The sequence below is a fragment of the Zalophus californianus genome, chromosome 10 (genome assembly GCF_009762305.2).
Source record: "Zalophus californianus isolate mZalCal1 chromosome 10, mZalCal1.pri.v2, whole genome shotgun sequence".
NCBI classification, from domain to species: domain Eukaryota; kingdom Metazoa; phylum Chordata; class Mammalia; order Carnivora; family Otariidae; genus Zalophus; species Zalophus californianus.
The window spans coordinates 75,879,697-76,023,875 of NC_045604.1; positions in this window are offsets into that span (position 1 = coordinate 75,879,697).

Consider the following 144,179-nt stretch of genomic DNA (forward strand, 5'->3'; position numbering starts at 1 on the left):
CTTTTACTATGGTAATAAGCCTTCAAAAAACATAATTGAATTCAGATATTAAATACTGTAAGCACTATCATTTAGCTTCTGATGAAAATGTGCATTATTGTGTTTGAAACGACACACACACACAAAAAGCAGTGAATCAAAACAACATTTTTTCCCCTTCCTCCTGTGAAGTCTTTGTGTGAAATAACTCAATCTCTTTTAGGCTGCATTCTCTGTGATGTGGGAAATGGAACCAGGGCCATTATGCGGCGATAAGATGTGGTTTCCAATTCTGCAGCACTGTGGGAATCTGCGCCACTGTAGGTTTTATCACCTTTCAATGTGCCAAGGATTTCTAGCAGGGAGAGCTCAACTCTAATCATGGTGGGAGGCCGGTAACAGGGAGAGGACACGAGACTTGGAGTGACCCCTTCACTCACTCATTTGATCAAACAGTACTTATTGATCACGCAGGCTGGACACTCAGCTCACCAGATAAGGACAGGGTCCGACTTCACGAGTGTGCCGACGCTGCTGCTTCTCTTGGGACGGTTTTTCATGTTGGCAAAGTTACTTAACTTCCCCGACCCTAGTTTCTGATCTGTGCAGCTTAGGTGAGCCGATAGGCGATTTTGGGCAAAACTGGGAGCATACTCCAAGCTCCCTGCTTGAGCAGGGTGGGTCAAGTTGGTCATCATTTTCTTATCCTTCCCCAATTGTTGTTTGTTTGTTTGTTTGACCACACTGACTCAGGATGGTCCTCCCTTGTCCTCTTGGCTGATTCACAAGCTCTAGGCTATTCTGGAGGTCCACTGGACCTTGTAGATTTATGCTGTAGGGTGGCTAGGAAGTCCTGAACTTTTTAGTGTTTCGTGCACAGCAAGTTGGTCATAAGAAGCTATCAGGGGGAGGTGTTAGAGGGAAAAGAGAGACATTTCCAAGGCAAGCCATTTCATCCTCTGTCTCTTGATGTTTCTATCCTCCTCTCTTTCAGTAGCATGTGGGTGGTTAAGTACAGGGTTGGGAGAGGGATAGAACTTGGGGGAAGTGGCAAGTATTCTGATGAGTGGGCGCCTTCCTGGGACCTTGATCAGTCTTGTTCAAAGCATATACTCAGAAACAGACTTGAGGAGTTCTACTGTCATCCCTCATATACATTTTTCATAGAATAAAAATAGGCTGATATTCCACATTAACCTCAGGGATCTGGAATCTTGCCTTTTCCAATTTCCCTTGTAGCCAGATGTGGTCTGTGAACAAAGTCTAGCCAGAGGTGGAAGTGTCCTGAGGGTCTTCTGGAAAGGTTCCTTAAAAGGAAGGGGCATGTCCCTTCTCTGCCTTTCCTCCTTCTTGTGGGCTGGAATCTGATTATGAATGCAAGCCTTGAGGAGGCTCTCTACAACCGTGAGGTCTGCATTCCAAGCATGGGGGAACACTGAAGTAGGAAGAACCCGGGTCTCTGAAATCATATAGCTACTCCACTAGTCTTAGCTTACCAACCTCTGTGCTATGCACAAGATGGAAATTAACGAATATCCCTTCTTTTTTCTTTCCTTCTGTTTGTTATATATGGCCGAATCTCTCAATACATTCTTATTTTCTTTTTAAGATTTATTTATTTATTTGAGAGGCAGAAAGAGAGAGCACAAGTCAGGGGGAGGGGTAGAGAGAGAAGGAGAGAGAGAATCCTCAGGAAGACTCCTGGATGACTGCAGAGCCCAACATAGTACTTGATTCCAGGACCCCAAGATCATGACCTGCACCAAAATCAAGAGTTGGACACTTAACTGACTGAGCCACCCAGGTGCCTCCCAATACATTCTTATTTTAAAACACGAAGAAATAGTCCCAGAGAGAGCGTGTGACTTAACAAAGCTCCCAACGACAGGGCTGTGACTAGAATCCAGCTCTCGTGACTTGACGTATACACCTCTCCCGATAATCCCAAACTGCCTCTTGTGCATTCTGGGTCAGCTGTAAAATCGGAAATGTGGGACAAGTAAGATAATATATCTCTGGGATTGACGGAGGATCACCGGCAAATGGCAACGTGGAAAAAAAATGTGAAATAAATGAGTCTAACGTATTACGGATATTCTGGAACTAGTTGATATCCAAAAATTGGTACATTTTTTTCTTTTCTCTTTTTTAAGAATGAAGTTGAGAGGTTGAGAAATTAATCCATCAGCCAATATTGATTTCCTTGAAAATGCCTGGCCTCGAACTATTACACCTACTGACTGGTTGATATAACAAGTTTGTGAGTTGAAATGAATTGGAATAACTTGGTTTTGGTAGAGTCCCATAGGTGCGTATGTTGGTAAAGTTGAGTTGAGTTCATAATACTGCTTTTCAAGAAAATTCCTTTAGAAGCTCAGTCTATAGAAAGCAGGATCATAATGGCCCTGTGGGATGTGTACGCGCAATTAAGTGACTTTTCCTGCCAATTTGGTTTTCCTCTCATGCTGTGGTGACATTTCCTTCATGCTGGAACGTTTTGTTTTTAAAACAGGGAATGGACTGTAAAACAGGGCAGTATGTTGTGGCAGAGATTAATAGGTGAAAAAATGCACTTGGTATTAGTTGGTTAATTGTTCTCTAATTGTTGGTATCTTCGTAGAGTCAGGGCACTGTTTGAGATGTCCGTAGGGGGAAGCCAGAATGTGGGCTGGAGAACTCATCTCCAGAATTCCATGGAACAGGGAGAGTGATGAGTAAATTGGAACCCATTCTGTTAAATTGGTATCTCTTTGAGAAACCCGGCCTTGATATGTACAGATCTTTTTTATCTGACCTTCCCCATGCTAGCAGACACCCTGGGAGTTTTACTGTTGGAATGCACATTGCGGTATGTGATGGGAACTCCTTACAAGCAGACCTATGGGAATGTCTACCAAACCTTCTCCATGAGCCGGACTACTGCATTATCATTCAGTCCTCACAGGACAATATTATTACTGCTATTGTTTTTGTCTTCTTATTATCATTGTTTTTTAGAGTCTTTTGGTAACTTGCTGAAGGTCACATGCCCAGGAAATATAAGAAGCAGAATTTAAATCTAGTTTTTTTTTCTTCCTATCCAGTTAATAACAATGAAAAAATTATGGAAATGGGGGAAATTCAGAGGGCCGAAGATTGCTATGTAGTTGAGAATTTAGCAATGTGTGTCAAAAGCTTTGAAATTTGTACAACTGTAAGACAGTAGATCTTATATCTTCTCCCCACCACACACACACACACACACACACACACACACACACACTATTTGAGGTCAGGGGTTTGTTAATTAACTTGATTGTGGTCATCATTTCACAAAGTATACTTATATGAAAGCATCATGTTGTACCCTTTAAATGTATATATTTTTGTCAGTTGCCCCTTAAACCTGGGGTGGGGGTAAAAGTGTGACTCAGAGAAAGTAGGGAAATCCATTTCATAAACATTTGTGGGTATAGTTTATCCTGTCTCAGACTGCTCACTAGCGAAACCCTCTCCTCTATGCCGCCTCTTTCAAGATGTTGACTGACACCTGCCACACAATCTTTTAAAGACACAAATGTGGGAGATAATTTAATAGCCCTTTGTACTGGCCATAACAAAATGCTTATTACTTTAAGATGAACGTAATCTGTGAATTATCATTTCTATTTCCAGAAATGTATCCTAAGGAAATCATTAGAAATGTCATATTCCTCTTGAAGGGAGAAAAGGAAGTAGAGATGGTATTTTACAGAAAGAAAGCAAGATTCAGTTTAAAATTTAATTGTGCATTTGTTCATTGGTGGTGATGGTGGTGGTAGTTCTAAAGAGCAGCTAGGATTTGCGCTCATCCAACGAAAGGGGACCTCTCTAAGAAACGAAGGAAGTTAAGTATTAGCAGTGCAGCTGAATTCTGAGTTTTCCTTGCTGTGGATGTTCTTCAGAAGTCTTTTAATGCCTGCAATACAATTTGGGTATTATCTTCTCTTGGCTGTTCTGCCTCTGTGCCAAAGGAAATGTGGGAGGCTAATAGTACCACTAACATGCTCTTCGAGATTTCCGCTTCCCCCATGACCTTGAACAGTAGCTCTTAGTCTCACAAGGAGGTCTTAGGCTACGTTGGCACCTCCCTGATGTTCATTTCTTCTCTCCTCACATTTTCCCTCCTCACAAAACCCAGTAACGAGGAACCGGGATAAAGTAATTAGACTGTATGTGACTGAGGTGGCTGCCAATTATGCTGATGGAACTGAAGTCTTATTAGACTAATAAGGTTTTCTAAATTGGACTTGGAGCTCTTGGTTCTTGATGCTGTGAATATTCCATGGAGAGGTGGCCCAAGTATTTAAAATGAGTTCACCTAAGGATAAATGTTCACCTTGGATAAAGTGGAGTGAGTTTTGGAGCCAGAGATAAGTGGATTCACACTCAAATTCTGCCACTTATCAGCTATTTGACCTCAGGCAAGTCATTTAACTTCTCAGAGTCTCCTGCCCTGTTTGTAAGATGGCGATAGGAATTGCCACCCTCCTGAAACGATTACGATGGCAGCTAAATGGTTTTAAAACTGTGCAAACCTCAGTATTTTACATGAGTTGTCTTAGTATTCTTACTGTCAGACACGGTTACTTAATAATCATACTACGTAAAAACAATTTAAAAAATCATGTAATTATATGATCAGTATGAGAAATCTCTCACAGTCTTAGAGAGCTTTGAAGACAGACAGATCTACATTTGGATCTCAGCCCCAATATGGACAAATGTTAAGGATTTGCCTACTTTTAACCTCAGTGTTTCTTTAAGTCAGAGTAAAAATAATAACAAGAGGAGTTACGACATGTGACAATGTTGAAAAGGCTAAATAAACTATTACACGGAAAGTGTTCACCACACAGCCCAGCTCAGGAAAAGCCTGCCTAGTACTGGTGGGACCAATGTATTATTGAGGTTGTTATTTTCAGTTGTACTTGAAATGTATTGGTGCTGCAGATTTTCCAATGTGAAGTTGTCCAAATAGACAAAACATGCCTACCTTGGGGACTGTGGGACTATTCAGGTATTGTGTATTCTGTATATTAAGATGATTCTAGATGTAATTCAATCAAATTAGTTTAAGAATAAGTTCTTTTCTCATATAATGATTAAGTCTAGCGTTAAAGTCAGGTTCTTACATATCTGGATCCAGGACCTCAAACCTCATCAACAAAAATCTCTCTTCATCTTTGATTATGTATCTCCAAGTGTGCCTTTGTTCTCTCTGGGTGGAAAGTAACATTCTGTCTTCCAGTACTCAGATCTGAGTCCCAGGAAAGACTCTGATTAGCTCTGCTTAAGCCCATTTTTTAAAAGCCTTGTTGTGTCTTTGATTTGCATTTCCCTGATGATGAGTGATACTGAGCACCATTTCATGCATCTGTTGACCTTCTATATGTCTTCTTTGACAAAATGTCTGTTCAGGTCTTCTGCCCATTTTAATCAAATTATTAGAGGGGAGAGGATGGGGGGACGGGTGAAATAGATAAAAGAGATTGAGAATACACTTACCTTGATGAACACTGAGTAATGCATAGGATTGTTGAATCATTACATTGTACACTAATGTAATTGTACACTAGTTGTATGCTAACATAACACTGTATGGGTTATATTGTACACTAATTGTACACTAATATATCACTATAGGTTAATTATACTTCAGTTTTTAAAAATGTGCTATACTTCAGTTTAAAAAAAATGTGCTATGTCAACTGGAGTTGCTGTCCTCATCTGTGGTGCTGAAAGCTCTCACAGGCATCTTGGTCAGAGATCTCTAGGTTGTTATAGAGCTCATGACATTGATCTGTGCTCACTAGCAAGGGAGTTCCTTACCTTTCTGATCAACAAACTCCTATTTATAAATTTTCTCTAACTGTATTTTCTGACAACAGTTTTTAGGAAGGGAATGGAATAGAACTTTGGTATCTAGTGCTGAATTTTTCCTTCCTTAGGAAAGAGAAATTCTAGTATAACCTGAGAATATCTATTTATTCTGCAAACACATTTTAACCATCTGATATGGTGTAGGACATTTTAACCATCTAATATGGCCTAGGGATTGAGGGTAACATCTAACCATCTAATATGGCCTAGGGATTGAGGGTAACATCTAACCATCTAATATGGACTAGGGATTGAGGGTAACATCTAATCATCTAATATGGCCTCGGGATTGAGGATAACATTTGGCCGCATGAGGCTCCCATGTCTAGAACAAAAAAAGTTACACAAATGATCAAAGTTAATTGTGGTAAGCATTATGAGGGCAGTCAGTGGAGGGACAGCAGGGGCTGTATTTGTGGAACCTGAGAAGTTTTTGGGAAGAGCTGCTTCATGATCTGGGTTCTACAAGATGAGTAGAAATCATCCTGTCATTGAATGAAAAGCAGAAACCATTCCATCTGGTTAGTTGCTCTCCAACTTGTGGCCTGTTGGGCAGATCTGAAGAGCAGCTTCTTCAGAGGTCCACTGATCTCCTGGTGTAGCCGTCTCAGGCTTGATCAAGGTGGACCCAACCGGCTAAGCCAAGAAGAAACAAAAGGGGAAAAATAAGGAAAAGTGAGAATGAAAGGAATGAAAAAGGAGCAGAAACTTGTTTACCCATTGTCTGTATCCCAATGAGAAGAGATTGAGCTGCCAATAATTGAGCAGGGCTCTCTGATGATATAGATTAAACCAGAAGGGCCAACAGTAAACAAGATGAACTTCAAAAGAGCAGCATCTCTGCTCTCTGGGGACCTCCATTAGTGAGTCACCAGATAGGCAATTACTGTACAGTTCTTGTAATGACCGGGATCAAACACAAGCATTCTGCACAGTAGGCAGTCAGAAAGCAGCCAGACAAAAAAACTGTGAAAATATGCCATTAAATCTTAATTATTCTTCAAAGGAAAACAAGCACGACTAGGGGGCATAGAAGGAAGGAATATTCTGAGCCTTACTAATGCCTGGGGCTCAGGGCAATACTACAGCTACTGTTTCAACTCTCATATTTACTTAAAACTGAGCATCTCATTCTGACTTGAGTTGGGCTAGGGAATTCAGTTTATATAAGCACCCCAGTTTCTCTGACCCCCTATATCTCCTCCTGGAGGGTTTGAAGGCTCTCGTATCTGACCAAGTTTGGACACAAAGTTTGAATAAAAATGGTTGCTTTTCTAACATAACGTAATTTTTAAAAAATTAAAAAAATAAAACAAAAATAAAAGCAAATATCTCATCATCCAGAGTTGACTTCTGTTGATTAGATTCAGATTGGTCTTTTAGCACCTTCAGAAATAATGTCCTCCGATCTGTAATTCACAAGCACCAATTGTCATGCTAGCCATGTGTCATTTCCCTGAGGCATACCTCTGAGATGTCCTTGATTGGTGCATGGAAGCCATTGACATCCCAAACTCCATATGTGGTACTGGTTAAATGGAAGATTTAAAAACCTCAAAAGGTATTGATTTTGAATCGTGTGTGTGTGTGTGTGTGTGTGTGTGTGTGTGTGTGTGTGTGTGTGAGAGAGAGAGAGAGAGAGAGAGAGAAATTGGAACTGTACAGAAATATAAATTTAAATCCTATTTTGATCACTTAGAAAAGGATTTTAAATACTCTGTAGCCATAAGGAGAGGCTAGCTTAGGGTCCTCCCGTGGAAATACAATGTGAAACATATATGTAATTTTAAATTTTCTGGTAGCCACATTAAAAAAGGAAAGATAAATATGTAAAATTAATCATAATAGTATGTTTTTTTTAGCCCAACATATCCAAAATACTTTCTTTTCAATATAAATTTATCAGTGACACATTTGACCTATTTTTGGTACTATCTGAAATCCAGTCTGCATCCAGCCTTCCGGCGTACCTCAGTCTAAACTAGCTGCATCTCAGGTACACAGGAAGCTGGTGGTTATCATATCATGTTGGACCGTGCAAGGCTAGCCCATGTCCCCAGTCCCCTTCTGGGCCATTTCTACCTACAAACACTCATTTAAGAAAACTGCTGCATATTGCATAGGTTCTAATGCAGGGTCTCACGAGCTTAGCAAAATGGATTTGACATCGAATGACCTAAACAAAGAATCCTGTGATTCTTGAAAGCCTTGAAAGCCCCACCCAGTAATGGTGACTGTGGTCTACTGGGTCAGTGGGATCCTCTCCATGTGGGAATTACAACTTGAGACAAAGGGAAACCACTTAAGCCTGTTTCAGCTCCCTCACCCTCTGTCCTCCAATTAGGAGCACTCTTGGGGAGAAAGGGAGAGTTATGCTCCCAGGACATTGATGTGCACAAGAATCACCAATGTGCTTCTGATAATGCAGATCCCCTGGCCTTCATCCCAGAGATTCTGATTCAGTTTGGGAGTATCTGTCTTTGTAACGAGCTACCCTTCCAGTCTGTAAGCAGTCATTAAAGAAGTAGCCAGTTGAGCTTTGAGAGGTTGATTAAGGAGACACACAACCCTGTCATCTTATTCTCCGGTACCCACCATGTTCTCCCTGTGATCCTTCCTGGTTGGAGTAGAAGGGTGAGGAGGGGAAGGACGGGAGCAATGTCTCATCTGCCTCTCTGATTGGAACATTTAATTTCCCTCAATCATCCTACCCTCTCCACTATGTAGTTTCATTTACAATGTGGAAAATATTTAGAACATTTAGATAATCCAGACTTAACCCCAACATGTGTTTTCCACATTCCTTACTTGTCTATGGCTCCCTTCACAAGCCTTAGATAGTTAAATCAAGGGGCACAGTCCCACCTCCAAAGGTGTTTGTGAAAGGCTGGACAGACCCCTTAAGAGAAGATGATGGTATATGACTACGGTCTGCAGGAAATGGTACAGACAAGAGCCATGCCGGGAAGATCAGGGATGGTTTGGAAGTATTTTTTACATCCTCTTAGCTCACCCACAGCTAATTGTCTCAGTAACCACACTATGACCGTGAACACGAAAGCATCATTCTTGCACCTGTTCGTTTAATCTACCCGTGATTCCTTCACCTGACCAAAGAGTTCTTTGGGAAGAAAATTAAATAATCAAGCCTCAATGTTACTATAATAAATTGTATAAACTCACATTTTAGAAGGCATCCTCACACATGGTTCATATCTATGGTTCACATATGTGTGATGTAGACTTGAACAACTATGAAGCTTGATGTTCTTAGTGTTAACTTATTTTAGAAAGTACATCACTGATTCAAGAAATATTTCCACATACGTTCTCTCTTCTGACCCTGGAGACATCCGTGAGGTTGGAAAGAACAAGTTAACAGTAGGTTAGGACATGGAGCCCCATACGTGTGAAATCACACAACTATTTGGTGTCACAGCCAAGGCGAGGATGCTGGTCTGTTGCCTCTTACACAAATCTACCACCTCTTGCCGCCACTCTCTCAAGGGGGGGTGAGATTCTCACATACACCTGGCTTCTGTGTTATTTCTGAGATTCCTAACTTCGTCCGAAATGATATTTTTGAGAATAGATTCTGGCCTGACCACAGGGCTCCTGGAAATGGCTCCCATGAGCGACAGTGAGGACAGCCCCTGCAGAACTTGTGTTGCAAATCTGTCTACAGAAATGAGTGAGAACCAGAAGCTGCTTTCCTCTTTCAACCCCTAGCTGGCCCACTGGTCAAGAAAAGAAAACACTTCCAGTTATACAGTTTGACTGCCGTGACAAGGGCTCCAAAGGAAAACGGCCCCTTTCTTTCCCTTTCATCCCAAACTCAGTGACATCAGACTCTGCTGAGGGTGACGGTTGCCCTGTGAAGGAGTCCGTAGGAAGGGTTGCCTGAGCTATGGCCTGATGAGCAGGGTGTATCCTACAGTGGTGAATTTTCTTTGTCCCACAAGATGAAAGCTGTCAAAGGAGCAGGAGGAACATTCCAGAGAAAGCAGCAGGCTGATAGGTTACATGGACACTCTCTCACCTTACCTCCTGGCCCCTGTGCTATAGACTGCAGAGCTGGGATCATGCTCATGCTCATGGGGCCAAGCTTGTGGAGGGGGGCTTGAGCTTAGGCACTCTCTTCTGTTTAAAGGCAAGTACAGTGCCTTGTGCTTTCCAGTGGATATGGTCTGTCTGTGCTGGTTCCACGTTTGGCTGAGTAAAGCAAAGCCCAAACGTCTGGAGCGTATGCTAAAGTTAAGCCCCTGTTGGCTGCATTATCTTTGGGAAGCAGGGATGAATCTGCTTGTACCTGGGATGTATTTCACAGCTCTGTCTACCTCTCTCATTTGGCAGATGTGGACCCTGAACCTGAGAGGCCAAGTGACCCTTTCAAAATCACCTGGAGAGGAGAGAGGACGTGATTCTCCCGCCCTCTGGTCACCTGTGGTTCTTTCCTGAATCAGGCATGTACCTGCCATCTAGATGTTTATGGGCCTTTGTCTGGATACTTGGAATAAAGCCCCAGTTCCTTTCCTAGACTTATATGGCTCTGAATAAGCTCTGGTCCATAGCCTCATCTTCTGCATCTTCTTTTCTTTTTTAAGATTTTATTTATTTATTTAGAGAAAGAGCAGGGTGTGGGGAGAGGAGGGGTAGAGGGGGAGGGAGAGAGAGAATCCCAAGCAGACTCCTTGCTGAGCACGGAGCCCAACACGGGGCTCGATCTCATGACCACGAGATCATGACCTGAGCCACAATCAAGAGTCAGAGGCTTAACTGACTGTGCCACCCAGGCGCCCCTCATCTTTTGCATCTTCTAATCTTACTGTCTATTCAGTTCCCCAAGCCAACACAACACTTCATCCTCAGAGCATTTTCCCTACTGCTGTGTCTGCAGTGCCTTCTCTTTGGTCCATCCATAGCTGATGCCTTCCCATCCTGCAGACCCTGGCTCAGAAGCCACCTCCTCAGAGAGGCTTTTCCTGATGGCTCTATTCAAAGTTGTCCACACTGGCTATCACATTACGCTGTTTTTCTGTTCTCTTAATATTGACCAACATTTGAAAGAACCTTCTGACCTGGGTGTTCAATCAATTTCCATGTTTGCTCCTCTCCCCACAGACTGAAATCCCCAGGAGTATGATACTCACCACTCTACCCCCAGTACCTAGAACAAGGGTCTTTCAAATAGGAGATGTTCCATTCCTATATGCTGAATTAATTGATAAATAAGTTGCACCTATATTTGCAAGTGAATATTTTTTTTGAAAACGGAAACATCTTGTACTTGATACCTTAGTCATTTTGGGCTGCTGTAAAAAGATGTCCTAGACCGAGGACCTTAAACAGCAGAAATATGTTTCTCACCATGCTGGAGGCTGAGAAACCTAAGATCTGGGTGCCAACATGATCAACCTCTGGGGAGAGCTCTCTTTCTGGTTTGCAGATAGCTAGCTGCCTTCTTGCCGTGTCATCCCATGGTGGGGAGAGTGACCCCTCGTCTTCCTCTTCTTATAAAGCCACTATCCCATTAAAAGAGTTCCTCTTTTAATGAGATCTTGCCATTTGCAACGACGTGGATGGAACTGGAGGGTGTTATGCTGAGTGAAATAAGTCAATCAGAGGAAGACATGTATCATATTACCTCACGGATATGAGGAATTCTTAATCTCAGGAACAAACTGAGTGTTACTGGAGTGGTTGGGGGTGGGAGGGATGGGGTGGCTGGGTGATAGACATTGGGGAGGGTATGTGCTACGGTGAGCGCTGTGAATTGTGCAAGACTGTTGAATCCCCGATCTGTACTTCTGAAACAAATAACGCAACATATGTTAAGAAAAAAGAAAAAGAAGAAGATAGCAGGAGAGGAAGAATGAAGGGGAATAAGTCGGAGGGGGAGACGAACCATGAGAGATGATGGACTCTGAAAAACAAACTGAGGGTTCTAGAGGGGAGGGGCTGGGGGGATGGGTTAGCCTGGTGATGGGTATTAAAGAGGGCACATTCTGCATGGAGCACTGGGTGTTATGAACAAACAATGAATCATGGAACACTACATCAAAAACAAATGATGTAATATATGGTGATTAACATAACAATAAAAATTTAAAAAAAAAGAGTTCCTCTTTCACAACCTCATCAAAACCTATTCACCCCTCCAAAGGCCCCATCTCCAAAAAACCATCACATCAAAGGTTAGTGTTTCAATGTAAGATTTTTATGAGAACATAAAAATGCCATCTATCACAGCATCTACCTTTTGCTTTACACTGTATTCAGAAATCTAAATACCTAGATATCTGTAACTATACCTATGAATATATGGGTGTCTATTACTCTGTCTGGGGTTTACCTCTTTAGAACTATCTTATGAACTCTTCAACTTCTTTAGGAGTTGACACCCCACTCTTGACTGATGTTCCTGCTTGCTCAACTCCAGCACAGAGCTGCTGTATTGATTTAAAAAAAAAAAAAACCAAAAAACTAAATTTGAAATTTTAGTAGTTTCCATTTTGGAACTCTCTGAGAATTTCGTGACAATTCTGGAACAAGTAGAGTCTTAATGTTATTAAGTCAAACTCGGGATCACCAGTGAAGGAAAAGCTTCTGTTCAATGGATCATAAAATGTAAACACAGATGACTTGGTCCCCATTAGTTTTGTAGGGGAAGTGATTTTCATGGGATTATGGACACCTGCTCACCCAAAGTTTCCTTCCCACCTTTCTCCTCTCTGCACTTCTTTCTCTTTCTTCATTTTCTTCTCCCTTTTTTTCTGCTTTTTCTTCCCTTTCTTTTATATCTCCGTCTCTCCATCCCCTTTCTCGCTTATGAAACGGGCTTCTTGAAGCACTAAAATCTACATTCTAAAATGAATGCATGCTCACATTCCTCGACAGGTAAATGATTTTCAAAAAGCTCACTCTTCAAGGCAATTTCTAAAAGGAAATCCTCACTTTCTCAATACAAAAGTCACTCTCGCCAGGCGGGCTTCAGAGATAAAGTGATCACTGTGCTCCCAATTATACAAGATGCTGTGTTTTTACAAAGGAGCTTACCTTGGAGAATAGAATTAATCTTTTTTTTTTTTTTCCCCTGAGTTAAATGTTGTTCTTGCAAAATGGCTGTATTCTTTACTCAGGGCACATATAATTTCCCATGATAACCCCAATAAATAAATACAGCTCCATCAGGAAGGGAGGCAAAAGCCTGTGTAGTTTAATATTATCTGAGTGACAGAGCACCCCAGATTACAAAACACAAGGAAAATAAATGACAAAGAAATGAGGATGCAGACAGGATAGCATTTGGTTCCTGCTCTGTCTACGGTGGGACCCCTGCCCACAAGGAGAAAACTCAGGTGTGCATTGCGATTGGACACCTGGTAGCAAATGTGGTTTTATGGATGTTCTTGGGAAGGCAAAGAAGAACTCATTCCAGCCCAGTCTCCATGTGGACATGTTTTCCTTTTGCCTCCAAACCTGCAAATATCTCCCCTGTGCCATTTGGTAATGAATGCCCAGCTTCGTGACAGGAAGGCCAAAGAGCTTTGTTTTGTATCTGCAGAATTTGCAAAGAGATTAACGGGGTCTAAAGGAATAAAGGACATCTGGAAGCACGGGCTTTGTGTTTTCCTTGAGTGTGCTTGAAAGCTGAGCATTGGGGAGAGGACAACTGAATTTACTTGCACCTTGAAAAGCCTGGTACCTCTGTGATTCAAACAGGTAAATAGGCTAGGATTGGCCAAGTCCCTCCTGGCAGTACTGGGAGCCCCAGTGGTGACTGCTAGTTTCATGTGTTCCAGCCTTCTCCAATCTGAGTAGTATGTGGAGGGGGCAGCAGGAAAATGCAGTTGGTGGCTTCATTTCAGTCCAGCAAAAAGAGACTGGGAGTTTGATGCACACTGATCACGGTTCCAAGTGCTCTGGGGAACAAAATTAAATCAGTCTGTTCTTGCCCTGATGTATGTTAAGGATATAGAGGGAGAGAAGCAGATCTTTGCACAGTATTGGTCAATAAATGTCAACCGGTACATTTTACTTATTTGATTTATTTGACTATCGCTCCCACCAAAATGTAAACTCTCGAGGGCAGGGATTCTGGATTTGGGGTAGAAGGGTTAGTTTGTTCACCGTTGTGTCCCGTTCACTAGACCGTAGTAAGCCCTGAATAGATCATTGCTGTATCTGCAGTTAAGCAACTGTTAAGACTCAACAACAGGAATATAACCACCTAAAAAAATGGGCCAAAGCCCTTAACAGGTACCTCACTAAGGAAGATGTACAAATGGCAAGTAAGCATATGAAAAAAAAATGCTCAGTACCCTGTGTCATCAGAGAAATGCACATGCAAACAACAAGATGCCATCCCACATCTGTTAGAATGGCATGAATCTGGAACATAGACAACAGCAAATGCTGACAAGAATATGGAACGGCCAGAACCCTCATTTGCTGTTAGTAGGAACGCAAAACAGTGCGGTCTCTTTGGCAGACAATCTGGTGGTTTCATACACAACTAAACATACTCTTACCGTACCATCCAGCAGTCTCACTCCTCGGTATTTACTGGAAGGAGCCAAAAGCTATGTCCATACAAAAACCTGCACATAGATGTTTATAGCAGCTCTGTGGATAATTGCCCAAACTTGATGTTCTTTGGTAGCCAAGTGGATAAATAAGCTGTGGTATATCCAGACAATGGAATATTAGTAAGCACTAGAAAGAAATGAGCTACCAAGCCACGAAAAGACATAGAGGAAACTTAAATGCATATTACTAAGTGAAAGAAGCCAATCTGAAAAGGCTACAGCATGGTCCCAACTATAGGAGACTCTGGAAAATATAAAACTACGGAGACAGTAAAAAGTGCAGTGGTTGCCAGGAGCTTCAAGAGGAGGGATGACTAGGCAGAGCACAGAGGATTTTTAGGGCAGTGAAAATAATCTGTAGGATATGATAATGATGGACACATGTCATGATATGTTTGTCTAAATGCGTAGAGTGTACACCACCAAGAGTGAACCCTAATGTGAAGCATAGAATGTACACTACTACCAAGAGTGAACCCTAGTGTGAAGCGTAGGATGTACACCACCAAGAGTGAACCCTAACGTGAACTCTGAACTTCGGGTGAGTATGACGTCTCTGTGTAAGTTCATCCTTTAAAACAAACGTGCCACTCTGGTGGCGATGTTGATGGTAGGGGAGGTGGTGCACGTATGGGAGCTGTGATTTTGTTGTGAACCTAAACCTTCTCTACAAAAATAGTCTTGCTAAAAACAAGCAAACAAACAAACCATTATTGAATGAATGAGCTGGTAAAGTAGATACAAAACCTAATGTGGAGATTCAAGGGCAGGATTGTTCCAATAGGTAGGCTCTAGGAGCAAAGGTATTTGAGCATAGCCTTAACTGATGAAACAGTGTTTTTTTTTTTATTTATAAAATTGACATCATAATATGATGTCATATTATATATATAATGCCATTATATATATAATATATAATATATTAACTTTTGGAAAAGGAAGAACAAGTGAACAGGCAGTGGTTTCATTTCCATAGAACCATGAGTGCGATTCATGTGAATTCTTTCTTTTTTTTCACACGTGGCTTCCCTGGGCTCACGTGGAACCTTGCTTCTCTCAGCGTGCACGTGTTCATGTTTCTGTGCATGCCTCCCTATGTATTGTTTTCGGCAAAAGTGTGAAATCCTCTATGAAGTCAGCCAAACCATGATTAACTCAAGTATTCAATGACTTGGATTTTTTTTTTAAGATTTTATTTATTTATTTGAGAGAGAGAGAATGAGAGATAGAGAGCATGAGAGGGAAGAGGGTCAGAGGGAGAAGCAGACTCCCCGGCTGAGCAGGGAGCCCGATGTGGGACTCGATCCCGGGACTCCAGGATCATGACCTGAGCCAAAGGCAGTTGCTTAACCAACTGAGCCACCCAGGCGCCCTCAATGACTTGGATTTTAAAAAGACAGATGAGTGAGCAAAGAGGGGACAGGTAAGCAAAGAACACAAGTGGAGCCATGGCGGTGCACCAGCATGGAGAACAAGTCTTGGATGCTTGCGTTTCAAGCTCTCCTGTGGCCCCAGAAATCCATTCACGTTTGCAGAAAGAAGATTGGAAGATTTTGGCAGAGGGATGCCTGTGACTGGTCCTTGAAGATGGAGATTTTGACCAAAAAGGGAATAAGAAAGAATGCAAGTAAAAACTTAGCAAATGGGATCAGTGCAGAAGTGATTGTCTTACAAGAAGCCATGATGCCATGAGGAAAAAAAAAAAATTTGGTCTCTAATTTGGAGCCCCCAAGGCCATTTGACTCATGGCCATGTTATCCTCAGGCAGAACATCATGCATGCTTAATTAGCTTTTGCTTTTGCATACACATCTGAGACTGTTTGTTCCCTCAGCAGAGTGACTTCAGGCCCTACCTCTCATTGCTGCTGAGCCTGGGGAATAACACGCCTTGCATCTCTCACCTCAGGCCTGATGGAGACTTTCTGTGAAAGCATGATCTGGAGTGTACAGATTCTTCCTTGCCTGTCTTTCTAGAAGCCCTGGGGGAAGAATCCCAATGCTCTGGTAAAACTTTGGAACAGTGCAGGGAGTATTGGAATGCACATGCACATCCTGACCACCCACCATTCACTCTTGTTTATTAATTCTGTCCATGCAGATGCATTCCCCCACGTCCTCTGTAGCAACAACAAACAACAACAATAAAGAATCCCACGATACCTGTTTCTTTTAAAGAACTATTTTAGAATCTCCAAATCAAAGCTCAAAAGGGAACCATAGCATGTTTTCGTATTCATTTCCTACTCACACTTGCACCTCAGCTTATATGCTACTTTTTCAGGAAAGTGTCCCCAGTGCTCCCTTTTAGTCTGATTTTAGATTCCTTTTTTTCACATCCCTGCACTTAACTTGTACCAGTTCTGAAGACACTGAGCTCTGTTGCACATTTGTGAATCTCCCCTTCCCACTGGAGAACAGGCTTCTCAGGGCAGGGCTTGTCTTGAGAGTCTCGGTAACCCCCTTCTGGTAAGTACTGTTTAGCACTTGAAGGGGAGCAGAAAATGCCACCCCCAAATGTGCCACTTTCCTCTATGGGTTATGAATCAAAACCCAGCAGTCTCAGGAAAAAAACTTTCATTCTTCCTTAACTACCTAAAAATATTTAGATACAGGGGGAAAAAGAGCTAGTATTAGAGGTAACTTCATTATCTGAAAGACCTGTCTGCACGACAGGGCAAACTTCTGATTATCAAACATCTGTTCTTCTTATCATTCTGTGGATCACCTTCTTCCCCTTTGAAGCCCCAGGCTTCTATCCCATTCCTTAGCTCAGGATGGTGTATAAGCCTCAACTGCCCAGCTTGCTTTTCAGTCTCAGGTCTTTGGGGTTCCTGTATGTACAAAATTAAATTTATTTTTCTCCTGTTAAACTGTCTTCTGTCGACTTAATTATTAGACCAGCCAAAGAACCTAAAAGGGAAGAAAGAAAAACTTTGCACCCGTACACACTGATCAGTAAATGTTTATGTCATTGAACTGTTAAATTGATAATGTGAATACATATCTCTCACTCTTGGCAAAGGGTTATGTTGCTGGAACATTCTCATGGGTATTCTCTAATAGAATTTTAGATGGTTCTGAAGAGTACCAGAATATGCCACCCCAAAATATGCCTTTGTCAGATTTTGAGCAAAAGTCTACTGAGAACAAGAAGACACAGGAAAAATACTTTATCTCCCCCTCACTGCCTAAAAATAGAATATAGATTTCCCCTTATGTAAAGTAGATTTACATTTATGAAGGAAATTTCCATTTGAAAGATATCTCTGTACCAGGAAGAGAGTTAGTAAGAGACAACCCATCACCTGAAAGATTCCTTTAACAAGACAACCCTTATTTACCACACATTTCCTCCCCTCCCCTTCTCATGGCTTGCCTTCCCATACAGAAATCCAAAACCCCTTTCCTTTATTCAGCCTAAGATGACAGTCTATTCTTGAACAACTTGAGTTTGAACTGGTGGGTCCACTAATACTCAGGACTTTTTTGATGAAGTACAGTATTGTAAATGTATTTTCTTTTCCTTATGATTTTAATAACATTTTCTTTTTCTGTCTCTTAATTTATTGTAAGAATACAATATCTAATACATACAACATAAAAAACAAGGGTTAATCAACTGTTTGTTTCATCGGTAAGGCTCCCAGTCAGCAGGCGATTATTAGTAGTTAAGTTTTGGGGAGTCGAAAGTTATATACAGATTTACAACTGTGTGGATGTTGGCACCCCTAACCCCCACATTGTTCAAAGGTCGACTGTATGTTTATACAGTCAACAATCTGGCTACCTCCTTGAGTCATGTTTTTTCCTTTACCAACTCCCATGCATAAGTATTTAATTAAAACTCTATCCTTCTGGTCAATCTGTCTTTTATCAGTTTGATTTCTGGGCCCTAGACATTGAACCTAGGAGGTCACAAGGAAAAATATTTTTCTCTCCTACAGTTCCGATTTATGTTTTACAGTGCAGTTCTTAGCGCATTGTTTGGTCTTCAAGGGGACCAGTGATGTGTTCTCTGTGATCTATAACAGGTATCTTCCCTATCTTAGGTCCCAGATTCCTCATCTATTTTTGGATGGCATGGAGGAAATAACTAAGCCTGTTGTGGCCTTTCAAGAGTAAAGAGACCTATTGGGATCATTTATAAGTGGACACTGTTTTATAAGCTAGTGTAAACATGGAACATTCTTAGACTCCTAATGGTAGCTCATCGGTAACTCTGAAGTGAATCCATTCAAAGTGCCTACCTGGGAAAAATTCTTGGGTGACATTTTCATATGTCTCATGGTCTTCTATACCAGGGGTGGAATAGAACAGCCTGCAAGCTGGCCACTTGTTTTTGTAAATAAAGGTTTATTGCAGCACAGCCATAGCTGTTGATTTATATATTAGCCTATGGCTGCTTTCATGCAATAGAGGTAGAGTTGAGTAGTTGTGGTACAGACTAGATGTCTTGATAAGCCTAAAAGATTTAATATCTGACCCTTTTGGAAAAAAGTTTTGCTGACCCCTGTCTATTCTATTATCATTGTCATTATAAAAAGACCTGGACTCATTCAACTCATATATTTTGTCAAAATTTGGACAAAGAACATTACTGGGCATCCTATGTAGGGTACTCTTCTGGGTTATATCTGGTTTCATTGTCTTTGACCTCTCTTTCAATTCTGTAAGTTACAGAAAACTGATGCTAATGCAAATGATTCTTATCCATAGAAAAGCAAATGAACTGTGCTCCGTGGAATGCAATTGATTTTAGCACTATGGATATTGACCAGTTTGGCTTCCAGGTTTGAGTCTATTTGTAAATTCACTTTGAGGTTCTTGGCTGCCTATAAAACTGCATTATGTTGACTTTTCCTTTCTAAAATCTTACTGGCTCCTTCAATTAATTAACAAGATAAATATAAAATCTTTGACACATACTCATTTTACATCTGTATATGCGTCACAATTTGACTTTATAAAAAGTGTGTCTGTAAGAACATGTGTATTATACATACACACAACTAAAACTCTATACTGAGTCAGAAAGTAGAAAACCAGGGTTGAGAGGTAAGCCTTGAATTAGACAACTTTAGTTTGTCTCCTAACCACACTATTAATTCATTAGGTGTTTGGAGCTAGGCATCTCAATTAACACCTCTAAACCTCCATTTTCTCCTACGTTCTGTGGTTATTAGAATAATTCCTGCCTCATACGGGTGTACGAGGATTAGATGCCATGATCCATGTACAATATCTAGCATTCCAGAAATGACCTGGCATTGTGAACTGTTGTGTAATTGTAGTCATAAATTGCATTTTCATTCATTAGCTGAAGGAAATTTTCAGCTTCCACGTGATTTTACCTTCTGCCAGCCACTTGCATGCAGCCCTCTGGCCCGGCTTGGGTTCTTCTAAAGACAGAATTTGAGATAAAACTTGGAGCAGGTAGTTTTTGTAGAGCAGATGGGGAAAGCTGGAATGAAGAAGCAGAGAGAGACGTGGGAGAAGAAAAAGGAAAAAGATGCCTTTTTCGTCCCCATAGGTATTGCTGTGGGAGGCTGGAGCTCGGTCCCATGGGGACCCTCTACACAACAAGCCTCAGAATGGTCTTTCTAAAGACAAGAGACTGAGACATTAGCTATCCACACCCATGGCTCCTTGGTTAAACGTGTTATCCAGGGGCATCAGCTCCTCCCTAAGTCCAGGCTACCCCAGGCTGAGGGCTCCTGTGGTATTGCAGTAATCCTTGAGGCAAAGCCAAGAGCTTGAGGAGGACGCTGCTGGTGTGCATGGTAACCATCCCTCACTGTGCATGCACTGGACACTCAGAGACCAGCCAAGGGGCATGACAGGTGCTCGCAAGCATCTCTTATACCCACCATTGAAAGTAGATAACCAATCCCTGACCAGCCCCGGCTCTCAGACCCCAGCTAGATGCTCTGGGTCTCCACACCTTTCAGCGGGACAAGAAGGACAAACACTGTGCAAGCAGTCATGCCAGGAGTCACGCAGTGGAATAAGGTAAGGAAGCCAGTTCTTGCTTTGGTGATGAGGCAAGAAAATCTCTCCATCCCTGCTCCAGAGACCTAACCAGCCCCAGGATAGACATTTGAGAGAAGGCACTGGGACCTTCTGATTTCTCCCCTATGGAAGACTTCAAGGAAAGCCTTAGGGAATGACAGGACCCCAGCTCAACCTCCCCCGTAGCCAAAACTCTAGGAGGAGAGCTAGGTTGCTTGCATCTAGGGAAAACACACAATTATCATACAGCTGCTTCTTCTCTTATAACTTCTCAGGTTCTTGGTCTGAAATCTGCATTTTAAAGGGTGACATTTGACATTCATATAGAAATATAGTGCACGGTTGCTAGTGTAGAGCTGCTATAGTTCAGCCATTTACCGAACGCTCTGCTAGACTCCTTACATGTATTATCTCGAAACTTGACGACAAAGGCAAAACTGGAGAGCTGGTAGAAAGATCTGTGGTTGCCATGGATCTGGTGGGAGGGAGGCCAGGATGAACAGGTGCAGCACAGGGGATTTTTAGGGAAGCAAAACTGTTTGGTACTGGAATGGTGAATGTTGCAGATTTGTCAAATTCGTGGCACTTTCTAACATAAAGGGGAAACCCTACTAGAAACTCTAGACTTTCACTAATATGTTGACATTGCTTCCTGAATCACAACAAATAGAACACACTCATGCCAAATGTTAATAATAGGGACAACTGTCAGAGGAAGGAGGGGGCATATGGGGCTACTGTACTTTCTGCACAATTTTTTCTGTAAACTAAAACTGCCCTAAAAAATTAAGTCCATTAGTTAGAAGAAAACCTTTAGAACAGATCCTTGCAGGTGGTCATTAGAACCTCCTGGTTACAGAGGAGGAGGCTCTTGGGGCCACATGCTTTTAACAGCATCCCAGGGATGGGGATCGTAGTTGATATGGCTCAAAACCCACGTTCCTGTCATCTTGCCTTCTCACTTCCTTCGTTACTGGCCTCCTGCCTCCCTGTTCGATGCTCTCTCTCCTCCGTGGCGAGTTGCCTTTGCTCTTCACCCTCTCTACCATTTTGACACGGCCCGGCCCCATGGGTCACCCTGCTGGCTTTTCTGCAGGCAAGCTCTCCAGGAGAACCAGCTTATCAACCAGAAGCTTTCTAATGAGCCTGTGAAGTGTCATCAATCCTCGGTCCCCGTTTTGCTGAGGCATCTCAGTGCTGTGATGTATGGATCAATCTAAGTGCTTCTGGTCTTTGAAGGGCCTGGTCCGGTGGCAGCCCTGGGAATCCAGCTCATTCGGTTACCATTTGGCTAATTTATAATTTAGCTGACATGCCGCTGCCGCTGTTTTATTTGTCTCAAATGAATGTCAATTGGTACATTGGACAAGGCGTTTGGGAGCGAAATTAACTAAATCATTGTTTGAATTAGTTAGGCTGCACTGAAATCCAACCCCCATGCCTTATCCCACTTTTTTTTTAAACAAAGAGCCTCCCCCTAACCCTCAACACACTCCTACACCCTCTCTCAATCCCACACCTCAAAATAATTTACTCTGGATGGAGAAGCACAGCTAAGAGTGTAATGCTCCAAATATATAAATAATAATGAGAACCTTTAATAAAATCAGACATAAGTTATGCAGTAGACATCAATTACAATGGATTTTAAAGGTTTTGATCTAGAACCCAGGCGGTGTTACATTTAGACTAATAACTGTAACCGTGATTTATGTGTTTGCAACCAAAATGGTTTCAGTGCCTCGATATATGTCCAAAGTAAAATTTATAGTCGGCTACAGAATGTATAAATAATGAACAGCCATATGTCATCACACATTTAAAAATGTGACTCCTTCTGCAGAGGCAGTGGGGTAAAATGAATTAAAATCCTAAGTTCATTGGGAATAACTTATTTGAGAGCCCTTTAAGGAATGTGCATAAATGCAAACACTGATTTTATATACATATATATATATGTATAATTTTTTTTACCAAGTCAAAGAAAAATGGCTGTTATGAAAATGACAAACACTCTTGGGAAATCTCAGGCGTCATCAAATTAAATAACAGTGTGAGAGAGAAAGGGAGAACTGGTCTGGATGCAGAACAACAATTCCTGCCAGGCAGGAATTTTTCTGACTCTACTGTTGCCGCCAGTGACCACAAAACCCTTTTAAATGGTCAATATAAGCCAACTAAGTTGAGATGGCATTGTGCCCTACAGTGTCCCATGAAGTTCACCCAGGATTTCCAGAGATGGGGGAGGGGCCGGTGATGAAGGCTGATTTTGAGATGGGCAACCACTCTGAGGCTTAGCCTCTTCATCTTGAAATGGGATGATAAGGTCCATTAGACAGAGTCTCTGAGAGAGCTTAGAACTAGTAATAAAAGTTGTGAAAGCCACTAATATAGTGCCTGGCTCAGGCAGTTGGTCTTCAGCAAATGTTTGTTGTGCTTGTCCTTTATAGCTTCTTCAGTGGCTGGTGTGTTGTTGGAGGCATGAACCATATCGTATTCATCTTCCTATGCATGATGCCTGGAAAAGTTCTAGTGCTTAGCAAATATTAATGCATCCTTGCTGAATGAATCAATAAACACGTTTTCATGGCTCTAACTGCCACCATGGAAGTCCAGGTGTCAGAAAGAGTTACAAGGCAAGCGTATGTCGCCTGTTTTGAGATGGCTGGGGGAAATTAAGTAGTCCTCGTTCATAAATTTACAGAAAATCAAAGCTTGCTTCCTTCAACTCCGACACAATGGCACAATTTAATCTTTGGCAATCAGGACGTTTTCTAAAAACTCTCTCTCACTTCTGTGGGTTCTCAGATATGCTGATGAGAATATAATCCTTCTTCCTAACCCCAAGGTCTCATGAATACGTGAGTCTAAAGGGATATGATTTAGTAATGATTATTGTGAGGGGTCTGGTGCTGGGTTGGCAGTTTGCTCCCTGCTCTTCCCACTAAATGGTCTCCAACTGCTATGTTGTGATTTCTTCTCTTGATTTTAATGGTCTCTGCTACTTCCCTCAAATTTAATTTCCAATTCCTACTGCTGCCTGTCTTACCTTTCCTTAGTCCTCCTAATAGCTACTGGAACCCTGGTAGCCAAGCGTTTCAGGTAAATATGGATGCGTAACACACTATTCTAAGTGCATTGGGTTTGAAACAATTCATTAATCGCACTCATGGTTCTGTATGTTAATGGAATGGATGGTTTTCACTTAGGCTGGTCTCCTGTGGTTCTAGTCAAGTGACAGCCAGGACTGGAGTTACCTGAGCGTTCAAGTGGATTTAGATATCCAAAACAGCTCGTCACATGGCTGATAATTGTGGCTGGATGCTCAGCTGGGCCCATGGGTGGGAAAACCAACACATGGTATCTCCTTGTGGTTTGAGCGTCTCATAGCTGGCTCCTCAGAGGTAGCAGACATATCCAAAGACCCAGGTAAAAGCTGTAAGACATCTCTGGCCTACCCTGAATCACTTCTGCCTCATTCTGTTGGTCATATATGGGAGAAAACAACACAAGGGTCAGCTGTCAAGAGACATGGTTCACTGGGTGCCATCTTTGGAAACTGGATCCCACATGAGTTGTTAAAAGTGAGTCTAGAACATTCAATGGGAGTTCATCAAGATCTTCTAGGAAAAAAGTTCCTGAGTTTTAGTGCATAGAATTATGGCTTTCCTCTTGACTTTGAAGACCCTTTTCTCCCACACCTAACCTTCTGATTATTTGCCTATCGAAGATTGCAATTTATTTAAATGATATTATTATTTTCATGATATCTGGGTAGGTGGGATTTGGCAGTACTTTTGGAGTGAAATTGACTGTTAGACACAAATTGTTCATTTATCTTGATGAATTTTCTGTTGCAACTTTTTACTTTTTTATATCCGCTTGACCATCTGAGCTTGGTGTTCACTTCCTCCTGTTTGGTTCTGTGAAGGGAATTAATTTTTGCTGACTCAAATAATGATTTTCTATAGCTTAGATTTTGAAATAGAGAATGTGTCTGCTTTATGCATGAGGATTGGTGATAGATAAAAGAGTACTTCCCTTGGATGTTTTTCTAGGCCTTTATCCCCATAGGGCCAAATAACTCCTCAGTGTAGTAAAAGAAAAAAAAATTATCCCTCCATGAAGGCATCTTAGGTTTGTTGCATTGGGCTAGATACTTCCTTTCTCTGAGCCTTCATTTCTTTATCTGTAAAATGGGGGAAATAAATCCTTTCTCAAAATGTGGTCAAGAAGTTTAAAAAAGAAAATGTAAATCAAGTGTTTAGTTGGGTGCCCAACACACTGTAAATTAATTACAAAGGAGAAATCTCTTCACATCTGCACCCCAAGAAACATATGTGGAACGTGTGTGTGTGTGTGTGTGTGTGTGTGTGTGTGTGTGTTCATTCCATTAACCTTGTCCTGTTATCTTGGAGACTGTAGGCACCTGTATTAATCCAAGTCTTGGCAGGGGAGAGATGCATAATCAGATTGAGTGATTTAAGGAGCATTTAGAAAAAGGGCTAGTTACAAAACTCAGGGCAGGGTTAGGAAACACTGCACATACATAGCAGTACCCCTGAGGGAGGGGCTGCTAACAGTGTGAAGGGGAGGGATTCTAGAACAAGGTTGACAACCTTCAGTAAAGGGTCACAGTGAGCTTTAGAGATCTGGAAGGAAGGGTGCAGGAGACTACATGTGATCTAGCTGCATTATTCTCCTTCCCTCTACTTCTGCTGGTGCTTCCCATCCAATGAACTGACTCTGAAGCCCAACAGGCCAGCCCTCCAGCTAACAGAGCCGGAGGGAGAAGCGAGAGAATGAATCTGGAGGAGTGAGCAGAAGATACCTAGCAGAGCCCCATTCTGTAAAGGCCAGTGTCTTCTACCACCTGGGACTTACCCATCACCAAACTCAGGTTATGCTAGAGTCTGAGGGTTTGGAGGGTTTGAGACATATTGCTGAGGTCTGGGAATTCTTTTTTTTTTTTTAAGATTTTATTTATTTATTAGAGAGAGAAAGCACAAACAGGGGAGCATCAGGCAGAGGGGGAAGCAGGCTCCCCGCTGAGCAAAGAGCCTGATGCCAGGCTCAATCGCAGGACCCCGGGATCATGACCAGAGCTGAAGGCATACACTTAACTGACTGAGCCACCCAGATGTTCCCTGAGGTCTGGGAATTCTTAGGAAAAAAGTTTTAATTCTATCTAGGTGATAATCTGGATAAAATAAGAACATACCATGATTTGTCTAATTACCAAGTACAGCCGCACAATCCCACACAATTTTTTGTGTTTCTACTTGAATTTGGCCTAAACTACATTACCATATATTGTGGGAATGAAGGTTTTACAGTGAATGGAAAGAAGTCATTGTGCCCATGGCAAACAATATACTGTTGGAAGACCAAATTGCAAATGACCTGTGCCAGAATTTTAATACTTCAGGCTCACGTGAATGGATATGTTTCATGGACATCAGTTTTCCATGATCTTTGCAGTGGTTTGCAAGCAGTAAGTTTAGAAGCGGCTTTCTTTTCCTGATTCTGGAAATAAGAGGACTACATGTCCGCTTCATCCAGGTTTCAGAAAGCCTCACTGTTAACCTCACCTTCAAGGGAGTGAGTCAGCTTTATGCAAAAGCAAGTGGCCCTTCATGAGTTGCCTTTGCTCATTGGAATTTTGGTCACATGTGGGGGCCTTATGACCCTATCATTCTAAACTGGCAAGTAAACACTTGGGGAATGGTGATGCCACTTCATGCATCTGTTAGGGGATAGGACTTCTCTGTATTACCATCACCAAGGTCAAAACACTTAAGATTAAATATAGAATGATGCCTGTTAAACCCAATAAGGTAAGGGCAATTCATTTTTAAAGACCCTCTTTTATTTTATCATATTTTATTTTATATTTTATTTTATTTTATTATTTTATTTTATTGAGAGAGAGAGAGCACAAGCAGAGAGAGGCAGAGGGAGAGGGAGAATCTCAAACAGATTCCACGCCCAGTGCAGAGCCTGATGTGAGGCTCGATCCTGCAACCCCAAGATCATGACTTAAGCCGTAATCAAGAGTCAGACACTTAACCCGCTGAGCCACCCAGGCACCCCTAAAGCCCCTCATTTTAAATCAATGTGGCTAATTTGGATTTCATTGGTACCAGAACTTGTGTGCATTCAATTTGTAAAATTACTTAGATTTTTAGTTTTGTGTAAGAGCTACAAATATGAGAGGTTATGTCTACATTAGCAGCTACACATATTGAAATGAAGATCTTAGAAACATAACAAGTCAACACTGAAGACTTCCATTGCTTTTCCAATTCAAAAGTTACCTGCATAATACTAAAGTCTGAGGCTGCTGTCCATTCATTCTTTTTGTGTGGGGCTTGTTGTGGCAACGATCTTCAAAAGTAACATCGCATTATCAGGTTCCTGCTTCCAGGAAGGCGGAACCAGTCACTGACAGCACCCCTGGGCACAAAAATAAATAAACAAAATAAAATAAACTACCCCTAGACCTGCCACCCTCTGTTCCCAGCTCCAAAGCCCCCTTCACAGTGAAAAAGGCTCACTTTCATCCTTTTGGAAGGTGACAGCCTGCACTGCTTCCCACCTGGGGAGATGTAAAAATAAAGAAAACTCAGTCTGGAGTGAAGCTGTCAGCCCCAGGAACCCCTCTCCTCCAGCATGCTGGCCAGCATTATTGGGAAGTTATCTAAAGTGTCAGAGGAAACATTATTGATTTTTTAGTCTGTTTTGTCAACTAGTCAATAAGCCTTGCTTTTTCGTAGATTTTCTTTCGTCTAGCTCCCTGCCTTTCAGCTCCTTGGAGCTTCTACCTTCTCCCCTTTCTTTTCGTTTCTCTTTCTGTTCCTCTCTCCCTCTCTCTGCCCCCATCACTCAGTCTTCCTGTCTTCTCTTCTTTCCCTTCATTTTGTCACTGCTTTCCTTCCTGTGTCAGCCAGCAGTTAAAAAAAAACTTCTCACTCATTCCAATGATCCATGAGTTTATACAAGTGATCCTTTTTTTAAAGATACAAGCAGATAGGGGCACCTGGGTGGCTCAGTCAGTGAAGCATCTGCCTTCAGCTCAGGTCATGATCCCGGCGTCCTGGGATCGAGTCCCGCATCGGGTTCCCTGCTCAGCATGGAGTCTGCTTCTCCCTCTCACTCTGCCCCTGTTCGTGCTCTCTCTCTCTCTCTCTCACTCTTTCTCAAAATAAATAAATAAAATCTTAAAAAAAAAAAAAAGGATTCACGAAGATGGGTTTTTACATAACAAACACTAGCTTTGAGGCTGGTAGAGACGTTACCTGTATTCGTTGCTCCCCACGCCTCTGTGCTTCTCCATAGAGCTGAACTTCAGTCGTCCTTCCAAGTCTCCCTCATTGTTTAAATGACTGCCCAGGCACAGCCGGTGGCTCAGTCATTAAGTGTCTGCCTTCAGCTCAGGTCATGATCCCAGGGTCCTGGGCTCCAGCCCTGCATCCGGCTCCCTTCTCAGCGGGAAGCCTGCTTCTCCCTCTCCTATTCCCCCTGCTTGTGTTCCCTCTCTTGCTGTGTCTCTCTCTGTCAAATAAATAAATAAAATCTTTGAATGAATGAAAGAATGAATGAATGAATGAATGCCCAAAGAAGCCATTCCCAGATTTCACCGCCACGTTAGAAGCTTCTTCCTAAAACCCAAAGGGATTCCGAGATCGCGCTTACATAGATCTCGCTTTGTTGCTGACACTGTTCCAAGTGCTGTGAACATAGTAACTCATTGAATCCTTACAACTCTGTGAGGTGGATTTTATTATTGTCACCATTCTATAGGTAAAAAAAAATAATAATAATAATAATGGGTGCCTGGGTGGCTCAGTCGATTAAGCGTCTGCCTTCGGCTCAGGTCATGATCCCGGAGTCCCGGGATCGAGTCCCACATCAGACTCCTTGCTGAGCAGGGAGCCTGCTTCTCCCTCTGACCCTCCCCCCTCTCATGTACTCTCTCTCTCTCATTCTTGCTCTCTCAAATAAATAAATAAATCTTTACAAAAAAGTAAGGGCTTGAGAAGAGAATCCTTTCGTTCCTCTGCTTATGGAGGAAGGCATGGTGCTAAATTGTCTCAGATACTTGATTATGAGCTATTTGGCTTTCTCCAGAAGAGACCCCCACTGGCAGAAGACGCCTGTAGCAGTGATGATGCTTCTCCTAAGCGTCTCCTACTTAAGTGTGTAAACCACACACACAGTGTGGCCTGGGCTATGTCACACAAGGAGTGTGACACAGGAGGAACGCAGCCCTTGGCCTCCCAGAGACCAACCAGTTAATGGCACCCTCTACTATGTCTTCAGTTTCTCTTTCCCCACCTGTTCCCTTTACTCCCACAAGCATGTTCAGGTGTCTGATTATACTTTCCCTCTTCTTTTTCTGTGCACTCCCTCATCCCCAAGTGACCACCATGGATGGGTCAGGATGGGCTAAGCTTTGCTGCAGAAACAGTAAAACCCTCTTGTGGCTCATAACCGCAAAGGTTACTTCTTGCTCACGCTAGATGTCCCATGGGGTCATCTGGAGCTCTGCTCATTCTCCTTGTTCGGGACCTGAGGCTGATGGAGCCTCCCTTGTAAATGCTTGAGCGATGATGGAGGCAGGGAGAAGTGGGCATAGGAATGATCAGCCACTCCTTTTAGTCTTTGTTTTATTCCCTCAGCCTTTTTTAAGTGTAAATTCAATAGTTAACAAGTCTGTTCTCATTGTGCCACTATCCACGTGATTCTTAAAGAGTCAAATGTTGGTAGTGATTTCTTATTCTCTCATGTTTCAGAATCAAAGGAAGTAATCCAGGTTGAAAATCTGTGACTTTCTCAAATCAAGTTTTCAGAAAAAAAATGTCAAGGTCCTCATTTCTGTGCATTCCTCTTTAATCATGTAATGAGTTTACTGTCAGTGATGTGTGAACAAAGAGGAGCTAAGTGTAAATCGTTACATTCACATTTTAGTTTTTACTATACATTTATGTTAATTCAGTATATATGTAACAGGAAATTTGCTCTTTGGAATTTCTACTGTCTTCTAAAGAAAGAAGGTGTCTTGATCAGTTTGGGAATTAAAGATTTGCAGCTAAGAGGTGATGTGCTGCACTTCTCTCCCTTTCTCTCTCTTTCTCGCCCATCTTAATCCTTTCTTCCCTCCTTCCATTCACAAATATGCATTGCACTCTTAGCATGTTTAAATGCAAATTCTTTGATGTGTTGGTGATAAAACAGTGAATCGGGCAAACCAAGGATCTCAGAAAACTGACATTCCTAATGGGGGAAGGAAGAGTATCTATCAGATAGTCTCCTGCCTTTCTGATAGAAAGCTTGGAGAAATAAGGTAGAATAATGGGACCAGAGAGTGACCAGGTGGGTATGTTAGACTGAGTGGCAAAGGAGGGTCCCCCCGGGGAGCTACCAGCTGAGCTGAGACCCAGTGAGAAAGGAATCCAGGAAGAAGAGCATTTTAGTGTGGGCATAAACTATCAGTGATGTCAACATTTATCATTTTGTTGCTTCAAAATAAAACCAGAATGAACTTGTGGGTAGCTAAATGTTTTTACACATTTCTGTCCTCACGTCCTGTGTCTGCAAACATAAGAGATCCACGGAAGAATGTGTACATGTTCAAGGGGGCCACACTTCCCTCCTGAGATGAGTATCAATTTTCTTCTGAGGTGGCTGTGTATGTGAGCGCCCATTTTCCTGACCTAGCTTGCTTCATTATCAGCATTTTGTTTTTTCTTTACCTACTTTAACAGTAGAAAATTGGCATCTCCTTTTTGCTACTTTTTATACCCTTTGTAATGAGGCTGACCTCTTGGACATAGGACCATTAGCCATTTAAATTTCTTCTTTTTCATTACCCATTTCTTTCCTTACCAGGGTTTTATCCTTGGACTGACTTGTCTGAGTGCTACGTTAATTCTGAACACTCTGCTTGAGGAATGAAGCCAATACCCTCAAGCTGGAGAAAAGACATGTTAAGTGCCGGAGCCCTCTGTGGATAGATGGGTGGGGTTTCTAGAGAAATGAGTTCCCCATTACTACAGATATTCAAGGAGCAGTCTTGATCCTTGGGCAGAGAATCATAGGACAGATTCCAGACTAAAACCTGAGAATGAACCAGTCAATTGTGAGGTTTCTTGCAACCTGAAGACCTTTCCATTCATTAAATTGAAGAGGCGGGCCTAAAAGACCAGGTACATAATTCTTCAAAACTCTGAAAATTGTAGAACTTCTGTCATACAAAGGAGAGCTTCTTACAGTAGCTGGTCACAGTCATGTCTGTTTTTCAAACTAACATGACCGTATGAATCAGGCTCTTTCATATAAAAACTCACCGTAATGGGGCGCCTGGGTGGCTGAGTCGTTAAGCGTCTGCCTTCACCTCAGGTCATGATCCCAGGGTCCTGGGATTGAGCCCTGCAGCAGGCTCCCTGCTCAGCGGGAAGGCTGCTTCTCCCTCTCCCACTCCCCCTGCTTCTGTTCCCTCTGTTGCTATCATTCTCTCTCTCTCTCTGTCAAATAAATAAATAATCTTAAAAAAAAAAAAACTCACCGTAATGTATTTCACTGAAAAGACTATCTTGTTTAAGAGAGGTAGATATAAATGAGAGAGAATAAGGGAGACAGAAGAGTGGGAAGGAGGAGCAGGTGGAGGAAGGGGATGAAGAAGAAAAGGAGAAACGGAGAGGGAGGGAGGGACAAGGGGGAAATACCTCATTCACTCAAGCATTGGCTTGAGTCACTGGATATAAAGTTGAATTTAGTGTTTTAGTTAAACCTCCCTTTACCCTCCGAACTGTCTTTCCACTGAAAGACAGATTTCTTTAGCTTCTAAAAATATTTACATGGAATGGGTATCTGGTTTTTCTTGTCACCTGAGTTCCATTGTTAAATTCCAAGGTATGGAACCAAACAAGGATAGCATCATAGTCTTGAATTAAAACCCTCTCAAGGGTGGCTTTCCAGAACACTTCTCAGAATATCAGCAAGAAAACAACAGATGTGGAACCTCTGTTCACAAATGGCCCTACCTAGTTTTCAGAATGTATTAACCTTCCTGTTAGCACGTCCTGAAGGCAGTGTGCATTTTAGCGTTTATTGGTGATGTCACTGAATTTGTGGTTAATACTGTTTCTTTCCAGTGCTTGGGTAAAAATAAGGAAAACGTCAACAAACAGATCTTGAGCAGGCGGGTCAGGCTCCACATGAAATTGCTTATATACATGAAGGAGAGTGATTTTTTTTTTTTTTTTGAATCTAGATTTTTAGTGGTTGCAGCCCCTTTATAAAATGCGCAAGTGTGTGTTAACCAGTCAGGATTTCCATTTCCATTCTGCTAATCAAACAGGGATGTTAGGGCAATAATTAGCTTTGAATGCCATAAACCTAATAATGATTAGCAGTACTTTCACTGAAAAAAGACAACCAGAATAAAACGGTACTCAGTGAACTGTGCAAGACAGGTTCATGAAAGGAAATAAGTCACATTAGGGCCTTAACTTTTGACTCCCGTTTTAGGATAAAGTTGACTAAAAAAGCTTTTGTGGTTTTTCTGTTACCCATATAGCTTCTAAAGAAAGTCATGGAAGGATTCTACAGTCTGAGAATATTCAAAATGTTATATTTGTGTGTGTGAAAACAAAAACCTCCAGTGGAATTTTTAAAAATTAGCTGACATAAGTCTCTAACATTCTTCATTGAGTGAATATTTGGCATCATCTGACTGATCACTGAATGAGTCCCTTTCTTAATTCCCATATGGAAATATGGCTCATTTATGGGGTGCCTGGGTGGCTCCATTGGTTAGGTGTTGGACTCTTGGTTTCAGTTCAGGACGTGATCTCAGGATCATGGAATCGAGCCCTGCATTGGACTCCGAGCTCAGCTCAGACTCTGCTTGGGCTTCTGTCTCCCAGTCTCTCTGCCCCTCCCCACCCGCCTGCTCCTCTATCCCCCCTCCCCCCCCAAAAAAAAAGGAAGAGAAGAGAAGAAAAGAAAAAGAAATACGGCACACTTAAAGGCCCCACGGAGACAGATTCCCAAACCCACTCATCTTCCTGCTCATCTTGTACTGTCCATATCCCTATAAGGTGGTGAAACATAGGATTTCATCCTTGTCCAGACCCTTGTCTTTCTGTTTAGAGGAAACCAAAGCTAAGTCACTCTGTGGTTTCCCATCCATGTGGGGATCCAGTACAGGCGTGAGGGGAGGAGAGAAAAATAAAATAGAAATTGTGACTTTTTTGGCAAACATAGATGATAGATGGGTCCACAGGGTCTCAATCAGATAGGACTATCTCAATTTGCAATTCCCCAAAAGCAGACCCTGAGGGGGGAAGAAATTCAGTTGCAAGTAGGTTAGTTGGGAACTGAAGAAAATATAAGACACCAGACAGCAAGTGAGGAACTAAGACAAAGGAAGACAGATGATAAAGTGTGCATTATCGAGTCCATTACTGCGGTGGGTGACTGGAGAATCATCTCCCTGGAGACTCTGGTAGCCAATGTGGGACATCTCATCCCCCTGTTACCCCACCTGAGGGGTGAGAGCCCTGGAGTATTCATACACCAACCCGTTTCCACCATCGGTTGAGGGATACTTGGGAGCAATGTTAATTCCCCGGGTCTTCCAGCCTGCCACACAGTGGGCAAAGTGGACATTGGTGGCTAAAGAAAGCCCCTAGGCCATCATGGCATGGCTTGTAGGTGGAAGTCTGTCCACCTTTCCCTGAAGCTTTAAAGGTGAGGGGATATGGGCAGGGCATCAACATTTATGCGGAGGCTGCACTTTTGGGTTTCCCCTGAGAGAGATTTCAGTAGTCCTTTAGATCTTAAGTGTATCACTTCTCCTCTTGGGAAGTCCGTTTCCTCATCTTAAGTGGGAATGGTGGTGTGGGATGAGGAGGCATTGGAGGGAAATTACCGGGGACCTGAAGTTCATATATCTCCACTGTCCCATTTTTCTGAAGCGTCCATGTGCTCGTACAGAACACTCCCCGCAATTACTTCACTAAGTTGCCTCTCCAACGAACGGATAACTTTGAAGATCCTTCTTCACATTCTCAATTAGGATCTGAGACTCGTTGATCTCTCTCCCTGGATTAAAGCTTCAAACGCCTTCTGCAGCCTCGTGAGGTTACACCTGAGAGCAGCAAGATGGGCGTCAAATTACTTCGCCACACACAGCACAATCTTTTTTTTTTTTCCCCCCGGACGCAATCACCAGTTTAATCGTGTTCGCATTTGTGAAGGGAGAGCTTTTGGTGGGTAATGCACTTCAAGAAATTTGGGGAAAGATAAACTCAGATGGAAATATATTCTCAGCCCTCAGCTGTGTTGTACTTCATTATTGTTATGTTACCATTTGCTGGAATGGTTATCTGTCTTATAATTCATTCGTAAAAGTGGATACAACAAAGTTGAAAATCAGAGTAAGTGGGACACGGGCTGACAGAGCTGCTGTGAACTTGCGACACCCCCAGTTACGGGTGGCCACCAACTCTTTGACAACACTAGGAGTCTTTACTCTGCCAGTTTCATTGTATCTTGCAAGTGTCCCAGCAGCTACTGTCTGCATCTAGTGAAAAGAATCTTAACTGTTTTCAAAGCCTGGCTGTTATTAGACTGCATTCAAATCTTGTTATTCTTTGGGATCTCCTTCACCTATTACATGTTTGCCAAAGGAAAAAGATTGCCGTTTGTTTTAGAAACAAATGTGTTTAGGTATGTAGTACTATATGCATGATTTGCCAAATGGATATCTCTTATGGCTAGACTTCATCTCTAATGGGATTGAGATTGTCGCACACTGCGGTATCTTCTTCGGCCAAAGCCCTCTCCTGAGAGTCTAGGGGGAGGTTAAAAGGCAATCTGAGGAAGGGGAAGATCTTCCCAACCATAGGGCACAGAGCTGACAAAGTCACCGGGCATCTCTGCCTAGCGTGGAGGACCTACTTAATGTTGCTTCGTAAATCTAAGCGCCCAAAACATAATGACACACAAACATGGCCCTGACCTCAAAGAGCTTAATGGTTAGTATGTGGGTTAGACACACATAGTGGAGATCTGTGCATACTTTAACTTCTATTGAGAAGGGACAAGCAATCCCAGCCTTGAGAGTATTCATAACAACATTCAACTGAGTAAAATGTAAAGGTCGAATTGGCTTTATTTAACGATTCATGAAGCAGCCCATCTAGGAAATAGAAAGGAGCTCTGTCAAGCTGTAGAAAGGGAAAAGAAATTAAAGGCACGGAGAAAGCCGGGAAAAATAGAAATTATTAGCAAAGAATACATTGTTTTAGGTAAGGTCACCCTCCTAAGAGGAAAAGAAGGGGTCTGTTAGTGAGTTTCCCAGCGCTGACCAGGAAATTCCATGTCAACTGGTTAAAACTTACGTTCCTCGGGTGGAAAACTGCAGTCAAGTTAGGTGTTAAGTCTTGATTTGCTGGGGTGGGGCCTTAACCTGAGTGATGCCATTTTGGACCTATAGTTTGGTAAGTCCCAGGGCGGGCAGGAGTGGAAGGGGAGATATTCAATACAGGTCAGAGAGGACTTCATACAGAAGATGACTTTTGAGCCGAAAAGAAGTTAAAGAGAGGTAGTGGGCAAAGTCTGTGGAGAGAGGGACCACAGGAGCGAAATCCCAGAGGCAAAGAAATGCATGCATTTTTTTTTAATTGCGATATGACTGACATATAACATTATATTAGTTTCAAGTGGACAGTATAGTGATTCTGTATTTGTACGTATTCCACAGTGACCACCACAATCAGCCTAGTAAACAGCTGACACCACACACAGTTATATATTTTTTTCCTTACGATGAGAACTTTTAAGATTTACTCTCAGCACCTTTCAGACATACTATACAGTATTTTTTTTAAGATTTTATTTATTTATTGACAGAGACATAGCGAGAGAGAGAACACAAGCAGGGGGAGTGGGAGAGGGAGAAGCAGGCTTCCTGCGGAGCAGGGAGCCTGATGCAGGGCTGGATCCCAGGACCCTGGGATCACGACCTGAGCCGAAGGCAGACGCTTAATGACTGAGCCACCCAGGCGCCCCCATACAATACAGTATTAATAACTGTAGTCACAGTGCTATACATGACATGCCTAGGAGGTTTTTATTTTTTAACTGGAATTTTATACCATTCCACCACCTTCTCACACTTCACTCACCCATCACCCGCCCCCCTCTGTCAACCACCTACCGTTGTCTGTATTTATGAGTGTATTGCTTTGTTTTGTTTTGGGGAAAGAAAAATCATGCATTGTCTTGCATGTATGCATTTTTATGGGAAGGGTAGTATTTCACTGTGGCTAAAGCATTGTCTTTCCTCAGTTTTTTTAAATGGGGTAAGTAGAGCTAGGAAGTTCAAGTGATTGACCAAGGTCATGGGGTTAAAAATGCATAGCACCCCCGCCTTAGAGCTTATAACCCAGTGCGCTTTCCACTACACCACCCTCCTCCCCGATCCTGCTGAGTCACCGTAACATAAGGACCCACATTGCTGACTCTTGTTCAGCTAGTATTCCTCTCTTCTGCCTCAGTTACATAGATTGAGTGTGAAGTTGGAAGGGAAAGAAATGAAACCTCCCAACTCAGGGCAAAGGCACCATATGTCTTCTAACTCCTGGGCACGATGGGGAGTCTCTTTAATGACTTTCCTCATTCTCCCCGCCCCCCCCCCCCGCCACCCCACCTCGCCCTGGCATATCCGTGTTGCCTGCACATATGGTGCCTCTCCCTTCCGGAGGAATTGCTTCTGCTGATATCATTTCCTGTCACAACCTTAATATTCTTTTAATGTACTTCCATTGCTTGCTGCAGAGCTAATCTGTTATCCCTTGTTAGGGAGGCCTCATTCCAAATGCCAGAGCAGAGAATCGTGTGTCTGAGCTAAGAGCAACACTTTCTTTGTGCGTTTGTCGGTTTCAAACCTTGACTTTTAAATGATGGACATAATTTTCTGGGTTGTGAAATTTCAAGTTTGTATATAAGGTACGACTATATTGGTCGGTCTGGGGTGCTTACCATTACTGGTTATAACAGCAAGAACAAAAATATGTACTGTTTTGAAAAATAATTCTACATCACTTCAAACTCTAGTTATAGAGTGGACTACAGGTAAAGCTGGATCAAGTAAATCACCCAGATGACCAAGAACCGAAGTTTTTTTCAAGGCCTCCACTCTGCCTTCCACAGTGTTTGGTTTATCCTTACCTGAGGCACAAAGCTGATTACAAAATATTTGCTAGCAGTAACCTAGATTACAAGTTTTCCAGTTTATAACAAGCAGGAGAGGAAACTTCCAGAGGTCCCAGGAAATGTCTCAGTCCCATTGGCCTGAAGTGCATCAGGTGCCATCCAGAGGTCCCGGGAAATGTCTCAGTCCTATTGGCCTGAAGTGCATCAGGGGCCATCTATGTCATGTGACCAGGGATTGGAGATGTGCTGATTAGCTTAAGACCAACCAGTCAAAACCTCTGGTTCAGACCTTTAGGGATCATAGTAGATAAGGAGAAATAGGTGCTGGAGAGGCCACCAGTGGGTCAGCACGAGTTTTGGGGAGTCATTATTAGAAATCAGAACTTAGAACCCAAATGCCTGCATTTCAATATCAGCCCCATCACTTACCATCTGAGTGATTTTGAGGAAGTCACTTAATCTCTGTATGCATCCTTTTCCACATTTGTAAAATGCAATTAGTATAGGAACAAGCTAACTAATTTTTACAAGGCAGATTCTTAGTACGGCATTCAAAGTCTACTTCATATAACACCCTCTCTAAACTTTACTGTAATAAGCAGGCCTACATTTAGCAAAACACTTTGATGCTCGTTAACTACGTTCAGCCATCCGATAGCAACAAGAGGCAGATAGAGGGGGGGCTGTTGCATCTGTCTTACATATGACAAAACCAAGGTTCTGAGTCATTCAGTAATTTGCCTGAGTTGAACATACAAATTAATTGACAACGTTGGTCTGGGCTCAGGGACCTTTCCAATATGGAGTAGAGGTACTTGAGTTCCTGACTTTTTTTGTTTTTATTTTTAAGATTTTATTTATTTACTTACTTACTTACTTACTTATGAGAGAGAGAGAGAGAGTGAGCAGGGGGAGAAGGACAAGCAGAATCTGCTCTGAGCATGGAGCCTGACTTGGGATTAGATCCCAGGACCTTGAGATCATGACCTGAGCCAAAATCAAGAGTCAGATGCTCAACCAACTGAGCCACTCAGGTGCCCTGAGTTCTTGAATTTTTTTCAAGGTTCTAGATCTGCACTAGTACCATATCCATAAAACACGTGGCGCTTCTTACATTTGCATTAATTACCTTTTCATATAATTAAAACGTCAGTGCCACATTTCAAGGGCTCAGTACCACATGTAACTAGTGGATACCATATTGGTCATGACAGATGTAAAAACATCCCCACCATCACTGAAAGTTCTATTGGTTGGTCTAAACCAGTGTACACATTAAGTGCTTAGTATCGCGTTGTTTTCACAGGCAGTGATGGAAGTGATAGGTACTTAATCAATATCCTTCTCTCTCTCTCTGCTTTCTTCCCAGCCCCGTCTTTTCTTAGTAGTCTCCAAAAATCACTGTCTTTTGCAACAAGGAAGGTCTAGCATAGAGAAATGGTAAGCAGAAGGGGCTTGGCAATTATAATACACACACTGAAAGCTACAAGGAACCTGGCATCCTACTTTAGAATGATTTGGAACTGTCCTGCCATTTCCATGCCAGACCATGTTTTTATAATTAGCTCCTCTGAAAGGGACTCCGTCCTCAAAGCGTGTTGTGATTTGGGGATGTGCTGCGTACAGAGAGGTTCTGTGGCAAAGGAAACATTACGAGACCTCTTCTGTTTATGTTCCCTTCCTTTTCTCCCTGGCTTTTCCTCCTCACAAAGCCTTCGGTGTGTCTTGTGTGTGTGTGTGCGCGCGCGCGTGCGTGCAGGGGCGGGTAGTTTGAAAGTGTCAAACTCTGCAAGCAAGTGCAAGTGTCATCAAGCGAAAGGAACATTTCCTCTTGTTATTCTGTTACCTGGACAGCCAAGGCCATCGGTGGTTGACAAGTACTCAGCTTCTGTTTCCCTAAAGAAGCATCTGGCTCTCTGGCTGGTCTTCTCATTCACGTGCGCAGACCAGCAGCTGGGTTTCTCTGGCCGTTGACAAGCTCTGAGTTGCTCCCTGTCTCTGGGAGCCATTTTCTTGGGCTCACCTCTGACCTTTGGCTCACCTCCATCCATTTTTCATGAAGATTTTTATGTGTCTCTGATCATCCCTAAAAAAAAAAAAAGGATGAGGCAAATGAATTCTTCATGTTCTTCTCCTATGTTTGTATGCCTACTATTTTAGAGCTTCTGGTGGGCAAAGCAGGACTTTAATGTGCTCTGCATCAGAGGGAAAAAAAAATGTGTTGATCTGAAAGATGTCAGGCCAACAGTTTGTTGCCTACTGAGCATTTACAGAATATTGCTCTTTAAATAATCCTGGACAAAGATGTGACATCTTTAGGGGTAAACAAATAAAAGGCAAAGCAAAACAAACTGAACAAACAAAAGGAGGTCTTTTTTTTCTTCTTTAAATTTTTTATTGTTATGTTAATCACCATACATTACATCATTAGTTTATGATGTAGTGTTCCATGATTCATTGTTTGTGCATAAGACCCAGTGCTCCATGCAGAACATGCCCTCTTTAATACCCATCCCCCCACCCCCTCCCCTCTAGAACCCTCAGTTTGTTTTTCAGAGTCCATCCTCTCTCATGGTTCGTCTCCCCCTCTGACTTACTCCCCTTCATTCTTCCCCTCTTGCTATCTTCTTCTTCTTTTTTTTTCTTAACATATATTGCATTATTTCTTTCAGAGGTACAGATCTGTGATTCAACAGTCTTGCACAATTCACAGCGCTCACCATACCACATACCCTCCCCCATGTCTATCACCCCGCCACCCCATCCCTCCCACCCCCCACCAATCCAGCAACCCTCAGTTTGTTTCCTGAGATTAAGAATTCCTCATATCAGTGAGGTCATATGATACATGTCTTTCTCTGATTGACTTACTTCACTCAGCATAACACCCTCCAGTTCTATCCACGTCGTTGCAAATGGCAAGATCTCATTCCCTTTGATGGCTGCATAATATTCCATTGTGTATATATACCACATCTTCTTTATCCATTCCTCTGTTGATGGACATCTTGGCTCTTTCCACAGTTTGGCTATTGTGGACATTGCTGCTATAAACATTGGGGTGCACGTACCCCTTCAGGTCCCTACATTTGTATCTTTGGGGTAAATACCCAGTAGTGCAATTGCTGGATCGTATGGTAGCTCTATTTTCAACTTTTTGAGGAACCTCCATACTGTTTTCCAGAGTCGCTGCACCAGCTTGCATTCCCACCAACAGTGTAGGAGGGTTCCCCTTTCTCCGCATCCCCACCAACATCTGTCATTTCCTGACTTGTTAATTTTAGCCATTCTGACAGGTGTGAGGTGGTATCTCATTGAGGTTTTGATTTGGATTTCCCTGATGCCGAGCGATGTTGAGCACTCTTTCATGTGTCTGTTGACCATTTGGATGTCTTCTTTGGAAAAATGTCTGTTCATGTCTTCTGCCCATTTCTTGATTGGATTATTTGTTCTTTGGGTGTTCAGTTTGATAAGTTCTTTAGAGATTCTGGATACTAGCCCTTTAACTGATATGTCATTTGCAAATATCTTCTCCCATTCTGTCGGTTGTCTTTTGGTTTTGTAGACTGTTTCTTTTGCTGTGCAAAAGCTTTTTATCTTGATGAAATCCCAATAGTTCATTTTTCCCCTTGCTTCCCTTGCCTTTGGCGATGTTTCTAGGAAGAAGTTGCTGCAGCTGAGGTCGAAGAGGTTGCTGCCTGTGTTCTCCTTTAGGATGTTGATGGACTCCTGTCTGACATTTAGGTCTTTCAACCATTTGGAGTCTATTTTTGTGTGTGGTGTAAGGAAATGGTCCAGTTTCATTCTTCTGCCTGTGGCTGTCCAATTTTCCCAACACCATTTGTTGAAGAGACTGTCTTTTTTCCATTGGACGTTCTTTCCTGCTTTGTCAAAGATGAGTTGACCATAGAGTTGAGGGTCCATTTCTGGGCTCTCTATTCTGTTCCATTGATCTATGGGTCTGTTTTTGTGCCAGTACCATACTGTCTTGATGATGACAGCTTTGTAATAGAGCTGGAAGTCCAGAATTGTGATGCCGCCAGCTTTGCTTTTCTTTTTCAATGTTCCTCTGGCTGTTTGGGGTCTCTTCTGGTTCCATACAAATTTTGGGATTATATGTTCCATTTCTTTGAAAAAAGTGGATGGTATTTTGATGGGGATTGCATTGAATGTGTAGATCGCTCTAGGTAGCATTGACATCTTCACAATGTTTGTTCTTCCAATCCATGAATATGGAACAACTTTTTCCATTTCTTTGTGTCTTCCTCAATTTCTTTCATGAGTATTTTATAGTTTTCTGAGTACAGATCCTTTGCCTCTTTGGTTAGATTTATTCTAGGTATCTTATGGTTTTGGGTGTAGTTGTAAATGGGATCGACTCCTTGATTTGTCTCTCTTCTGTCTTGTTGTTGGTGTATAGGAATGCCACTGATTTCTGTGCATTGATTTTATATCCTGCCACTTTACTGAATTCCTGTATGAGTTCTAGCAGTTTTGGGGTGGAGTCTTTTGGGTTTTCCACATAAAGTATCAGATCATCTGCAAAGAGTGAGAGTTTGACTTCCTCTTTGCCGATTTGGATGCCTTTGATTTCTTTTTGTTGTCTGATTGCTGTGGCTAGGACTTCTAACACTATGTTGAATAGCAGTGGTGGGTGATAGTGGACATCCCTGCCGCATTCCTGACCTTAGGGAGAAAGCTCAAACAAAAGGTCTTAAGAACCGTATGTATAAGATGATTAGATGTGTACCTCCAGTTCGAAATTGAGAAGACTTTTACAGAGGGGGAATCCCAAATGGAAATGTTAGCTTGCCCATCCCAATCCCAGAACTTTAATACAGCTGGGCAGAAAGAAGTAGAACCCCCCTATAACCATGGTGGCTGGGAGTGTAAGTTGCAGGATGCCATTTGGACAAAGCAGGCGTTCTGTGCAAACTTTAATTATGGAACCTCAGACAAACCCATGCCTCTCTCTTCTGCCATTGGGTTGGCCACCCAGTACTGTTTAAAATGAAGTAGTGGTGCAGCTTCAATGAGCAAATCTATTTATTTATAGCTGAGTAACCTTCTGTTTCCCAGTATTATGGGACCTCTGGTGCCTGATAGGAATTCAGATTCCTCTGAATTTCTGGCTTGCACTTAGAGCGGAATTTGGAATCCCAGGGATCTGGGCTCTGTTCTCAGAGGGGACCTATTCGAATGTATGAGTACTCTGGTAGAATTTCCACATAGAAGTAGACTATATTTCTAAGAAGCACAAGTCAGAGGGCACCTGGGTGGCTCAGTTGTTTAAGCATCTGACTCTTGATTTCAGCTCAGGTCATGACCTTGGGGTCGTGAGATGGAGCCCTGCATTGGGCTCTGCACTCAGCAAGGAGTCTGCTTCAGATTCTCTCCCTCTCTGCCCCTCCCCCCACTGCTTGTGTGCTCTCTCTCTCAAATAATAAATAAACCTTAAAACATAAAAATAAAAAACAAGTCATAGTGAAATGACTTTTAGAGAAGTGATACCCCAGAACCCAATATCTTAACTAGGAACCTGGCTTCAAGAGACATTGACCACTTAACACAAGATCTGCTGGGGCAGAAGGAAACCTTTGGAAGAGATGGTTGTGTTCATGGCATAGGTTATGGTGATGGAATCATGGCTGTATACTTATATCCAAATTCATCAAGTTGCACCCATGAAATATGTACAGCTTTTTGTATGTCAGTCATATCTCAATCATGTGGGGTTTTTTTGTTTGTTTGTTTTTAGGTGTTTTTTTTTTTTTTGAAGACATTGACCAGCTTTGAAATAGCACAATACAAATAATAGAGTTATTATTTAAAATTCAAGTAATAATTTTTAAAATGTTGCATTGACACTTGATTGGAGAATGATGCGACATGTTGAGAAGCTACACCAAAGGAAAGCAATGATCTTGAAAACCTACCTCTAAAGTAGAGTCCATCATGCAGATGGGGAGAAAAGTGTGAACCTGACCCTCCTCTTTTTTCTTCACACCTCTCCGCATCACACCTGTCCTTATGAGTCTTGATGGAGGAGAGGGAAAAGTCATGTTCTTGGATGTTGCGAAGGTGCAGTTTCTTCTCCACCTATCTTTGAGACCATAGGAGAGAATAAACCCTGAGAGCCTCCCACTAGAACACACTTCCTTTCTCCCACTCTCCCATGCCTAAGTCCCCAAGCACCACAACAACAATGACGATGTTATTACATAAATGAAAGCCATAAGGACAAATTAATACTAGTATCCCAGTACTGGCATTTCTATTAATGGGGACAAAGAGCTTAACAAATTGAAGAATCATATGGACAGAATGGAGCTTGGAGGTCACAATTCAGCCTTTATAGAGAGAACTGATTTGTTCTAGGATTAGTAGTAACCTATAGACAAAATTCCCAGTCCATGACACTCAAGCCCCAAAGAAATGAAACTCTTGGGATTCACTGATCGATCCACTGGTTTACTGATTGGTTGATCCATGTATCTAACAAATTCCTACTATAGCTTAGACCCTGTTCCAGTCAATGGGATTCCCCAGAGGAAGAATACATCATCTCTATCCTCAAGAAATTCACTGTATGGAAGAAGAAGAAGAAAAGCATGTACAAATGCTGCGTGCACACAGGCACATAACTGGCTCCTCCTGAATAAGAAATAAGTGCAAAGTGTTGCAACTTCACAAGGTGGTAGCACTGATGGGATAGCAAAGAAAGCTCATAGCACATGTACAACCACAGCATCTTCTTCCAGGCCTCATGCAGAGCACAGACGGAGCTGGACTGACACTTTGCAAGGGGGGGAAATGCCTAGTGCCACACAAGAGGTCCAAACAGGGAGTGAGGACTTGCGGGGGGAGCCAGAATGCACCTAGCTGGCAAGGATCAGAAGGTGATACTTGATGTACTTCTGAAAGGGTCTCCAGAACTTCCTAGCAGAGACGGAGCCCTGGGGTGCCAGGCTGAGGAATGTCCCACAGCAGAGAAACAGGAACGCATTCAGTTCGATTTTGTCCCAGGCCTCTTGGTGCACATGGCATTATTAAGTTTCTAAACATAAACATACTCCTTTTAAAATCCATCTTCAAAGCAGACTGGAGTTCCAGGCCCACGGAGACTTGACATATCAAAAGAAACTTGCTGACGCAAACCACCGTACAGAGCTTGATCTATCCTAATATACAATTTTAATGTTTCTCATTTTGCAGCCTTGCCAGCTACCATCTATCATCTACTGTCACATTTAAGTTTCCTAAATTACTGCTTTTTAACTTTTGTCACTTATTCAGCAAAGAGACATATTCTAAAGGCTGGCCTCCCTCCAGCCCACCCCTGTGATTGTATCTTAATATTAATTGTGAGAGAAGGAGAAATAGAGATCTTTGCTCTATTCAGAATAAGGCAGGGTTTGTTTTATTTTCTCCGGTTTCAAATCCAAGCATTGATTTAATTATGTCACCTCTCAATGGCTTAGGGTAAAAAAATAAGAAACTGGTGTGAATCAGGAGAATAGAATGTGTTGGCAGTTGTCATTATGGAAATGAGAGAAAGTAGACTCTTTGGGATATTTGTGGCCAAAGGATTGAAGGAAATAGTTCCTGCCTCTTAAAGATGTGGATGTGGAGGAGAGCCCTGGTACTGGGAAAAAATAAGGTTGTTGTCCGCTGTGTGTAACTGCCTTCCGTCTCTTATTTGACCTCCAGCTGTTCAACCCTACAGCTGCCGTGGTGTTAGGGCTGACTTTCTGGGCTGATTTGGCCCTTTCCAATCAAGTGGAAATGTCTGCTGGTGGGCAAGGTTGTGAGGCAACCACAGGATGGTGCGAAGTAACAACACTTATCATAGGATGACGTATGCTCTCCTTTCCCTTAAACTAATTCCAGCTCACCCCTATCTTTTCCAATTTCCAATGTGCCATGGGGTTGGCATTCTCCTTTACTCTTAAAAGTGTCCTGATTTGGGGCATCTCCTGGTTTGGGGCACCTCGGTGGTTTTGTCCATTGAGCGTGGGACTCTTGGTTCTGGCTCAGGTCATGATCTCAGGGTCATGAGATCGAGCCCCGTGTGGGGCTCCACAGTCAGCAGGGAGTCTGCTTGAGGTTCTCCATCTCCCTCTGCCCCTCTCCCTGCTCATGCTCTTTCTCTCTTTGTAAAAAAGAAATAATAATATTTTAAAACTTTTTTTTAAAAAGTGTCCTGGTTTGTACAACAAATTATATGGTCACCAGACTCATAGGTGAAATAGCTCTAGCAGGAGGAGGCAATATGGGAAGCGCTAACTGGCCTTGAGCCATGCTCCAGTGTTTGTGGACACCCCTGTCTGTCTACTTACCTGAGGACATGGGGGCAGTTCCTGTCCAGGTTGCTCCATGTGACCAGGGTAGCAACGTTATACCTGAAAACCTGCTCGAGACAGTGCCCTGCGCTTTTCAGAGTAGCCCTTCAGTACTATTATTGAAAGAAACTCATCTGGGGCTGAGGCATATAAGTCAGTCAGTGAGACTTGTCCAGTGGGAAAAATATGCTAAATGATCAACTCCTGATTTCTGTTCATTTGCTCTGTGAGAGGCACCAAAGGCTCCCTGTCCTTGTCTAAGAAAGCAGCAAGGACTTCTGGTTCCAGTTGAGATAGATTCTATCTCCCTCCTGCTTACAACTCAAACACCTAAACAGAATTCATACACAAAGAAACTATCTGAAGTCTCTGAAAAATAACTGATTACAGGAAAATTATTTTTCTTAATTAAAAAAAAAGAGGTTCTTCTACACTCCTCCCACACACTTATACACAAACATAGTTTATTTGTTAATATATTTTTTAAAATGGTATCAAACTATATCTTGCTTCAGGGACTTTTTCCCCCAAAATTATGCTCCAAAGTCTAACCCATGGTGATTTATTTAACATTCATTCTCATCGTGGCATGGTATTCTATTGCATGAATATACCACAAATTACTTATTTCCTTTTTCTAGAATTTAGGTTGTTTCCAGTTTCATGTGCTTATGTACTTGTTTTTGCAATAGATTACGCTGCCATGGACATTTTTGTACATGTTTCTGGGGTTGGGGAGCATATGTGATAACATTCTCCCTGGAGTAAAAATGTTAGGTACAAGATTGCCAAATTGTGGACAATATGCAAATGTTACAAGGTAATGCCAACTTATTTTCCAAAGTGCTTGGATGAAATTGTACTCTTACTGGAAAAGCATGAACCAATCATGCTTATGCATACCCTTTCCTACTCTTATAACTGTTAGACTTGTTCTTTTCCAATCTGTTGGGTGTAAATATTATTCTCATGGAGACTTGATTTGCGCTTACCTGCTTTCTACATTTTTTTCATATTATGGAAAACACTAGAATATGAAAACCTCATTCTGTAATAAGTTACAGTAAGGCTTTGTAAGGCTTTTCTAGTCTGGAAGTGATTGGCCCAGGAGATCTGGACATTGCAAACCCCATGTGGAAATACCAAGGGCTGAGAGAATCAATATTTCATCCACTGAAAAAGTGTATAAAGAATAAAGTAGAGGGGCACCTGGGTGGCTCAGTCAGTTAAGTATCTGACTCTTGATTTTGGCTCAGGTCATGATCTCAGGGGTCTTTAGATCGAGCCCCGAGTTGGGCTTAGTGCAGAGTCTGCTTGAGATTCTTTCTCTCCCTTTCCCTCTGCCCCTCCCCCCATAAATAAATCTTTAAAAAGATAATATCCATCACTACTGAGAGCCTCCTAAGTGTCAGATGTTTTATACCTATCATCTTTATTATGTCAGTATCAGACATGAGGGTAGCCTAGAGAAATCACTTGATGCTGAGCCTCGTGAGTTCTGTCTTACTTCGATCACCCAATAAATTAGTTGTGAACTAGTGTTTGAGACAGGTAGTCAGGCTTCAAACCCCACACTCTTCCTCCTAAGACATTTCCATCGATCCGTTCTGCCACTCACCTGTCCCCTGCCTCACCTTGCCTAACCTGATGAGGAAAATTATTCTGAGATGATGAGGTGGATCATTTGACATTATGTCCAGGAGAAGTCAAGTATAAAATGATACTGATACTGATAATTCAAGACAAAAAGCTACTGGCAGGATCTGTGCACTAACCACAAATGGTGCATGGGTATAAGGTAGCTATCTCTAGGTGGGTGTCCATGCATTTTCGCTTCTCTGGAATAGTCCTGGTGTATACCTGTTTTCCCATTCCAGTTAGTGGCTCCGTTAACTCTCAAAAATGTCCCACCTGGGCCATGCAAAGTTTTCCTTCATATAGGAAACACCAGGATGATATTCTCTCTGAACATCCAGGTACACAAAAGTCATGGTTTGCCTTGAAAACAAATCTGTTCTGGACTCAGGTTTCCATTTGGTTGTCATCAACACATTTCTTTGGTGTCTCTTGTGAGAATAAAATGGCAGCGTGGGTGTTTGCACGTTCTTCCGTTTTTCTTCAGCTGACTTTGTCAAGGAGAAAACACGGTGTTGGGGATTTTCTTCAGCTGGAAGTTATTTAAAGTTGCAAGAAACTCCTCTAAGTATTAATTTAACACTGCAGTCACAAACAAAGGATTCCCACTTTGCAGTCAGCTTCCCAGAGTTTTAAAGAATTTAAGGAGCTGGAGATTGCCCAGCACTGCAGCATTTTGAGGTGTAGCCAACATATAGATGTCTTTAATTCTGAAAGACAGGAAATACATGGGTCATTGAAAAAGAGAGAACTAACTCCCAGCCCATATTTTAGTCTTCCCTGAAGCAGTGGTACATAATAGTTAGGTTTTTTAATTGGATGTGAGATTAGAGATATAGAGATAAGGGGATAGATCACCACTTGGGGTTAAGAGGGTGGTTCCTGAAGTCAGATTGCTGGCTTTGAATTTAGAATCTCCCGTTAATTGATCATATGACCTCATCCAAGTTATCTGTCTCATCTATGAAATAGAAATTAATTTATGTGAAATAGAAATTATAATAAGACAGAGATTGGAGTGAAAATTCTATGATGGAATGCAGGCAAGGCACTTGGGACAGGATCTAACTTACCATAGACACCCACTGTTGCCATTGTTAACTTAAAGACAGAGGCAGCCAGACTCACACAAGTTTGGATTCTGAGGATAAAATTCCATTTCTGGGGAAAGTGAGTATAAATGTCTCCCTCTCCATGCATATGCAATTAGTTGGAAACTTCTATCCATGAAACATCAAAATGCTTCTTTCAGTTTCACCCAACCTCCCCCAGTACCTGTTGCCAGTCTGGTCTGAGCCCGCCTCACCTCCACCCCATACCTTCCTTCCAGTTCATTATGAACAGAGTAGCCAAAGTGGCCTTTGGAAAAGTAAATGTGGTCTTTATACTCTGCTGTGTGAGCCTTCATCAGCTCACCACTGCTCCTTCATGTGATTGGCAAGACCAGGAGTGGCCCTGCCCCTCAAGCCTATGTCATGAGCCAACTCTTGTTTACTATACGCAGTAGACATGATGCTCCCAACTCTTGAGTCAAGCCAAGTCCTCTTCCATTGAATGACCCAAAACATGTTCCCCTCGCTGTCTGCTCTTCTGTTTACATCTTACTTATTACTCAAGTCTCAGCTTAAAAAAAGGTACTTCTTCCAGGGGCGCCTGGGTGGTTTAGTTGGTTGAGCATCTGGCTCTTGGTTTTGGCTCAGGTCATGATCTCAATGTCATGAGATTGAGCCCTGTGTCAGGCTCTCTGTTCAGCATGGAGTCTGCTTGAGATTCTCTCTCTCCCTCTCCATCTGCCCTTCCCTCGGCTCATGAGCTCTCTCTCTCAAATAAGTAAATCTTTAAAAAAAAAAAAGTACTTCTTTCAGGGTCCCCCCCCATTATCACTCAGATTCAGGCACTTTTGCCATGTGGTCTCAAAGCTGCATTTCCTACACACCTATTCCTTACTTAACCTCATACAAACTATAGTTTCTGAAAGCATGCCACTAACTGAAAAAAAAATGAAATAAAAATAAAATTATCTCCATTAATTTTAATGGGATAAGTATTTTAAGGTTTATATCAATGCAGACAATATATACAAATAGTAGATACATATATTTCATGCCCAGTTTTTAAGAACATGCATATTCGTATGTATGTGTGTATGTGTATGTATGTATATGTACATATGTGAATTGAATAATATAACTGTGAGGAATAAGCAACAGTTTGGAAGTAAATAGCCTACAGGTGAAATGCAATCTAAGGGAATCTAACAGAGATTTCTCTGGTCAAAGGAGAAAGAATATTTGACAGTGGGTAGTAGTTGGTGGAGTGGATGGAGAGAAGGGGCATTCTTTGGAAGAAGCATTCTTACCTCTGTATCTATGTTCTGACATTTGGGGGAATTCATAAGTATCTTTCAGTCAAACTGCACTTTAAAGTTATACCACAGAAAATACATGTTGGGCACCTAGGTGGCTCAGTCAGTTGAGCATCTGCCTTCAGCTCAGGTCATGATCCAGGGTCCTGTGATCGAGTCCTGCACCGGGCTCCCTGCTTAATGGGGAGCCTGCTTCTCCTTCTGCCCCTCCCCTGGCTTGTGCTCTCTCTCCCTCACTCTGTCTCTCAAATAAAAAAAAAAAAGAAATCTTAAAAAAAAGAAAAAGAAAATACTTGTAAAGCAAAATAAAAGCGAAATACAAAATGCTTTATAATGCACAGAAATAGCATCCATGTATGAAAGATGGATTATGTCAGGTGCTACCTCTTTATCCTTCTCACTCAGTGTATGCAAAATGTTTGGAGTTTATCCAAACATAGAGTACAATTCAAATTTGGTACACATGACATTCTGTGACTAGAAACTCATATAGAGAGCAAATTGACTATCATATCTAAATAGAACTTCTTACATGTTTGTGAAAAACCATTACAATGGGAAAAGTCATTAAGCTAAGGGTGGCATGAATTTTCAAAATGATACCATTTTATAAATTATAACTGTATAATATATATGTGTGTGTGTAACTGTATAAATTATAACTTGCCACTTTAACAAGTCATTAATAGAGAGGTCCTTCCATAAGGCAATTCCATAATTACACACGTAATTGTCTTAAGTGTTCAGTACGCTCTTTCTACCACTAGAGAATAAACTCCATGAAGGGAATCTCCTGTTGTATTCCTACACCTGGCACAGTGCAGTAAACCATGTCTTAGGATGGCGTCTCATGGTGCAGAGATAAGAGCCAGGAAGAAACACAGTTGAATTGAGAGTAAGAAGTAAGTGAGTTGAGGGAGGGGTGGAGAAAGGGAATATCTTGCACCATTACTATAAAAAGAAGGGAAATAAAATGTGTGCCAGACATATGTGTTGCCTGCATTATTTTACATCTAAAGTGGCACGTATATAGTTAATTGCTAGATTCCTTAGATTCAAAAATAGGGAAGATGTCACCAGATCTAAGAACAATGTCCCTTTTTTCCCCCTCTGTCCTTTATTATAACATTTGATTGTGATGGTCATCGTAGGGAGTAAAATGACTCTACAAATGTCTTGAGTATTTCACAGGCTAATTTGTTACATAAGCTATATGTGCCGTTGTTTGTTCACTTAGCCCAGAGTGTGATGCCACAGCTACAGATATGCTGAAGAATTTGTGAGTTTCTTAGTATCTGTCCCGGTTGCAGCACCTGGAGCTCAGGCAGCTCCTTTCGAATGTGGTGGTTTGGTCTTCCTGAGCAACAAATTCAATTAGATTCAACAAATACTCTTTGTGTATGCCAAGATCATTTTAACATGAGACAATGCTGGAGAAAAACCACAGCTTGGTGTCTCTTCATATGAAAACAAAATGCGCAGAAACTTTGAAAATGACCTTTCTAATGAGGCATTGGAAGCAAAGTTTTATTCAAGCGCCTTTTAGATTCATAGCTGTTTTCAGTTGAGTTAAATCTCCCCATGCCCCGCCCCGACACCCCCCCCCCCCCCGCAAAAAAAGAGAAAGAAACAAGTTTGACCGATCTTGAGACAAAGTCACACTGTTCTGGCGGTTAAGAATATGATTAGCTTCTGAAAGTGACTGATGCCCTGGGTTTTCAATCATGTTAGAATTTTGGAATAATGGAATTTCTTATGAGGTCTACAAAAAGGTCTGATAGACTTTCAACAGCAACTTCCTCCTCCTTCCTGGGAACTGAATTCACTTCTGCCAATCAACTTCTGTTGACTACTCTGGATGTATGTGCTTATACTTTGGTCTATGTCAAACGATCAGAAAATCAGTGGCACATCCACTCACTCTCTTGAGTTCCAGCGTCAGCTGATCTTGCTTTGATAGAATTTCACTGGTTCCTCTAGCTTTAAGATTTTACACTAATAGAATTTTTAAGTGAGAACTGATACCAGTCTAGAACATAAGGGAAAGTGGGAGCACATTGCCAATATGGGAACCTAGATTTGAATCCAGGGTCCACCACTGACATGCTGAGTGAATTTTGGCATTGCTTTACCTCCATGTACTTTAACCTCCTGATCTGTAAGATGAGGATTATAGTAATATCTACTCAGGCAGAGTTCACGGCAATCTAGCAGCCCTCATACAGAAGTACCAATGTTATGCTTGCTATTGCTGTTAGTTTTTGAGCATTTGAAACAAAACATAAAACTCCAAAACTATCTTCCAATGAAGAAACTGCTTTGGATGACTCTTCCAGCCTCACTTAGAAGGAGTGGCGATATTATGAGTTTATTTCCTTTAAAGTTAGAGGCAGATTGTTGATAGAGATTGAGAAACACTGCCAGTAGGTTTCCACATTACATTTGCAAGAACATTAAATGCTGCACTTCTCTTTTAAGCATACTTTCTGGGATAGGCCCTATGCCTTTATTAAATGAAGTTGTGATTTTTGGTTTGCATTTTGGCTGGGTCCGTTACCCTGTTAGCAGCTCTAAACACAGGGCAGTAGTAAATCTTAAACAAGGTCTGCTCCAGTTTGGTTTCCAGTATGACTTAGCTTCTACCATACAGACCATCCCATAAATAATAATTTTAAACCCTGGATAAAAGTAAAAACACAACTATATTAAAACACTTGGGAGAATAAAAGCAGGCAGATTCTTGAAAGGGGTCACCCCTTGAAAGGAGGAAATTACCCTGGGTATGTATGTTTCCCAGCTTCCCAGTGTCTAGCAGAAGGCAGACATCCTTCTGGGCCAGGTCAGGTGGCTAAAAAGTCTAATAGGAAACCTACAGTATATCTTGCCTAATAAATCAGAGGATAAAAGCTAAAGACGAGATGAGTGAATGAAAACTCGAGTTGCCTGCAAGAGGTAGAGTTTGCACTTTGAGTCCAAGGAGGTTAATTTTCTGCTAAAACAAAAATAAATCAACATGCTTTGGAGAAATAGAACAGAATTTAGAGTCACAATAACACAATATTCTCAATAGCTATACTGAAAAGGAAAATGTGACAGATTCTTGAAAAAGAAAAAGGCAATCCCTGGAGACCAACCTGAAATAATCAGTAGTTTGGAAGTAGAAGAATTACTTTATTAAAAATAAAATTTAAATTATTTTAAAGTGCCTGTTGCAACTATATTCAGTAATGTAAAGAAAATTATGTTAATAATAAATGGAAAGATAAAAAATGCCAGCAAAGACATTTAAAGTCTCAAGAAAAAACAAATGGATGCTTTATAACTAAAAACTAAAACATTTGAAATTAAAATACACAGGATGCGCTTAACAGTTATATTGGAGATGACCAGGAAAGAGTAAGTTTAAAGATAGGTCAGTGTAAAATATCCAATCTGAAAAAAAAAAACAGGAAGATGAAAGATTGAAGAAATGAACAGAGCCTTAGGCTGTGGGACAATATTAAAAGATCTAATATATTGTAATTGGAGTGCCAGAGGAGAGCAGAGCAGGAACAGGGCATGACTTTTTTGAAGAAATAATGTCTACACACTTCCTAAATTTGGAGAAAGATATGAATTTAGAGATTAAAGAAGTTTAGTGAAACCCATCCAAAGTAAATACAAAAAATACCACATCTAGACATGCAGACACATCAGAACCAAACTGTGAAAAGATAAAGAGGGAAACTTGAAAGCAGCCAGAGGGAGTAAGACATTACATTCAAGAAAATTATTGCTGACTTCTTATGAGAAACAACGGAGTTCAGGGACGCCTGGGTGGCTAATTCAGTTGAGCATCTGCTTTCGGCTCAGGTCATGATCCCAGGGTCCTGGGATTGAGTCCCTTATTGGGCTCCCTGCTCCATGGGGGGCCTGCTTCTTCCTTGCCTGATGTTCTCCCTGCTTGTGCTCACTCTCTCTCTGTCAAAGAAATAAATAAAATCTTAAAAAAAAGGAAAAGAAACAATGGAGTCCAGAATGTGGTGGAGAAACATTTTTAAAGTGTTGAAAGAAAAAGAAAAAAGAAACTATCAATCCAGAATTCTTTAAAAATATCCTTTGAAAATTAAGGTGAGATAAATCCATTTTTGGATAAAAGAAAGCTAAGAGACTTGATTGACAGCAGACCTGCAGGACAGGAAGGGCTGAAGAAAGTCCCTCAGGTTGAAGAAAAATGATACCAGTTGGTAACTTGGTCCTTTCGGAAGGAAGAACGTTGGAAACCGTTTGAATATTTGGGTGAATATAGAATATAATTCTTATCTTAATTTCTTAAAACGATTTCAACATTTTATGTAGTTCTTGACAGGTAATAGATGCTTCATGATTTGGGATTGAATAAAAAAAATGAGGGAAGGTGAAGGGAGATTTGCCTTGAGAGAAAAACCATGCATGATCTTCTCTACTCTGGTTCTGATGAAGAATATATAGTATTTGAACTCAGACATGGTGATTTTATGATAAGCCAAAGGATCACTTCAAAGGCAGGTCTTGAATAGCTCCTAAATACAAGGGGCTTTGCAGGTGTTCAATAAATTGTTGTCTTGAGCAGGGCCCTGGCATAATAAATACGTGGCATATCCCTGTATGATTTCCTACCAGGTCCTCACGTTGGTTCAACGGAATGAGGGTCCAGAAGATAAGGAAGCCCAGCTCAATGCCCATAGCCTCTTAGTGTTTAAGTGCACGGAGCGGGATGGAGATGGATAGAGGATGGTGAAGGAGAAGCCCAGCAGAGCAGACAAAGTCCTTATTCTTTGATTTTGCAATCTAATCTAAATAACAGGGCAGTAGGGCAGGTCTTTATCAGCAACTACCCATAGACACATAGATGGATCTCTCTTGAACTGTTCTATGAAACCAACATTGATTCCTTAAATATGAGCATTTTCAATGCATAGTCAAGCAGTGTTTGACCTTAACATCTACTCCAAACTAGATATACTTCATCACCAAGGAAACAGGCTGAGAAAAATGAAAATCATTTGCCTAGGGTTATATAGTTAGTTATTGTGAGAACTAGGACTGGAACCAGCATTTCTAAATTTCCCCTAGCCAGCATTTCATTCAGGACAACTTTGAACATATAAATATGGACATTTTATTTTGATTGCTGGGAGGAGGGGGGAAGGGGGAATCCCTTGCATCCTGGTTGTAGGTTGATTTTCCATTTCCAGTATGTTTCTTCAAGCACCAATGAAAGTTGCCATACATCCCTGACTCCCAGGCATAGAACATACACATACAACTTTAAATCTGAGTTGTTTTCTCAAAATCATTAATACTACCCTAAGTACCAACAAAGCACTGAGTCCTTTTTTAAATACCAAGCACTGTGGGGGGGAAAAAAAAGACACCTTAAAAAAGCATTAGTTCCTTGAATTCTTACCAAGACCATGTCAGGTCTTATTCCCATTTTACAGGTGAGAAAACTGAAGTACCAAGAGATTAAGTAACTTGCCATTTGTCATGTTAATAAAATGAAGGCATGGCCAGAAGTTGAACCTCTGTAATCAAAATCCTGTACTGTTAACCATTCCATCACCGTGAGGGTAAGTGAGCTGAAGCTGTGCCTGACCTTGATGGCTGGTGACATATTAGCACTGGGCTGATGGAGTGGGAGCCAATTCATAATTTATCCCAGAAAAAAAAATGCTCCCTCTATCTTGCCGCTGACGACTGAACCCTTTAGCGGCATCGAGGGGAATTACGTTGGAAGAAAAATGGCATGTCTCTGAATACTACATTATCTTCGGGTCCACTAAATTGATTTTTATTTTCCGAGATAAAATATTTCCAGGAGTTCTGTCTGGATTGGCAGGAGGCCAGGGACAGTTGAACTTTTCCACCAACGCTTTTGGGTTCGCCCAAGCCTGCTAGTTTCAGAGTCTCCTCGGGAAAGGCTGTCGATGTGGAAAGAACATAAAACTTCAACTCAAGCATGGATTTGAAGAATGTGACTTCTGCACTTCTCGGGGAAGAGGCCCCACAAGACAGAAATAAAACAGAAGGGGGCTGCCCTGCTTTCACCAGAAGAATGAGGGACTTGGGGCACCTGGATGGCTCAGTCGGTTAGGCATCTGACTCTTAATCTCAGCTCAGGTCTCGATCTCGGGGTTGTGAGTTCAAGTCCTACATTGGGCTCCACACTGGGTATGGAGCCTACTTTAAAAAAGAAGAAGAAGGAGAACTAGGGACTCAAATCTCCCCTGGCCCCTTCTTGACTGGCTGAATCCAGCATCTTCTCTTTTCCCTGCACCCAGACAGTAAATACTCATAAAACAAATAAGTGTGCCAACAACAGCCATCATTTACTGGACATATTTTGTATGCCAGATGCTGTTCTAAGTGCGTTGATTACCTTGTTTAATCTTTGCAACAAACTGATGAGGTTGATACCATTATTAGCCACTTCTGCCAGACAAGGAAACTAGTAATCTAGAAAGGCTTAATCAGAAAACCAAGCAGCTAGTTGCTAAGGTTGAGATTCAAAATCAGATCTGGTTTGACTTCAAAGGTTGTCTTCAACCCTAGTTGCACAGTTGAGTCATCAAGAGATAATTTAAAATACAGCAATACCTAAAGTCACACTCACAAATATAATACAGTTGATCTGGAATGAGCCCTGGGCATCATTTTTTTTTTTTTTAAACTCAAGTGATGCTGACGTGTATCCAGAGACACTACAACACTAAGCCTTGGGGATACTTCATATGAGCAAGCAAAGCTCACCGAAACAGTGAAGTGACCTAATGATGGTGTTTACCTTCATAATACTTTACATACCACAAAACCTTCTTACTCGAAAAGGACCTCAGTTCCTCCAACTATGAAGACTTGCTGAATTGTGTCTAAGGTTAATTTTAGTCTTCCGCTTATGCAGGAAGTAGTAATATTTTTTCTTGGTTGCTCCAGAATATTCAGAAACATCCAACCATCCTCCAGGCAGCGTTCAGGAAGGTCATCCCCGATCATCAGTCACTGATAAAGTACAACATACTAACCGCACCTCAAGCCTGAGAATATATTAATGATTAGAATAAACGGAGACCACCAGAAATCTAACCATTAGCTCTATAAAATCACTAATCCAACTTCTAAAGTGACTCATCAGAGGAACAAAATAATTTTCATTTTAACCACTCTGGTTAGAAAAGGTGTCCATTTCTACATACCTGCAAGATTAGTCAGTCATCCATCTTTAATCGGTTGAGTGAGAAGGGTCTACTTCATTATCAGAGGACAGTCGAAGAAAAGTGACAGTTCTACAGATCGTTATGAATGATACTTTGTTCAAAGGGACTATTCATTGCCCATTTTTGTAACCAGCATGGCTTTCAAGGGATTTCAATTCAGGTAGAGCATGTCTTGATTAAAGTAGATTTAAATCTAAATAAAAGATATCTAAATGACAAGATAAGTGCTCTGGTTGTCCATTCATTGGGCATCCCGTAGTCTCAGAAAGCCAAAATAGAAAAATTGACTTGGTTTCAACATTCTAATATTTACAAAATGTAATTGATCCAAAAATGAATCCTATGAGAAGTAGCAGAAATAACTAGTCCTTCCTTTATTTAAAAAAACAATATGCTATTTCATGAATCAATAAAGTATATTATAAATTTATAAATTATGAAATAATAACAAAATGTGTAACAGTGCACCAATCAATCAACAAAAAAGGAAGAATATCACCGATACTTTTCAAGGCTTCCTTGTGTATCCAACCTTGGATGCATCCCCTACACTGAGCCTAAAGCTAATTAACCATCTCCTGAATTTTGTGATTATCAGGGCTCTGCTTTTTTATAAAGTTTTCCCAAGTAATGCTTATTCAGCGTGTCATTCACGTCTCAAGTTTGGGAGCCTTATATAAATGAAAGCATTGGTGTACATACTCCTTTAAAATTTTTGTTTTACTTTTTGCTCAAACAAACTCTGATATGGGTAGATATTGTTTATTTATTTTACCTCTGCATGATGTTTCAGTGTATGAATGCCATAATTTATTTACCTGTTCACCTATTGTTGGATTTGTTGGATGTTTCCAGGGTTTTTTTTTTTTTTTTTTTAATGTCATTCTGGAAACAATGGTGCTAACAGTGTTTAAGGCTATATATTTTTCTAACTATATTAAATAATCACAGATGTATTCTAAAGCAGTTGCAAATATTTATGCTCCCAACCAGCAATAGTATGTGAGTGCCCATGCTCCATATGCATATTTTCAGCTTTTAAATTTTGTCAAACTGGCCAATAGAAACATTTCACTGTGGCTTTAATTTGCATTTTATTTTTCCACTTACCATTGAAGATGAGCATCTTTTCCCATCTTAATGGCCATGTGTCCTTTCTCTTCTGGGAATGCTGATTCAAGGATTTTGTCCATTTTATTTATTGGTTGTTTGGTATTCCTTACTGAGTCTAGGGGAATTTTTAATGTATGCTGTTACTAACATTTTGCTGGTTTTGCGTGTTGCTGACGTCTCCCAATTTATAGTTTGCTTCAGGTCTTGTGTGTTGGGTTTGGGCATTGATGAACAAAAATTCCGTATTTGGATATAGTCAAATTTACGGACTTTTTCTCTGTAGCTATGGTTTTGTGTCTTGATTAAGAAATTCTGCTTTACTCGGACGTTATAAAGACACTCTTTATTTTTCACTCTCAAGTTTTAAAATTCAGTCTTTCATATTTAAATATTTAACTTTCTTGAAAAAATGGGAAGGTGAAGATTCTCCCTCTCCCTAGCTCTCTTGTTTTCTCTGTCATTCTCCTGGTATATAATCTGTTGGGTTGACATGGTTTATTAAAGAGGCTCCCTTTTTCTCACTGATGTATGGTTGCTGTTCTCTATCAGACATGAAGTTTTCATATCCATGTAGGTCTGTTTCTACATGGACACTTTTTTTCTCTTCTTTATTCTGATCCATTGCTCCGTGCATCTCTGTACTATGCCCATACCGTCTTAATTATTACATACTTTCATAGTAACTCTGATTGAGTTTGGCAATTACTATTCTACCATTTTGTTTTCTTTAGGCATGTCTTGGCTATTTTTGACCCCCTTATTCATCCATATACATTTTAGAATCAAATGTTTACATCTGATTACATCTGATCTTACACAAAAGACACTATAGGGACTTCACTGGTCATTGAATTGGATCTTTTGACCAATTTGGGGGATAACTGGCATTTTTTGGCATTACGAAGTCTTCCTGGAATGTGGGGTATGCATCCATTTACTTAAGTCAGTTCTTTAGGAGCCTTCCATAAAGTTCAGACTTTCTCCCAAAAGGTCTTGTCCATATTGAGTTAGACCCAATCTTTGGAGCTTTGCTCATTCTGTTTTCTATTCCTTATTTTTTCTTGTTCTCTCTGGGACAGACTGAGCTTCCCACCCCCCCGCATCCATTATCTGGTTTGTTCTTTACCAGTTTGTAAGTTGCATTCTTTATTTCTAAGGTTACAGTGGCTACTCTAAAAATTATAGCAACCATACTTAGTAGAGTCAAAGTTGGTCTCTCTTTAACTTCCTGCTGAATATTATACAAAACTTAGAATGCTTTAACTTGAATCATCCTCCTCCCAATTCATAGTCTGTTAGTTTATCTTTGCCCAGTATGTTGGGTCCATCCTGTGCATATTTTAGCCCCAGAAAAGGATAATATTTGCATCATTTTATAGGGACAAATAGTGTTCACATGTTGACCATTTTCTTTGATCATCATTCCAAGATCTACCTAAGACCTTGCTTCCAGGATCAAGTGAGTTATGAAAACAGAAAGCTCTTTTTTTTTTTGCTTCATTTTTTTTGTTCATTTGTTTTATAAATGCATATTCAGGACCTACTGGACTAGGCACCACTTTCTCTCCAAACCTGTGTTCTAAGAGAAGAAAAGACACTAATCATGCTCACAAAAACACAGCATTATAAATGGTGATAAGTTCTGTGAGAGAATGATATCTGGGGTTATGGGAGTAATGACTAGGGTGGGGGTTTCCCCTGGTGTGTGGTTCATGAAAAGTTAGGCTGAGATAAAGACCAGGAGGTCTCCCCTAAGGGTGGGGGGAGGTGCGCGGCAGAAAATGTGGGGTAGTCGAGGAAAAGTTGGGATCATTTCCAACAGAGCAAACAACTTGTCAAAACTCAGTATGAGGAAAAAAGAGCTCAATGTATCTGGGGAACATAAAGAAGGCCCCATAGTGGCACGCATAGGAGAAGGGTCAGGGGCCACATGGGAAAGGAGGTAGCAATCTTACATCCAAACCTTGGTCTATAATCCCCAAACTTTCTTTTCCACTTTGCACTATCCTCATTTTACCAAGAGGGCACTTGACATTCAGAAATGTTAAGCGTCCTGAGTTCCAACAGTTAGAAACTGACTCACCTGGGATTTGAACCTTTTCATCCCATTTGCAAAAGCTCATCCCCTTCTCATGGGTCTACACCGCACCAATCTCCAAGCTGAGGAACCAGAATTGCATCAGGGGAGTTATTCATTGTCACTGAGCTAAGGAGGAACCTGATAGAAAATTTTTATATTCCTTTTCTTGTTTGATTTTTATTTTTGTTTTTAAGCAAAGTGGACCTGGCAGGGGTGGGCAGAAGTCTTCCAAATTCCTATGCCCTTCTGCTAAATGGTTTCTCATGCCCGAAATCACCTTCTCCCTGGGTAGTCATCCCACCGTGTCCCTCAACTCATTTACATTCTCCAGTAAGTCAACCCTGATTACTCAAGATGCATAATATCACTCTCCTTCCCAATCAGAACTAATAGGCAAATAGCCCCAACCCCTCAGCAGTTAGTGTTTCCAGCAGAGAGAAACAAAATTAATACATTAGTGAAGCCCCCAATGAAATCCACAGACTGATGTAGCTTACTAAGCGGTGAGGCATCTTAGAAAGAAAACAAGAATGCCCAACGGCCTGTCATTTAAATATTTTTTAGTCATTATTATAAAAGCTGTCTTGGAATCAGTTTCCATTTCTATATCTGCAGGTAACCATCTTTAAAATGCATCAGCAATGATTTTTCTTCTAACATTAGCATCATCATCACATAAAATATAAAAATATGAACACTTGAAAAGGAAAAAAAATGTTTCTTACCAAGGACAAGATCTTTGAACAGCTCGATGAATTTCCTTTTTGTTAATTCTATAGGAATGGTGGTCGTCCACTGTGTATAATTCTGAATTCCAGTTTTTGATTCATGCAGCATTATACAACAAATACAATATAGAGAAGTATATAATAAATAGCGATTACGTGATACCACGATTTTTTTTTTCAGACATTTCAAATCACTGCACGACATACCATCAAGTTGGTGAACAAGAGCACATGTAACCCTCTTCCTAAGTTGGGAATGTAGGCATTTTCCACTGGTTTGTTCTACGGAATAAGGCTGACATTTAACCCTCTCGCACATTAATTCTATTTTATTTCTTTGATCTTCATAATTCAAAAAGTTTTTGTGTGATCAGAGTTAAAAGTTGAGAAACCAAATCCCTGCCCTATCGTTTAGTAGCCGTGTGGCAGAGCTCTGTGGGGCATTAATATCCCCATATTTGAAAGGTAACAAGACTGCCCACCACTGCAGGATTGCTGGGTAAATCATTCCATGCCTGAGGAAGCACTCTTTATAGGTGAATGTGAATACAAATGAAAGGCGTTATAAAGACTTTATCCAAAAGACAGATAATCCTCATGCTTGCGGGGCTGTGCTAAATATTACAGAAGGAATTGGAAGTAAAAAAGTTAATTCTGTCTGAATAGGTGCTATATTAATAATAATAAGTGATAATTCTAGATTGCCAGATTTAGGGTAATTATTTTAATTATATGTTTCACCATCTGGATGACAGTCCTGGGTGTTTAAACAAGTTTTCAATTAGTATTTTGAGGAAGTGCCAAGAAAATTTTTCTCCGAGCATTAAATTTCTTTCTCTGCTTTCATAACAATTTCCGCTCGCTGTCCCTTTTAATTTTAGGTTTTAAAAAGACCCGCACCTCTGGCAGCGTGAATCCGGTGACAGTGGCAGTCAAGACAACAAAGTGGGAATGAACCCTGGCTCTGACACACAGGTAGGAGTTTGACTTCCTGGTGCTTCGGTTTCTTTATGTATCAGACCGGAAAGGATGCAGGCTGCCTCTGATTGTAGAGAACATACAATGTGACAAAGCACAGCCAAATGCTGGCACAGTGCCTGGCCAACAGAAAAAGTTCTTGTACATATTCTCTCTGATGAGCAATGGCAAGAACAATGTTTTGGAAATTGCAGAGCTATTCCGGGCAGCACATCTAATTGCCTGGTAGCCTCCCACCCACCCTGCAAGTTGCAGATGATGTGCCCACCTTCTCCAGAGGTGGAAACTGAAACTCACAGACTTTAAGAAATGCACCCCTGTCACTCAGTGGCAAGGGGCTCCAAGCTGGAGGAGTCTCACCTTTTTTTTTTCCTGAACTGTGGGGTCTCCCAGTGTGAGCAATTCATATTAGAGATCTCCCTGAGCACAGGTTTGGTGAAGGATGATGCAAAACAGATCAAAAAGAACTCACCAGAGCTTACCCTCAAGCGTGGCCACATACTGGGTGTTACTTAACAGAATCTTCCCAGATACTCTATGTTTTAGGTTTTACTCTTCTCGTTTCGTACCCACAAAACCCTCTGACTCCTAGCCTGTATCCTTTGTTACAAGTGCTTAAAGCAGATCAAGAAATGAGGTTCGTAGATAAAGGGTGGTGCCCTAAAATCCAAATAGGAATGTATCTCTTAACTTCCCCTGCCTTTGGGGTGCGAGAGGAGGCGTCCTCTGTCAGCATCTGGCAAAGAGCAAAGATCAGTTTATGAGATATGGGCAATGAAGATATTTTAAGGTGTTTGCAAGAGATTTTCTGTAAGTAGAGACCTGAGTTGGAAATGCAAAGCTGAACCTCTCCACGCGCCAGGGAGGGGAAAGATGGTAACAGTGGATCATTGCCTCTCTCTTGATAGTGAGTGATTTGCAATCTGAAAGTGAAGTTGGACTGGTAAGGGAGAGAGAGATAACAAGGAAAAAAATATTCAATTTGAAGTTGCCTTCAAGGAAAAATGTCACCCGGAAAATGATTTTATCAGGTTTGAAATGCAAATGCAATAAAATCCCTGACATATTTGGATTGGTAAAATAATATATTTCAGGATTGGGTGAAGAGAGGATTTTAGCGCAGGGGAAGTTGTGGGTACATTCGACTGGCTACAATAAAAATTTAAAAATCACCATCTCAGAAAAGTAAAGCTTCTAACCCTGGGTTGTGACTTTGTGTCTGTGATAATATATTCGGCCTCGGTCAAACCTCTTTCTAGGACCTTATCCCCATTTTTCTATCATGGGGAGACATATAAAAAAGAAGGTCTCCGGGCACATGGGTGGCTCAGTCAGTTAAGCATCTGACTCTTGATTTTAGCTCAGGTCATGGTCTCAGGGTTGTGGGATGGAGCCCCGCTTCCAGCTCCACACTGAATGTGGAACCTGCTTGAGATTCTTTCCCTCTCCCTCTGCCCTTCTCCCACCCCCACTTGCACACGCGCACTCTCTCTCTCTCATCAAAAAAAAAAAAAAAAAGGAAGATATCAGAGCAACATGGTCTGTATTTCTTTGTACCCACCCTATGGTAGACAACTGTTAGGTTGTCTACCTAACAGTCTGTTACCTGTCTACCTAACAGTCTGTCTACCTAACTGTCTGTAGGTCACCCTACAGTCCCTCTTTGCTAATGCCTTGCTACCGCCCTCAGGGATGGCCTTCTGTTGTCACACACCCGTGATTGCCATCCATCGCTTCCATAGAGTTGAATGTTATCAGGAGTCACACCTCACCCAGTTGAAGCCAGCAAGATTGTCAATCCTTGATATTTCAAATAGGGCGTCCCAGGGCTGAGGAGCTCTGGAGATAAATATGGTTTCCAAGAAAGCAAAATAAAACAGATATGTAGAAAGAGGGAAACACGAGAAAGGGCAGACATCCCAAGAAGCCCTACAGAAATGGGGCGTGTTCAAGACAGAGAAGACAGGGACCCCCCGCCCCCACCCCCGCCCCCGCCCCAACATCTAAAGAAAGCTGAGAAGGAGAGAAGCCTCGCTCTATGAGAATGAACGTCTCTAGGTACCGTCTTTTCAGAGGTGCATCCCATTCTTGGGGAAACACTGACCAGGAGGGTCAATAATGGGTCATTTAGCAACTAGGGAGCTTTTCCCCGAAGAAGTATTCCAGAGGGACCAGAATCAGCAAGGTGAGAAGTTACCTGGCTACCAGGTAGCTAGAACCCTTCTGGCTCAGGGCAGTGACGATTCTATGATGTAGTGAAGTGCGCTTCCTGTAGAGAACCCAGACCTTGCCTCCAGCTGGTCTCTTGACTGAGGCCTTGGGTCGAAGCGGAGGCTTTGGGCGGGGGTGGGGTGGGGGTGGGGCGCGGAGAGACCTTGACATCTGCGCATGCGTATCGCACCACAGTTAAAGCTCCTGTTTTCCAAGACAGATGCGTGAGGGGCCATTTGTGATTTGCCTGGCAGGCATACAGATCTGGCTGCGCGGCACTCACGGCAGCTTCTCATTCCTCAGTGTCACCGTGGGTCTTGTATAACGTGCATTGTTTGATTTTCCTAGCAATGCAGTAATGATTTCCTACTGATTGAGTGGGAAAGCGTGCCAACGCGTGTCTGCTCCGGGGGGCGGGGGGAGGCACCTGCGGGCCCGTTCCCAGAGGAGCGGGTGGCACCCAGGAAAGGGCCGTGGGCCTTCTGGCTTCTCCTGCAAGAATCCAGAGTGGACGAGGACCCCGTACCTCTCTTCAATGGAGGTGATGAAGGCCACACATAACAAGAGTGCAAAATAGCGTGGTCTTTGCAACCAGAAGTACCTGAGCTCTATGCCATCCCTGATGTATATGTTATGTAAAGTTGGGTAAACACATGATTCAATCTCTTTAAAGGCTTAGTTTCTTCATAAATCAAATGAACTTAATAAAATACCAAGTCAAAGACCCTTATGAGAAACAACTGACATAATAGAAAGTAAGAGCACATAAAGCATCTGTTCCGTTCCTCCTTTCCCTCCACTTGCGGCGGGCAGGAGGCTACAAGACTGGAGGATGGGCAGGAGGGAGTCCCGAGCTTGCCTTTGTCAGCTCACCCCCCTGCTGCCATTCCGGAGGAAGATGGGGCTGGGAATTATGAGAAAGTGCTTTATGTGGATTTGGGGGCAACTGAGGCAAACACATAAACCAGCTCTTTTTCCTGAGTTTGCTGTGGCTCACATTCATTCACTTGGTGAGCAAATATTTCTATGGAGTCACTGCCATATGCCAGGACCAGTGGTAGGTCCTATGGATTCGCTGGTAGAAGAGAGAAGCACCATTCTTGGGCTCACTGAGCTTATAATCTACTCATGCTGACTTAGTAAAACACATGTGATGAGCGTGGAGAAAAATGACAAATACCATGGGTGTCTGTTACATGGAGAGCACACAAAAGTCTGCAGAGTCAGGAAATATTTCGAGGAGTGGGTGATTTTTTAATCCAAGCCCTGAATAATGAATTCACTCAGCTCAGTGGTGAGGTGTGGCGAGAGAGGAAAAACCTGGATCAGCTGAGGAATAAAAATGAGTTCAGCATATCTAGGGGGCCCTCAAAGAGTAGCCAGATTTTCATTTTGCTAATTAATTATCTTTTAAAGTGACTGTTTAATATCATTTCATGGAGCAAAAAATGTTTTAACACCAGGAAAATAAGGAGACACCATCAGATTCATGTCGGCTTTTTAAATTGAATAAATTCAGTGTTATAGGAATCTACTTCATTTTGCTTACTTTTACTTTATAATTTGTCAGTGACCACTGCAGCTTTCCAAAAGATGGAGAGAAAGAACAAATTCATTCTTACTAAGTGGAGCTTTCATACCCAAATTGACAGCTTATTTTCTACGAGTGAGGTGACCCAGAAGATGGATGAATACCAAAGACATTCATTCATTCATTCATTCACTCATTCAGCAATATTCCTTAAGATAATTATCAATCAATCGATCTTTCTCCAACAGATTGCTAGAGTTAGGACTGAGTTGACACAATCTGAGTTGAGCCAGTCTAGATTTTGTCCCAGCCATAATGAGATTCAAATATTTACAGAGCAGGATCAGGACTTTCCTTTCTATAGGGATTGGGATCTGAGCCCTGGCCAGACTCAGAGACTCACTGTCCTTTGAATCCAGCCACTAGCTCTGAGGGGCACTGAGGAGTCCTCCCTCTTGTGAGTCCCACGTGGCCTTCTGTGCCCCAGGAGATTTCTACCCACCTACCCCCCCTTCAGTTGGCTTCCACCTGCCCCTAGTGAAGGTCCCGTGTGCACTGGAGGCTACGTCTCTGCTCTGCTCTGCCGCAGTCTTTTGCCAGCCCCCGCCAAACACCCAGTCTGTGCCTCAGGGTTTCATCAGCTCTTCATACCTTCAGTGAGCCACTGCCATCACTCTGAAAAGGGTCCAGACACCTCGGGCTTCCTCAAGGCCCTCCTGAGGAGTAAAGCTCCCCAAGGTAGAATCCTCAGGTAGGCGCAGACTGGCCCTTTGCCTGGAGCTCCAGCAGATTCTAATCCATCCTGCCAGACAACAGGTCTGTTAAAAGTCGGGCAGATTTCTCCTTCCCATCAATGGTGCATTATCTCTTTCTCTTCCCTTGCCCGGGGGATAAAAGAAGCCATGGGTTTCTTCTCTCCTATAAACAGCTCAGCTCTTTCTGGATTCTAGTTGATTTAGGGTTCTTTCCAGCTCTAGATCTCTCTCTCCTCTCTTTCCTCCTCTGTTTCCTTCTTTTTCTCCCCCACCTCTGTCTCCCTGCCTCTGTCTTTTTTCCTCTTTGTATATAAAGCATAGGAAATAAAGCCAAATTCTACATACTGCTCTCCTCAAGGGCATTTTTCTACCTCTCCCCCAGAAGTAACAATGAATTCTTCTGTATATGTGGTTCATAATTTATATACTTGGCCTAACCATAAAAATGTAAAGAGTTGTAGAATGTTATCGATTTAGATAAATTGTATATACCCTGCATATCATTCTGAAATGGGCTTTGTTCACTCAAGAGTCTGTTTCTGAGATCTATCCTTGCTAATACAAATGGATCTAGTTCTTTGATTTCATCTTCCATTTACTACTCCATCCTGTGAATATGCTGCTGTATATTTATCTGTTCCCCTCCTCATAGAGGAGGCTTGTTCTTTTCTAAGGGTTGAGGATATAAATACAGAAAAAAAAGGGGGGGCAGTAAAGGTAGGTAATTGGAGCATCCGTTTTACACTAGACATTACTCTGGGACTATGGACATAAGGAAAGATATCATACCTTTGCAGTCTAATGGGAGAGACGGGGAGGTGAGCAATAATTGAATTTGCATTTTAGGAAGATTAATCTTACAGTATGTAGGGCATATGGGAAAGAGTACTGGAGACAAGGGGAAAAAAAAGAAATGGTCTGTAATGATCACAGAGGTCCAGATAAGGCACTGCAGAGGTCCAAATAAAGCAGTGGTTGTGAATGGTGATAAATATTATGGATGTGGGATCAATGTGGCCAATACAGGGAGGTGAGCAGGGGTGGGGTGTGTGCCCAAATCTGTCTTCCCCAAAGCCTCTGTTTGCCCACCAAACTAAACCAAACCAAACCACGTGCTGTCCTGAGAGACTAAGGAGCACTTTGTAGAGAGACCAGATGTTTGGGATAAAATAGCTCATAGTGCCTACTCTTAACAAGCCCAGGAGCCTTAAAAAGTCCAGTGAGAGAGGTAAACAAACTGACTTCATAACATAGAACAAAACCGTATTGTCTACCAACGTGTCTAATCCCAGCATTAAATGGGCATGAAGGATGAACAGCTGAGCCAGACCGTAAAAGCGAAGGAGTATTTCCGAGGGATAATGTCATTCCAGCTGAGACGGAAGGACAAGTGGTATGTAGCCAGGGAAAGAAAAGGACTTCATGGGTTCCATCACATTCTGGGTTGAACAAATAATTTGCAGCACGCTGTGATCAGGACAGACGGTGGAGTCGTATTTCCTACCTGCCAGATGCAACCCTAAGTTTATTGCATCCTCATAACAACCCCATAAGGTGGGTGGTACTATTACTCTGATCGCTGTTTCCCAGAGGAATAAAGTGAGACACAGAGAGGCTGCTGTACTTGCCCAGGGTCACACACCTAGTCAGCAGCAGAGCGAGCAAGGAATTAAACCCTAACAGCGTGGCTCAGGGCCATGTTCTCAGCCCCTGTTCCCAGCCATCGCTCACTGTGATTACATCCAGTTTTGCACATTTGCAAACAGTGGCCCGTGTTCCAACTCGGGATTCAGCAGGGTTTTCTGGACAAAAGTTCCAGGTAGGAAGAGTCAGAGAATATGGGGTTGGGGGTGGCCGGGGTGGGGGGTAGAGGAGTATCTCAATGAGGGAGGGTAGTGTGGGTGTGCCACGGAATCCCCCAGAAGCAAAGGCTAGTTGGGATGGTGACAAATGGAGGACCTAGAAACAACATTAAAATGTTACCAGCAGTGGATGCAGCTGGTGGGGCCGCACCTGATGCTTCTGGTCCCTGTCCTCTGAGTCCACCGTGATGCAGGGGACTGCCAGCCCCTGGTCATTTCTCTCGCATCCTAGCCTGCGATATATCCCACTGGTTTCTGAACTTTCTCCATCGGGACCATTTCCAGGCCACTCTGTCTTCGAGCAGGCACTGTATAAAGGTCAAGTTCCTTCATTCCTCCTCCTCTCTTCACACACTGGATGAGCATCCACTGTTGACAAGACCGTGTGTTTCATTACACTGACACGGGCATGAAGGTGTGGGGTTGGTAGCTCCAAACATGGGTGGCCTATGAATTCCCTTCTCCTAGAGCTAGCAGTCCAGTAGGAAGAAACAAAAACATTTACCCTGGACCAGTTTTCGTTTTGCTGTTGTTTTTCCATCAGAGGAGTCTTGAGAAGCTGCTCTTGTGATGTCAGGAGGTCGGTGATGGGGTGGATCTTTTCATACAGTGCTCAAACTGGAAGAAAGCTCAAAAATAATTCTGTGTTTTGGTTTCCATCTTTGTGCTTCAGAACCCTGGGGTCTTCCCAGAGTTGCTGAATATAGATCTAGTCTTGCCTGACAAATTAGTAGATCTGTGAAAGTATTAAAATATAATTACTATCACTATGATTAATGAAATATAATTTAATAATGATAGCTAAGAGTTACATAGCATTTTCTGTTCTCCAGTAATTTTTCCAAGTGCATTCCAAATAGAAACCCATTTTGTCTTTACAACTATCCTATGAGGGCAGTACTATTATTATCCTACTTTATAGATGAGGGAATTAGACATAGAGGGGTTCTGTAGTTGGTACAAAGCTAGTAAGTGGCAGACATGAGAACTGTACTCACATACAGTTTTGATTCTGGAAACTGTGCTTTGAAACGCCAGGAAATCTTTCCCCGTATTTATAAATGAGTGAAACTACTGAATACCTAAAAGGTACATTTTCTTTATTTTCTCAATAGCTACTTTTTAAAATTATCTGAACGTTTAAAAAAAGTTTTGGTCTTAAAAAAAATAAAGCTCTCACAGTCAAAAAGATTGGTTTCTAGAGGTTCAGATCAATCTCATTTTACAGATGAGTAAATTTAGAGAGGAAGTGGCTTTCCCAGGATCACAAAGTAAGATAGGAACAGAACCTGCATTAGCCTCCAGGCAGTGCAGAAACATGGGTAAGTGTAGGCTTTGAGACAGAGGCAGCTAGATTTAAATCCCAGATCAGCCACTTGCTGGTTCTGTAGGCTGGATCACGTTGCTCATTTGCCCTCAGTCTGTTTCTCCACCTGTAAAATGGGAGGACATTCTATCACCCTCACAGGATTGTTTAGGGGACTCAATTGAGACAATGTATGTAAGTTGCCTAGCACAACGCCCACACATGGTGCCTCTTGGATTGTTAATGGTATTACTGTTGTGATAATTACGTTATTTTAATCCACCCAGATCTCCTCAACTTAGGTCCAGTGGTCTTTCTGCTGTATCACATAATACTTCAGGTAAAACAACCTGCTGGTACGAAAGTGCGCCCCTCCCCCATGTTCATCAATAGGTGAACTGTGGCGCCGACCACAGGCCAGTAAAATTGGCTCCATGACTCATTACTGTATTTGAAATGCCCAAGCTTGGTGAAAGAGAACAGTGTTCTGGCTCTGTCAACCATCAAGGACTCCCGTTTTCAGTTGTCAAGTCCTTCAGAAGGTTCTGGCTTTCCTGCAGATTGATTGTGTTTCGTTCTTCCCTTATTCATTTATTTTTCTGATAGTCAGCAGAAGTCATCTAAAATAACATGCAAACGTGGAGGTTCTAGGATGGGAATTTAGATGTCAGCTAAAACCTTCTTCGTTGTCACATGTCCAGATATAGAGAGGAAGGAAGGAGGGGAGCAGGGGAGGAGGTGGGGTGCAAGGAGAGAAGAACACAAATAATAGGAAATGCTCATGCTGTGTTGTGGCTGAGCGAGGACTGACCAGAGTGTCATATCCTCGTACGAAGCAAACTTAGTTTAGAATCCTAATGACATAGCCCTGGCCCAAAGGGGTGCACCGTTTTTCAAACAATGGTGAAAGCACATCTGAGCTCACATTCGAGCCTCAAACCCTGCAGTGTGGAATTGTGCTCATCTGTTCATCTGTGGGCAAAGGGAGTTCAGTATTCTCCATGGATTTCTGATTTTTTTAAAACAATTTCCTACCCACTTCAATATTTGTCACATTTTCTCCTTGGCTTCTTTCTGTCATTTTTGCTGCTTTCTTTCTTTCTTGGGTTTATGAAGACATCCATCCTGCTCAAGGAGATCATCGATAAAAATCATCTTGCTTGATGCTGTGATTAGCCAAGAACAATGCTCTGCCTTACTCGAGTTTTTGCCAAGTCGACATCCCGTGCTTTTTTGCTTTCCTTTACCACTGGCATTTCAGATGTTGGGAAGTGATTTTCAAGTGATAAATGATTAAATCTTCCTATCATGAGAGAATTTTGGGAGAAATTTTCAGCAGGCACTCCAGACTTCTGTTCAGCAAATACCCCGTCACACAACGGGTCAAATCCATGTTTCTTCATCAGCTACTTGGGCAGGATGCTGGGATTTTAACGAGCTGTTTATGGATATGGAAGAGCTTGGGTGTCGATCAGTAATGGGTATAGTTTGTTGTCTTGCTGGTATCTCTTCTCTTTCTTCTGGTTATGGGATATCTTTTTTCTTTTCCTTTTGCAAAATTTTCTACCCTGACCCATATGTCATCTTAACCAACTGAAAGGGCCATGTGACTGCAGCTAACTGATCAGAGCATGCACTCCTCCCGAGACAACCATTGATCTAGGAGCGTGGACATGACCAAAGGAGGGATGATCGGGGATTGAGAAGGCCACTAGGAGAGAGAGGGTCTGTCTTCTTTTAAGACTGTGAGGTCTATGTCAACCCGTAAATGTGCACTCACCTGCAGAGAGTTTGGTTGAGAAATACATCAACAGAGAGAAAACCAAATCTAGGAGATAGCAGAGAGGCAGAGACAGAGAGAAGGAGAGAGAGCAGATGGTATCACTTAGAGCCCTTGCAATAAATTACACCGAAATCCATTACCATACAAGAAACTTAATAGTTGCATGAAGCAGTGCAATAGCTCATCCTCACTCTACTGCCCCCTTGTTGCCTGGTGTCCTCTTAGCGGGCACCGAAGAATGAACTGATTGAATAGCATCCCTTTCAAAAAATTTCATTCCCAGCAGAATTTGCCTCACATTTGTGTTCGTGTATGGTCAGGTGCCTTCCCAAAAGCTCACTGCAAAGGCAGAGACAGGTTGAAGCTGCCTTTACTCTCCAATGTCAAGGGCTGTTGGCTCAGGTTGGGAAGCGGGGAGGGAAGGCCGCTGGCCTCGGGGTGGGAGAGTTGAGGTTCTAACTCTCGCTCTGCCCCTGACTTGTGGTGTGTTATTGGGCACGTTCTGCGCCTCCATGGGCCTCCATCCCACTCCGGGACATCCTTTGCCTGTAAATAGATTGGAGTAGTGGGGACCATAATCAAGCAGTATTATTTCAAAACGGCTTTTCCGTGTAAGATTTGAGAGGCATCGAACAAATGAACAACAACAACAAAAAAATCCCACATTTCAGATTCTTCCTCTACAAAAATACAGATGAAATAGTAACAGTCTCAAGGAGAATGAAAAAATTCAGGTATTTAGTATAATGTCTAGCATGTCGTGAATCTCAGGACATGTAAGCTAATATTATTACTTTACTGGGACGTTGGGGGATCAATAAGTAACCAAGATTTAGCAGACGTTTCAGGGATAAGCCCTGTCATTGTGTGTGTGTGTGTGAGAGAGAGAGAGGACAGTGACAGAGATACAGAGATCAACAGTTGGCCCCACATCCAGTGTGTTGACAATGCGCAGATTGTGAACACAAGCCAAGCATCGAGCGATACTTCCGTTGATCAGGTCCTTCTTACGTTCCTTCTCCACCCCCCTCCCCCTTATTGAACAGTTTATTGAACACATACAACGTACCAAGCATTTCTTTAAAAAGGAGGCCTAAAACAGCAAAACCATACACTTCTCTTTCCCTCTTAATATTTCATGTGGCCTCTATGATGATTTGCCCTGGAGCCACCCCACCCAGACTTTGTCCCAGGGAATTCGGGAGGAGCTCTTCTCGAGTGCTTATCTGTATCAGAATGCTCCCCCCCCGCTTCCAGGATTTTCTGGAAAACAACAAAAAAAATAGGTAGCAGACCTTGTCTGAGCTGGCAGACTGTGGACACGGATGCATGCCATTTCTAAGCTTTGGCCATCGGAAGCATAGAAGCAGTTGGCAATTGCCTCTGGGGGTAGCCCCACACTTTGTTTACCGGGGAAAATTAAAATAGATACAGCCAAAAAGGTATCACTTCATTTGTCCTGGATCTCGCACTACAAGCCAGATCAGCTGCGCCCAGATCTCCCTGTGACAAGGGTGAATTATAAACCAAGGGCTGCGTTTGTTCCTCATTCCTCTCCCCTTTATGCCTTACTGCACTCCCAGGTGTTCATGATGGAGATGTGATTGCAGTTGCACAGAAGGAAATATTTTAAGACCTGCCAAAACCCTTGGCTCAGAACTCGCTTTTCCAAGCAACCTGTCTGAGCATGGTGGCTGTGGTGAATTATTGAGGCCTTCGAGGGTTCACCAAGAGGAGCATGTCACGGGGAGGGTGGGGTTGGAAGCTGCAGCTGGAAGCCGATTCCCTTCCCCCCTTCAGACACCAGCTGGGCTACAGCTTTAGTACTCCTCTGGGAGCTGTCTCCTGGGCCTACACGGGAAGGGTAGGATGGCATCAGGCAGGGGGCAGCGGAAGATGTGAGACGCCACATTTATCTTTGACGGTGAGAAGTGAGACATGAGCAGATTACTATCCAGATACATCTGGCTTCAAGCCTCAGGAGCAGGGTTTGGTAATTAAAACATGTGAAGTCCAGCTTTAAATAACACATACAGATACACCTTCCTTCTCATATGAAAACAATCACAATGGCTACCCCCTGCTTCCAGGCACTTCGCAAGTATGCGTGCAGTTAATCCTACAACAATCCTCTGGGCTAGTTGCTCCTTTTTCTCTCCAGACATTGTTGGGGAAACCGAGGCATAGACAGAGATTTGCATGAAGTCACGTATCTAGAAAGAGGAGAGCCAGGATTCCAACCAAAGGGGACAGTTTCCAGGCCCGTGCCATGTTCAGGGCACTGCACTGCATCTTGTCGCTAGTGATGATGAAGGTGAAGTAGGTGATGGTGACTTCCCTGTGACCTTGGTCTGCTTTATTTTAGTTATTTTACTTCAACAGTACCACGGGCTCATGGTTTTGGCCTCATTTCGCAGTTGTGCACGAGGACAATAAGAGAAGCTAAACGAGTTGCACGTAATTACAGTTTTAAGAAAAGAAATCAGAGCCAGGACTCAGAGCTACATCTGTTCAGCTCGAAGGTCTGTGCTTTCTAAACTACAGTGCACTAGCTTTGACTTCAGGTGAGCGCTCTTCAGGCGACGTGGAAAGGGCCAAGACTTCCCGAATCCTCAAGTTCCCAAATGCCACCAGAGCAACACTCAAGATTCCTCATGAATGTAGTAAACCATGGCTGACAAGAAGCACGTTATTCCTGCAGAAAAAGAATGCACCTGTAGACACAAAAACTCAGTTCCCATGTGAAACTCGTTTCTGTCTAAGAATCATGACTTTCTTAAATCTCTGCCATTTCTCAGCCTTCCCACCCCCAGCACGAGCAGCGAGCTTTCTGCTTTCCTGTGGGGGCCATCTCTTTCACAAAGTAGCAAGTTGTGGTCACTTCCCGGGAGCTGAGTATGTGATGACAGGGTGTGAACAACAGCAATGCGTGTGTGTGTGTGTGTGTGTGTGTGTGTGTGTGTGTGTGTGTGTGTGGAGGATGCTTAGCCTTGCTCACTCCAGGTGTTTATCCCTGCATCTGCATTCCATGAAGGATAGATTAAGAAAAGGCATGTGCCTTCAAGATTGCCTATAAACAGGAGAAATCACAAATTTTGAATCTGTGAATAAATGGTAATGATAACATTAACTCTCATTTAGTGAAAAACTAGACCCAGGTCCTCACCTGACGTCTACCTATCAGAGACCTGGCTGAATATAGTACACAAATCCACCCAGTGGAGTATTATACAGCTGGTAAAAAGGAACACATACTATCTCCAGGGATTGGTATGGAGTGATCACCAGGATATATTTCAAAATTAAAGAATCTAAAATAGAGAAAAGTGCTTATAGCATACTGTTTACCATTAAGAGAAGGGGAGTTATGAGTCTGCAATAGCTCATATTAAAAACCCTAAGGGGTTTTTAAAAATCTAAAATAGAAAAAGAAAAAAGGAGGAGAAACAATGTGAAGCAACAGGGTAGAATCCTGACTTTCCTGATGAGAGATTCTATAGATTTTACTCTGAAACCTTATAAATATTTTCCATAATCACAAGACAAATTTATATTTTTAAAAGCAACTTCTAAAACATAACAAACGAGCCTCACTGTGCATCAGGTTCATAGCATACACACAGGGAAACTGTCTTCTGACTTAAAAATAAAGACTCTCACTCTACATCTCTAATAAGATACACTCTGTCATCTATAGGGATTGGGGGAAGCCGTCTGAGAAATCCTATTGTTCATGGTCATGTTGCTATTCTCCTCCAAGTCTGTTGTGCATGTGGTATGAGATAAAAACAATGAGTACACATATGTTGGTGTCATTGGGAACCAAGAGTCTTAGCATAGAAGGAAGAAAATAAAGATTATTAAAGTTAGTCCTGGATTTAATTTGTAGATATATTTTTCCCCAGGAGAATCACCATCTGAATATCTGACAAATTTATTATCACAAATGTCCCAGGACTTTGGATCCTGGGCAGAGGAATTATTCTGATAATGGATCATTCTTTACAGTGTTAATAATAATAAAAAATAATAGTCTAAAAGTGTTAAGTGAAAATATGTCTTCTGAAAAAGAAATAATTGGTTTTGTAGGTCACACCCCTATTAACATTACTGTGACTGCACCACATGGGGGGAGGGGGAGGCAGGAGGATGGTTTTCAAACTTTCTTTCTCTCTCTCTCTTTTTTTTTTTTTTTGCAAGCACATCAAATAAGTATCAACTCTGATATCTCTGGCCCACCCATTTCCTGACAAATTCTCATCCACCAAACTCTCAGTTCTCTAGGTGAATCCATTACTAAATTCATAAGTGTAAGACATAGTTGAATAAAAGAAGTAATGACGTGTCCAAAGGCAAAAAGCTATGGAAGAACTTCATCAATTAATCCTGAATGATTAAGACATGTCATAGTTATGTTTCTGAATTGACTGTACCTTAAATATCAGAGTGAAGAATACTATAGAGGGGCACCTGGGTGGCTCAGTCAGTTAAGCATCCGACTCTTGATTTCGGCTCAGGTCATGGTCTTAGGGTGGTGAGATTGAGTCCCACCTCTGCCTCTGTGCTGGGCATGGAGCCTGCTTAAGATTCTCTCTATTCCTCTGCCCCTACCCCCCTTTAAAATAAATAAATTGAAAAAAAAAAAAAAGAATACTGTAGAGCTTTGGCATCAGGTAGGCCTGACTTGGCACCCAGTATTTAAGAGCAGTATGATTATAAGTGAGTTGCCTGATAGTCCAGAACATCCATTCTTATGGTGGTAAAATATAGATAATTGTACCATTTTCTTAGAGTAGTTGTGAATAGTAAGTGAAATAATGAAGTAAAATCCACAGTCTGACACAGACACAGTAGGTGTTCAGCATATAAGAACTAGGCTGTGGCTCAGAGCCTATGGCCAACCAGTATATTATTGGTGCCCTGGAGTTTTGCAACTCAGCTAGTTTTCACCTTTATCAACCTCCCAAATAGAATGGGCTTGCCAGACACATCATAGGTATTTGAGGAAGAAGAAAGGAATGTTGAAACATAACCTCACTTTGAGTTGTGATTGTCATTAGGGCAATTGACCAAATATATCTCATTTTTATCTTCCTTTGAACATGTGGTAGAGTTTCATTTCTTGAGCACTACGCATGCTGTGGAACAGAATGAAGTGGTTAGTTCTGTCTTCTGAATCGTCAGCAAAAGTATGTTTGTGAGTGTCACATCCACGCTGGAGATTGTAACTGCCAGTGCAAGATTTCTCCAGAGCGCTCTCTCAGCACAGCAACCATCAGAGATGTTCTAGATGACAGTTAATTCCATCAGCGAAATTCTCATGCTGACTTGTGCTGGATACATAGTGAGGACAGGAAATAAAACATTTTTCTTTTTCTTAAGCTACTGAGATTAAGGGAATGCTTGTTACTGTAGCATAATCCAGCTCATCCTGACTGATGGTAAAATCAGTCAGATTTTCTACAATTCAATTCAATTCATTTCTCTTTAGGGGGGCTTTTTTTTTTTTTAATAGTTGCCCTCAAAAACATTTCAGATCCAATGACCAGCATCTTCTATATAAATTTGATCATCTTATTCCAGATTGTTTTCTATCACAGCATAGATTGGTAGATAACAGAAATGCAGTCAGTCCCTGTCTCCTCAGTGGGGGGGCCTCACTGCCTACCACTCTTCTTCATAAACATCTCAGTCACTCTGGACTTCCTCCTGCTCTTCTGACAAACCAAACTGGTCTTTGGAGACTTTGCTCTTCTTGGGCCCTCTAGACAACCTGAAACAAATTGTCCTCAAATATTGAAATATGTAGCTCCTTCTCATTATCAGTCTCTGCTCATATGTCGCCGCCTCAGGTCCTTCCTGATCAACCCAGGCACTATCATTTCACTGTTTTATCCCATTAATAGCACTTAGTACTAACTGCTTTTGTACTCTTTATGTCTATGTTTGCTTGCTAATTATCTGTATTCCTTTCTGAACAAGACAGCTCTTTTGCCAATGTTGCTCACTGCTAGAACAAAACAGTGCCTAGAACAAGGATGACAGACAGAAGAAGCTTGATAAATATTTATTTAATAAATAAAGATGAGAATTTGAGACATATTTTCTTTCCTACTGTTGCTGAAGGGTAGATCACTACCTTTGACTGAGGACTTTGGGTATGTTCTCCTGAAAACATGGAACCGTTTGTGAGATCATTGTTCCTTCCTCTCCTGATGGTTCTGACATTTCCTTTTCATCAGGAAACACATGTGCTCCTCTCTGCCAGTTTCATCTTGACTTCATCGGTCACAAAAAACTCTCAAAGGAGTTCTGTTGTTTGGGTAATTTAAGCTTTGCAGATTTTGAAACTTTGCTTCAGTCGGTCCTCTAACATGTACTTCTCTGAATAATTTGTACTTGTTTCCTACAATATCAGACTTCTCATTCTCCTTTGAATGGAAGCTTGCCAGGGCTTGCTAATTGCCCCCTGCCAAGCCTATGGAGGGGAGTAGACAGAAATATTCTTGCCAAAATATTATTTTTTGAATGCTGAAGCAAGCACACTTATGCACTGGGAAACCTAACACTTGAAAAAGATACTTAATAGCCCCAGCTTTTAGTCCCATGGCTTAATTAAATGGCAACACAGTAATTCCATTTGATGCTGTGAACCCTGGAAATGGAGGGAGCCAATCACTTTGGGATATAGGTGGTGCATATGAAAGCATGCAAGGTAGTGAGCTGGTCCATCAGGCATCTGTCTTCTGGTGAGACTTCTGGAATATTCAACAGACATTTGCCTGTTTCCTCTCTTTCCTTAGAGACAGCAAGTAAATGTTGGGACTCACCCCAGACACTTTATTTTAAAAAAGGCATTAATTTCATTATTCAGAAAATATTTCATGTTATGGACAGAGTGTGCAGAGGAAGGAATGGCTCATATTTGCAATTATACTACACATTTGTCTCTGATTTATGGTAACATACACACATATTCTTCCTGAAAAGATACTTGAAGTCCTTGTTTATCAAGACACCATCACTTTCCAAAATCAGTTCTATTCCCTTCGCAGAGGTTAATTTTATATGTAGTTGTGTGTGTGTGTGTGTGTGTTATAGTAAAATGATGACACTAAGCTATAGAGCAATTTTTGAAGTAAATAAAATATAATAATGAAGATGAAGATGAAGATGATAATGATGTTTACTGAGGGCTTTTCTCAATGCCAGACACAGTTTGAAGTGCTTTGTCTAGAGTCTATTTGCTCATTTAATTCTCAAAAATAATCCCATGTAGAAAGTACCATTCTAGAAATGAAGAAACTGAGGCACCCAGAGGTTATGTAGTTTATCCAAGCCCACTCTGCTGATGAAGAAGTAGGGATGGGCCTGGGTAGTCTTGCTAAAACCAAAACTCTTAACCAGGATTTTATACCTAGTAGAGATCATAAGTTACATAAAATTGTTGCATCCTGGCTTTATTTCCTTTACCTCTATAACCAAGCAGTTTTCCTTAATGTTATTGTAAACATTATGATTTTAAATTGTGCACCTTTCAATTGAACAAATGTGTCACAGCTACCTGAGTCATCCTCTGATGTTGAACATCATAATATTGAATAGGCTTCTAGGGAAACCTGGACCCTCAGAAATTATACATGCATTCTTTTTTCAAAGTGAGATCATTGCTTTTATAAATTTCTCCAAGGAGTCCATGGCCCAGAAAAAAAAAATCATAATAGATAATGTCTGTGTTTCTTTATTTATTCTTTAAAGGTTAATTTTTATTTGCATATTCAACATTTATTTCCTGAAAGTGATCAAAACACTGGGCAGAGGGAAGAATCAGACCTGGTCTTCTTCCTTCAGGACCCCCAACAGTATGTTCACATGTCGTTTTGATGGCCCTTTTGATTCTGAGATTCTGGGAGCCTCCAGGCAGCTCTGGATGCACTGATCTGTGGGTATCTGGCCTTTTCTAAATTACCCAGTCATGTCCACACAACTCAGCACTTCACTGTCTTTTAATTAGTCTCTATATATTAATTCTCATCTCCCCATCTATACCTTAACAGTCCTTAAAGACAAAGAGAGTACCTTCCACGTTTGTGTCCAAGGGTGGGCACGGATCATTTGCTCAATGGAGATTCTTCGAGCATTCTTCAATAAGCCTGGTGCAAAGAAGAGAATCCAAGAGATACGAACTTGAGCCCCTACTCACTCTACACTCTACTTATTAGCTCTGTGACATTAAGAAGGTCACTTTACCTGCTGAGTCTTCATTATCCTCACCTGGAAAAAAAGGAAGGTCAGTCTATCTCTGACCATAGCTTGAAAATTAGAGATCACATACAGTTCTGCGTCTGTCCCATAGGGGGGCTCTTTGTAAATTTCATGCCTTTTTCTTTTCTGACTGGTCTCACCACCCATTGGCCAGACCAAGTCCATAGCTTTCCCTGTGCCGCGCTGGAGTCAGAGAGTGTTTTCCCCCATGTCTTCCCAGCTCTGCCATCTGCACAGCCAACTGTTCTCTGACTGTGGGCTTCCCGCTTACAGCCCCGCTAAGCAGGTGGGGCCAACGCCTGCCTCCTCTCTGCTTTGCATGTGGAATCTGATTGTGTTTGACGGGCTGTTCACGATGGAGAAAAAAACCCATGAATTGGATTAAATGCTCTTTGTTTAGACTTTATTAGCCAAAGAGCCTGCTGCAAAATTAATTGGACAATAAGCTGTAATCTCACACTGAGGCAGAGACTCAGCCCCCTGAAATGTGGCTTTGCTTGAAGTAGGATGGGGGGGTGGGGTTCCTAATTTACTGGTGGTCTTTAAGGAAGAAATGGGGATACAGGAAGAGAGAAGGGGACCGTAAAGACGTCCTTTCCACACAGACCTTCATCCATCCGCTTGACCCTTAAATTCAGGTCACTTCGGCAGGTTGCTTGATCTAAGATTCAGTTTCCTCATTTGAGATAAATACAGGGTTGTGTTGGAGATCAAATAAAAACAAAAACATTTAAAGAGTTTAGCACAAATCTTCTCATGGTGGTGAGTACTCAATACATGTTAGGTGGTATAAATTATTATTATTCTTGAAACTTAGAACATGCAGAGATGTTCCCAGAGGGCCAAGCCTTCTCAAGGTAGGCTTCTGAGATAGCTGTCTGATATTTTACCATAACAGAACCCCAGAAACTTCTATGAACTTCCAGTTATCCTCCTATTGTACCTCAATTAGCCCGGAGAGAAGTGCCTTGTTGGGAGAAGAACAGGAATCCAGTGGCAGTAGAGAAAGATTTAAGAGGGCTGGTCTCTGCTGTATTCACAATAATGTAGAGCAATTATCCTACAACCATACAAATACCCCTTCTTTTTAAGATTATCCTATTAAAGGGGCACCTGGGTGATGCAGTCGGTTGAGCATCCGATTCTTGGTTTCAGCTTAGGTCGTGATCTCAGGGTCATGAGATTGAGCCCCACATTGGGCTCAGTGCTGAGTGCAGAGTCTGCTAGAGTTTCTCTCTCCCTCTGCCCCTCCCCACCTCTCTTTCTCTCTCTCAAATAAATAAATAAACCTTAAAAAAAAAAGATTAGCCTATTAAAAATGCAAGTACAGGGGCTCCCGGGTGGCTCAGATGGTTAAGCTTCTGCCTTCAGCTCAGGTCATGATCCCAGGGTCCTGGGATCGAGCCCCATATTGGGCTCCTGGCTCAGCGGGGAGCCTGCTTCTCCCTCTCCTTCTGCCTCTCCCCCTGCTCATGCTCTCTCTCTCTCTCTCTGTATCTCTGTGTCTCAAATGAATAAATAAAAATTTTTTTAAAAATGCAAGTACAAGAAAAGATTCTTTATTCACCCATTTGTCCCAGTTTATTAATCTGAATCTTTCTTAGTTTTTTTTTTTTGTTAAAGAACTTTACAGGGGTGCCTGGGTGGTTCAGTCAATTAAATGTCTGCCTTCAGCTCAGATCATGATCTCAGAGTCCTAGGATCAAGGCCCACATCGGGCTCCCTGCTCTGTAGAGAATCTATCTGCTGTTCTCTCTTCCTCTGCAGCTCCCCCTGCTTGTGCTTGCACTCTCACTTTCTCTGTCAAATAAATAAATAAAATCTTTAACAATAAATAAGTTAATAAATTAATAATAAAAAAGAACTTTACAAAGAAAAAAAATAAAAGAACTTCTGCCCTGAAAAGAAGTCCAGTCTGTCTCAGGTGACCAAGATGGGTGGTCACAAGCCCCTCCCTATTTTAAAGTATTTCCCCAGCTCATTTCCCTGATATTTGAAATTTCTGCTGCTGACAGCTGTCCTTCCTTTTCCCACAGTAGATATGTAGCAACCATGTGTTGAATAAATCCCAGATTCTCCCTGGGCTGACAGCATCCACTGTGTCCAACTACAATCTCCCTTGGGTCCACATTTATATTAGCATGGTTATATTTGCTTTCTTATGGATAGTTTGGTGGCATATCCTTGCTATGCCCTGATGTCTAACGTCAATTTATCTTCACATCTGAGGAGTAATTTTGTAAGAAGACTGTATCTACATATCTACATCTGCCTATATTAGATTCTGACCATCTTTGTCTTTTAATTTGATTAATTCATCTATTTATATTTAATATATGATATGTTTAGGTGTAACTTTGCCACTGTACTATTTTCTCTATTTGTCTCATTTATTGTGTCCCTTTTCTCTCTTCTACTTGACTTCTATCAGAGTATTTTTGTTAGATCATGTCCCCTTCCACTGATATAATAATTTTGCATACTTTTATTATTCTTGTAATATCTGAAGATTACAGCATGTGTCTTTGCGCATAGTCAAGAGTGAGATACTGTTTTCACTCCTTTCCTGATACTAGAACTTTGGTATACTTTAGCTCCATTTATTCCCCCTCACCTTTTGTTATATAGTTGTTACGTATTTCTACGTGTATTTTAAATCACATAAGACAATATGGGGCACCTGGGTGGCTCAGTCATTAAGCGTCTGCCTTTGGTTCAGGTCATGATCCTGGGGTCCTGGGATCGAGCACCATGTTGGGCTCCCTGCTCAGTGGGGAGCCTGCCGCTCCCTCTGCTTGTGCTCTCTCTCTCCCTCTCTCTGCCAAATAAATAAATAAAATCTTAAAAATATAATAATTAAAAAAATAAATCACATAAGACAATACTATCATTCTTCATAGTCAATAGATATACATTTTATATGTATATCTGTTCAAATATATTCAGATTTTTTCACTGGTCCTCATTCCCTTTCGTGCTTCCATGCTTCCATCTAGAAATGGTTTTTCCTGAGCCTGAAGAACTCTTTTTAAGTATTTCTTTTACTGTAGGCCTGCTACAAATTATCTTGGGTTTTGTTTTCCCAGGAATGTCCTTATTTTGCCTTCACTTTTGAAATATATAGAATTCTAGGTTGACAATTACTTTTATTCAGTGTTTGTGTTCTGGCTTCCATCTTTTCCTGAAAATCAGCTGTCATATTTATTGTTATTTCTCTGAAGATAATGTTTTTGTTTTCTTTGTTTGCTTTTACAATGTTGTCTTTGGTTTTCAAAAGTTTTACTGAAAGGTCATCCAGTGTGGGTTTCTGTGTGTGACTCTTACTTGAGTTTGTAATGCTTCTTGAATCTGTGGGCTGATGTCTTTCATCAGTTTTAGAAAATCACCAGTTCTTGTTTCTTCACATATTGCTTCTGTCCCCTTTTGTCTGTCATTCAATTATGATATCCGAGATACGCGTGTGTGTGAGATAAGAACACTGTGTTCCATATGCCACTTTTATGTTTTTTACTCAACCTTTTCCTCTTTGAACTTCTATCTGAAGGATTTCTACTGATTTACTTTCCAATTCATTAATACTCTCTGTGTATAGGACTGCTTCGTGAGTTACACATTACTGCAGTGTTAATTACATTTTTTCTCAGTCTTAGCTTCTCTTTGTTAAACATGGTAACTTTGGATGAATGCCATACAACACACATTTTAAACATTGTAGAGGGTCAGGATGCTTTTGTCTTTCTCCTGGAAATATTTATTTAGCTTCCAGGAGGAAGTTCAAGTAGGGGCAGATCATCAAAATGTAGTCAGTAATCAAGATGTTTCAAAGTATGTTTGAGCCTTAAAGGACATTTCTATTTCATTTCAGCTCCATTCCTCAGGTATAATCCTTCCGCTGCCCAGTGAAATGTTTGCCATGTTTCCTAGAGCTTCTCCACTTTGATGAATCCTGAACCCCAGTCCTTATCTTTTCTGAACTTTTGATTAGCTTCTGAGCCTCCCACCCATGACTTTCTGCCTGGGGTTTCTGCCTCTCCTCCTGTCACCCCCTTATAAATCAACAAATAACTCAAGGGGCAAACTAGCTTAAGACTATCAGCCTCCATTCCTGTACTTATTTTCTTTCTGGGATCTTTTCCACTAGTATCCTGGTTGTCTTGGTAATTCTGAACTTCATATTTGCTTTTCTGTTTGGCCTCTACAACCCCAAGAAACTGACATAAGTTCTCAACTTCTCTGAGTCTTAGCAGATACTTTCTGCTCAGATTCTCAAACTTCCTGGACTGACCTCAGTAAGTTTACATTGCCTTTAGGACCTTGTCCCCGTTGAGTCATAGCTTCTCTGATAACTACCAAATGCCTTTTATTATAATACGTTATTTTTAGTTTTTCCTGGTGGGAGTGTTGGTTTGACAGAATGTCGTTTATCAGAACTACAGATGGATATTTGGGTCTACATTTCAAGCTGTGGAATTCGTTAGGATCTCGAATTTCTTGTCAGTGTCTCCAAATTGAGTCCCAGAACCCGGAAGGGAATGTTCTGGTTTTCCTTGGGAACCCCTCAGAAGAAGCCCCATTTTGTGGCAGGGAGGGAAAGACAGAGGACTTTCAAGACTGCCGTCTGGCTCCCTGACAGCTCTGCACCACACTCTCTCCTCTTCAGAGAGAACGCCTCGTCCCATATGCTCCCTGAGACAGGAAGCTCTGTCCAGGGCCTCTTTCCAAAAGCAAGCACGATTTCCCACGTGGGTAACTTGGGAGTTTTATCTCTTCAGGTTTTTCTCTGAGTCATTCAAGGTCAGCTCTCCTAGCAGGTCTGAAGTCCGTGCCTTTGGAAGGCACGGTGCTGGCTTCCCAGAATCAAGAGTGGATCCCTCTCTCCAGGCCTGTTTCCTATCTTTTGGATGCAGATGCTGTTCCACTTTCCTCTACCTCCCAGTTTATGCATTTGAAACCTTCCATTCCCTCATTTCCACAGGCACTGTGGCTGAGTTCTGTTACCTAACTTCAGACCCAGACCTCTGCCTCCAACACATCATCTCTCACCCTGGGTAACTGCCAACTGGTGTTTCTCTGGCTTAGTCTCTCCTGCCCCACACCCACCCCTCCGATTCAAACTAGCTTCTCTATATTTCCAAAATGCACCCTTGGGCAGGCTGGTATCCCTCGAAAGGGTGGGCAACATAATATGCAAATGCTCTTGTACTTCATTCACGGAAGGAAAGACAATCACAGCCCCTCCCAAGAACAACGTGTAAATATCTACCACTAAAAAATGTACATACTCTTTACTCTGAAATTCCAGTTCTGCTAATTTACCTTTGGGTATCCAAAGGTAAGTATATCCATTAAGTATAGTTAAGTATATCCATTGCAACACTGTTCACCATAAAGATTGGAAGAAACCTAAATGGTCATTAGCTGATGCTGTTTAAATAAATTATGCTGATTCCAGCAGGAATGCCTTGTGGTTTAAAAAAAAAAAAGCATAAGGTGAATGCTTAATTTCTTTTATGAATCAATTTGTCAAGATATCTTTCTAAGTGAAAAAATAAAAATGCAAGTTAAAGAGCAGCATAAATAGGCTAATCCTTTATATGTTGAAAAAAAAAGTGACAGGAAAATATATACTTCTTCACTTAAGTGTCATCTTCCTTTCCACACTAAGATGTGACCTCCATGAGTACAAGGACTTTCTGCCTTTGTCTCTGTTTTGCTCCTGCTATCTAGACATAATAAGCGCTCAGTAAATATTTGTTGCTTAGTGTATCAGAGAAAGGATCTGGGTGATGGGGCCCGGTGGGGTAGTGGGGAGAGAAAGACTTGCTTTTCACTGTTCACCCTGCAAATCCCAGGATAGAGAAGCTCCTGTTAGCCTCATCCCCCATCTCCCCACCCTGAGCTCTAACCAGCAGCCACCCTAACCTACTCACAGTGTCCTGAACACACAGGGCATGTCCATGGGGGACACGTCTACTCACTGTGTTCCCTCTGCTTTGGGCAACCTCCTCAGCTCTTCCATTAAACTCATGCTTTTCCAGCTTCAATCGCTGACTCCATCCCCCCCGTTGCAAACATACGTGTTCCTTCCTCTGGATTTCTGGGTAAAGAAATGTCTTTAGCTCTTCTCAAGATATCTAGAGCTTAACTGTGACCCTCTGTCCCCAGAAGCTGCAATGTTCTACCCAACAGAGACCGGCTTTCACTTATCTTCACATAAGGACCCTACAAGGGTGCTCAGCAAACTGTAGGTGCCAATCAATGTTGAAGAATGCATGAGTTTCATAAAAGCTCCAACATGGAAACCGCCCAATGTCCATCAACTGAGGAATGGATAAATAAAATGTGGTATATCCATACAGTGGAAGGTTTTGTGGCCATAAAAAGAAATCAAGTATCGATACACAGTGCAGTATGGGTGAACCTTGAAATCATTAAGCTAAGTGAAAAAAGCCAGTCACAAAGGACCACAGATTTTATAATTTCATTTGCATGAAATGTCCGGAATCGGGAAATCCATCGATACAGAAAGTAGATTGGTGGGTTTCTGGGGCTGGGGGGATGGAGAGCTGGGGCAGGAGTGTGGGGGGACAGCTAGGGGAGTGAAGTTTCCTTTCAAGAAATGAAAACATTCTAAAAGTCGATCATAGTGATGGGTGTATCACTCAGCAGATACACTAAAAACCATTAAATCGTACATTTCAAACAGGTGTGTTCCTTGGTATATGAATTATATCTCAATAAAGCTCCTTAAAGGCGCCTGGGTGGCTCAGTTGGTTAAGCGACTGCCTTCGGCTCAGGTCATGATCCTGGAGTCCCGGGATCAAGTCCCACATCGGGCTCCCTGCTCAGCAGGGAGTCTGCTTCTCCCTCTGACCCTCTTCCCTCTCGTGCTCTCTATCTCTCATTCTCTCTCTCTCAAATAAATAAATAAAATCTTTAAAAAGAAAAAAGGAAAAACTGTTTAAAAAATAAAGCTCCTTAAAACTGGAAGAGAATGAGCTACTGAAAAAGTGAATCATGAACAAGGTTAATACACGTTCATGAGGCATCTCAGTGAGTAAAAAGCCTGTCTAACCTGACTCCCTAAACCTGCCAGGAAGACCCCACCTAAATTATTGAGTTATTTTTACAACAGATATCATCGAGTCTGTATGTGTCTTCAGCATGCCAGCTACTGGGGATACAGAAGTGAATTAAGCAGAAATATTCTCTACCATCATGGAGCTAATTGCTTAGGGTGGTAGCCTGATATTTAAGAAAGTATTAACCAAAAGGTTTATTATTATTATTATTATTATTATTATTATTATTATGACTGCAATTGTGTTAAAAGCTGCAAAGGGAAAACATTCGAAGCACCAGCAGAGAATAAGAGGATATTGCTTGACCAGTCCAGACGAGGCCCCCATGGTCAGGTAGTTTGCATGGCCCAGAGCACACACTTATGTCTGGACATTTCCTGATAACATTGCCTGACCTTGCCTCCATCACAAACTAACTGTGCTTTGAGTAAAGGATTGGAGATCCCGAGCAGCATGTGTTCGAAGTCGCCTGCCCTGTCACTGCTGGGATGGACGGCCCTACCTGAGGTGCTGACTAACACGTAGGAACTTGGCCCTGACACCATTCTTTGATGCAAACTCCACGTCTGCCTTCCAACACCCAGCTACGTGGATAGATAGCTTTAATTACACCGATCCTGTAGGACACGTCCAGGCCTTCACTGATGCATTTCATTTCCTTCTGCTATGGGCCCTGATGCCGGGTGATATAACTCAACAGATTTCCCTGGGAGGGATTTCGAAAAGTAGACCTCCACCTTCACTAACACAGCAGGTATTGACCGAGCTGCGGCCCACTTTGCCTCCTTTCTTAGAGCTGTGATTCACAGCCCCAGGAACTCATGAAAATCTCATCAGGCCAGTTTGGGGCTGAAGCTCCTGTTTTCGCCATCGTCTCCGGGATGGATTCCAGTTCCTTCAGTTGTATACACAGCCCTCTGAATCTGGCCCCACCTGTCCGACCCTGCCCCCAGCACATGCCTCCCCGTGCAACTCACTGTCTTCATCCTCAGATTGGTGTGAATGCGTCCTTCCCAGATACTACACACTGCACTTAGCCTTGCGTGTGAATCATCTTACCTCACCCCGCAAAAACCCCCGAGGTTGGGAAAATACTTACCTCAGTTGCACAGATGAAAAATGGAGCCTGGGATACTTCTTTTAGCCAATAAGCAGTAACACCGGGATTTCAACCCAGGTGGTGAGACTAGGATTCTCATCACTTCACTATTTCATGTGAGCAACACCAAATTACTTGCAATTCCCCCAATGTGCAATTTTCCCCTGCCTCTGGGCAGGATTGGAATCTGTTTTTTGCAGGGCTGAGAGCTTATACAGTTTTAGAGGGGCCCACTTTAAGAAAGAAAAAAAGAGTACTAATAAAAATTTAGGGATTCATGTGAACACATAGTTCAAATAATAAAAAGATGACAAACTACAAATTTTAAAATGCTGAAAAACACCCCAAAGTTTTCAAAAATCCAGAAAAATAACTCCTCTCTATAATTTTTTTGACATGAGGGTCCCTAATCCATAATATGATTTTGCTACATTTTGTGTGTGTGTGTTTGTACTTATCAATCACTTCTTCGTATGCCCCAAATATGTGATGTCATTTTCTGTAAGGAGAATGGAAAGGTAATTAAGCCATTGGGAAACCAAGGCCTGAGGCCAGCTGCTAATTTTGTAAATGAACTTTTGTTGGGGTAGAGTCAAAACTGTTTGCCTATTGTTAATGGCTGCTTCCTCATCACAAGGAGACAGAATTGAGTACTTGCAATGGAGAACATCTAACTACAAAGTCTAAAATATCTGCTATCTGGCCCTTTTACATAAAAAAAAAAAAAAAATTGCCAACTCTGCTCCAAGGCAATGGTCTCTGAAGGGGAGCATTTAAAAAAGGTGCTCTGAAACTTAGTTGCATTTATTTCCCCTTACATACTTTGTTGCCTCTGGACCAGAAGTGTCTTCCACTCTAGATTCTTCCTTTAAGATTCAACTCGGGTGTGTCCTCCCTGGGAAGGCATTCCCTGACCCGTCCCCACCAGCCCACACTAAAGGCCACTCCTCTCTGCACCCACAGTCCCAGTTAAATCCCCCTCCATTTATTGTGGGGACGTGGAAATCATTGCTCTAAGCTTCCCTTCAACTCAAGTTGGGAATATGATGGTGTGGTTTGACTCGGGTTGAGTATCTCAAGACTAAGAGAGGTCCACAGTGATTTGGAAAGACTGATAGCCACTATTAGCTATCTGCTTCATATCCTTTCTCCCTTTGTTACTGAGTAGCAAAAAAGTGATTTCATTCAGAGTATTGTTCTGTCAAGTTTGAACACTACATTTTTCAGCTTCATTTGTAGATCTAGTCAATGAGATGTAAGTGGAAGTGTTGTTTGGGATTTTGAAAAGGGCAACTACTAAGGACTGCCTCGGCTTGGGATAACTCCTTTTTTTTTTTTTTTTTTTTTTTTGTCATCACCACCCTTCCTCCTTTTGGCTTCTTATAATAGGGATGCAATGGCTGGAACCCCAGCAGTCATCTGACAATATGAGGAGAATTTGTGACTGAAAATAAGTGTAAGGTTTAGTAAAAGAGAAACATAAAAGGTACTCTATGTCCCAGCTGACCCTGTGGAGCCACCAGGAGTCCCTGGACTATCTATTTTCAGACCACTCATGTTAATGAATAAATCCTTGTCTGTTCAAGCCATTGTAAATGAATCTCTACTCCTAGTAGCCCAGTGCAACTCCTAAGTGGTACAGGGACAAATTTCTTACATTATTTAATCAAATAGGGAGGGAAGATAAGAAATACTTGGGAACTATTGAACACAAAGACCATTAGCATTGTGTCATATGATTTTGCAAATTAATGATAATCATTACACTGTAATCAGAAGCCAAACAAATGATGCTATGAGAGAGGTTATCTTAGGGTATGTTTTCATCCAGATAATGTTGGCTGGTAACAACTGAGAAATCTAACCTCTGTGTATTTAAGTAAAGAAAGAGGGTTTATTGATTCCTATAACTGGGAATAATGGAAATGGATCCAAGGCAGCAGCAGATGATTCATTACCTTTTATCTAAGTTTCTCATTCCATGTTCCAATGGCTTTTTCCATGTGACTGGGAAGCAGAGAAGCATAGCCAAAAGCAGCTAAGGCTTACCATACTCTCATTTAGAGACTAGAGGAATGATTACTTTTCTCTTCTAGGATCTATGGAGAAAAACTTCAGGGAACATATCTGATTGGCCAGTGAAAATCACATGCCCACTTCTTATGCTAATTAATATTCTCAGGGAGGAGGAGGGCACTGGCTGGTCTGGGTCACATACCAGCCCATGTGGCCAGGGAACACAATACTAAGATTGGAAGCCCCTCTGGAATCATAGAGGAGACACAAAGATGTGAGACTAAGTCAAAACCGTAGTACTACCCAGATGGGGTATGTCTTCCTGAGCCAACTGTTAACTCTTTGAAAACAGAAGCCAAGACTGTTTTTTTCTTATTTTTTAATTGTTATGTTAATCACCATACATTACATCATTTGTTTCTGATGTAGCGTTCCATGATTCATTGTTTGTGCATAACACCCAGTGCTCCACGCAGAACGTGCCCTCTTTAATACCCATCACCAGGCTAACCCATCCCCCTACCCCCCTCCCCTCTAGAACCCTCAGTTTGTTTTTCAGAGTCCATCGTCTCTCATGGTTCGTCTCCCCCTCCGACTTACTCCCCTTCATTCTGACCCTACTGCTATCTTCTTCTTCTTTTTTTTTCCTAACATATATTGCATTTTTTGTTTCAGAAGTACAGATCTGTGATTCAACAGTCTTGCACAATTCACAGCACTCACCGTAGCACATACCCTCCCCAATGTCTATCACCCAGCCACCCCCTCCCTCCCATCCCCCACCACTCCAGCAACCCTCAGTTTGTTTCCTGAGATTAAGAACTCCTCATATCAGTGCGGTCATATGATACATGTCTTTCTCTGATTGACTTATTTCACTCAGCATAACACCCTCCAGTTCCATCCACGTTGTTGCAAATGGCAAGATCTAATTCCTTTTGATGGCTGCATAATTTTCCATTGTAAATATATACCACATCTTCTTTATCCATTCATCTGTCAATGGAATCTTGGCTCTTTCCACAGTTTGGCTATTGTGGACGTTGCTGCTATAAACATCGGGGTGCACGTACCCCTTCGGATCCCGACATTTGTATCTTTGGGGTAAATACCCAGTAGTGCAATTGCTGGATCATACATTAGCACTATTTTCAACATTTTGAGAAACCTCCATACTGTTTTCCAGAGTGGTTGCACCAGCTTGCATTCCCACCAACAGTGTAGGAGGGTTCCCCTTTCTCGGCATCCCCACCAACATCTGTCGTTTCCTGACTTGTTAATTTTGGCCATTCTGACTGGCGTGAGGTGGTATCTCATTGAGGTTTTGATTTGGATTTCCCTGATGCCGAGTGATGTTGAGCACTCTTTCATGTGTCTGTTGGCCATTTGGATGTCTTCTTTGGAAAAATGTCTGTTCATGTCTTCTGCCCATTTCTTGATTGGATTATTTGTTCTTTGGGTGTTGAGTTTGATAAGTTCTTTATAGATTTTGGATACTAGCCCTTTAACTGATATGTCATTTGCAAATATCTTCTCCCATTCTGTCGGTTGTCTTTTGGCTTTGTGGACTGTTTCTTTTGCCGTGCAAAAGCTTTTTATCTTGATGAAATCCCAATAGTTCATTTTTGCCCTTGCTTCCCTTGCCTTTGGCGATATTTCTAGGAAGAAGTTCCTGTGGCTGAGGTGGAAGAGGTTGCTGCCTGTGTTCTCCTTTAGGATTTTGATGGACTCCTGTCTCACGTTTAGGTCTTTCAACCATTTGGAGTCTATTTTTGTGTGTGGTGTAAGGAAATGGTCCAGTTTCATTCTTCTGCATGTGGCTGTCCAATTTTCCCAACACCATTTGTTGAACAGACTGTCTTTTTTCCATTGGACATTCTTTCGTCTTTGTCAAAGATGAGTTGACCATAGAGTTGAGGGTCCATTTCTGGGCTCTCAATTCTGTTCCATTGATCTATGTGTCTGTTTTTGTGCCAGTACCATACTGTCTTGATGATGACAGCTTTGTAATAGAGCTGGAAGTCCGGAATTGTGATGCCGCCAGCTTTGCTTTTCTTTTTCAACATTCCTCTGGCTGTTCGGGGTCTCTTCTGGTTCCATACAAATTTTGGGATTATTTGTTCCATTTCTTTGAAAAAAGTGGATGGTATTTTGATGGGGATTGCATTGAATGTGTAGATCGCTCTAGGTAGCATTGACATCTTCACAATGTTTGTTCTTCCAATCCATGAGCATGGAACGTTTTTCCATTTCTTTGTGTCTTCCTCAATTTCGTTCATGAGTATTTTATAGTTTTCTGAGTACAGATCCTTTGCCTCTTTGGTTAGATTTATTCTAGGTATCTTATGGTTTTGGGTGTAGTTGTAAATGGGATCGACTCCTTTAATTCTCTCTCTTCTGTCTTGTTGGTGTATAGGAATGTCACTGATTTCTGTGCATTGATTTTATATCCTGCCACTTTACTGAATTCCTGTATGAGTTCTAGCAGTTTTGGGGTGGAGTCTTTTGGGTTTTCCACATAAAGTATCATATCATTTGCAAACAGTGAGAGTTTGACTTCTTCTTTGCCGATTTGGATGCCTTTGATTTCTTTTTGTTGTCTGATTGCTGTGGCTAGGACTTCTAATACTATGTTGAATAGCAGTGGTGAGAGTGGACATCCCTGCCGTGTTCCTGACCTTAGGGGAAAAGCTCTCAGCTTTTCCCCATTGAGAATGATATTCGCTGTAGGTTTTTCATAGATGGCTTTTATGATATTGAGGGTACGTACCCTCTATCCCTATACTCTGAAGAGTTTTGATCAAGAAAGGATGCTGTACTTTGTCAAATGCTTTTTCTGCATCTATTGAGAGGATCATATGATTCTTGTTCTTTCTTTTGTTAATGTATGGTATCACGTTGATTGATTTGCAGATGTTGAACCAACCTTGCAGCCCAGGGATAAATCCCACTTGGTCGTGGTGAATAATCCTTTTAATGTACTGTTGGATCCTATTGGCTAGTATTTTGGTGAGCATTTTTGCATCCATGTTCATCAAGGATATTGGTCTGTAATTCTCCTTTTTGATGGGGTCTTTGTCTGGTTTGGGGATCAAGGTAATGGTGGCCTCATAAAACGAGTTTGGAAGTTTTCCTTCCATTTCTATTTTTTGGAACAGTTTCAGGAGAATAGGTATTAATTCTTCTTGAAATGTTTGGTAGAATTCCCCTGGGAAGCCATCTGGCCCTGGGCTTTTGTTTGTTGGGAGACTTTTGATGACTGCTTCAATTTCCTTAGTGGTTATAAGCCTGTTCAGGTTTTCTATTTCTTCCTGGTTCAATTTTGGTAGTTGATACATCTCTAGGAATGCATCCATTTCTTCCAGGTTATCTAATTTGCTGGCATAGAGTTGCTCATAATATGTTCTTATAATTGTTTGTATTTCTTTGGTGTTGGTTGTGATCTCTCCTCTTTCATTCATGATTTTGTTGATTTGGGTCATTTCTCTTTTCTTTTTGATAAGTCTGGCCGGGGTTTATCAATCTTGTTAATTCTTTCAAAGAACCAGCTCCTAGTTTCGTTGATCTGTTCTACTGTTCTTTTGGTTTCTATTTCATTGATTTCTGCTCTGATCTTTATGATTTCTCTTCTCCTGCTGGGTTTAGGCTTTATTTGCTGTTTTTTCTCTAACTCCTTTAGGTGTAGAGTTAGGTTGTGTATTTGAGACCTTTCTTGTTTCTTGAGAAAGGCTTGTATTGCCATATAGTTTCCTCTTAGGACTGCCTTTGCTGTATCCCAAAGATTTTGAATAGTTGTGTTTTCATTTTCATTGGTTTCCATGAATTTTTTTAATTCTTCTTTAATTTCCTGGTTGACCCATTCATTCTTTAGTAGGATGCTCTTTAGCCTCCATGTATTTGAGTTCTCTCCGACTTTCCTCTTGTGACTGAGTTCTAGTTTCAAAGAATTGTAAAACCCATGCTGTTTCATGGTAGCTACCTCTGAAAATGTTCCAGGTGGTAAACCCTATCATATATCCATGATTGGTTTTGTTTGTCCTTCTCAAATCATTTTGGTGATCATCTATACCAGGGAATTTCAAATCTGATTACTTACAAGAATCACCTTGTATGTTTATGCTGATTCCTGGGTCTTGTTCTTGGGGATCTCAATAGGATAATTGTGGAGTAGTACCCAGTAATCTGTATTCTAGTTATTACTATGAAATACTGCAAGCAAGCAAAACTCACAGAAAATAACAAACAAACAAGCATTTATGCATTTACCACCAAGCTTAAAAATAAGCATGTCACCGGGCACCTGGGTGGCTCAGTCGGTTAAGCATCTGCCTTTGGCTCAGGTTACGATCCCAGGGTCCTGGGATGGAGCCCTACATCAGGCTCCCTGCTCAGTGGGGAGTCTGCTTTTCCCTCTGCCTCTGCCCCTCCTCCCAGCTCATTCTCTTTCTCTTTTTCTCTCTCAAATAAATAAAATCTTAAAAAAAAAATAATCACATCATGGACATGTATAAAGTCCCTGCCATACCCATCTGTGCTAGAACTGAACTTTCACCCTCCCCATAGACAAGTAATCATCCTGAATTTCATGTTTACTTTTTCCATCTATGTTTGCATATTTTTACCTACATACAGGTATGTCCACAGGTAATTTATAGTATCGTTTTGCACATATACTGTATACATTATTTAACTCTATGTTCTCGTCTGCAATTTTCTTTGCTCTCTTAGTTGATACTTTGGGATGTATCCATATTGATGAATGTAGCACCAGTTCCTTTGTTTTCCCCACTGTATGATATTCCAGTGTTTGAATTTACCACAACTTATTTAGCCACTTTGTCACTGATGGACATTAAGATGTTGACACGTTCTCCCCTTTACAGTGTTGCAGTGAACATTTTTGAACATATCCCCTTGTTTGCATGCTTGATAGTGTCTCTAGATTCCATTCCAGGTCATAGGGAACAGTGAATCCGTATTTTTTCAAAACTGCTCAGTTGATTCTAGTGGGCAAGAGAATGACAGAACTACTGTGAGTCCATGCCAATCACAAAATGCCAAACTTCAGTTCTCACATTCTAGTATGCAAATGAATTTTCTGGGGATCTTGTTAAAATGCAGATTCTGATTCATTAAATCTGAGGCGGGGTGTGAGATTCTGAATTTCTAACAAGCTCTCAGGTGATGCTGGTGCTCCATGGACCATTCTTTGACTATAAAGTTCTAACAGAATAAAAATAAAAGCTCATTCTTTCAACAAAGTTGATTAGGTACTGGCTATGGGTTAAGGGCAGAATGTGTGGGTAAGCGTAGGAATAGTAAACACATATCTCTTTTTGTCTGAGATAGTCCCAGTTTTTTAAAAGATTTTATTTATTTTAGAAAGAGAGAGAGAACGCATGAGCAGGGGGAGGGGCAGAGGAAGAGAGAGAATCTCAAGCAGACTCCACACTGAAAGCAGAGCCTGACACGGGGCTCAATCTCACCACCCTGAGATCATGAACTGAGCTGAAATCAAGAGTCACATGCTCAACCGACACAGCCACCCAGGTGCCCCAAGATAGTCCCAGTTTTTACCTACTACTCTGTGTCTCCATTTGGTGACAAATATCATGGTTGTCCCTAAATGAGGCAGTTTCTGTATCTTAAGCTCTAAGGAGAGAAGCTTAAGGAACCAATAGCTTTCTGAAAGGGAAACTCTCTACCCCATGAAAAAAGTTTGGATGTCACAACTAGATTCACCTTCAGCATCTTTTTCAGGGCAAAACGAGAAGTCCCAGATTGTATTTTCACCAAGGTACATCTGTCAGCTCCAAATAGCGAGCAAGAAGGAAATCTGGAATACTTAGTTAGCTGTTTCACAAATTTTTCTCCTTCAAAATTCTAAGATGTTACTGAATTGATTTTATACTGAATGATACCCTCATGTGGGGATACAAACACTAAGCCCAAATAGAGGCAATGATTATAGGGCTATGAATGTCACTGAAGACATGGTGGTTTGGATTTTGATTATAATAGTTAAAAGTTTTGAAAAGACTACAGAAATTGGGGATCTATGTTCTCTTGCAAGAGGATGTTCATTGCCTTGAAGAGTTGGAACAAGCGCTTGACTTGGAGTCCAACATTGGGCTCGGCTTCCATTAGCAATATGGCTTTGGGAAAGCCAGTTCCTTTATTGCCATCTTGATTCAGCGGTACCTAGAATAGAAAACCATTTTTTCTGGAAAAGGCCTCAGAAAAACCATGTTACAGATGAAGATCTGTACAGCTAGAAACACACACGAATTTCTCAATGTCACACAGCCAGTGTGGGTTTATAGAGCTTTACTGAAAGGAAGAGTGCACATAATCTCCCAGAAACACCTCGTCATAAAGATTGAGCTTGTCATAAATGCATCTCAGCTTTTACAGTTCTATTTGACCTTTATTAACTTAGAAAAATATAGAACATTATAATTAGATAATATAAGATTATCCATATGGTAAGAATTAATCATTTTATTTTCTCAGGTAGGCTGGATACAAATGCCAAATTTCTCCAAGTGCCATGACTCCCAAGCCTCTTTATGCAATAATTATTGACTTCTTGTTTATAAGCAGGCCTGAAAGTAATGTCTCTTTTTAATTAGTTTCCTGATGACTTTCTTTTTCTTTTTTAATTAAACAATGCCATAGACTTTTGAAACTAAAGACACTTTAATGGATATGATCTGTCTGCTTTTCTTTTTCTGACTGTATTCATTATAGGCAAATCAATGAAAATTGATAAACTTGTGATGGAAAAAAGGAATATATTTGTATTCATTACAGGGGATTAGAGATAATAATAAAATGGAATGTTGTTATAGTGAGATATAAACCCAACCTACAGAATTGTTCAATGTGAGAATAGCTAGATACATTTCATTACCATGATAGGGAGCAGCTCAGAAGCGGAAGCCAATAATTTTAAAAGTCTTGAGCACAGGGTTATGCTGACTCTACAGTTCAATACGTTAAATGACAATAAATCCTGTTTGCCTCTAAAAGGCACTTGACTAGTCATTTTCAAGATGGTCATGATTTTTTATGATGCGGAACTTTTAATTTACAGGGATGATAAAAATAGATTTACTTTCACCCACTTGTATTTGATTTAATTACCTAATCAACTATAAATCAACTACTAGTGAAAAAGTAATTTAACATAGATGATATTTGGCTGTCATAGTTTTGGGTTACTGCTAGGAGACTTTGGTGAGTGGAGAGGAAAGAGACTATGGCAGGTGAATCTTCTACACATTTCTCCGAAGTCCAAAGGAAGTCTGCAGAGTTGAAATTAGATGGGTTGGGTCTACCTTCGAAAACACTCTATTGACATTTTACCTACTTGGTTCTTAACCAGATATACCTTGGGGGGGGGGGGGTGATGGTGCCTTATAGTGGGAAAAATTGGGACTCTATTATTTTTTAGCATTTTGCCTATATAGCAATTTATCATATTGCCCCTAGTGACAAGTTAGATGGGAATCTAAGATGACAGTTGAGATTGACCATGGAAAATAGAAGCTCAATGCAGCAGGGGCGCCTGGGTAGCTCAGATGGTTGGGCGTATGCCTTCGGCTCTGGTCATGATCCCGGGGTCCTGGGATTGAGCCCCGCATAGGGCTCCCTGCTTGGTGGGGAGCCTGCTTCTCCCTCTCCCTCTGCTTCTCCCCCTGCTCGTGTTCTCTCTCTCTGTATCTCTGTGTCTCGAATGAATAAATAAAAAAATCTTAAAAAAAAAAAATGCAGGAGGCCGAGCAAGATGGGGGAGGAGTAGGAGACCTGGATTTCGTCTGGTCTCAGGAATTCAGCTGGATAGGGATCAAACCATTCTGAACACCTACGAACTCAACAGGAGATCAAAGAGGAGAGTAGCAACAGCTCTCTGAAAAGAGAAGCGACCACTTACTGGAAGGTAGGACGTGCGGAGAAGTGAATCCGAGGCGATATTCGGGAGGATAGACAGCGGGGGAGGGGGCCTCCATCGGCCGCTTCTGGCAAGTGATAGAGCCGCAGAGCACAAAATCGGAACTTTTAGAAGCCGGCTCTGCTGAGGGACGTTGCTCCAGTGGCTAAGCTGGGGGTGGAACCCTCGCGGGACAGTGTGGTCTCAGGACCCTCGGGGTCACAGAAAGACTGGGGGTGCCTGAGTGCAGCAGAGCTCCCAGGTATCGGAGCGGGGAAGCCGGCTGCAGAGACGGAGCCGAGGCGCGGGCTCTCAGCTCAGGGTTGCCATAAACTGTGATCCGCGGCCCAGTCGAGCCACTGCTCCTCCAGCAGGGACCCAACAAGTGGCAGAGCTGGGGAGACTCCCCTTCCTCACCTGGGAGAAGCGGTGCAGGAGCACACTGCAGGGATCTGCTGGGTTTGGAGACCCCACACGGGGTTGGGTGCCAGAGACAGAAATGCTCGGTCACAGGCCGGGTGAGCACGGAGTGCAGCCGGAGACCAGGAAGACGGGAGTGACTGACTGCTTTTCTCTGGGGGCGCACTGAGGAGTGGGGCCCCAAGTTCTCAGCTCCTCCAGGTGGAGATTGGGAGGCCACCATTTTCACTCTCATCCTCCAAAGCTCTACCGAGAGCTTGCAGGGAACAAAACTCCTGAGAGCAAACCGGAGCAGCTTGCTTAGCCCGGACCAACAAGGGCGGGGCAATTCCGCCTCCGGCAAAGACATTTGGGAACCACGGCAACAGGCCCCTCCCCCAGATCAGCACGAACAGCCAGCAAGTCAAGACCAAGTTTACCGATCAAGGAGAACGGAAGAACTCCAGCGCTAGGGGAATACTGCACATAGAATTCATAGCTTTTTTACCATGATTCATTAGTTTTTCCAACTTAATTTTTTAACTGTTTTTTTTCTTTTTTTGAATTTTTCTTTTTCCCTTTTTCAACCAACATCTTATCAATCCCTTTTTTAAAAAAACATTTTTTATTTTTCATTTTTAGAGTCATATTTTATCCCTTCATAGTAGTTACCCTTATTTTTGGCATATATATATAAGTTGTTCTCTCTTTAAAATTTTGAGATACAGTTTCTTCTAAAAGATCAAAATATACCCTAAATCACTAGTATATGGCTTTGTTCTAATCTCCTGCCTGATCACATTCTCTCCCTTTTTTTTCTTTTCTTTTTTTTTAAATCTTCTTACTTTTTTCAAAGAACTTCTTATCTTAATTCCTTTTATAAAATCTTTTTATAATTTTCATCTTTACAGTCATCTTCCATCCCTTCACTGTATTAACCCTCATTTTGTACATATATAAGTCTTTCTTCCTTTAAAATTTTAGGGGCACTTTCTTCTAACAGACCAAAATACGCCCAAAATCTAGTGTTTGGCACTGATCTATGCACTAGCCTGATCATATTTGATCATATTCTGCTTTTTTTTTTGTTTTGTTCTGTTTTTGTTTTTGTTTTTATCTTTTTCTTTTTCTTTTTTTTTCTCTTTCTTTTTTCTTTCTTTCCCTTTCTTTTCCCCTGGTCTCAGGTCTTTTCTGATTTGTATAGAGTATATTTGCTGGGGACATTGTTAAGCTGTTAGCATTTTGTTCTTTCATTCATCTATTTTCCTCTGGACAAAATGACAAGACAAAAGAAATCACCTCAGCAAAAAGAACAAGAGATAGTACCATCTGCCAGGGACCTATTCAGTACGGACATTAGTACGATGTCAGACCTAGAGTTCAGAATCATGATTTTAAAGATACTAGCTGGGCTTGAACAAAACGTGGAAGTTATTAGAGAAACCCTTTCTGGAGAAATAAAAGAACTAAAATCTAACCAAGTTGAAATTAAAAAGGCTATTAATGAGGTGCAGTGAAAAATGGGGGCACTAACTGCTAGGATAAATGAGGCAGAAGAGAGAATCAGTGATATAGAAGACCAAATGATGGAAAATAAAGAGCCTGAGAAAAAGATAAACAACTACAGGTTCATGAGGGCAGAATTCAAGAGATAAGCAATATGATAAGGTGAAACAACATTAGAATAATTGGGGTCCCAGAAGAAGAAGAAGAGAGAGAGGGGCAGAAGGTATATTGGAGCAAATTATAGCAGAGAACTTCCCTAATGAGGGGAAGGAAACAGGCATCAAAATCCAGGAGGCACAGAGAACCACTCTGAAAATCAATAAAAATAGGTCAACACCCCGACATCTAATAGTAAAACTTACGAGTCTCAGAGACAAAGAGAAAATCCTGAAAGCAGCTCAGGAGAAGAGATATGTAACCTACAATGGTAGAAACATTAGATTGGCAACAGACCTATCCACAGAGACCTGGCAGGCCAGAAAGGACTATGGCATGATATCTTCAGAGCACTAAACGAGAAAAATATGCAGCCAAGAATACTATATCCAGTTAGGCTGTCATTGAAAATAGAAGGAGAGGTAAAAAGCTTCCAGGACAAACAAAAACTAAAGGAATTTTGCAAACATGAAACCAGCCCTCCAAGAAATATTGAAAGGGATCCTCTAAGCAAAGAGAGAGCCTAAAAGCAGCATAGATCAGAAAGGAACACAGACAATATACAGTAACAGTCACCTTACAGGCAATACAATGGCACTAAATTCATATCTTTCATTAGTTACCCTGAATGTAAATGGGCTAAATGCCCCAATCAAAAGACACAGGCTATCAGATTGGATTAAAAAACAAGACCCATCAATATGCTGTCTGCAAGAGACTCATTTTAGACCCAAAGACACCCCCAGATTGAAAGTGAGGGGGTGGAAAACCATTTACCATGCTAATGGACACCAAAAGAAAGCTGGGGTGGCAATCCTTATATCAGACAAATTAGATTTTAAAACAAAGACTGTAATAAGAGATGAGGAAGGACACTATATCCTACTTAAAGGGTCTATCCAACAAAAAGATCTAACAATTGTAAATATCTATGCCCCAAACACGGGAGCAGCCAATTATATAAGGCAATTAATAACAAAAGCAAAGAAACACATCGACAACAATACAATAATAGTGGGGGACTTTAACACCCCCCTGGCTGAAATGGACAGATCATGTAAGCAAAAGATCAACTAGGAAATAAAGACTTTAAATGACACACTGGACCAAATGGACTTCACAGACATATTCAGAACATTCCATCCCAAAGCAACGGAATACACATTCTTCTCTAGTGCCCATGGAACATTCTCCAGAATTGATCACATCCTAGATCACAAATCAGGTCTCAATCGGTACCAAAAGATTGGGATCATTCACTGCATATTTTCAGACCACAATGCTTTGAAACTAGAACTCAACCACAAGAGGAAAGTCAGAAAGAACTCAAATACATGGAGGCTAAAGAGCATCCTACTAAAGAATGAATGGGTCAACCAGGAAATTAAAGAAGAATTAAAAAAATTCATGGAAACCAATGAAAATGAAAACACAACTGTCCAAAATCTTTGGGATACAGCAAAGGCAGTCCTAAGAGGAAAGTATATAGCAATATAAGCCTTTCTCAAGATACAAGAAAGGTCTCAAATATACAACCTAACCCTACACCTAAAGGAGCTGGAGAAAAAACAGCAAATAAAGCCTAAACCCAGCAGGAGAAGAGAAATCATAAAGATCAGAGCAGAAATCAATGAAATAGAAACCAAAAGAACAGTAGAACAGATCAACGAAACTAGGAGCTGGTTCTTTGAAAGAATTAACAAGATTGATAAACCCCTGGCCAGACTGATCAAAAACAAAAGAGAAATGACCCAAATCAACAAAATCATGAATGAAAGAGGAGAGACCACAACCAACACCAAAGAAATACAAACAATTATAAGAACATATTATGAGCAACTCTATGCCAGCAAATTAGATAACCTGGAAGAAATGGGGACATTCCTAGAGATGTATCAACTACCAAAATTGAACCAGGAAGAAATAGAAAACCTGAACAGACCTATAACCACTAAGGAAATTGAAGCAGTCATCAAAAATCTCCCAACAAACAAAAGCCCAGGGCCAGATGGCTTCCCAGGGGAAATCTACCAAACATTTCAAGAAGAATTAATACCTATTCTCCTGAAACTGTTCCAAAAAATAGAAATGGAAGGAAAATTTCCAAACTCGTTTTATGAGGCCACCATTACCTTGATCCCCAAACCAGACAAAGACCCCATCAAAAAGGAGAATTACAGACCAATATCCTTGATGAACATGGATGCAAAAATTCTCACCAAAATACTAGCCAATAGGATCCAACAGTACATTAAAAGGATTATTCACCATGACCAAGTGGGATTTATCCCAGGGCTGCAAGGTTGGCTCAACATCCGCAAATCAATCAACGTGATACAATATATTAACAAAAGAAAGAACAAGAATCATATGATCCTCTCAGTAGATGCAGAAAAAGCATTTGACAAAGTACAGCATCCTTTCTTGATCAAAACTCTTCAGAGTATAGGGATAGAGGGTACCTACCTCAATATCATAAAAGCCATCTATGAAAAACCTACAGCGAATATCATTCTCAATGGGGAAAGGCTGAGAGCTTTTCCCCTAAGGTCAGGAACGCGGCAGGGATGTCCACTCTCACCACTGCTATTCAACATAGTATAAGAAGTCCTAGCCACAGCATCAGACAACAAAAAGAAATCAAAGGCATCCAAATTGGCAAAGAGGAAGTCAAACTCTCACTCTTTGCAGATGATATGATACTGTATGTGGAAAACCCAAAAGACTCCACCCCAAAATTGCTAGAACTCATACAGGAATTCAGTAAACTAGCAGGATATGAAATCAGTGGCATTCCTATACACCAACAACAAGACAGAAGAGAGACAAATCAAGGAGTCAATCCCATTTACAGTTGCACGCAAAACCATAAGATACCTAGGAATAAATTTAACCAAAGAGGCAAAGGATCTGTACTCAGAAAACTATAAAATACTCATGAAAGAAATTGAGGAAGACACAAAGAAATGGAAAAACGTTCCATGCTCATGGATTGGAAGAACAAACATTGTGAAGATGTCAATGCTACCTAGAGCGATCTACACATTCAATGCAATCTCCATCAAAATACCATCCACTTTTTTCAAAGAAATGGAACAAATAATCCCAAAATTTGTATGGAACCAAAAGAGACCCCGAACAGCCAGAGGAATGTTGAAAAAGAAAAGCAAAGCTGGCGGCATCACAATTCCGCACTTCCAGCTCTATTACAAAGCTGTCATCATCAAGACAGTATGGTACTGGAGGGGCGGAGCAAGATGGCGGAGGAGTAGGAGACCTAGATTTTGTCTGGTCTCAGGAATACAGCTGAATAGGGATCAAACCATTCTGAACACCTACGAACTCAACAGGAGATCGAACAGGAGAGTAGCAACAACTCTCTGAACAGAGAAGCGACCACTTACTGGAAGGTAGGACGTGCGGAGAAGTGAATCCGAGGCGATATTCGGGAGGATAGACGGCGGGGGAGGGGCCTCCGTCGGCCGCTTCTGGCAAGTGCTAGAGCCGCGGAGCACAAAATCGGACCTTTTAAAAGTTGGCTCGGCGGAGGGACGTCGCTGCAGTGGCTAAGCGGGGGGTGGAATCCTCCCGGGACAGTGTGGTCTCAGGACCCTTGGGGTCACAGAGAGACCAGGGGTGCCTGAGTGCGGCAGAGCTCCCAGGTATCAGAGCAGGGAAGCCGGCTGCAGAGACGGAGCAGAGTCGCGGGCTCTCAGCTCGGGGTTGCCACAAACTGTGATCTGCGGCCCAGTCGGGGCACGGCTCCCCCAGCAGGGACCCAACAAGCAGCAGATCCGGGGAGACTCCCCTTCCTTCCCGGGGAGGAGCGGTGCGGGAACACACTGCAGGGATCTGCTGGGTTTGGAGACTCCGAGCGGGGTCGGGTGCCAGAGATAGAAACGCTCGGTCACAGGCCGGGTGAGCACGGAGTGCGGCCAGAGACCGGGGACACGGGAGTGACTGCTTTTCTCTGGGTGCGCACTGAGGAGTGGGGCCCCGAGTTCTCGGCTCCTCCGGGCAGAGACTGGGAGGCCGCCATTTTCGCCCTGGTCCTCCAAAGCTGTACCGAGAGCTTGCAGGGAACAAAAGCTCCTGAGAGCAAACTGGAGCAGCTTCCTTAGCCCGGACCGACAAGGGCGGGGCAATTCCGCCTCCGGCAAAGGCATTTGGAAACCACAGCAACAGGCCCCTCCCCCAGAAGATCAGCACAAACAGCCAGCAAGCCAAGACCAAGTTGATCGATCAAGGAGAATAGGAGAACTCCAGCGCTAGGGGAATACTGCACATAGATTCATGCCTTCTTTTTTTTTTTTTTTTTTTTTTTTACCATGATTCATTATTTCATCAAAGTTAATTTTTGTTGACTTTTTTTATTTTTCTTTTTCCCTTTTTCAACCAACATCTTATAAATCCCTTTTTTAAAAAAAAAAAAAACATTTTTTATTTTTTTTTCATTTTTAGAGTCATATTTTATCCCTTCATAGTAGTTATCCTTGTTTTTGGCATATATATATAAGTTGTTCTCTCTTTAAAATTTTGAGGTACAGTTTCTTCTAACAGATCAAAATATACCCTAAACCACTAGTGTATGGCTTTGTTCTAGTCTCCTGCCTGATCACATTCTCTCCCTTTTTCCTTTTTTTTTTTTCCTTAAATCTTCTTTCTTTTTTCAAACAACTCATCTTACCAAGTCCTTTTATAAAATCTTTTATAATTTTCATCTTTACAGTCATCTTCCATCCCTTCATTGTATCAACCCTTATTTTGTACATATATGTCTTTCTTCCTTTAAAATTTTAGGAGGCACTTTTTCTAACAGACCAAAATACGCCCAAAATCTAGTGTGTGGCACTGATCTATGCACTAGCCTGATCATATTTGATCATATTCTGCCTTTTTTGAATTGTTTTGTTTTTGTTTTTCTTTTTTTTTCTTTTTTTTTTTCTTTTTCTCTTTCTTTTTTCTTTCTTTCCCTTTCTTTTCCCCTGGTTTCAGGTCTTTTCTGATTTGCATACAGTATATTTGCTGGGGACGTTGTAAACCTGTTAGCCTTTTGTTCTCTCATTCATCTATTCTCCTCTGGACAAAATGACAAGACGAAAGAAATCACCTCAGCAAAAAGAACAAGAGGTAGTACCGTCAGCCAGGGACCTACTCAATACGGACATTAGTACGATGTCGGACCTAGAGTTCAGAATCATGACTTTAAAGATACTAGCTGGGCTTGAAAAAAGCGTGGAAGTTATTAGAGAAACCCTTTCTGGAGAAATAAAAGAACTAAAATCTAACCAAATCGAAATCAAAAAGGCTATTGATGAGGTGCAATCAAAAATGGGGGCACTAAATGCTAGGATAAATGAGGCAGAAGAGAGAATCAGCGATATAGAAGACCAAATGATGGAAAATAAAGAGGCTGAGAAAAAGAGAGAGAAACAACTACAGGATCACGAGGGCAGAATTCGAGAGATAAGTGATACGATAAGACGAAACAACATTAGAATAATTGGGATCCCAGAAGAAGAAGAGAGAGAGAGAGGGGCAGAAGGTATATTGGAGCAAATTATAGCAGAGAACTTCCCTAATGTGAGGAAGGAAACAGGCATTAAAATCCAGGAGGCACAGAGAACCCCTCTCAAAATCAATAAAAATAGGTCAACACCCCGACATCTAATAGTAAAACTTACGAGTCTCAGAGACAAAGAGAAAATCCTGAAAGCAGCTCGGGAGAAGAGATATGTAACCTACAATGGTAGAAACATTAGATTGGCAACAGACCTATCCACAGAGACCTGGCAGGCCAGAAAGGACTGGCAAGATATCTTCAGAGCACTAAACGAGAAAAATATGCAGCCAAGAATACTATATCCAGCTAGGCTATCATTGAAAATAGAAGGAGAGATAAAAAGCTTCCAGAACAAACAAAAACTAAAGGAATTTGCAAACACGAAACCAGCCCTCCAAGAAATATTGAGAGGGGTCCTCTAAGCAAAGAGAGAACCTAAAAGCAGCAAAGAGCAGAAACGAACACAGACAACAGACAGTTAACAGTCACCTTACAGGTAATACAATGGCACTAAATTCATACCTTTCAATAGTTACCCTGAATGTAAATGGGCTAAATGCCCCAATCAAAAGACACAGGCTATCAGATTGGATTAAAAAACAAGACCCATCAATATGCTGTCTACAAGAGACTCATTTTACACCCAAAGACACCCCCAGATTGAAAGTGAGGGGGTGGAAGACCATTTACCATGCTAATGGACACCAAAAGAAAGCTGGGGTGGCAATCCTTATATCAGACAAACTAGATTTTAAAACAAAGACTGTAATAAGAGATGAGGAAGGACACTATATCCTACTTAAAGGGTCTATCCAACAAGAAGATCTAACAATTGTAAATATCTATGCCCCGAACATGGGAGCGGCCAATTATATAAGGCAATTAATAACAAAAGCAAAGAAACACATTGACAACAATACAATAATAGTGGGGGACTTTAACACCCCCCTGACTGAAATGGACAGATCATCTAAGCAAAAGATCAACAAGGAAATAAAGACTTTAAATGACACACTGGACCAAATGGACTTCACAGACATATTCAGAACATTCCATCCCAAAGCAAAGGAATACACATTCTTCTCTAGTGCCCATGGAACATTCTCCAGAATTGATCACATCCTAGGTCACAAATCAGGTCTCAATCGGTACCAAAAGATTGGGATCATTCCCTGCATATTTTCAGACCACAATGCTTTGAAACTAGAACTCAACCACAAGAGGAAAGTCGGAAAGAACTCAAATACATGGAGGCTAAAGAGCATCCTACTAAAGAATGAATGGGTCAACCAAGAAATTAAAGAAGAATTAAAAAAATTCATGGAAACCAATGAAAATGAAAACACAACTGTTCAAAATCTTTGGGATGCAGCAAAAGCAGTCCTGAGAGGAAAGTATATAGCAATACAAGCCTTTCTCAAGAAACAAGAAAGGTCTCAAATACACAACCTAACCCTACACCTAAAGGAGCTGGAGAAAGAACAGCAAAGAAAGCCTAAACCCAGCAGGAGAAGAGAAATCATAAAGATCAGAGCAGAAATCAATGAACTAGAAAGCAAAAGAACAGTAGAACAGATCAACGAAACTAGGAGCTGGTTCTTTGAAAGAATTAACAAGATTGATAAACCCCTGGCCAGACTGATCAAAAAGAAAAGAGAAATGACCCAAATCAACAAAATCATGAATGAAAGAGGAGAGATCACAAGCAACACCAAAGAAATACAAACAATTATAAGAACATATTATGAGCAACTCTATGCCAGCAAATTAGATAACCTGGAAGAAATGGGTGCATTCCTAGAGATGTATCAACTACCAAAATTGAACCAGGAAGAAATAGAAAACCTGAACAGACCTATAACCACTAAGGAAATTGAAACAGTCATCAAAAATCTCCCAAGAAACAAAAGCCCAGGGCCAGATGGCTTCCCAGGGGAATTCTATCAGACATTTAAAGAAGAATTAATACCTATTCTTCTGAAATTGTTCCAAAAAATAGAAATGGAAGGGAAACTTCCAAACTCATTTTATGAGGCCAGCATTACCTTGATCCCAAAACCAGACAAAGACCCCATCAAAAAAGAGAATTACAGACCAATATCCTTGATGAACATGGATGCAAAAATTCTCACCAAAATACTAGCCAATAGGATCCAACAGTACATTAAAAGGATTATTCACCACGACCAAGTGGGATTTATTCCTGGGCTGCAAGGCTGGTTTAACATCCGCAAATCAATCAACGTGATACAATACATTAACAAAAGAAAGAACAAGAATCATATGATCCTCTCAATAGATGCAGAAAAAGCATTTGACAAAGTACAACATCCTTTCTTGATCAAAACTCTTCAGAGTATAGGGATAGAGGGTACATACCTCAATATCATAAAAGCCATCTATGAAAAACCTACAGCGAATATCATTCTCAATGGGGAAAGGCTGAGAGCTTTTCCCCTAAGGTCAGGAACGCGGCAGGGATGTCCACTATCACCACTGCTATTCAACATAGTATTAGAAGTCCTAGCCACAGCAATCAGACAACAAAAAGAAATCAAAGGCATCCAAATCGGCAAAGAGGAAGTCAAACTCTCACTCTTTGCAGATGATATGATACTGTATGTGGAAAACCCAAAAGACTCCACCCCAAAACTGCTAGAACTCATACAGGAATTCAGTAAAGTAGCAGGATATAAAATCAATGCACAGAAATCAGTGGCATTCCTATACACCAACAACAAGACAGAAGAGAGACAAATCAAGGAGTCGATCCCATTTACAATTGCACCCAAAACCATTAGATACCTAGGAATAAATCTAACCAAAGAGGCAAAGGATCTGTACACAGAAAACTATAAAATACTCAGGAAAGAAATTGAAGAAGACACAAAGAAATGGAAAAACGTTCCATGCTCATGGATTGGGAGAATCAACATTGTGAAGATGTCAATGCTACCTAGAGCAATCTACACATTCAATGCAATCCCCATCAAAATACCATCCACTTTTTTCAAAGAAATGGAACAAATAATCCTAAAATTTGTATGGAACCAGAAGAGACCCAGAATAGCCAGAGGAATACTGAAAAAGAAAAGCAAAGCTGGTGGCATCACAATTCCGGACTTCCAGCTCTATTACAAAGCTGTCATCATCAAGACAGTATGGTACTGGCACAAAAACAGACACATAGATCAATGGAACAGAATCGAGAGCCCAGAAATGGACCCTCAACTCTATGGTCAACTTATTTTTGACAAAGCAGGAAAGAATGTCCAATGGCAAAAAGACAGTCTCTTCAACAAATGGTGTTGGGAAAATTGGACAGCCACATGCAGAAGAATGAAACTGGACCATTTCCTTACACCACACACAAAAATAGACTCCAAATGGTTGAAAGACCTAAACGTGAGACAGGAGTCCATCCAAATCCTAAAGGAGAACACAGGTAGCAACCTTTTCGACCTTAGCCGCAGCAACTTCTTCCTAGAAACATCGCCAAAGGCACGGGAAGCCAGGGCAAAAATGAACTATTGGGATTTCATCAAGATAAAAAGCTTCTGCACAGCAAAAGAAACAGTCCACAAAACCAAAAGACAACCGACAGAATGGGAGAAAATATTTGCAAATGACATATCAGATAAAGGGCTAGTATCCAAAATTTATAAAGAACTTATCAAACTCAACACCCAAAGAACAAATAATCCAATCAAGAAATGGGCAGAAGACATGAACAGACATTTCTCCAAAGAAGACATCCAAATGGCCAACAGGCACATGAAAAAGTGCTCAACATCGCTTGGCATCAGGGAAATCCAAATCAAAACCTCAATGAGATACCACCTCACACCCGTCAGAATGGCTAAAACTAACAAGTCAGGGAACGACAGATGTTGGCGGGGATGTGGAGAAAGGGGAACCCTCCTACACTGTTGGTGGGAATGCAAGCTGGTGCAACCCCTCTGGAAAACAGTATGGAGGTTCCTCAAACAGTTGAAATTAGAGCTACCGTTCGATCCAGCAATTGCACTACTGGGTATTTACCACAAAGATACAAATGTAGGGACCCGAAGGGGTACGTGTACCCCAATGTTTATAGCAGCAATGTCCACCATAGCCAAACTGTGGAAAGAGCCAAGATGCCCATCGACAGATGAATGGATAAAGAAGATGTGGTATATATACACAATGGAATATTATGCAGCCATCAAAAGGAATGAGATCTTGCCATTTGCAACGACGTGGATGGAACTGGAGGGTGTTATGCTGAGTGAAATAAGTCAATCAGAGAAAGACATGTATCACATGACCTCACTGATATGAGGAATTCTTAATCTCAGGAAAGAAACTGAGTGTTACTGGAGTGGTTGGGGGTGGGAGGGATGGGGTGGCTGGGTGATAGACATTGGGGAGGTTATGTGCTACGGTGAGCGCTGTGAATTGTGCAAGACTGTTGAATCACAGATCTGTACTTCTGAAACAAATAACGCAACATATTTTAAGAAAAAAGAAAAAGAAGATAACAGGAGAGGAAGAAAAGGGGAGTATGTCAGAGGGGGAAACGAACCATGAGAGATGATGGACTCTGAAAAACAAACTGAGGGTTCTAGAGGGGAGGGGGGTGGGGGGATGGGTTAGCCTGGTGATGGGTATTGAGGAGGGCACGTTCTGCATGGAGCACTGGGTGTTATGAACAAACAATGAATCATGGAACACTGCACCAAAAACTAATGATGTAATATATGGTGATTAACATAACAATAAAAAAAAAAAAAAAAAAAAAAAAAAAAAAAAAAAAAAAAGACAGTATGGTACTGGCACAAAAACAGACACATAGATCAATGGAACAGAATTGAGAGCCCAGAAATGGACCCTCAACTCTATGGTCAACTCATCTTTGACAAAGCAGAAAGAATGTCCAATGGAAAAAAGACAGTCTCTTCAACAAATGGTGTTGGGAACATTGGACAGCCACATGCAGAAGAATGAAACTGGACCATTTCCTTACACCACACACAAAAATAGACTCCAAATGGTTGAAAGACCTAAACGTGAGACAGGAGTCCATCAAAATCCTAAAGGAGAACACAGGCAGCAGCCTCTTCCACCTCAGCCGCAGCAACTTCTTCCTAGAAACATCGCCAAAGGCAAGGGAAGCAAGGGCAAAAATGAACTATTGGGATTTCATCAAGATAAAAAGCTTTTGCACAGCAAAAGAAACAGTCCACAAAACCAAAAGACAACTGACAGAATGGGAGAAGATATTTGCAAATGACATATCAGATAAAGGGCTAGTATCCATAATCTCTAAAGAACTTATCAAACTGAACACCCAAAGAACAAATAATCCAATCAAGAAATGGGCAGAAGACACAAACAGACATTTTTCCAAAGAAGACATCCAAATGGCCAACAGACACATGAAAAAGTGCTCAACATCGCTCAGCATCAGGGAAATCCAAATCAAAACCTCAATGAGATACCACCTCACACCCGTCAGAATGGCCAAAATTAACAAGTCAGGAAACGACAGATGTTGGCGGGGATGTGGAGAAAGGGGAACCCTCCCACACTGTTGGTGGGAATGCAAGCTGGTGCAACCACTCTGGAAAACAGTATGGAGGTTCCTCAAAAAGTTGAAGATAGAGCTACCATACGATCCAGCAATTGCACTACTGGGTATTTACCCCAAAGATACAAATGTAGAGATCCGAAGGGGTACGTGCACCCCAGTCAAAGTCTCTAGTCCTTTTGCAACCATATGCCAGTTACTTCCTACTTGCTTCTAAAGGCAGATCTCTTCTTGTCACTTGGCTGCTCAAGTTCTTCACTGGTTTCCCATCATGCTCAGGATAAAGTGTAAATTTTCTAACTCTGTCAATACTCTCATTTTGTATGTTTGAAAAATTCTGAAGGTCTTTCAATTCCTCCAAAATTATGATTGATTGGCTTGCTGGATGGCTGGATGGGTAGCTGAGTGTGTAGGTAGATGGATGGACAGATGGATGGATAGATGGATGAATAGATCAATTAATGAATAATAGATATAGATATAATAGATAGTAATACAATAAAAGATCAATTAATTAATAAACTTTCCTTGCTATCCCTAGGAGTATTTAGCCGTAGTCCCTGAAATATCTTCTATTGTTCTAACTCATTCTTCTTTCTACATCTCAGAAATGTCAGTGTGACTGAATCACGTTTACTTGCCAGGTACTGAGATGGTTATATCTTTTGGTGAAGTTTAATCTTACTCATGGTTCTAACCTGTCATGTTGGTTTAGCTTCTTGGGGGGCCTGGCGGTCCTGGTGGTGGACACCATTTTCCCTGGTTCATGTTACACTTAATTATGTCTCTCTGATAATGAGACACAGGATTCTTAGCATTTTTCTATTTCCACACTTCTATTTTCTTTGGAGTCAACCCTTAACACCTATCTCTTAACTAGAGATGGGCACAGTGCTTGGCTCATATATAAGACCAAGATGAGTGACAGGTTTTAAACTGAGTCAGTCAAAAAATCTAAAAAAAAAAAAAAAAAAAAAATCTAAGCTGAGTCAGGCAACAGATTTTCAACTTCTAATGTGAGACTTTGCCCCAGGTTTGGTGATCATCTCTAGTGTTAATTTCTCCCAAACCTCATATTGGTTTTACAGTAATACAAATACAAATGCTTGGTACAAAAAAAGTTAATAATTTTTGAAGCTATGTAATGGATACAGTGGGTTCATTATTCTATTACATTTGCATGGATGCATGGAATTTGTTTTTTTTTTTGTCTGGTTGAGCTCTATATATTAAAATGAGCAAAGATGAGGAGCACATGATGCCTAAAATATATGTGGGTGTTTATATCTATTGTTGAAAGGAAGATTATAATAGCCCAATTATATTTCAGTACGGAAATATTATCCACAACACAATTATTTTCATTTCTATATGCCCTAACCTAGTCCAAGAGCATAGATCCAGAGTTTTATAGAATGGCATTAATATTGCCCAGGTCATTTTGTGTTCTGCTTTGTTTATTTCATAGTTGATCAAAAACATTTTACATATTTCCACCCAGTTTTCATAATGATAATTTTTAATATCTGCAAAATATCCTATCATGGTGATGGAACATCATTGAGTCCATCATCCCCCTATGGATGGACATTTTTGTTTGTGTCTTTTTGTTGTCATTGGAGATAATGCTGCAAAGACTAATAAAAGATGTGCATATAGAAAGTCTGATTAAAATTTCTCATCAATTTTTCCCCTCTCCAAAGAGTATCTGATTATCTCAGAGCTCATTATGTCCTTAATTTCTATTTTCATTTTCTTTTTTCACAGTTTCCATACCTATTGGTCGCCTCTCTTAATATTTTATAGTCCTCCTTTCTCCAGCTTTCTCTAAGGAGAAACAAATGTGGTCTGTACAATAACACAGACTTGGAGTCAGACAAGCCTAAATCCACACACTCAGTAGCTGTCAGAACTTAGAAAGGTGATAGAATATTCCCAGCTTTCAGTGTTCTCATCCACAGAACAAGAACAGTACCAATATTATAGGTTTATTATAGAGTAAACTTTAAGATAACTTTTATTGTTACTCTTAATATTTTTGTTATCATTTTGTTCAGATAGCTTCAAAGGTTGAACCCAGAGAGAGTAGGATTAGGTCTGAAAATCGTCATGGAGAGTATTTGTTGGTTTGGTTTGTCTGCTTGTTTTCTTTCTACTTTACATTTAAATAACCATGGAGAGCCCTGAGCTGGCAAGAGACCAAAGATAGGGTCTGTACCTAACTAGCCTAATCATCTTTCTTGCCATGCTTTTGCATAATATTCACAAAAAATCAAGTTTAAAATAAATGGCAGCAGTTTACCTCCAGTGAATTGGTATTCCACATCTTTCATAACCATGGTGATCCATTGAAATGGTGTTGAAATTTTTACTATGTTAAATAGCATTGTGGTCAATAACGTTGAGTATAAAACAATTTCTTAAAATCAGGGTTATTTCCTTAGGAGGAATTCCCTGCATGTGGACTATGTCAGGCAACATAAACATTTTAAATGTGATTCATTCTGAAAGAATTAAGTACTGTACTAATTCTTTATACCTGCTAACCCCTCTTAAGTTCGGTAATATGATTCTAGGGGGGAAAAAAGAATAGAAAGCTTCAAAGAAATGACCTCAGTTCAATAATGTAAGGTTCATGTTCTGGGAAATGTCATAAATGTTTCCCCTTACACTTTGTTGTATCAGACTGTGTTGGTATATGAAATAACCAAATAAATATCGTTTTCATAGTTAAAAAAAAAAAACCCTGTAGCTTCTACTTAGCAACATACAAGACTTGTAAATTAACCTACTGAGTGATACTATGACGGGGGAGAAATAAGGACATTTACTCTACTAAAAACTCCGTGGACTGGACTAAAACACAATAAATCTTGATCGGGTTCAGTATCATTTTGTCTTGCTTTGTGCGTCTCACAAATGCCAGCCAAGGAGTTGATGGTTTCAAATGATATTCTGCATTTAAACTTTTTGGTTCCCAAAAACAGTGGGTATGGTTGTTGTCGTTAAGAAACAGTGGTTTTGGGGCACCTGGGTGGCTCAGATGGTTAAGCATCTGCCTTCGGCTTGGGTCGTGATCCCGGGGTCCTGGGATCAAGCCCCACGTCAGGCTCTGGCTCGGTGGGGAGCCTGCTTCTCCTTCTCCCTCTGCCTCTCCCCCTGCTCATGCTCGCTCTCTCTCTCTCTATCTCTGTGTCTCACATGAATAATAATAATTTTTAAAAAATCTTTAAAGAAACAGTGGTTCCCCTTCACTTTTAGTGGTGAAAAATTTTTTAGACTAGCATGTCAAAGTGTGGGACTGCCTAAGCTTAGTGCTCCCCCTCCCCCAATTTCTCTCTGTCTCTCTGTGTGTCTCTCTCTCCCCACTACCCAGGCAGCGTATCATTCCCTTTTCTCTCAACGGTTCACCTTTGCTAATGAGCAGTTAATGGGTTCTGGCATCACTGGAGGCACAAACACAAACAGGGCTGTTGGATCACAGGCTGGCCTGGTATACTGTAATCATGCATATGGGATCCTCAAATCCAGCCCCTGAGCCATGTCCTCATTTCCCCAATTCTTTCCTGGACCATAGAGTGTTTAGAACTACCGCTCTATTTTAAACCCTCCGATTCACCACTTTATCTGGCTACATCCTCTCCTCTTGGAATTGATAACATGTTGACTCTGAATCATAATGGTAACTTCCTCATGAACAGCTGATGTTGTGAAATTAACAAAGACGAGAACTCCCCGACAGTTGAAGCCAAGAAATGAATTATAAAAATGTACTTCAGTCACAATACCAGAGAGAATCCGGTTATGAATTAGTAACAGATGGGAAAATACTATTCACTTCCAGTTTTACATAAATGTCTATAATGCTTGTTCTGATCATAAGTTTTTATTTCTCTCAGAGCTGCGTTATGGTTCTAGCAAGATTCACCATTAAAAATAATAATAGTAAAAAGAGTGGGTTGGGTAGATGCTATTTTTCTTGTTCTTCCTTCTCTTCTTCTTAAGTAAAAAAATAATAAATCAGGTGAAAGAAATATATATCATTCCTTTGCTTTTTGTTTTGCAAAACAAATTACTATACATTCCTCTAAACCACTTAGTCAAGGGTAGTTTTTTCTGTTTGTTTTTTTTTTTTTTTAGATTAGCATCTATGATATGAAAGAGAAGCGTTCATTAATGGGGCCTCTACCCCCCTTCCTTTTCCACATTGCTACTGCTCTTAGACAACCTTAGAAAGTAAAAATCTGTAGTGTTTGCAGGAAACTTTTGATGTAAAAACTGTCTCCATCAATACTGTGCCTTAATACTGGTATCAGATCCCTTTGCAGACACGTATTTTTCTCATAAGCAACATTGGTTCATTCACAGATCAAGACAGAAGATAAAACCCTTCGGTCTGCAATTTGGTAAATGCCTGGTCTTTGTCCAACCCCATTCACTCTCCTTTAAAACCTACCTCAGTGAGACTTTCTGGCTGTCCTCTGCAGTGAGGCAGACCTGCACTTTCCAAGCCAAAGGCATTCTCCAAGCTGGTGAACTCCTGTTGATTCTTCTAGAATGAGCTCAGATGTCACCTCCTCTCTGATGTCCTCCTAATCTTCCCAACCACTGAGCAGCCCCTCCTCCGTGCTCTTAAAATACCAAATGTTTTCTTTTTTTAGAGCATCGTTCACCCTTGACTGAAATTGTCAGTTTGATTTCCCACCTCTCCCCCTAAACCGGTATACAATTTTTGTGTTCAGGGTGAGTGTGTGTGATCAAACCCATGCACACCTATACAAAATAAAAGGTAGATCTTGTTTGCAAGGCAGGATTCTTGAAACAGTGTCTAAGAACAATTCCAAGTTCAGAAATGATGTTCCTCTCATATCTTTTTCCTTCAAACTAAGGTGCTTACTCCCCGTAGCCAATCTTCCTTCCTAAAGGCAACACTTTATTTGTGAAAATGCTTTAAAAAAAAAAAAAAACAAAAACGGGAATATTGGCATTATTTTAGAGAGACTTTCTAAAGAACCATAACAAGTCTATTTGAATCTTTTCTTTGGTATTAACTAGATATTTTATCATAAGTGAACAGGGAGTTTCTGGTTCACTAGTCTTTATTGCTTTCTTGAATGCATTTCAACTTTTCCATATAATCCTCAATCCTTTTTCACTTCAAATGTTAACCCCTTCGCTATATGCCTCGTCACTCCTCCTGTTAGTGTGCCTGAACATTCACTGTTGGATTGTCATCTTGAATATGGGTATGCTTTGAACTCATGGTGAATTTTCCCTTTCAAATAGGACTGTAAGGGCTCGAGTATTTCATCCTGTTTCACTCTTAGCCCAAAATACTTGTTCCAAGATATCTTTCTGGTTGATTCTGAATGACTGAGGGAGCCCTGTTCTGTAACATTTGGATCCATTTTAGGTGTCTGTTTGAAGGAGTTCTCCTCTCTGATCCTATCATAATTAATTAAATGTTCTTGATGTCCCTTTTGAATTCCTGCAGAAGGACACAGAAAGTGTTCACCACAATTTTCTTCTTGCCTACTTATTTATTTAAGAGAGAGAGAGAGAGAGTGAACATTGGGGGACAGGGAGAGGGAGAGAGAGAATCCTAAGCAGGCTCCATGCTCAGCATGGAGCCCGATGTGGGGCTCGATCCCACAACCCTGAGATCATGACCTGAGCTGAAATCAAGAATTGGACACTTAACTGACTGAGACACGCAGGCGCCCCAAGGTCATCTTAACTCTTTCTTGGCTTTTTTCCACATATTCACACTTCTTCCCCAATCTCATCTTGTTACACATTCTCTGCTTCAACCACAAAGAACTTATCTGAACCTGTCTTTGTATGTTCACATATCCTGTCTGTTCTGAAAGTAATGACCTTTCTCCCCTCCTGCACCCAGCAAACACCCTTCAGCATTCAGAGGGAAACCTTACTGCACCACAGAGCCTGACTGCTCATAGCACTTTTTTCCTGCCCTGAGATAATCTGTTGAGATGTGAGTCTGTTCTTTGTTCTCTTTGTTCTAGAAAGTGCCAATAAATGAGGTATACTTTTTCTTCTCCATCCCAAGATGGCAGCTGAGACTTTCTCTTCTGAATTTTGGCTCCTAGCCTGCATGGAGGTGGGATCGGGGAGGAGAGACATCCCTGACATTCCATCAAATGTGCTTTTGAGAAAACACTGGCTTAAATCTCTTTGAGCAGAGCAACATCTTGTAGAAGTTAGCCAGGGAAACTTTATGCAAGGACTACAGAGGTGGAAAAGGATGGTCCTAATCACTGAAATATCTAGGCAGGGTTGTGGTAAGGTAAGCCTGGTTTGGGAATGTCAGAGGGGGAAGGAAACAGTATCAGAAGATGGGCCAACTTTACGTTGGAGTACAGGCAGAGGGAAGACAGCTGGGAAGACAGAAAACAGAATTGAAGATGGAAGAAATGGACAGGCCCAGATCCACCTGTAGAGTCTCTAAAGTCTGAGTCAAAATATATAGGTCTGTTCAGTGATGTAATTTCTCTAGATCTGAAAAGTGATACAGTTTCTCTAGATCTGTTCAGTGATGTGGTTTCTCTAGATCTGAAAAGTGATAGAGTTTCTCTAGATCTGTTCAGCAATGAGTTTCTCTGGATCTGAAAAGTGATAGACTTTCTCTAGATCTGTTCAGTGATGTGTTTTCTCTAGATCTGAAAAGCAAAGGGTCAGAAATTTTCCATTTTCTGGGCATTTCAGCTGTGCCCAGCACAATGTTAAGTAATTTCACCACATTGTTTCACTGAATCACCAAGTGATGCTGTAAAGGATGTATCATTGCCCACGCTTCCCAGAAAGGGATGCCAAAACCCAGATATGGCATTAAAGAATCGATATCAGAGTTCACTATTAGTGTGTCTGACTGTGACAACATTCTTTCTAGTCTACCAGGTGACCACCATTCTAGTCTACCTCTTCTTTTGAAGCCAGGGCTCTGGGCCTTTCATCTGGTCATATATGGGCACTGCCCTAATGGGGCCATGCTCTACCTCACTCCAGAAGAAAGAACCCAGAGAAAATGAAGCCCATCTCACTTTGGTGCCTCCAAATGGAGTTCTCCAAGCCTACTCCAGTCTCAACCCCTAACGACACTCCATCATTATGAAGGAAGGCAGTGGAGGGGTTAGAAACGTAACTGTCACCCCGGGAGTTTTCAGAGCCCTTCTGCTTCTCTCAGCCATTTGCTTCTCCCTTCAATGGGCAGTAAAGGCACATCGGCACTCAGCGGCAGAAGACTTCCATCTCCCTTGCGAGGTTCAGTCTTTGACTAACCTTGTTGAGCCTCTTATGTCATCATTATTGCTTTTTTTTATAGCCCCTGTTGGAACTTAAGAATCCTTGTTAGAATCAGTCTGGTCAGAGGGTTCCAGAGGGGACCATTGGAGTTTTATGGAGACTTTCCCATCTGCTAAATAACCTTGAGAAGGGAGTTTCGTTATTGACTTCCTGACTCATTGCTCCACCTCCCCGGCCGCCTGCTCAGGAGTTTATGTTCTCTGACATGAACTACCTCCTGAGGCTCTAGCACCATTGTTGACATAAAGCCTTCACTTAATGATGAAATGAATTGACTTGGAGTTTCTAAATGACTATTACTTTGTCACATCCGTATGTCTAAGTTGGGAGTGTGTGCCCCCCAACTCTACCTATGATGTGTCTGCCTCTCTTTTCCCTTAAATGCACACACACAGATGACATCCACGTTGCCTTCTTTTAAGTGTTTGAGAGAGAGGCTCCAAGGTCTAGCTCATAAGTCCCTCATCATCCAGTAAGCTCCTCTTGATTACTCTGTGAATCACTATTGTTTAAGGACACCATACCTTAAAAAAATAAATTGATGAAAGTGTAGATTTAAAGACTTTTCCAGGATTTATCTTATTCTATAGGTGATACTGGAAGTAAAATTATAAGTCTAAATCTTCACCCTCTTAGGGATCACTCCGGAACTTGGGAGCGTAAGAACACCTGGCCATCAACCCACCATTTCCAACCATAAGTGTCAGAGTTGTAAGAAATCTGGGTTTATGAGGAGTGGTTGCAAGCAACCAAAGGGATCATTAATTTTAGCAGGACAGGATACATGTGACATTTGGCAACACTGTGCTGGCATAGAATGACACTGTGAACAGAGGTGAATATCAAAAACGTTGCGAAATTTCTGTCATAGCAGACACCATGATGATGCTTTCCATAAATTAGACCATTTATTTCTCACATCTCCACGAATGGGTATCTGATACCCATTTTACAGATGCCAGGACTGAATCTCATGCAGTTTTGCATGTCTTTGAATTTTTTTAGAACCAGAATTCTTACTTTCTAGATGCCAGGAGGGTGGCTTGAGTTCAGCCCTTAGTTGCCTAGGATTCAAGCTTATTGAGACTATTTTGAGTGGTGATTCTACTAGTCACGCTGTCTTACGATCTTGATATTAGCCCAGAGAGCCCAAAGTACATGGGTCCTAGAACCAACAGGTCTGGATTTAAATCCTGGCTCTTCCTTTTTCAGTGTGACTCCCTTAGTCTAAAGAATGAGAACTGCAGTGTTTAGTTTCTGAAGTTTTATGGAGAATTAAAGTGCACTAATATTGTAACATAGACACTCAATATATGTTGGACTCCCTTTCTCACAGCTTAGTGCCAAATGTCCATTGCCTCCTATATAGTAAATTGTCTCACCCATCACCCTCTGAACTTCCACAGACATTTATCCATCCTATTGTATAAAACCTGGCATTTTCTCCCTCACATAATGCATAGAAGTGGGCTTAGTGCCGTGCATGTAGTAGGAATTCATCACTGAATGTGTTGGTCAGGGTTCTCTAGGGCAACAGAACCAATAGGAGAGATATACAAACAGTAAGAAACAGACACAGAGAGGAAGATGAACCGTAAGGAGTTGGCTCACATGGTGATGGAGACTGACAAGTCTGGAGATCTTCAGGGTGAGTCAGCAAGTTGGAGACCCAAGAGAGCCAATGTGTTTTCTAGTCCCAGCAATAGAAGGCTGAAGACCCAGGAAAAGCTAATGTTTCAGGCTGAGTCTGAAAGCTGGACAGACTGTTGTCCCAGCTCAGTCAGGCAGGCAGCTGGACTTCCCCCTTATTCGCAGGAGGGTTGGCCTGTTTGTTCTGTTCAGGTCTTCAACTGGTTAGATGAGGCCCACCCACACTAGGGAGAGGAATCTGCTTTACTTGGTGTTTTGATTTAAATGTTAATCTCATCCAGAACACTCTCACAGGGACATTCGGAATAATCTTTGGCCAACCCTCTGGGCACCCCTGGGCCCAAGTCAATATAAACCTAACCATCACCCTGGATAAGTGAACTTCTGCAAACTGGACCCCCATGGCCCTTTCTCGAAAAGCCGGCCTGAGGTGCCTGGGTGGCTCAGTCCACTGAGCATCAGACTCCTGATTTTGGCTCAGGTCATGGTCTCAGGATCCCGAGATTGAGCCCCACATCAGCCTCTGCACTCAGCATGGAATCTGCTTCTCCCTCTCCCTCTGCTTCTCCTCCTCCTCATGCTGTCTCTTTCTGTCTCTCTCACTCTCTCTCAGATAGATAGATAGATAAATAGATAGATAATAGATAAAATCTTTAAAAGCAGGCCTATCTTTTTCCTACTTGTGTGTTTCTCAGGCCTATTGATTGCTCCTAGCTGCATCCAACACAATTTCTTCAGCTGGTACTTAGCACACAGGTGTTAAAGATCTTACTGGCACCATGGGGTTACTCCTACGGAATGTCAGGAGCCTCTGGTTCCTTTTGGTTCTCCAGCGAGCCCTGCTTCACCTGCTGCGGGTTCCTCCTCTGGTTCCAAACCTGGGCATCTGACCCATGCTCCTTCTCTTTCCCTCTTTTTAGGGAGCCTCCAAACCCCATGCATTTGCTGCTCACTATTTTCTTCAAAGCGAATCAGGATGTTCAGGTTGCAGCTCAGTATGAATATGGGAGGATTTTCAAGTTTCAACAATCTGAGGACCCCAAATCCCTCCATCCTACCCTCCCACTTCATGTGATTCCATAGCATTCTGTAGACTGTGCTTTTCCATAAGGGTTTAGTAAGAAGCACTAGCAGATCACCTCCCCAATGAAGTAGCTTCAAAGGAGTTCCTGATGTTTATAAAGCTGAAAGACAAAGTAAATATGGTAACAGAAAAAAATGAACAAACAGCATGTTGTAAGTCAGTGTTTCTCAGCCTTGGCCTGATTGACACGGGGAACTGGATAATTCTCTGTCCTGGGGGCCATCCTGTACACCATGGGATGTTTGGTGGCATCCCTCATCTCTACCCACTTCATGCCAGTAGCACCCATCTCCCCAGCTGTGATGATCAAAAACACCCACAGACATAACCCTGGAAGACAACGGTTGCCCCAAGAGAGAGAGCCTCTGCTTTATGACATAGGTAAATAGCAGAATCCATATTTGAGCTCCCTTATTTCATTCTAGAGCCAAAAATTGTGTGTCACCATGGTGCTGATTACTGCTTCTGGATCCTTACAAATTCAAATTCCTCTCCCTTCCACTTGCAACCCACAAATAGCATGGACCCCTCCCACCCCATTCAGATGACCAAAACCGTCTCGAGACATTACCAGCTGTCCCCTGGGGTAGAGGTGGGGAAGCAGCATTGCCCCTCATTGCAACCACTGCTGTAGAGAATACGAAAAGCCCCGCTTCTGGTCTTGGGGTGACTGCGAGTGAGCCTTCTGCAGGCCACCGAATCACCTGATCGGGAGAAGGCACACGGTATTATCTGACATATGAGGTATGTCAGGTAATACCTCATATGTCACCCTCACCAGCATCAGAAAGAACTTTGAGATTCAGGCACGGTCACCACAGCCGCTAGGTCACCGGGCTAAGAAACAGCGGGGCCGAGCTTGGCAGCGCACTCTGCTGGGACTTCTCTTCTGGATCCTGGAGAAGCCAGAATTAGAAGGCGAAGTGAAGCAACAAAGAACAAAAGGAAGAGAGTGGACGCAGGGGTGGGCATGGAACAGGGGCTGCTCATCCAAGCGCATTGTCTCTGGGCAAGGCAGCAAAGGGGAAGAGGCACATCTGTTTTGTTGTGCTGAGTAGTGGTCACAGTAAATAGTTGTATATTTTTAAGGCGATCCCCAGGGCACCAGGTGTGCCTATTAAATCAAGAACAACAATTCCTCGTGGATTCTAAGTCCGTCCAAGATCAGCAGAGTCTCAGTACCCACTGAACCAGGTGTGTGCTGGGTTGTCCCAGCGTTGCCAAGCCACAGGAAGCAGAGGCTGCTTTCCCCTTCCACCTCCTCATCAATGATTTTATGGAATCAACCACAGTGACGAATGGCCCCGCATTTGGATGGCTGTCCCAGCTCTGGTCATAGCTGAAACTCCCTGCCGCTGTTGACATATGTGCCGTCTGAGAGCTCGAGTGCGATCGGCCATCTGTGCAGGAGGCCAGGGCCGCCCTCAGCACCGAAATTAGTAATTGCAGGAGCCAGCTCCTCTCCAACAGGCACCTGGAGCCACGGGCTCACAGACTTGGCCTCACCAGCCACCACATGGCTCTGGGATAGTCCCCAGTTCAACAGCAGAGAGAGGAGCTCGCAGCCATCACTTCCTTGGGAACCCGGGAGCAGTGTGAGCATGGCCGAGGGGCAGGGGGGAATGTGTGATGCGTTCGGTCTGATTTGGGTTTGAGTCTCAGCTCTGCCTGCTCCAGGATGCACGATTTTGAACACGTTCCTTTTCCTAGAGAACAAGTTACTTTCCCTAGAGATTCAGTTTCTGCAGCCGGACAATGACCCCAGCCGCTTTCTTTTTTCCTTCTCACACCACTGTGGGAATAGTTGGCATGAAAATTGGCTTGGCCAATTGGAGAGTGATCTGTGGGACGGCCACAGCCCATGCACAACGTGGGTTTTATTATTTACGGAGAAGAATGAGCGGAGAGAACCAGATATTATGGCTCAAGCTTATTTTAGGAGAGAAGAAAAAAAAAAGCGTTAATTACCAGCCTCAGAAATGTTCAGAGAGACAAATGTGAGAAAGAGTCCCATGAATAGCCTTTACTTTTAATTGAAAATATAACCTGTTATCAAGGAAAATTTAAATGGAATGAAAGAATACATGATAATAAATCTATCCCCTTCCCCCTCCTCAGATTACAGCCTCTTCCTCTCACAGGAAGTTGGTTTGACTACTGTCTTGTGTATCCTTCAGGCAACAGTCACCGTAGAGACAAGGGGAACACTTCAGGAAAAGAATCTTCACTCTGCTTTTGGTCACTGAATGTATCTTGCTCCAAAGCTGTATCTGTCTCCTCCTTTGCGTAGCTGTGTGATAGTCCACCAAATGGACACACCATCACTGAACCAGTTTCTTCTTTTGGGGCAACAAATATCTTGCCAGGATAAACAACGCTACAAAACAAACACATTGCAAAAATCATTCTTTGTGCACGTGGAGGTCAGTCCTTAGAGTTGGGTTTGTGAATCGTGAGATCTGTCCCTTTACTTTGATTTGCCAAACCAGGCAGCCCTTCCCCCAGCAATGCATATGTGCACCTGTTCGCACCCTGGAGCAGCCAGGTGATGCACTCACAGACCTCAGTTTCCCCTTTGAATACATGTCTGTGCTTTTCTTTATTTCATTTATTTTATTTACCTCCTGGGGTGGATGATGTTGGGGGAAATGAACTGTGAAATCCAATGTCTGAAAGAGCAACTCTGAACTGCAGCTATTCAGGGGCTGCAGAGATGCGGTTCCCATCCAAATGTACCCCTGCAGCCACATCCACCAGAAGCCTCTGAAGGCAGCCGCCTCATGTGGAGGCCTCCTGCATTTTCACTTTTGTGAATAATCCACGGGGGGTGGGGGGTGTTTAGCTCTGCTCCCTTCCTGGAGAGCGGAGGACAGAAGAGGGAGCAGACAATGGGGCCGCTACCTAAGGAGTCCGTGCCCTGACCTTACCCCAGAAATAATCCAGAGGTCCATCACCAGCCTCCCAGAAAGCCCCCTTGAGCCGAGAGGTGAAGCTGTTCACTACAGATGCTCGAATGAAAATGAAATAGTGAACTCTTGGAAGGTAATTTATCCACCCCTCGCTGCCTGCCTTCCCCGTACACAGGCAATCCTGCGTTTGCCACAAGCAGAGAAGAAAGCGGAGAGAGGTAGCAATGCCTTCGAGGCTGCCCCAGGTCAACTTTATCAAAATGATAAAATGTTTTGGGTCCCGGTGGTCCCCTGGGCCGGCTCCGGGTTGGGCTTCCGGAGGCGTGAAGGGGTGAAGGAGGTGAGCATACCGCTCCTCCCGCCGCACCCCAGTGGCATTGCCTGTGTTGCTGCTGATAGCAGTTTTATCAAGATAAATCTAGTACTGCTTGGGAAGGATATTAATAAATTATCTAGTAATGAAAAATGTGAGAGGAACCATACTCTTACATCAGGCTTGTGATGATTACTTTGATAGATGCACTGGCAAGATTTCCTCGACAAGGCAGAAATGAGAAACATGACACATGGACCTTTAAGGGTGACCTCAGAGGAAAACAGAAGTTGCTGAATGATACAGAAGCAGAATAGGGAAAGCCAGGGCTCCAAGGCGCTGCCTGTCATCTGCCAGATGGATGGGCTCCACTGATGGTCTGATCATTGAGTTTAGTGTCAGATGCAGAAAGGGGAGGATGGAAAAGGGAAAGGAGGGGAGCAGACACAAGTCTGCTTTCGAATCTCTATCTCAAAAGCATGGGGGCCTGGATTGCCATCGATGCGGGCTGGGGTCTTAGCTCTTCCTGGCAAATCATGGAAACCTCCGGAGCCTCAGCCTCCTTATCTGTAAATGAAGAGTATAAACACTAGCACTAAAATTGCAGGTTGTGGGGGGATTGCATACAGTCACGTCAGGAAAGTTCTTGGAACCAGTAGGTACTCACTAAATGGCCATCTACTCCCTGAGAGGAGTAGGGTCCCTTTCACGAGATGATGCCTGTGGCTGTGATCACCGTGGTGGAAGCAGGACCCAGGAGGAGGGTGTTAAACATGTTCTGTTGACCTTTCTGGACAAGAGGTACTGAGTTCCTGGTGCTCTGTTAGATTCTGGTGGTGCTAGCCAAAATCAGGCTGGGCTTTACCCCAAATGGATCACAGAGTCTAGCGTGGGAGACACGTTTGTACACAAGGAATCAAAATTATGCTGAGTGCTCTGAGAAAGGTGAGCACCTGGGAACTTACAGGGTGGTCTCTTCAATCAGACTTCAGGAGGGGAACGTGAAATGGAATTTTGCAGGATAAAGAGCAATCAATGCGGTGATGAAGGGAAATGTTGAAAGGGTTGCTTTTCGAGTGAGTCGAAAAGTCCAGGGACTTGCCTGTGATTTGGCACAACTGCAATGTGAGATGGAAATTGAAGAGTAGGGAAAGTAGCTGGAGAGGTGAGCTTGGGGTGGATTCTTCCGAGTTACTTTGTTAACATGCATGGAGCGTGAGGAATCTCTGGCTTGTTAGCACCTGCTTCTCCCCTCTTTCAGCAACTGTTTCTTGATTCACTTTTGGAGAGGTGCCTGTGCAGCATCGCCACCAATCTGAGCTGCAGAGCACAGAGGAGGCTGGGGGCAGGGCAGGGGGCAGCCACTCCCTGAAGGCGAGGGAGCACAGGGACCAACATACATCTTCAAAAATTCGAAAGGTGCTCTGTCAGAAGGTGTGGGAGTTGGTAGATTGGGTAGATAGAATAACATGTGGGAGGAACTGGAGAGTGCCCTTCCTTCCCTTCCCACCCTGGCCCCACCTCTGATCTCACTCTTCCCTCCCTCCATTCCCTGTCCCTGTCCGACATCGCTCTTCCACCTCCTCTGCCCTTCCTGCTCCTCCCCGACCCCTTGCTGCTTTGGGTACCCCATGTTCTGTGAATACACCTGCTACCGCCGTGTCCACTGAGGTCAGGGTTTGGTGACACCAGCAGGGGGGAGAAATAGATGGACACAACACTCCCACTCTCTGCCTGGTCCAGCCTTTCCCCACTCCCTCCAATGAAGCACAATGTCAAACCGAGTGGACCATTACAGACCAGCTACATTAGGGCGTCTCGGGTGGGAGTCAAAGTGCCGGGCAGATACAGGATGCATCCTCACACAGACTCTAAACCAAGAGAGAACCCCCCAGTGCGTCCACCTCACAGCCCTTCCTACCCCAGGTGCCTACATATGTCTTCCTTCTCAGTCTCATCATTGACCCTGTCGCATAGGGTCAAGAAATACTGAAATCTAAAAAAATTGGTTCTTGAGAGAGACAGAGTCAAGAAGAGATATGGAGAGAGAGGGAAATTGGAAGAGAGAAGGAGGCTGGGGGAAGGGAAAGAGATTTGTTTTTTTAAAAAATTGGCTCATATGCATCTCCTTACACCACACTTAACCTCCAAATAAAGACACTATCAAAGTTGTATTTCTCCCATGCACAGAACAACGATTCTGCCCACAACTGAAAGAGCACTAACTCTTTCTCCAGAAGAGGAGGCAAAGTCCTTAGATGGTGTTCACTCTCCTCCTTGATGAGCTGTAATTTTAGAGCTCTAATAAAAAGTTAACAATACTCAAATGCCATGATATAAAATTAGGATGTCTTATTATATGATAAGGGAATCAGAGAGGGAAGGGAAGAAAACAAAGATATTTGCTTAAAAATAGACATACATAGATACAAATATACGTATAAACATGTGCATAACAAAATATGGAATACATACTCAAAACAGTTCTAGTCTTTACCTCTTTTTGTTTTACAGGTTAGGAAATGGGCTCACATAATAAGCTGTAGAGCTGAGATTTGAATTTGATTCTTTCTGACCCCAAAACCCTTTCCATCATAAGAAAGAGGAGAGAGGGGAAGGTGGGATGTACATAAGGTTCTCTCCAGTATTTTAAAAACAATGATGTGGAAGGCAGCTTGCACCACTCATGAGAGTTCCCTAACTGCATTCAGTGATATTCTGCCAGTAGCGTGCAGTCAACATAACGGCAGCATTTACACTACAGAAATTGGCAAATATTGCCAATAAGGGCTTTGTGTGTGTGTGTGTGTGTGTGTGTGTGTGTGTGTGTGTGTGTGTGTGTCACCCATTTGTGGAACATTATCTGCACATCAGTAATACTGTTTCTGGGTTTTTTGTTGGTTGGGTTTTTTTTTCACCCCCAGCACCTAGAACAGTGCCTTGTACATAGCAAGCGTTTATCCAATATGGACTTAATTAATTTGGCTAAGCTTAATATCCCCACTATGCAGCTGGGAGAGCTGAAGCTCAGAGAGGTTGTCATGTGCTTATGGTTGCCCAGCTCATAACCTACAGAGCCAAGATGTAAATCCCTTTCACTGCGATTTCAGCCCTAAGCTCTGTACTGCCACACAGAAAAAGGGGACCCAGCTGTAGAGATTCACTCAGACATTTCGACCATCCATCCAAAAGGACTCTGACAGGGTGTCACTACAGGGGAAACCCAGGGTGGCCTGAGAGCCACAGGTCCCAAAGAGGCCAGCTTGCTCCATAACCATTATTGACATGTTTCCCTCCACAGTGTGTTTGACAAAAATAAATTCTCTCTCAGCCCACAGCTACCTAATTAGGCTGTACTCAAATATCTCCAGACTTCAAAAAGACAGTGGAAGCAGATTAAAGCCATGCACAGCCAACAAGAAGGGGTAGGGTAGCCGTTGGCAATATTCCCTCCTTGTTCAGTACCCATGTCTGGCCCCGAATCTCTATTATTCTTCCAGGAGGTCGGTCATGATTAAAGGGTTCCTTCAGCAGCTGGGGCTCAGTGATAAGGGCTTTCTGTTAGACCTTCCTAAACTACAAAAAGAACATAAATCATAATTTTGCATCGACTTAGTTTCTATATTTTATTTTATTTTTACTGGGGTTTTGGGGGGTGGGGACAAAATAGGCTTGGAAAATTGGGTTTGATAAAAGAAGCATGTGCATTAATTTGGCCGGTGAGTTTTTCGTGGGGGGGTTCAATTATATCGTATTATTAAGGAGTCCCTCTGATTTTTGAGACACACCAGCCAACCTGCAGGGAAGGCACCGGGTATTTATTAAGCCCTACTGTGTGCCAGCCATGGTGCAACATGGCCTATCAATTATCTCTTATTCGCATAAACAAGCTGTAAAGGTGATGTTATCAACGCTATTTTGTAGAGAAGCTGAGCCCTGTCAGAGGTCAGCACCATGGACAGGTCACATAGCTCCTGAGGGTTGGAACTTGAAGAGCAAGTGTGTTCCGAATCTGCATCTCACCGGATTTCATTTCATTTCAAGAAAAAGGTCTGCAGCACCTCAGCCTGAGCCAAGGGTTCCCCGAGGCAGAATCTGAAGGGATTTGGCCCCCTCCCCGCCAGGGGATACTTGGCAATGTCTGAAGACATTTTGGGTTGTCACACCTGTGAGGGGAGTTGCTACCTGCATCTAGTGGGCGGAGACCAGGCAGGCTGCTCAACACTCTACAAGGCAAAGGGCAGCCCCCCACTACAAAGAATTACCCAGTCCCAAAAGGTCAACTGTGTCTGGGTTGACAAACCCTGGTCTACAGTGACCACATGTCTTTCTCTTCCCAGAAAGAATCTCCCTGGAAGAGTGGGTGCTGAGCCAGAGAACCCAATCAAACCACAGTGGTGAAATTTCAGGCACTAACTGGGGAGATACTTGGGGATCTCAGAATCTTATCCTGTCCACTCATAAACCTTTAAAACTGGTTTCCATATCTTTTTTCTGCACCCACCCACCCACATCTCTTTCCCCAGTTACTACTTGAAAATTCTTAGAAATCTTAGAGTTTCATCAAAACTATTATATAGTGTTCTCGCTCAACTCAGACCTTGAAAATGCTTTGATTTGGGCTTCACTTTTGTGAAGAGTTAAAAGGAAGCGGTCTTAAAAATCAAAAAAAAAAAAACAAAAAAACAAACAAATCTTTAATGTTCATATTACCAAAACGTTAAAATCCAAAACAAATGGAGACCAGCCTTGAGAATTCTCTGAGCAGACAGAACCAGTGTAGTCATACAAACAAAGCTTAACTTAGCTTATTTTGCAAGGCTAACTTGACCTGGGTCATTTCTTGCTCATGCCTCTGGAAATCATAAGCAAAACTTCAACTGTTTCCCAAGGTTGATATGAGGTAACCACTGACTAATTCCCTGCCATTTAAGAAAAGTCTAATATTATAACCAATCCCTGTGAAGAATAAACAGTCACTGTCTTCTCACTGTCTTCTCACTAAAGAAGTGGCTTTGTAACAGTGGACCCCTGAGCCTCATTCCACGTTTTGGTTTGAGTGCTCCCGGTTGCAAACTGTCTTTTTGGTGTGTGCACAATAAACCTACACTAATTACTACTTCAGTGATTCATTGGTTTTACTTGTTATTTCTGAACTTCTGACAAAAGTAATATGTGTTGGTTGCTGAAAATTAAGAAAAATAGGGGCAAACAGAAGCAAATAAAATTCTGGGGCAAATCCACCACCCAGAAATAACTCTTCATAATATTTTGGGTATTGGACTTCTAGTTTTTATTTTCTATAAAAACACATACAAATGACATTGTTTAAATAGACCCCACAATAATCCAGATGGCATGTAAATTCTGGCAAATAATCACTATAACAATGATAAATAACAGCAACAATAGCAGAAATTGAAGCTAATACTTAAGTAGTACAGATTTAATGCTAGATGCTGTCTAGTACCTTCATATGTATGAACTAGTTTAATCCTCTCCGTAACCTTATCAGGTTGGTTGGCACTGTTACTGTTCCCATTTCCAAGGAGCCAACCCTGGACAACACAAACCGTCATCAGAAAGGACCAAGTAGCTGCATGGGGACACACCTGATGTCTGTATGATGGTGCAGGGACCCCGCCACCTTTTTCTCGACTTCCCACTTGCCAATAACCAAAAGCTGTGCCAGTTTCCTGTGGCTGCCATAGCAAAGTCCCACAAACTGGGTGGCTTCGAATGAAGGAAATGTGTTCTCTGGAGTTCTGGAAGCCAGACGTCACACTCCTCTAAGGCTCAAGGGGAGAATCCATCCCTTGCCTCTTCCAGCTTCTGGAAGCTGTCCGCATCCCCTGGCTTCTGGCCCCATCTCTCTCTCTCTCTCTCTCTCTCTCTCTCTCTCTCTCTCTCTCTCTTTCTCTCACCCCCCCTACATTTTCGTGTAGCCTTCTCTGTGGCCTCCTCCAAAACTTCTCTCCACCCGTCTCTGTTCTCGCATGTCTCCCTTCAGCTTCTCAACTTCCTTCCCTACCAAGTCCCGGAGCCAGCAAGCCCCACTCCATGTGTTCACATCTTCTCTACAGGTGTCTTTGGATCTTCACAGTCTTCGAAGGGTGGCTCTTAGATGCAGACTCAGATTTCTCTTGCTAATTTATTGCTACTCATCACATAACTAAAGGCTCTTTCACTTTCCAGAGTGGAGATGGGGAACAATGACTGGGGAGTGCAAAGGGAAGCAGAGAAATCTGGCGGAAGAGGGAAAAAAAAGAAAAGAAAAGAAACCAACTCTTATTTTCCTACTGATTAACTGAGGTGGCCAAGGGGAAATTCATTAAACCAGCTCAGCACCCCTTGTGGGGCTCCTGCTATCCCCAACAGTCCCTTTAACACCACCAGAGGGAAAGAAAGAATTCTCAGGGAGGAAAGAAATTACATGTTGAAACTGGAGATCCTTTTAGAAAAAAAAAAAATCTCTACCCTAGGGTTTCCTAATCTCTCTTTCTTCAGACCTCAGGGGCGATGGACAGACAAGGAATTTCTTGCTTCCTAAAGTCACTGTGATGTGCCCCTTTATTCAGGAAAGCAAAAGCAGGACCATAAACAATCCTTCCAAGGGGCGACATAGGCAGTCTTGTTTGGGGGGGTTTGCCCAGGCTCAGTGACTTAGCAGGGCAGGGCAGGATATCATACAACAAAACAGAAATATTGAGAAAATGGTGAGTCTGGAGCAAAGGGAGACATAATTTTGTTCCATGGCACACACTCTTGAGTTCCACTTGATGGCAAAACAGGCCCCCGTCTCCAATCTCAATCAAATAGTTTGTACATACAACATATATCTTTGTGCTTTGAACATGAGAACATATTCATATTCTCAACCGGTATTAAGTTTACAGTGTTGCAGGTTTCATTTGCATAATAAAATGCTATGCGAGAAGAGATGAGGGTTAATCAAAGGGTTTTATCACTCTTTTTAATTATCTTCATTATGCCGGAGCAAGATGTAAATTTTAATTCTACCTTGTTAGCTAGCAGATTCCACCAAACTTTGGATATCCTAATCATTTGTCATTTTAAATAGGCACAGATGCCAATGATTTCAGCAAACTGAATGCCCTAAATATTGTATGCTTTATTAATCTGATTGTTGTGTCATTTAATATAATTTAGCAATTATTAATGTTAAACAGAAGATCAGCGTGCCCACCCCAGATGGAAGCCCTTGTGAACCTCAAGTGCGTCCCCCTTGCTTTTCCTCCCCTATCCTACTCTGCAACCCACACTTAGAGTTCTTCCCTGTTCACACAGCATTTTCCCCCTCTCTTTTGCCATCAGTTCTGTAGACAGAGCTTGCAATTCAGGTATAGTTATTTTTCAGTGACCCGCAAACTGTCTAGGTTTTTAAAAGGTTGCAGTAATGTGTTCTTAGTCCCGCAGACATGAGAAAGATCTTTAAGGGATCGGCAGTGGTGGGGGGACGGTGGGGGGATGTCTGTGGCGATGTGGGGTTTCTCTGCTAAACTCATCGTAGAGAAGCCAAAAGAAGTCTTCATCCCACCTGAGTGATCAAAGGCAGAGTCTGCAGGTCATATTTCGTTGGGTACCTTGCTGAGGACTACACGCCAGAGGCAACCTTCGCTGAGCTCTGGGAGGTAAGCAGCATTGCACAAAGAGGTGACTGCCCTTGGCTGCTGCTTCTTGAGTACTGAGCTGGCGGCAGGTGGGACATGAAGCCAGAATCAGAGGCTAGATCCTGACTGGTCAGTGGATTCGCTGAAACGATGTTCTTTAAGGGCTTCAGATGGAGTTTTAGAAGGTGTGAAAGGTGGTGTTATGGACTGAATGTTCATGTGCCCCTCAAATTCAGATGCTGAAACCCTACCTCCCCAATGTGACAGCTTTAGGGTGGTTGGCAGGTAATTAGCATTGGCTGAGGTCATGAGGGCAGAGCCCCCAGGAATGGGATTAGTGCCAGTTTAAGAGTCAGAGAGAGCTTGCTTCTTCTCTCTGCTCTCCACCATGTGAAGATACAGTAAGAAGTCACCCATGGGCAGCCCAGAACCCAAGCCTGTTGGCAGCCTCCAGAACTGTGAGAAATAAATTTCTGTTGTTTTTAAGCCACTCAGTCTAAGGCATTTTTGTTATAGTAGCCAGATGGTGTGCTCTAAATTAATCATGGGATTTATATCGGAGCCATAAAATCCCAGCTTTGATGGCCCACTAGCTGTGCCACGGTGAGCAAGTCACTTAGCTTCCCTGAGCCTCAGTTTCCTCAAATGTAGAAGTAAGATGGATCATGGTATCTATCCTGAGCTCTAAATGTCATCAGGCATGGATTCTAGCATAGAGTAGAATACCACTCAGTTATGGTAGAGTGATATTATGATTTATAGCAAGAAATAGATACTTAATCTCAGTCCCCATTTCTGGCATAGAGCTCCTAAAACCCTTAGAATTTCCAGTGCTGAGACATAAATGTGTCTCTTGTTTATGTTAATGAGATGACTTTTGGACACCCGCCCCCCTACGGAGGAGGGTTGGGCTGGTTGCCAGGGGAACCAGCCACATCAGAGCAGAACTTCCAGTCCTACCTCACTGACCTCAGGGTGGTAAGCAGCTGGATGTTAAAACAGTTGCCAATGGCCAATGATTCAATCAATCCGTCTATGGCCTACCACCCTGAACGCGCCGATCTCGTCTGTCTGCCTATGTAATGAAGCCTCACCCAAACGGATAAAGTTCTGAGAGCTTTCAGGAGTAATAGGTGCCTATACACTGGGTCCCCTCTCCCGTCTCCCCTCTCCCCCTCTCCCCCCTCTCCCCCCTTTCCCCTCTCCCCCCTCCCCCCCTCCCCCCTCGAGTAGTTAACCTCAGCACTCCTCTCCCCTGAGTAGTTAACCTCAGCACTCTTCTCCCCTGAGTAGTTAAGCTCAGCACTCACTCCCAGCTAGAAAATAACTGGTGGAGCTATCCTATCACAGGCTTCATCCAACCAGTGAATACCTTGTCTGCATGCCATTTTTGATGGCAGCTTTCCAGCTCTGTAGAAACTATAAAACTGACCCATTCTAAGAAATTGTCATAGTTGCTAGGATCAGGGATTCTTCTTCTTTTTTTTCTTTTAAGATTTTGTTTATCTGACAGAGAGACAGAGAGCGTAAGTAGACAGATGGGCAGGCAGAAGCAGGCTTCCCACTGAGCAGAAAGCCCGATGCGGGGCTCAATCCCAGGACCCTGGGATCATGACCTGAGCCACTGGGTACCCCAGGATCAGGGATTCTTGATCCACCTGTCACCTCACCACCAGAGCACCCATCTCTGAGCTCTCTTATTTTTTAATTTTTTTTTTTTAGATTTTATTTATTTATTTGATAGAGAGAGACACAGCGAGAGAGGGAACACAAGCAGGGGGAGTGGGGGAGGGAGAAGCAGGCTTCCCGCCGAGCAGGGAGCCCGACGCGGGGCTCAATCCCAGGACCCTGGGATGATGACCTGATCCGAAGGCAGACGCTTAACGACTGAGCCACCCAGGCGCCCCACTGAGCTCTCCTTTTAGATGATGCACCAAGGAACAGGGGATAAATGCCTGGTATCCTGTGGCAATGGCACAAAAACAATGGCCCCATTAAAATTCAGACACTCTATTACAGTTACCCTGAAAGAGGGCTTTTCTTTATTGCAGTATACGGAATTCCTCTTGCAGTAAGTGTCTTTTTAGTAAAAGTCGGTAATGCCCTTTTTATAAAATAAAAGTGATTGGTAAAAAAAAAAGAAAGTGGTGATTTGGATAGTTAATTGTGTGTGTGTGTGACTTTATTAGAGTTAAAAATAGGCAAGATGGCGGAGGAGTAGGAGACCTAGATTTCGTCTGGTCTCAGGAATTCAGCTGAATAGGGATCAAACCATTCTGAACACCTACGAACTCAACAGGAGATCAAAGAGGAGAGTAGCAACAACTATCTGAACAGAGAAGCGACCACTTTCTGGAAGGTAGGACGTTTGGAGAAGTGAATCCGAGGCGATATTCGGGAGGATAGACGGCGGGGGAGGGGCCTCCATTGGCCGCTTCTGGCAAGTGCTAGAGCCGCGGAGCACAAAATCGGAACTTCGAGAAGTCGGCTCCACGGAGGGACGTCGCTGCAGTGGCTAAGCGGGAGGTGGAACCCTCGCGGGACAGTGTGGTCTCGGGACCCTTGGGGTCACAGAGAGACCGGGGGTGCCTGAGTGCGCCAGAGCTCCCAGGTATCGGAGCGGGGAAGCCAGCTGCAGAGACGGAGCTGAGGTGCGGGCTCTCAGCTCGGTGTTGCCATAAACTGTGATCCGCGGCCCAGTCGGGCCACTGCTCCTCCAGCAGGGACCCAACAGGCGGCAGATCCGGGGAGACTCCTCTTCCCTCCCCGGGAGGAGCGGCGCGGGAGCGCACCGCAGGGATCTGCTGGGTTTGGAGACTCCACACAGGGTTGGGTGCCAGAGATAGCAACGCTCGGTCACAGGCCGGGTGAGCGCGGAGTGCGGCCGGAGACCGGGGACAACGGAGTGACTGCTTTTCTCTGTGGGCGCACTGAGGAGCGGGGCCCCGAGTTCTCAGCTCCTCCGGGTGGAGATTGGGAGGCCACCATTTTTGCCCTGGTCCTCCAAGACTATACGGAGAGCTTGCAGGGAACAAAAGCTCCTGAGAGCAAACCCGAGCAGCTTCCTTAGCCCGGACCGACAAGGGCGGGGCAATTCAGCCTCCGGCAAAGACATTTGGAAACCACGGCAGCAGGCCCCTCCCCCAGAAGATCAGCACGAACAGCCAGCAAGCCAAGACCAAGTTTACCGATCAAGGAGAACGGGAGAACTCCAGCGCTAGGGGAATACTGCACATAGAATTCATGGCTTTTTTTTTACCATGATTCATTAGTTCATCGAAGTTAATTTTTGTTAACTGTTTTTTTTTCTTTTTCCCTTTTTCAACCAACATCTTATCAATCTCTTTAAAAAAAAAAACATTTTTTATTTTTCATTTTTAGAGTCATATTTTATCCTTCATAGTAGTTACCCTTATTTTTGGCATATATATATAAGTTGTTCTCTCTTTAAAATTTTGAGATACAGTTTCTTCTAACAGATCACAATATACCCTACTGTACTTCTGAAACAAATAACGCAACATATTTTAAGAAAAAAGAAAAAGAAGAAGATAACAGGAGAGGAAGAAAAGGGGAGTATGTCAGAGGGGGAGACGAACCATGAGAGATGATGGACTCTGAAAAACAAACTGAGGGTTCTAGAGGGGAGGGGGGTAGGGGGATGGGTTAGCCTGGTGATGGGTATTGAGGAGGGCACGTTCTGCATGGAGCACTGGGTGATATGAACAAACAATGAATCACGGAGCACTGCATCAAAAACTAATGATGTAATATATGGTGATTAACATAACAATAAAAAATTAAAAAAAAAATATATATATACCCTAAATCACTAGTGTATGGCTCTGTTCTAGTCTCCTGCCTGATCACATTCTCTCCCTTTTTTCTTTTTTTTTTTAAATCTTCTTTCTTTTTTCAAACAACTTCTTATCTTATCAAGTCCTTTTATAAAATCTTTTATAATTTTCATCTTTACAGTCATCTTCTATCCCTTCATTGTATCAACCCTTATTTTGTACATATATGTCTTTCTTCCTTTAAAATTTTAGGAGGCACTTTTTTCTAACAGACCAAAATACGCCCAAAATCTAGTGTGTGGCACTGATTTAGGCACTAGCCTGATCATATTTGATCATATTCTGCTTTTTTTGTATTGTTCTGTTTTTGTTTTTATCTTTTTTTTCTTTTTTTTCTCTTTCTTTTTTCTTTCTTTCCCTTTCTTTTCCCCTGGTTTCAGGTCTTTTCTGATTTGTATACAGTATATTTGCTGGGGACGTTGTAAACCTGTTAGCATTTTGTTCTCTCATTCATCTATTCTCCTCTGGACAAAATAACAAGACGAAAAAAATCACTTCAGCAAAAAGAACAAGAGGTAGTACCGTCAGCCAGGGACCTACTCAATACGGACATTAGTACGATGTCGGACGTAGAGTTCAGAATCATGACTTTAAAGATACTAGCTGGGCTTGAAAAAAGCGTGGAAGTTATTAGAGAAACGCTTTCTGGAGAAATAAAAGAACTGAAATCTAACCAAGTCGAAATCAAAAAGGCTATTGATGAGGTGCAATCAAAAATGGGGGCACTAACTGCTGGGATAAATGAGGCAGAAGAGAGAATCAGAGATATAGAAGACCAAATGATGGAAAATAAAGAGGCTGAGAAAAAGAGGGAGAAACAACTACTGGATCACGAGGGCAGAATTCGAGAGATAAGTGATACGATAAGACGAAACATTAGAATAATTGGGATCCCAGAAGAAGAAGAAAGAGAGAGAGGGGCAGAAGGTATATTGGAGCAAATAATAGCAGAGAACTTCCCTAACGTGAGGAAGGAAACAGGCATCAAAATCCAGGAGGCACAGAGAACCCCTCTCAAAATCAATAATAATAGGTCAACACCCCGACATCTAATAGTAAAACTTACGAATCTCAGAGACAAAGAGAAAATCCTGAAAGCAGCTCGGGAGAAGAGATATGTAACCTACAATGGTAAAAATATTAGATTGGCAACAGACCTATCCACAGAGACCTGGCAGGCCAGAAAGGACTGGCAAGATATCTTCAGAGCACTAAATGAGAAAAATATGCAGCCAAGAATACTATATCCAGCTAGGCTGTCATTGAAAATAGAAGGAGAGGTAAAAAGCTTCCAGAACAAACAAAAACTAAAGGAATTTGCAAACACGAAACCAGCCCTCCAAGAAATATTGAAAGGGGTCCTCTAAGCAAAGAGAGAGCCTAAAAGCAGCAAAGATCAGAAAGGAACACAGACAACATACAGTAACAGTCATCTTACAGGCAATACAATGGCACTAAATTCATACCTTTCAATAGTTACCCTGAATGTAAATGGGCTAAATGCCCCAATCAAAAGACACAGGCTATCAGATTGGATTAAAAAACAAGACCCATCAATATGCTGTCTGCAAGAGACTCATTTTAGACCCAAAGACACCCCCAGATTGAAAGTGAGGGGGTGGAAAACCAGTTACCATGCTAATGGACACCAAAAGAAAGCTGGGGTGGCAATCCTTATATCAGACAAACTAGATTTTAAAACAAAGACTGTAATAAGAGATGAGGAAGGACACTATATCCTACTTAAAGGGTCTATCCAACAAGAAGATCTAACAATTGTAAATATCTATGCCCCTAACATGGGAGCAGCCAATTATATAAGGGAATTAATAACAAAAGCAGAGAAACACATTGACAACAATACAATAATAGTGGGGGACTTTAACACCCCCCTGACTGAAATGGACAGATCATCTAAGCAAAAGATCAACTAGGAAATAAAGACTTTAAATGACACACTGGACCAAATGGACTTCACAGACATATTCAGAACATTCCATCCCAAAGCAACGGAATACACATTCTTCTCTAGTGCCCATGGAACATTCTCCAGAATTGATCACATCCTAGGTCACAAATCAGGTCTCCACCGGTACCAAAAGACTGGGATCATTCCCTGCATATTTTCAGACCACAATGCTTTGAAACTAGAACTCAATCACAAGAGGATAGTCGGAAAGAATTCCAATACATGGAGGCTAAAGAGCATCCTACTAAAGAATGAATGGGTCAACCAGGAAATTAAAGAAGAATTAAACAAATTCATGGAAACCAATGAAAATGAAAACACAACTGTCCAAAATCTTTGGGATACAGCAAAGGCAGTCCTGAGAGGAAAGTATATAGCAATACAAGCCTTTCTCAAGAAACAAGAAAGGTCACAAATACACAACCTAACCCTACGCCTAAAGGAGCTGGAGAAAGAACAGGAAATAAAGCCTAAACCCAGCAGGAGAAGAGAAATAATAAAGATCAGAGCAGAAATCAATGAACTAGAAACCAAAAGTAGAATAGAACAGATCAACGAAACTAGGAGCTGGTTCTTTGAAAGAATTAACAAGATTGATAAACCCCTGGCCAGACTGATCAAAAAGAAAACAGAAATGACCCAAATCAACAAAATCATGAATGAAAGAGGAGAGATCACAACCAACACCAAAGAAATACAAACAATCATAAGAACATATTATGAGCAACTCTATGCCAGCAAATTAGATAACCTGGAAGAAATGGGAGCATTCCTAGAGATGTATCAACTACCAAAACTGAACCAGGAAGAAATAGAAAACCTGACAGACCTATAACCACTAAGGAAATTGAAGCAGTCATCAAAAATCTCCCAAGAAACAAAAGCCCAGGGCCAGATGGCTTCCCAGGGGAATTCTATCAGACATTTAAAGAAGAATTAATACCTATTCTCCTGAAACTGTTCCAAAAAATAGAAATGGAAGGAAAACTTCCAAACTCGTTTTATGAGGCCACCATTACCTTGATCCCCAAACCAGACAAAGACCCCATCAAAAAGGAGAATTATAGACCAATATCCTTGATGAACATGGATGCAAAAATGCTCACCAAAATACTAGCCAATAGGATCCAACAGTACATTAAAAGAATTATTCACCACGACCAAGTGGGATTTATCCCTGGGCTGCAAGGCTGGTTCAACATCCGCAAATCAATCAACGTGATACAATACATTAACAAAAGAAAGAACAAGAACCATATGATCCTCTCAATAGATGCAGAAAAAGCATTTGACAAAGTACAGCATCCTTTCTTGATCAAAATTCTTCAGAGTATAGGGATAGAGGGTACATACCTCAATATCATAAAAGCCATCTACGAAAAACCTACAGCGAATATCATTCTCAATGGGGAAAAGCTGAGAGCTTTTCCCCTCAGGTCAGGAACGCGGCAGGGATGTCCACTCTCACCACTGCTATTCAACAGAGTATTACAAGTCCTAGCCACAGCAATCAGACAACAAAAAGAAATCAAAGGCATCCAAATCAGCAAAGAGGAAGTCAAACTCTCACTCTTTGCAGATGATATGATACTTTATGTGGAAAACCCAAAAGACTCCACCCCAAAACTGCTAGAACTCATACAGGAATTCAGTCAAGTAGCAGGCTATAATCAATGCACAGAAATCAGTGGCATTCCTCTACACCAACAACAAGACAGAAGAGAGACAAATCAAGGAGTCGATCCCATTCACAATTGCACCCAAAACCATAAGATACCTAGGAATAAATTTAACCAAAGAGGCAAAGGATCTGTACTCAGAAAACTATAAAATACTCAGGAAAGAAATTGAAGAAGACACAAAGAAATGGAAAAACGTTCCTTGCTCATGGATTGGGAGAACCAACATTGTGAAGATGTCAATGCTACCTAGAGCAATCTACACATTCAATGCAATCCCCATCAAAATACCATCCACTTTTTTCAAAGAAATGGAACAAATAATCCTAAAATTTGTATGGAACCAGAAGAGACCCCGAATAGCCAGAGGAATACTGAAAAAGAAAAGCAAAGCTGGCGGCATCACAATTCCAGACTTCCAGCTCTACTGCAAAGCTGTCATCGTCAAGACAGTATGGTACTGGCACAAAAACAGACACATAGATCAATGGAACAGAATCGAGAGCCCAGAAATGGATCCTCAACTGTATGGTCAACTCATCTTTGACAAAGCAGGAAAGAATGTCCAATGGAAAAAAGACAGTCTCTTCAACAAATGGTGTTGGGAAAATTGGACAGCCACATGCAGAAGAATGAAACTGGACCATTTCCTTACACCACACACAAAAATAGACTCCAAATGGTTGAAAGACCTAAACGTGAGACAGGAGTCCATCAAAATCCTAAAGGAGAACACAGGTAGCAACCTCTTCGACCTCAGCCGCAGCAACTTCTTCCTAGAAACATCACCAAAGGCACGGGAAGCCAGGGCAAAAATGAACTATTGGGATTTCATCAAGATAAAAAGCTTTTGCACGGCAAAAGAAACAGTCCACAAAACCAAAAGACAACCGACAGAATGGGAGAAAATATTTGCAAATGACATATCAGATAAAGGGCTAGTATCCAAAATCTATAAAGAACTTATCAAACTCAACACCCAAAGAACAAATAATCCAATCAAGAAATGGGCAGAAAACATGAACAGACATTTTTCCAAAGAAGACATCCAAATGGCCAACAGGCACATGAAAAAGTGCTCAACATCGCTCGGCATCAGGGAAATCCAAATCAAAACCTCAATGAGATACCACCTCACACCCATCAGAATGGCTAAAATTAACAAGTCAGGGAACGACAGATGTTGGCGGGGATGTGGAGAAAGGGGAACCCTCCTACACTGTTGGTGGGAATGCAAGCTGGTGCAACCCCTCTGGAAAACAGTATGGAGGTTCCTCAAACAGTTGAAATTAGAGCTACCATTCGATCCAGCAATTGCACTACTGGGTATTTACCCCAAAGATACAAATGTCGGGATCCGAAGGGGTACATACACCCCGATGTTTATAGCAGCAATGTCCACAATAGCCAAACTGTGGAAAGAGCCAAGATGTCCATCGACAGATGAATGGATAAAGAAGAAATGGTATATATACACAATGGAATATTATGCAGCCATCAAAAGGAATGAGATCTTGCCACTTGCAATGACGTGGATGGAACTGGAGGGTGTTATGCTTAGTGAAATAAGTCAATCAGAAAGACATGTATCATATGACCTCACTGATATGAGGAATTCTTAATCTCAGGAACAAACTGAGGGTTGCTGGAGTGGTCGGGGGTGGGAGGGATGGGGTGGCTGGGTGATAGACATTGGGGAGGGTATGTGCTACGGTGAGTGCTGTGAATTTTGCAAGACTGTTGAATCACAGATCTGTACTTCTGAAACAAATAACGCAACATATGTTAAGAAAAAAGAAAAAGAAGAAGATAGCAGGAGAGGAAGAATGAAGGGGAGTAAGTCAGAGGGGGAGATGAACCAGGAGAGATGATGGACTCTGAAAAACAAACTGAGGGTTCTAGAGGGGAGGAGGGTAGGGGGATGGGGTAGCCTGGTGATGGGTATTAAAGAGGGCACATTCTGCATGGAGCACTGGGTGTTATGAACAAACAATGAATCATGGATCACTACACCAAAACAAATGATGTAATATATGGTGATTAACATAACAATAAAAAAGTAAAAAAAAAAGTAAAAGTAGAGTTAAAAATAAATGTGAGGTGAAGAAATGGACCAGTTACTAAGACTAGAATGTAATCTCTTTGTAGGGACGTAGGAACCTGATGTCATCACTGTCTAGTAGACCTTTCTGTGAGACTATTCCATACCTGTGCTCTCCAGTATGGTAGCTGCTCGCCACAAGGAGCTTTGGAGTATTTGAAATGTGGCCAGTGGACCAGAAGAACTGTATTTGCGATTGTATAAAGGAGGAGAATTTTGAATGCTATGTTAAGAAGCTTGCAGTACTGGATCCTTAGGGTGATACCGTAATGGACATTTCTAAGCTTTCTGTTATTTTGTTTGGGCAGCCTGCACCTGAACCCCTTTGTATGTGTAGAAGATTCACCAACTGTGCACAATGTACTTTGTAGCCACCGGAGTCAGCCTCCTACCAAATGAACTGAAAGGAGAGCATTATGGGTTGAATTACGCACCCCCCACCCCCAGAAAGACATGTTGAAGTTCTAATGCCCAGTACTTCCAAATGTGGCTTTACTTTGCAGACATAGCATACATGAAGTCATTAGGGTGGTCCCTAACCCAAGATGATGGGTGAACTTGTAAGGGGAAATTTGGACAGAGGCAGACATGAGCACAGGGAAGGCAAGATGGTTCCTTGCCATCTACTAGCCAAGAAACACCTGAGGCTACTGGAAGATGGGAGAAAGACCTGAAACAGATCCTTATCTGGTGCATTCAGAGCGAGTGTGGCCATGTGGGCACCTTGATTTTGGACTTCTAGCCTCCAGAACTGTGAGAGAATAAATTGCTCTTGTCCTAAGCCACCGAGTTTGTGGTTCTTTGTTACGGCAACTCTAGGAAATGAATACAGCCACGACTCACTTTCTCTGCCTCCCTTGCAGCTACAGTCGGAGCCTGTAACTGGAATTTAGCTCCTCAGGTACATCCACCCAGGATGCACCTGGGCAAAGGGGCACAAAGTAACTGTGTGAGTGAGAACCGTGCCCACCTGAGCACCAGGTGCCCTCACAGGACTCCTGCTGTGGCATAAATTTGCTTGTGGTTCCAACTGTGTTGTCTTCCTTTGCTCCTGCCTGTTTCTTGAGGCTGGCAATTCTGTGAACTGAGAGTCTTCAGCAAATTCCATTGCTGCTAAAATCAGTGTAGGATAGTTTCTTTTGCTCACAACTTATAACCTCACTGATACAGATGAGGAACCATGAAGGATGTAATCCATCTCTAAAGTGGTAAGTGGTGGACAAGGGCAAAGGATGTTCTATAAGTGGGGTATCAAGTGGCTCCAGGGAAGAGAGGAGAGAATCAGGCTCCAGATAGGCACGGAGAATATGGCAAGCATAGTGGTGCATAGGGTACATAGCGTAAAATGTATGTGTGTGCACACATGTGTGTGCATGCATCCGGTGTGTGAGGGTGGTGGATGTGCATGCACACTTGCACATTCTCAGCCACAGATCTTCCAGAAGGAGAGCACCACACGTGCCCAAGGCAGTGAACTTCGGTCGCCTAACGGCACTCACTAAACAGTGCATTCAGGCTTCACTGGCACCGAGCAGGGCAAACGACAGTTTCCAAGTTTGAAAAATGAGCTGCTTCACTCGCCTGGTGCTAATGCCTTTTTCAAAGAAACTTACATCTTGGAAATGTCATGACACATTGCAATCACGGAGAACACAGCCACAGTAATTGGGAGTGTTTCTTCAAGAGCCGAGCATGTCGAAGAAGATACATGGCTCGCAGCATAATTTCCCGAAACAATGGTGGGGTGCAGGGTGTGGGTGTTCAGGAAAGCTGCCTTTGAAATAAATCCTGGGAGGAGCTCCAGCAGCCGGGACTTTTCCTGGGTGATGGAACTGCCTTAGGAGTCAGAGGGACGCAGTGCGGGTACTGGCTGGCTGCACATCAGTGGTGTGACTTTGGCCGTGCCTATAGATTGCTCTGTGACTCAGTTTCTCCACCTTTCAAATGAAAATAGTATCCCATGTATTCTGGTGCTCATGGTATTGCTTCCTATGCCACCAGTTTCCCACAAGCTAAGAATCACGACAACTTAATGAGCATGTACTACTTGCCAGGCATATACTAAGAACTATTCATGGATTAGCTGGCCTAAAACCCACAAGCAGTTGAGATGAGTACCATACTTATCACTATTTGGAGAAGGAAGAATTGAGGCACAGAGAAGATAAAGAGTTTTCCCAAGGCCATAAAGCTAGAATGTGGTAATGTCAGGATTCTAACTCAAGACAGTCCAGATCCGCCATCTGATTTGTCACCACCGCAGTTCAGCTCTCTGGATGGGCACCGGAGTGTTGCAAAAAGCATATGGTGCCGGCAAATGTAATGTGTGTTAATATCAACAACATTGGGACCTCTTGAAAAAACCAGAGTGGATTTGCTTCTCCGTGTGACATTTTAGAACAAACTGTGATCAAAGCAACAGGAGTGATAGTTCTACATTATTGAGTACTGGTGGGTATTCAGGAAATGGTGCCTGCTTATCCTCCCAGCAACTGAGGGAGTCAGGGAACATGCTTCCCATTTTACAGATGAGAGACTCAAGGCCTGGTGTCCCTAACGTCCTTGAGAGTATCCATCCAAACAAATGGCTCTGATGGGAAATTCAAATGTGCTCTTTCTTCTCTCAAACGCTGGGAGAGACCAATTCCCCTCAAAGGAACATCTGTTTAAAGTAGTCGAACCTTCGGGCTCCTGTCTCAGACAGAGAGGAGAAGGCACAAAGATGTTAACAAGATAATGTAAATATTAACATTCACTTGAAGAGGTTAAATTACCTGGAAGCTCTCATTTCTAAAGGCCACCTTACCTGGTCTGCATTCTCCAAAAGTGCTATAACCTTTTCCACAAGGAAATTATGCAACCGATACTCACTTTGTAGAGATCTCAGGATTTCTGGGCTGTCATCTGGGCAACGAGGAGAAAGGAGAAAACGGGCTATTCATCACCTGCCCGTGGACATCTGGTCCTTTCGGGGCAGACATCTGGTCCTTTCGGGGCAGACCCTGGCATGCCTGTAGCCCAGGCGTTCTGCATCCATTAGCAAGCCACTCACGTGGGACAGAGGTGTTTTGAAAGGATGAGGGCTTAGAATTCCAACCCTTAAATAGAAACACTGATTTATCAAGAAGAGAACACAATGGATGACTGAATCTGAGTCCTCCAGAAGTCCTGCTTTAAATAGTTGCCAAGTCTGATTTGTAATGCAACGATCATTGCCTGTCTGGAAACATTAAAAATCGCAAGCATGCTCAGAAGCATGTGGGTTGGTTGTCTCTAGTATATTTCTGTGATGGCGGCAGCATTCGCCTCTCGAAGGCAGAGTGAAGGGTTGATAGAGACAAGATGGAAGATTGAAGCAGAGTGGATCTGCAGACACCTGTCTATGACTGTGGTATCCAGTTATGGCATTTGCCAGTTGAATGACAATTGAACAAGTCTCTTCACTT